We start from the raw sequence: 144,179 nt of genomic DNA on the forward strand, positions 1-144,179 counted from the left end.
GAAACTGTTGCAATGGATAATTGAGACTGCTTATTCTCTCGCGTTGACGTTGTGTATTTTTAGGCCGACAGCAGTTCTTTAAATGTACTTGTTAATAGTTGGGAATATCTTGTCTGATTTCTGTATATTGCAGACACGTCAACAGAAAGTGGCATTTCTCTTCTATTTGAGAATATTTACATTTCCAGCAGAACGCTTCACATCGGTCAACATGAGGCTTATGACGGCACTATTTCATTGTTACGATGTGATAAACAGCGAGATCTACACCTTATACATAGTAAGTCTATTTACTGATGTTTCCTTCAGAGTCAACAAGTGATGTGAACGACGAGTGCATTTCTGTCAAAATTACCATTTCAGAACATTGTAGATTATATCCTTTGGTAATGATGTTTAAGACGTTTATTGCCTCTGATGTTTAATGTTTCCGAATTTTAACCAAAGCCTAAACAAAGCAAGTACCCTAATAAAGAAGGCATATACAATTTTGATAAATGCATGAATACCCCCTACTTGGAAAGGGTAACCACAAATGTGTTTGTCTTGTGACATGGACATTTTACCAAAACAACTCACCAGGAACATTTTGAAAAAATCCCGTGAAGAATAATCCCCCAAGTAATAAATCTGTGTGTAGTAGTCATTAAAATAAACACTGTTACATGACAAATAAATTATCTTGTTTAACAGTTACTTTCATACAACCATTTGTATTACCTTCCATGGCCGTATTAAGTGTCCATGTTATTTACCAGTAAATAATCATCTTAGAAAATGGTCCAAAGAAACACAATATGTAAAAATATGAGATATTATTATTACAGGTTACAGACACACCAACTAAGATCTGATTTAAATGAGATTGTTTAACAGAGAAACATTCAACCTGAGCACCCCGGATCCAATCGTTTTACAGAGAAACAACTTTCATCCTGATGTTGCAACATGAGAATGTCCCTCGCCGGATATATATGTTGCATTTAAACACAATCTACATAAGGAAATGTGCAGAATGATGTAAAATCTGATGTTTTCTTTATATTCCGTGGTTCCAGCTTGCAACCTTCGCACTCACATGACCACAGGGGCGCTGATAAACGCTGTTCGCCAACAAGAGATATTTTACGCCCGTTTCCTAAGATTCATGGAAAGCATGATTGAAACATAAAATTGTTGATACATGTTGTTTCAGATTTCTCTTTCGGTTTGTTTCTTATATGAGATATCAACATTATTTACAGCCTCTTTAAGGGTGATGATAAAATGTACAAGCCGAAGTAGGCTGAAATTTCAAGGCTCGATCGTAGCGCCACCAATGGCTATTACAAGTTATGTCCCCTCTATTTCCCTCCTGATTGACCAAACAGATTCATGTTCTATTCATGGTAATACATGTGCCTCACAGCCAATGTATATATGTGAGTGTAAAATTAATAATATACACAGATGTAGGGCACTGGTCCTGCTGCCTGGCATTAGCTTGTTACATCACCCCACCCATATGCAAATGTGTACCCTTGGTGCCCTCTACAGTGATGTGACTGGCATTATGCTTATAGCAGCATTAAAACAAACTACCTCACTGCTGCCACACTTTACTTTATTTATGTTTTCACGGGATGTCCCTGGATTAGAATTTGAAATTTTGAATTTAATGTTATACTGGATATTTAGAAAGTTGTCGTGTCCATATTTAGCCCATCTAAAAACACAACAGAAAACGTTGAAGGAAACAGGGAGTGCACGAGAAGTAGTTGGTATGGAACTTGATATATACGTTGCTCTACGGGAGTTATGACACACTGCTAACGAGAAGGAATATTTCCTTTTTTAATGCCCAATTCCCAGTATTTATTTTCCATGACACAATGGCAAAGTGGAAGCTGATGCTGAGAATAAGATTCCTTAAAATACCACACTTGCTTACAAAATACACGAACGTTTTACAAACATTTTGAGATATTTCCTCTTACTTTTGCATAAAATAATAATAGTTTACAGATTGATAAAGAAGGAAAGTTTCTTCTGGTTATGGTGTACCGCAAGCAATGCAGTCTCACTGCACGCTGTGTGCTGTCACAACTCGGCCATCTTCCCGAGGCAAGAGAGTTAACTGACCTTAAAAGTCCAGTTTCCCTTCTAAGCCTCTCCTAAGGACCAATCAGATTCCACCTCTCATACCACTTGCATTTGCTTCAAACAAAATGGCGGCTCCCGGTCAGGACGATCTGATCGATAATCAAGATCTATGTTGTAATAACGGTTCTAACGTCGCGAAATGCATCAAATCACGTGGGCACCTTGATTAAAAACACGAAAAGATTTGCAAAATATCTGTCGTCACCCAGTTGACGGTACACATGATTTGCAAATCCTACAGTCGACCGAATTCCTGCAGTTGAAATCCATGTTGTTTGCGAACCCGATGTCTAGCTCGTCATGCGATTTTGATTGGACTGTGCATCGACTCATTCGTCCAGCAAAAACTCCGAAATACCAGCCTAGGTCGGCGATGGTGGAACCAGGACATTTATAGTCTGTTAGCCCACACATCATACATACCAGTCCTTGTTTGATTCCCTTAATGCAGAGTGCCAGTCAGGGTAACACCCACCATTTTTAAATGTCTTTTGGTAGGACGCGGCCCGGAATCAAACCGTCGACCATCAGCACATGTCACAGTGTGTCATTGTTCACTCCAGGGAGGGGGGCACGGGTGGCCTAGGCGTCTAAGAATTGCGTCCCTTCGCCATGCCAGAAACCTATGATTGTGGGTTTGAATCACGCCCCGATTATGTTTCTAGGTTTGTCAGCACCATACCCGTGCTCGTGGTTTTAACCGAAGTGGTAAACATCTGAGACCCGCATCACTTCGGGCTTTCCTCCCACATTAAGCTGACACGCCGGATATAACTGGAATACTGTTAATAGTGGCCTTAAAACCAACTCACTCACTCACTCACTCCAGGGAGTCCTTTTACCCCATTAACACAAGGTCCTGAACACCCCATGCTTGTTTGAAGATCCTGATTAGGAGGACCTGGATGTCATCTGGGTGATCTGTCATCATGCTCCACAAAGTGTCCATTGTTACCGACCACTGGGTTGCCTGATTCCGACTCCATTCTTAACAGGCTGCTCTGATATAACTTGAATACTGGTTACAAGGTGTAGCTGAATGTGAGATACTGGATTTCTTATCATGCTATCAACCCCGTCAGACCCCAACGGGCTGCTCTGATATAACCCAAATATAGCAGACGGCAGTTTCAGACACTTAGTGGTTACAAGGTGTGGCTGAATGTGAGATACTGGATTTCTTATCATGCTATCAACCCCCGTCAGACCCCAACAGGTTGCTCTGATATAACTCAAATATTGCTGACTACAGCTGGCATCAAAGCAGAGTAGTTTCACCTTATTTCTCTCAGCATGAACGACTTCCTCAACATAACAGACACTCTGGCAATATTCACACAACTTGTGGATCATTTATTACTCTGAAAAATTTACAGTGACTGAAAAACACGAGTCTAAAGGTGATCTAAATATACACTGACTTTGACGCTGTATATGGGAGGAGGACTATGTAGGAAAACCATTGGTTACACTCCAACCAACAGACAAACAGCGGCAGGTATTGCCATACTTACAGATTTCCGATCTCAAATTTTAGAATCCGACATCCCATATGCCGTTACAAGCGATACAGTTGGTGTAGCCACGATTGCAAAAGGCTGTTGTTCTGTTAGCAAGAGTGAACCAATAGTACAAATAAATGCACTGGAAGCGGCGATTGCCGTGGGGTTCGAGAGAGGAGGGACTGAACTCATTGACCAATCAGTGAACAGGACACAAAACTCAATGACCAATCAGTGTACAGGACACAAAACTCAATGACCAATCAGTGTACAGGACACAATAACACAAGGTATATATATATATAATAAAACATGTTTTATACAATGAAGGTACGTCCAACTAGAGGTAGTTTATACAAAATACACTATCAATCAATCTTGATAACGCCATAAATAAATACTTTACTTAATATTGTCGACACACATGATCTATGAATGGGAGTAGGCAGATCTACGAACGTAAGAAAACTCTTTGATTATGTAGAATTCAATCAAATCTAATTGGACATTATTAATGGGTAATAAAATGTGGAGAAGGTATAATACTTAATGTGGTATTTTCAATGAATCACAGTTTTCTGAAGGAACACATAGGTCAGCGGAGACAGGTCCAGCAACTGCGATATGGTCCAGTGCAAGATTGTTTCCAAAAAGTATCAAAACTGCTATATATCACATGCATGCAGGCTAAAAGCAATTTAATTTGATAGTTTTAAAAATATTTGACAACATAGAGTTTGATATCAATAAACTTTAAAATAAAACAATGCTGCTGGACTAACCACTGCAACTTCAACACTGGACTTGAAAACCTTCAAACTGGTGCCATTTTTTGTTCAAAATCACATTTTCTAAATAATAGACCATTTACAATTGTATTAGGTTTGCAAATGCTCAAATTAACATGAATGTGAGAAAAAGTTCACATTTCAGCTCCTAACAAGTGTCATGTTTTGCTATGCTGTCATCTGCATGAGAGTAATTCTGCCTTATCGGAGGTCACATATCAGAGAGGTCATGCATGAAAAACCTAACACGACAAAAGTAATTAATGTCACAAAAATTAAAATACATTTCAATATCAAACATTTGAAACCTTTTGTACAAATCTGCCATTCTGTATGTTGCCAAAATCCATTAATATCTTAAATCCATCTAAAACACTAATTAATAACATCTTTAATCATAATACTTAATACAATTCAGGAACAAAAATTGTGATATAAATGATACAAAATATCAATTGTTTGATTTTCAGACATAATATGCTTAGCAAAGAATGCAGTATTAGAAACATCATTCCCTGAAATGGCTGATTTAACGATACCCATTTCGTGGAGAGGCAACTACCACAGTTTCTGACTTTGAGTTGTGGCTCACCCTGAGAAATTTGTGTCAGTGGTTTCGCTACACCAGACTGGAGCAACACTTGTGACCTGCAACTCACAAACAGGATGGACACCTTGGTGTAGCTGCAGATTCCACTCAGCCTCCCAGTGCAAGTTCTATATGGTGCGGGTAACAGTGAAAAGAAGTCCGCCCTGAGCCAAGTTGCATACATATCAGGGTTGAAGGGTCTAGTTCTTTAAGTGCTGTTGGCAACATAACATGCCTTGTCAAAGGAAAAAACCTGTTGTCATGGAAACAAAAATAGCAGTAGAATTGTCACTCCATTGACTTCAGTCACAGATCATATTTCTTCACATGTCAGGCTGGAAATATCATTATTCGTAAGGTAGCATTAATGGATGTAACATGCCATGCTGTTCATTAACAGATACTGTGCTGAGTAGGAGATGAGTCGAATCATCCTAATTGGCTGACCATGCACTGTCTAATTATTGAAAGAGCAATCACTAATTGGAATCCCAGGTTCCTTGGCCCCGTTTCACAAAGCAGTTGTAGCTGAACTACAAGTCATGTACTCAAACAAAGACTTACGACAGCATAGGATTGCTTTGTGAAACAGGGTCCTGGATCAAAATTAGTACAAGGACTTTTAATAAGGACAATAAAAAAAATAACCTTACAAAATGACATAACTGCATATTCTAAATCATGGACTATTTACACTGCAATGACTTTTACTTCAGGATTGATCTCCAGAAGTCAACCAGAGCTTGATTACCGACATCAAGGATGTGATGCCAGACAATGAGGAAATCGAACCCAGTGGGCTAGAAGTGACCTTACCCTTAGAGGCTGCAAGCCGACAGCACTTAAAGAGTTACCTCCCCTGCGAGTGAGACTGGAACACTACAGTGGGGTACAGCTCCAAGGTGGTTATATACATGACGTATACACACACCAGATAACAATAACATTAGGTCCATCTATGTACACAGTGCTACAATGAGATACAATGAAACAAGTGATTGTCCTTCAGACTGCAGCCAGCTGCCCGCTACTTCTTGTTGTCAAGCTCTTCGATAAGTTAGAAATGACACCCGTAAATGGTTTCAACATTTTATGTCGTAACAAGTTCCTCAAATCCTTAACAACAACTAGGTTGCATAACTAACATGTTTTGTTGATCCTGAACAATTGGCGAGAGTGGTTAGACAGGGAGCTTGTTGAACAAGGCTGATGCACGCATCTATTGGGACTGTCGTGCCTCAGGACTTATACAATAGGTAGCATTGACTCCATAGCTACTCGAGTCTCGGAGAAAATGACAGGCAGGCACAGGTTAAGTTTTGTATGTCAATGGCATCAAGCATAGTGCCAGACATGCATAAATGAACCAGCCAGAGAAAATGAAAGTGATTTAGTGACATCAACTCGGCAAGACCTACAGGACTTAGTTGTGGAAGAAACTGCCCAGTAAGACTAAACAGTCTTGGAGGTGCATAAAGGGGCACCTGTCTGTCAGTAGCAGTGTCTGCTGAAGAATGTCACCTTACACAACAGGAAATTAGCCATGGAACCATGCCACTATACATAGCTCTTGTCCACATCAGCAGATGGAGAATATATGCAGCAGCAGCAGGCATACCAGCATTAAGCAGTGAAAAGTCCTCAAAGGGAGACAACTTAGTCAGTACTTATAAGGAGCAAGAATGAGTCAAGCTTGTATTTGACTTATATTTGCCAGAACAGTGTATATGAAGTATATAACATGCCCTTCCCTAGTAACTAATCCAACTGCATAGGAAAGGCTTAGATGTGTCTCAGGATTAAGAAGCTGGTGTAATTTAACTTAATTCAATTTGCTTAAACACTGATAGAGTTGTGTTTTCCTGAGACACAAGAAAGGTCAAGGTCAATTGGCTGATATCATTTCAATGAAGTCACCTGCTGCCTCTAATACAACACAAAAACCCAGATAGTTGAGATACAGGACCCATACACGAAAGAGGGTCTGGATCAGCTGTGCCTGTCCCTCAAGGGGAGACAACCGGTAGGAAATGGACTTGTGATATCCTTGCCAAAATAACCATTCCTTGTCTCCAAGAGCAATATATTTCATAGACAATTCAAGAAAAATAGTTGAACAGGTTAAAGAAGGGTGTAGTTCACGAGCATCCTCAACTAGCTCTGTGGGCAACTGGCAGGAATACAAAGTGAATAAGATGACACACCAACAAGACAGCAATAGCACTATTTCCCCCTTCACTGCTGTGAGGTAAAGAATTAATCAGCTCTTTGATTAAAAAACACCTCAATCAATCCAAAGTGACCACACAAAGTACTGGCTTGCAAGCTGAATTAAGGTTTGTTTGTCTGATGTTTAACGCCGCACTGAGCAATTTTTCAGCTTTATGAAAGCAGTCTGTTAACAATTGAGTCTAGACCAGACAATCCAGTGATTGACATCATGAGCATCAATCCACACAATTGGGATACGATGACGTGCATCAACCAAGTCAGCAGGCCTGACCACCTGACCCCATCAGTCGCCCCTTATGACAATCATGTGTTGCTAAAAACCGATTCTAACCAGGAGATGAATTAAGGTAAAGAAGACATATTTGAATAAGTTTTGATAAACAGTCAACCCATGTCACTGACCTTCAAGTTAGTGGTGTGTCGTGTTTCGTGTGTACTGGCGTCTCATCAGCATATTTCCCTAGGCCCATGCAATATACTACTCAAAAGAAGTTAAGGAACACCTGCCTTTTTCACATGACTATAGTTAATCAGTCATGATCTAGCCAGTCTGAATACAATCAACATACATTACAGTGAGTGAGTTGGGTTTAACGCTGCTTTTAACAGTATTCCAGTTATATCGCAGCATTCATATATTACAGACCTTTACTTCTATTTGGCACACTAGTTTCCAAGAACACATTCACAATTTGAGCAAAGTATTTAATAAGTGGAAGAACAAGAAAAAAGATCATAAGATAACAACAGATCAGAACGCATCTTTTGTGAATAGTCATATAACCACGAGTACTGATGTGTTTAGCAGAGGAAGGTGTCAATGTAGTGAGTTCTACAGGCACTAGCAGTGGTGTGTTTAGTGGAAACAGATGTTGTCTTTGTCCGGAGTGACTATGTGACTGTGAGTGAGTGAGTGCGTTTGGTTTTACGCCGCAATATCACGGCTGGGGACACCAGAAATGGGCTTCACACATTGTACCCATGTCGGGAATCGAACCCGGGTCGTCGGCGTGACGAGCGAACGCTTTAACTACTAGGCTACCCGACCGCCCCCACTATGTGACTGTATCCACTGTAAGATTTCTAACGAAGTTACATCAGGAAGCAGACCAGCCACGTGCACTGTTAATGACGATGTCCTGCATCATTAGGCTGATGAGGTCACCGTTCACACCTGTCAGAAATCAGCAGTGAAAACTAAGCCTACAGCAGTGAAGTGGGAATAGTTCTACAAACAGTAATATTGAAAAAATAAATTTGTTTCTCAATTTTGGCAACAATCTGCACTGACAAGCGCTAAAATGGCACACTGTTCTCTCTTCATTCATCGACTGGCCAATTTCTTTCTTGGAGCAAATACTTTGATCATATACAGAAGAATACATGCATAGCAGGCTGCACATGCTTTCTTTGGATCCAATCTTTCAGAAGCTGCCATTATATGGCAGGTGTACTGACGAGAATGGCGTTAGGCAAAAAAGCCAACTTAGTTTCAGGTGAATATGGCAGGTGCTTCCCGTAAAGCAGGACATGCTTGCCCTTTTTTGAACACCTGGTGTCATCACTGATTTTTAGTGATTCATTCATATAATTTTCATCATAATTTTGCATTTTACACCCTATTCACGATTCTTTCAACTGATTAGTCTCTGATGTTGACGTCTTGAATTCTTTGGGATCAGGACTTGACATAATGAAATAAAGCTAAGTTTAAGCAGTCAGCCACAATTCGTAAGCGAATTATTACCTTGATCGAAGATTCTAATTAAGTTTACACAAAAAATAAATAGTTTCATATAGCACCTGACACAATGTGTACTAAGCATGGAACCATTTCAGGTCAATGCTCCGAAAAAAGATATTTGCCAATCATTTGTCCACTAAACAATCCTTTTACCATGACCTCCATTGCACAATGCTTAAGCAATTTCATCCAAAAATATTTACAGCAATAAGCACAGCCTCTGACACACACACCTGGCAGCAATAAGCAGCGCACTCATGAAACATCTCAATTGGCAAAAATAGGTTGTTTTCCCACAAACAGTGAGTGTGTGAGCGAGTTGGATTTTACGCTGCTTTGAACAGTATTTCAGTTATATCACAGCGTGTCAGCTTAATGCGGGAGGAAAGGCAAAAGTGATGCATGTCTGAGACGTTTACCACTTTGGCGAAACCCACGAGCACAGGTATGGTGCTGACAAACCTAGAAACATAATGAGGGTAAACCAGGATTCAAACTGACGATCATAGGTTCCTGGCGTCACCAAGGGACACAACTCAGCTGAGCGAATTCAGCGACTCAGACAACCGGCCCACCCGTGCCGTCACTCACAAAGAGGTTGTGTATCCCCATGCAAGAAAAACAAAATGGCTCTCTGTGGAAACGAAGTAAGAATCTCAAGAGCAGGAGCATAATACAATGTCCTTATAAGAAGCACTAATGATCTACAAAAGTGGTCACAGAAATGTTCATTGTATGGCACATAGTTGATCTGTAAAGACATTCTATACACAACAATAAAACAAGTTTCAGAAAATTCCTGACATTAAAGTTTTGACAATTGTCTGTCCAATGTCCCCACCGAACTAATTGGCCTGATCTCATGCATGGTGACGTCTGCTGGGATTCCTTGGGGATGTTATCTGGGATGGAACAGGACATCAATCACTCAAACCTTAAATTAGTTTTGAATTAACTTTTAATATAGATCATAAGAGTTTCTGGTTTGCCTGAAGCTCAAGATGGGGACTCTACTGGAATTTCAGCGGACATGTTGGCGGTAAGGTAAGAATCAATACATTACTTTCGTACGATTGTGATCGATACTTGTATCGAGAAGTACAAAATCGTGATCAACCGATGCATTGGTGTATCGTCCCAATACTATTTGTGACAGCCTCATGCCTACAAGCATGGATTGTGGGCAGGGAAACAGGTGCCCCGAACCAGAACATAGCTGAATCCACATCACTTGTTCCATCCCTACTCTATGGCGCCATTTGACACCGAAACGGGAAGGATTTCCACAAGTAGAATGTCAAACAGTCAGCTACATTTCCCTCCTCTTTGCTACCCGTGAAGATTCTAGGGTAGAATAGGTCTTCAGCAACCCATGCTTGCCGTAAAAGGCGACTATGCTTGTCGTAAAAGGCGACTAACAGGATCGGGTGGTCAGGCACGCTGACTTGGTTGATGTATGTCATCGATCCCAATTGCGTGGATCGATGCTCGTGATGTTAATCACTGGATTGTCTGGTCCAGACTCGATTATTTACAGACCCCCAGTCATATAGCTGGAATATTGCTGAGTGCGGCGTTAAACAACAAACAAACCAACCAACCAACCCTCCTCTTTGCCATCCCTTTTGTTCTTTAATTTTGAAAATCATATTTATTTGTTGCCAATGCATCTGGAGGGGGCCTACTAGGTGTTGATAACTCCCATTTAATCCATTCCATTATTAAATAAAATATGTTTAAACTAACTTAACAGAAGAAAACCCTTTGATGAACATTAGTGGATGATTTTATTGGATATCCTAAAGTTCTTGTTTGTTTCTTGTTTAACGTCGCACTGAGCAATATTCCAACTATACGACAGGGGTCTGAAAATAATTGAGTCTGGACCAGACAATCCAGTGATTGACATCATGAGCATTGATCCAAGCAACTGGGATACAATGACATAGTCACCTTTTACGGCAAACATGGGTTGCTGAAGACCAATTATATCCGGGGTACTAAAGTTCTTGATTCTACCTGGTAATTCTATAGATCTATACACTGACTGTAAAAAGTGTCACTGGCTATGCATTGTACTTTATTGTAATGTTTACAGAGCCACATAGTGCAGTAGGGAAAGAGCACTTCAGAATAAAGTGCTTTCATGTACCTTCCAAGGAGTTTCAAGAGGCGGTAGGGTAGCCCAGTGGTTAAAGCTTTTGCTTTCTAGTGAGGTTCAGGACCATATTTAGAATACCATCACTACAGAGACACTTGTACCTTGAAACAATATTGTTCTGTGTCAGTTTGCTTTTTGGTGTGGTTCATTTGACATGGCAGTTTGTTTGGTCTTCAATTGAAATTTAAGCAGAAAAGGAAGGCCACTAATTGAATGAACTTAGCATCAATGTTATGGATATCTCATATTAAAGGATTACCTGGAACAATATGTCATTTACCACATAGTACCCAGATCCTAAACTCTACACTCAGCAATATTCCAGCCATATGACGGTGGCATGTAAATATTCGAGTCTAGACCGGGCAATACAGTGATTGACTTTGTGAGCATTGATCCATTTGTTCGCCTCTTACGGCCACCACAGGTTCTGCCCCGAAACCCCAATTATGGAAGGAGGTTCTCAACTTTATATGGGTCTCATTCTGAAATCCTAAATATATGGTTCAAACATATATTTCTTACGACTGAAAATTAGGATCAGTAAACAAGACAACGCTTATTTTAATACCTGTCCATAAATATATCAACTGGAATCTAGAGGATGTAACCTAAAGTGGCCCAGAGAGAAGAGCCACTAAAAACATGGGAAATAACCACGCATCACATTGCCCAAGGAGCATAGCTACTGCAATCAAGTGGCTATAACCACAGAGTAGAACTACAGGAGTCAAGTGGAGATAATCAGTGTCAAATGGCCCATAGAGTAAAACTATGGGAGTCAGGGGAGATAATCAGTGTCAAATGGCCCAAAGATTAGAACTATGGGAGTCAGGGGGAGATAATCAATGTCAAATGGCCCATAGAGTAGAACTATGGGAGTCAAGGGGAGATAATCAGTGTCAAATGGCCCAAAGATTAGAACTACGAGAGTCAAGGGGAGATAATCAGTGTCAAATGGCCCAAAGATTGGAACTATGGGAGTCAGGGGAAGATAATCAGTGTCAAATGGCCCAAAGACTAGAACTACTGGAATCAAGGGGAGGTAACCATGAGTGAACAAGGCCAATAGCAGCACCAGGACATGAGCCGGCAATAGCAAGCGGGGTACACTAGCAGAGAAATACACCAATCATGTGGAGAAAAAGACTGGCTAGGACTGTACATGTCACAAAAATAGAGACTCTTTCACACATCAGCATAGTACATGAAGAACATGGGTCCACAAAGTCTGACGGACCTGACATTGGCACAACACAGAAGACAAAACTAAACTCAAGGATCCAGTTGCCATGACAATAACAAAAACAATATTCTGAAAAGGAGGTTTCAATGTGCATGCATTTATAGCAGTGAAATAAGGCTGAGTTATCTCCCCTTGGGCAGAGTATTCCCCCAAATTGGACATTATGCAAACTAGGCAAGAAGTTATCGCAGACTTAAATTATGTAATTATGTGTACATTTTCATTTGATGAGAAAACCATTGTTGGTGAGAACTGATATTTCATTTCACTCAATGACTTTTCAAATTGCATAAATGTTCATTTAACACAAATAACTCCTGCTTTGATGCAAGAGAATCTATCAATGACGTTTATTGTTCTCTAGACTTCATCCAGAATTTGTCAGCCATACTGAAACGTACGTAGATGGACTACATCAGTTCATGTTTCATCCCTCACGGATTGGGCCAAAATATGGGGGAAAATCTAACCAAGGGAGACAACTCAGGTATGAGGTAACTGTGTTGGGTTGAGGTATGTTGAAATAATAAATAGTCCCCTAGTGGGGTCATGTCAAAACAAACTTTACATCAGTTTATCCACAAGTCAAACACAATACACTGCTGTATGTTTTCAACACAACCAACAGATGGAATATACAAATAACTAGCATCCTATAGCACTCATGCCCAGTTCAGTAACTGTGAATTACAGTGCCTTCAGGCATGGATCTATTATCTTAACAATGGCTGGGTGTGACCGTAGTCTTGTCAAGAGTTACAGATAAGTAGATCCAACATTTTACCCGAAACTGTATCTAAATACTATCTTTTGACTGGTGTTATTTAAATGCTGCTTTTAAGCATAGTTAATGGTTTCTTTCAAATTATAAGGAAACACTTTTGTAAAGAAAATATAAATTAGCTTTAAAATCAACCAAATTCCACCATCAATCCACCTGTTTCCTAGGTGATTCCTTTCCACTCAAAGAAAATCTTCAACAAGGCATAAATCAGGTCTGGCCAGAACAATAATTTAATCAGAAATCACCCTGAACTGTCTCATTAAAGAAAAACAAACATACAGCTTTAATAGAGCCATGATGCGTTCTAATGAAGGATATCATAAAGAGTTTCAGCCATCACTTAGCCACCACAACCAATCAAATTGAAAAGAAATATTTAAATTAAAGTTTTGACATGACCCCCATCTAAAATCAATATGGCAGGATTTATCAATTAAAAACAAAATAGAATTCTAACAAATCACTTAATGAAAATAATAAGACCTAAGAGGACAATACCTAACATATATATATATAGACATCTATATATATTATTTTGACATGCATACCAGTTCCTATGAGGAAATCAGGGGTGCTAACTTCAGTGTCGGATTTCGCGGGCCCTACCAAATCAGAGTATTCACAAGTAAATAGCAAACTTGCCTAACAAATCACTTCGAACCAGCTGAACGTTGTCCTACGTGTCTGCAAACAAACCTGCACTAGTTCAACAAGAGTTGGAAGTTGACAATTTCACAATAATTTCAATAGAAAAAAATGAGATGACAGAGATAATATATTTCAACTCACAGCTGAACATCGATGGTTTCATTAAAAGAGTACCATTACTTTTTAAATTCCAAATTAATTATTTATTTGTTTGAACTTAAACCTCTTGTTATGAACAAATAGCAAAGGATTTATTTGGGCATCAAATGTATGAAAAGATTCCTAATATGGAATTGCCTATTTCCCACTCAAGGTTTGCAAAATGTTTCAGCTTTGCAAGTTCTAATTTCACTGATTTTATGACGTATAACGATAAAAAGGATTTAATGTTTATACTAGACAAAACCCTAGAAGTGACACAATCCCTTTACTCATTGCTCAATAATCTAAAACAGTGTTTCTCCCCGGGCTTGAATTAGCAGCGGATACAAATTAGAGATGTAGGGAGCCACTTTGGGGTAGATCAAACCACCTTCTCAAATGGTCAAAAGACACAAACTGTCATATAAACAGACAGTGAAACAGTGGCCACAGCTAGTCAATGTGGAGAAGGAAGGCTTTGCGAGCTCAACATCGATGGATGACCTGCGGGGTGGGTAGGGGAGGGGGGAGGGGATATGTGTCAGAGGTATCTGCCCACCTGTGGCAAGAGCTGAAAGCTGGACATCGACATGACACACGGGGTGAGGGGGGAGGGGATATGTGTCAGAGGTATCTGCCCACCTGTGGTTAGAGCTGAAAGCTGGACATCGACATGACACACGGGGTGAGGGGGGAGGGGATATGTGTCAGAGGTATCTGCCCACCTGTGGTTAGAGCTGAAAGCTGGACATCAACATGACACACAGGGTGAGGGGGGAGGGGATATGTGTCAGAGGTATCTGCCAGTCTGTGGCTAGAGCTGAAAGCTGGACATCGACATGACACACGGGGTGAGGGGGGAGGGGATATGTGTCAGAGGTATCTGCCCACCTGTGGCAAGAGCTGAAAGCTGGACATCGACATGACACACGGGGTGAGGGGTGAGGGGATATGTGTCAGAGGTATCTGCCTGTCTGTGGTTAGAGCTGAAAGCTGGACATCGACATGACACACGGGGTGAGGGGGGAGGGGATATGTGTCAGAGGTACCTGCCCACCTGTGGCTAGAGCTGAAAGCTGGACATCGACATGACACACGGGATGAGGGGGGAGGGGATACGTGTCAGAGGTACCTGCCCACCTGTGGCAAGAGCTGAAAGCTGGACATCGACATGACACACGGGGTGAGGGGGGGGGGGGGGATATGCGTCAGAGGTATCTGCCCACCTGTGGTTAGAGCTGAAAGCTGGACATCAACATGACACACGGGGTGAGGGGGGAGGGGATATGTGTCAGAGGTATCTGCCTGTCTGTGGCTAGAGCTGAAAGCAGGACATCGACATGACACACGGGGTGAGGGGTGAGGGGATATGTGTCAGAGGTATCTGCCCGTCTGTGGTTAGAGCTGAAAGCTGGACATCGACATGACACACGGGGTGAGGGGTGAGGGGATATGTGTCAGAGGTATCTGCCCGTCTGTGGCTAGAGCTGAAAGCTGGACATCGACATGACACACGGGGTGAGGGGGGAGGGGATATGTGTCAGAGGTATCTGCCCGTCTGTGGTTAGAGCTGAGAGGTGGGCGTCGACAGATGACCGACACGGTCGGAGGGGTTAGGAGGGGGAAAGGGGATATGTAGAGGTACCTGCCCCTGTGGCTAGCCGACGATCAATATCCTCTGATATGAACTCCAGGATGAGGTAAGAACAAAAACTCGTAGATGATTCATAATATCATAATAAAAGTTGTGTGATTGATCCTGACTTACCAGCATGCCATACTGCGGTTACTAGTTGGTTACTAACTCATAAAAATATACAATAAGTCTAACAAAGTTAACAGAAATTTCATGTGCATAACTCAATTAGGTTGCAAGTTCAGTATGCAAGGATAGCTGCATTTGGTTGTCAGGTAAGTAGGTATTTCCACTCGTTCCTCATAATACTCTGTAAGGCAGGGCCTGAGTCATGTGCCTCTCATGTGATCAAGTCATGTGATCAAGTCATGTGATCATCATGTAATCAGCACAAAATGGCTTCCACTTGAGCCGTTGGTAGACTTATTGTCCCTACAGCTGCCTGAGATAATCAACAAATATAATGCTTAGTGTAGTTCCTTATGAGAGGTAACTGGAGCATGTGATCAGGCTCCTCCCAGTCCAGGCAACCTGCCGCTACACTTTGTAGAGGTCTGCAAGCCATTCCTTTAGCAGAGTTGCTTCCCTTTCTTTGCCGTGGAGATCAAACTACAGTTACACAAGTACTGAAATATCACAAACATTTGACCCCATGATCCTCCTGCTGCTAGTCTGGGTGTAGCTGAGTTCTGCTCAGTTCAGCTAGGGAGGCAGTAGTCTTTGTACAGCTAGCAATCCAGACATATCGACAATGCTAAGAACAATTCTGCTGCCCTTGTCTTGCAGTGCGTCACACATATACATCACCGGGTCCACATTAAGCTCATCTGCTGCCACAATCACAATAACTCACAAAATAATTCCCATTCACAGAGCAGACGTTGCCACGGTTACCTGATCACACAAACTTCATCCCTGACCTGAATTCACCACCATACTGGCCATGAAGGTAGAGCCAGCACATCGCCGGCACACAAATCATTTGGCCTACTGTAGTTTACAGAGCAGTGTCAAGTCTCATGTCGTCAGACAGATGCACACAAAGTCAAGTGTTTGTAATTTGAAATCCCTGAAATAATGATGCGCACCTTAGTCCAACTACAAAAATGCTTCCATATAATATTAATAATAATAATAATAATATAATAATAATAATAATCATAACACCCCAGGGGGGACAGTCAGTTGAGAGCCAACACGAAGCAGTTGTTTGCTTGTGCCGGCTGCAAGGGCTCGCCACAGCTTAGTTAAACCGTTGTTGAGAGTCTGGTTGGCGGCACTATATCAGCATGTTGGCAAGACATAATAAACCCACAGTTGGTGGGCGTGACCTTGGGCTACCCGTTTCTCCGAACATTTATAGTTGCATTGGTACAGTCCACAATCTGTTGCCTTGCTCCCAGGGCTACGCTGAAATAGGTGACGAGGAATTTGGAGTGGATTCCCCGCTGGTTTCAGCTGAGCCTTGAGAGCTAACACCTTGCTTGGCAGGCCCTAGGGACAGAAGAGGAACAAGATGACAGCACCAATTCATCACACACCAGTCCCCACTGCATTCTTGGATTCCGCGGAACATTTTGCAGAAATGTCCACTCAGTGCAGAAATGTATCTATCTTGCAGAAAATCACTTTTTGTACAGAAATTTGTCAGAAAATTGGCTACCACAAGTCAAACAGGTGCAAAGTTAGGAAATTCATGAAAAAGAAGCCCAAACGTTTGCAGAATTATAAAAGAAAATAGTTGCAGAATTTACAAAAATTCAACACTCTGCAGAATTTAGATTTGTTTGCCACAGAATACAGCAGAGACTGACACACACATGAACTCAACACAAACACTTGGTTATAAAACAAGTAGAGAGACCAACTTGATTTTTCCCCACTATAGTCTTATTTTGGCACTACAGTCATATCGCAGTCATTAGTCCAATAGACTAAGTTGTATCATATCGATACCATAGTTCAATGACACTATAGCTTAATATGAACGCTATCACTAATATGTGATATAATTAATATGATCACTACAGCCCAATATCCCCACTACTGTTCAATATCGGCACTACCATCTGGTCACAACAAAGGTCTTATCTGCATTTTCATCCAATATCAGGGCAATAAACTCATATCAGCACTATGGTCTTACCTGCACTATAATCCAATATCGGGGCAATAGTAATAAATAGGCACTATTATCTAGTATCGGCACAATAGTCTAATATCGGTGCTCTGCTTGTCTCAGTAAGTGGGAATACTTGTGTTGGTGCCCAGGCAGTGATTGAAATACAGAAAATGCCAGGCTGCCATCACGACCCACAGACTTTAGAAGCTGCAGGCCTTGACTAAACTCTGCAGGCACCCATTATAATAATTACTGGGACATAAATTTACTGCATGCCATCAGGACCCATACGAATTTGAAAACAGTCATGGAAACTAACCGTTTTAGTCCACAAGTCCTTATGATGAATTTCTACTAGCCCTAACTATTGGGCAGTTTGGCAAGGACTTCAGGAATTGTACCAATTTCTTTCTAACACCGGAAAGTACGGCCCCAACACGAGATCTACCTGCCACACGTTTACGAGCAGGAGCTTATTTCGAACACTGTGCCCAGTTTACCCAGAATGCCTTTCCTACCTGTATGTGTGTGTATGAACCACAGGGCACCTGTTAACAGGATACCAATAGCAAATGCTGCAAAGGCAATGCCCACAACAGTGGCAGAGTCCAGGCCTTCTATTATGATGCTCTGCTGGGGCTGTGTGCTGCCTTCTATTTTATCAGCGTTTGAAGATTTCCCTGAATTATTGGATGTGTTTTCTTCTTCTTTCTTCGGGTCTGATGTACCACCTGCAGAAAGAAATCAATTAACGTGAGTGAGTGAGTTGAGTTTAACGCCTCTTTTTCAACAGTATTCCAATGGCGTGTCAGCTTAATGTGGGAGAAAAGCCTCAAGTAATGCAGGTCTCAGACATTTACCACTTCGGTGAAACCCACGTGCATGGGTATGGTGCTGACAAACCAAGAAACATAATTGGGGCGAACCAGGATTCGAACCCACAACCCAAAGGTTTCTGGCGTGCAGGAGGGACGCAACTCTGCACAGCGAATCGCGGCACCTTAGACAACTGGGCCAACCGTGCCCCCTAATTAACATGAACTGGAACTTACAACTGACCAATCAGTGATATAGGTTTGCTAGAGTGAGCGAGTGTGACGGGTTTAAGCTGTATTGAACAGAATTCAAGTTATATCGCGGCATGAAATTGTCATGTGACTCAATACTTGTACTGACTGATGTTGACTGATAGCACAACAAAAACACATGTCACAGTCTGGAAGCCGCTCCCTATTGTATATCCTTTGTTATGATATCTGGTCCTGCAATAACCTTTTCCGGTGCACAGACCAGTTTCCAGATCCCTGATTCTGTCTATAAAACAGACAAGAGGGAGGAAATGTGACTTGATCCATGATGTCTGACAGTCAAAATGCTTATAACAAACTCTGGTTATAACAAACTAAATTAGTGGTCCCTTTGAGTTCATTATAACCGTAGTGTACTGTGCATTTAATATAATCTCTGGTTTCACATTCATATATCTTCTTATCATGGGGGGACTCTGGGTAGAGGATATAGGTCATTATACTCAGCTGAGTGAATGTTGTTTTATGCTTCAGTAATACATTATAATATTTATCATCCAAAACTGCCTCCCATAGGAGATATCGCTTGGGTGAGATCAAGCAATATCTACATTGTTGATACCAACGCAATGAAATTTCATCACAATGCTTTGCAGACCATTGTGATGTCATTGGTTACCATGACATCACAATCAAATGACATCACTAATGATCTGCCACTGAAGCTGTTAGCAGTAATTTTACACTTAAGACACTGCTTATTATTGTCTACAAATCTATCAAAAGACACTCGGGTGAGATTCTTTATATAGCATCAATGTCACAGCAGACAGTAAATATGATAACATACAGCAGCAGTATCACGGCAGGCAGTAAATATGATAACATATAGCAGCGATATCACGGCAGACAGTAAATATGATAACATATAGCAGCGATATCACGGCAGCTGGTAAGTATTATCTGTACAGCTAACCAATATAGTGGAGTGTGTCTTACCACCAGGTAATTGTAAGTCTTTGCCAGTTACTTCCCAAGGTCCTGCAACGAGTAACTTGTCGCCAATAATGGACTTAGTTGAGAATTGACCGACGATGTTGGAGGTCTGCTCACAATTTCTCTCCGAGTCTCTTACACACTGAAACAGAATGAGGAACGTGTGAGCGTTGTATGAATATCATGGGAGACTCCGCTATGAAGGCACGTGTAACATAGACTTGATCACTCAGACACAACATCAGGAGAGTGAGGAATGTCAGTCACGGTACAATATGTGAGTGAGTGAGTGAGTGAGTGAGTATGGTTTAATGCCGCTTTCATAGATATTCCAGCAACATGATAGCCAGGACACTAGATAGGGACTTCACACATTGTACTTATATGAGGAATCGAACACAGACAACCGGTGTGCCAAGCCAACAACACATTGGCGTAACTTTGCTACCCAACCATCTCTGGAGTGAGTGAGTGAGTACGGTTTTACGCCGCTTTTAGCAATATTCCAGCAATATCACGGCGGGGGACACCAGAAATGGGCTTCACACATTGTACCCATGTCGGGAATCGAACCCGGGTCTTCGGCGTGACGAGCAAACGCTTTAACCACTAGGCTACCCGACCGCCCCAACCATCTCTGGAACAATATGTTATTAACCACACAGTACCCTGATCCTGAAGTTTGTTTGTTGTTTAACGCTGCACTCCAGCACTCCAGCAATATTCCAGCTGTATGACGGCGGTCTGTAATTAATCAAGTCTGGACCAGACAATCCAGTGATTAATATCATGAGCATAGATCCACGCATTTGGGATCGATGACATGCATCAACCAAGTCAGCGAGCTTGACCACCCGATCCCGTTAGTCGCCTTTAACGACAAGCATAGTCACCTTTTACGGCAAGCATGGGTTGCTGAAGACCTATTCTACGCCGGATTTGTTTGTTGTTTAATGCTGCACTCGGCATTATTCCACCCATATGATGGTGTCTGTAAATAATCAAGTCTGAACCAGACAATCCATCGACATCATGAGCAACGATCCATGCAATTGGAATACGATGACATGCATCAACAAAGTCATCGAGCCTGACCACTGGATTCCGTAAGTCGCCCCTTACGACAAGCATGGTCGCCTGTTACAGCAAGGATGGGTTGCTGAACACCTATTCTACCTGGATCTTCACAGGTCTTACGGAATACTCAGAGAATGTAAAGTGGGTGTTGATTGATGGAAGCAGACCAACCTTCGGTATGCTTGAGCTTGCCGCCTGCGGCCCTTTGAGACATACAGCTATCTGACAGTGCAGGTAGGTGTGCTGGTTGTTGAGGAAATAGTCGCGCACCTGGAAACTGAACCGGTACACAGACAACGAGCCGTAGGGCACGCTGTTGGGGATGTTGTGCCACATGACGGAGGCTTCCTGGGGACACCTGGAGAGGAGACAAATACGTTAGGAGTTGCTACATGATCTGGACATTTTGTACCATGGCAACACCTGGAGAGGAGACAAAAGTCAGGAGTGGCTACATGATCTGGACATTTTGCATGTATCAGGGCGAGCGAGCGAGTGAGTGAGTGAGTGAGTGAGTGAGTGAAACCACCTGTGATGCAGGTGGTGTGTTCAGTAGGGATGTGACCATACGACCATCTTTCTGTATGATACGCATCACAATTAAAAGGGCACTAACATTTCAATCAATAACTTATTTCAAATTAAAATTGATTGGCAACCAAAGTATTTTCTATTACTCAAGACAATAGCAAGATCCCTGTTCGCAAAATATCTAACATGTACACCCAAAATTAAACAATTAAATATGAATCAATAGGTCCATGTGTGAAACAATACAGGATTAAGATATGAATCGATAGAGGTAAGTGTGTACCGTGTGTTGGATTGTTTGAGAATATTATCGATGCATCGATGTATTGGTGAATCGTGACATCTCTAGCGTTGTGTGTACTGTGTATCGGATCGCTTGAGGATATTATCGATGCATCGATGTGTTGGTGAATCGTGACATCTCTAGCGTTGTGTGTACTGTGTATCGGATCGCTTGAGGATATTATTGATGCATCGATGTGTTGGTGAATCGTGACGTCTCTAGCGTTGTGTGTACTGTGTATCGGATCGCTTGAGGATATTATCGATGCATCGATGTGTTGGTGAATCGTGACGTCTCTCGCGTTGTGTGTACTGTGTATCGGATCGCTTGAGGATATTATCGATGCATCGATGTGTTGGTGAATCGTGACATCTCTAGCGTTGTGTGTACCGTGTATCGGATCCTTTGAGGATATTGTCGATGCATCGATGTGTTGGTGAATCGTGACGTCTCTAGCGCTGTGTGTACTGTGTATCAGATCGCTTGAGAATATTATCGATGCATCGATGTGTTGGTGAATCGTGACGTCTCTAGCGTTGTGTGTACTGTGTATCGGATCGCTTGAGGATATTATCGTTGCATCGATGTGTTGGTGAATCGTGACGTCTCTAGCGTTGTGTGTACTGTGTATATTATCGATGCATCGATGTGTTGGTGAATCGTGACGTCTCTAGCGTTGTGTGTACCGCGTATCGATGAGTTGGTGAATCGTGACGTCTCTAGCGTTGTGTGTACTGTGTATCGGATCGCTTGAGGATATTATCGATGCATCGATGTGTTGGCGAATCGTGACGTCTCTAGCGTTGTGTGTACTGTGTACATTATCGATGCATCGATGTGTTGGTGAATCGTGACGTCTCTAGCGTTGTGTGTACCGTGTATCGATGAGTTGGTGAATCGTGACGTCTCTAGCGTTGTGTGTACCGTGTATCGGATCGCTTGAGGATATTATCGATGCATCGATGTGTTGGCGAATCGTGACGTCTCTAGCGTTGTGTGTACTGTGTATATTATCGATGCATCGATGTGTTGGTGAATCGTGACGTCTCTAGAGTTGTGTGTACTGTGTATCGGATCGCTTGAGGATATAATCGATGCATCGATGTGTTGGTGAATCGTGACGTCTCTAGCGTTGTGTGTACTGTGTACATTATCGATGCATCGATGTGTTGATGAATCGTGACGTCTCTAGCGTTGTGTGTACCGTGTATCGATGAGTTGGTGAATCGTGACGTCTCTAGCGTTGTGTGTACCGTGTATCGGATCGCTTGAGGATATTATCGATGCATCGATGTGTTGGCGAATCGTGACGTCTCTAGCGTTGTGTGTACTGTGTATATTATCGATGCATCGATGTGTTGGTGAATCGTGACGTCTCTAGAGTTGTGTGTACTGTGTATCGGATCGCTTGAGGATATAATCGATGCATCGATGTGTTGGTGAATCGTGACGTCTCTAGCGTTGTGTGTACCGTGTATCGGATCGCTTGAGGATATTATCGATGCATCGATGTGTTGGTGAATCGTGACGTCTCTAGCGTTGTGTGTACTGTGTATATTATCGATGCATCGATGTGTTGGTGAATCGTGACGTCTCTAGCGTTGTGTGTACCGCGTATCGATGAGTTGGTGAATCGTGACGTCTCTAGCGTTGTGTGTACTGTGTATCGGATCGCTTGAGGATATTATTGATGCATCGATGTGTTGGCGAATCGTGACGTCTCTAGCGTTGTGTGTACTGTGTACATTATCGATGCATCGATGTGTTGGTGAATCGTGACGTCTCTAGCGTTGTGTGTACCGTGTATCGATGAGTTGGTGAATCGTGACGTCTCTAGCGTTGTGTGTACCGTGTATCGGATCGCTTGAGGATATTATCGATGCATCGATGTGTTGGCGAATCGTGACGTCTCTAGCGTTGTGTGTACTGTGTATATTATCGATGCATCGATGTGTTGGTGAATCGTGACGTCTCTAGCGTTGTGTGTACCGTGTATCGGATCGCTTGAGGATATTATCGATGCATCGATGTGTTGGTGAATCGTGACGTCTCTAGCGTTGTGTGTACTGTGTATCGGATCGCTTGAGGATATTATCGATGCATCGATGTGTTGGTGAATCGTGACGTCTCTCGCGTTGTGTGTACCGTGTATCGGATCGCTTGAGGATGTTATCGATGCATCGATGTGTTGGTGAATCGTGACGTCTCTAGCGTTGTGTGTACCGTGTACCGGATCGCTTGAGGATATTATCAATGCATCGATGTGTTGGTGAATCGTGACGTCTCTAGCGTTGTGTGTACTGTGTATATTATGCTTGAGGATATTATCGATGCATCGATGTGTTGGTGAATCGTGACGTCTCTAGCGTTGTGTGTACCGTGTATATTATCGATGCATCGATGTGTTGGTGAATCGTGACGTCTCTAGCGTTGTGTGTACTGTGTATCGGTTCGCTTGAGGATATTATCGATGTGTTGGTGAATGGTGACGTCTCTAGCGTTGTGTGTACCGTGTATCGGATCGCTTGAGGATATTATCGATACATCGATGTGTTGGTGAATCGTGACATCTCTAGCGTTGTGTGTACCGTGTATATTATCGATGCATCGATGTGTTGGTGAATCGTGACGTCTCTAGCGTTGTGTGTACTGTGTATCGGATCGCTTGAGGATATTATCGTTGCATCGATGTGTTGGTGAATCGTGACGTCTCTAGCGTTGTGTGTACCGTGTATCGGATCGCTTGAGGATATTATCGATGCATCGATGTGTTGGTAAATCGTGACGTCTCTAGCGTTGTGTGTACAGTGTATATTATGGATGCATCGATGTGTTGGTGAATCGTGACATCTCTAGCGTTGTGTGTACCGTGTATATTATCGATGCATCGATGTGTTGGTGAATCGTGACGTCTCTAGCGTTGTGTGTACTGTGTATCGGATCGCTTGAGGATATTATCGATGCATCGATGTGTTGGTGAATCGTGACGTCTCTAGCGTTGTGTGTACTGTGTATCGGATCGCTTGAGGATATTATCGATGCATCGATGTGTTGGTGAATCGTGACGTCTCTAGCGTTGTGTGTACCGTGTATCGGATCGCTTGAGGATATTATCGATGCATCGATGTGTTGGTGAATCGTGACGTCTCTAGCGTTGTGTGTACTGTGTATATTATGGATGCATCGATGTGTTGGTGAATCGTGACATCTCAAGCGTTGTGTGTACCGTGTATATTATCGATGCATCGATGTGTTGCTGAATCGTGACGTCTCTAGCGTTGTGTGTACTGTGTATCGGATCGCTTGAGGATATTATCGATGCATCGATGTGTTGGTGAATCGTGACGTCTCTAGCGTTGTGTGTACTGTGTATCGGTTCGCTTGAGGATATTATCGATGTGTTGGTGAATGGTGACGTCTCTAGCGTTGTGTGTACCGTGTATCGGATCGCTTGAGGATATTATCGATGCATCGATGTGTTGGTGAATCGTGACGTCTCTAGCGTTGTGTGTACTGTGTATCGGATCGCTTGAGGATATTATCGATGCATCGATGTGTTGGTGAATCGTGACGTCTCTAGCGTTGTGTGTACCGTGTATCAATGTGTTGGTGAATCGTGACGTCTCTAGCGTTGCGTGTACTGTGTATCGATGTGTTGGTGAATCGTGACGTCTCTAGCGTTGTGTGTACCGTGTATATTATCGGTGAATCGTGACGTCTCTAGCGTTGCCTGTACTCACCCGTTGCGTATGATGGCGATCCGTGAGGCATCCTTGTCCCTGAAAGTAGACGCAGGCGTAACCCAGCAGTTGAGGACGCTGACGTCAAGGTGAGAGACTGCAAACATATAACAAATGAGTGAATGAGTGAGTGGATATGGTTTTGTTTCAGTTATCAACATGACCCGTGAAGATCCGGGTTAGAATAGGTCTTCAGCAACCCATGCTTGCAGTAAAAGGGGACTATGCTTGTTGTAAGAGGCAACTAACAGGATCAGGTGGTCAGGCTCGCTGACTTGGTTGTTGCATGACATCGTATCCCAATGGGGTGGATCGATACTCATGCGGTCAATCACTGGATTGTCTGGTCCAGACTTGATTATTTACAGACCGCCGTCATATAGCTGGAATATTGCGGAGTGCGGCGTAAAAAACAAAACAAAAAAACTAAGCCTGCCAAATGGCCCATGGCAGGTAACACCCGACTGCCTGGCTGATAATTTTAAGACTACTTACGTGTTCAGTTTTAACATAACTACTTGTAGATTCTTAAGTAATTGTTTGCATTATGTAAAGACTTGATTTGTCTCTTAGTTTTTGTGATTTTTCAATAATAATATTGCCTGAGTGTAAGCAGGTAATTTTGAGTGAGTGAGTGAGTGAGTGAGTGAGTGAGTGAGTGAGTGAGTGAGTGAGTGAGTACAGATCAAAACGTATCTTTTGTGAATAGTCATATAGACACGAAGTACTGATGTGAGTGAGTGAGTGAGTGTGTTTGGGTTTACGCCGCTTTTAGCAATATTCCAGAAATATCACAGCGGGGGACACCAGAAAACGGCTTCACACATTGTAACCATGTTGAGAACTCGGGTCTCGTGTGTAGGTAATTGTGAAGATGAGCAGGCAACACTTTGGGTCACCTGCCCGACTGTCTTGTTGGCTTTTTGAATTGTTACAAAACTGTAACAGTAACTTACTGGCAGTGATTGAAGCCTGGACATACAGCCGGCTTCTCCTCGGCATGGACATGCGCGTGTTGTGTTCCGACTGCAGGAAGAGGTCGTTGCGGTACAGCTGCAGCTGGTAGTCCAGTCCTCCCTGAGGTGGAGCAGAAGGGGGCTGCATTAACGGAATGGAAGTGAAACATGGATGAGATGAAATGTGGACATGAAACATGGATGAGATGAAATGTGGACATGAAACGTGGATGAGATGAAACATGGAGATGACATGTGGATGAGATAAAACTAGGAACAGTTGGTCATTGAAGTGATTGGGAACAGTTGGTCATTGAAGTGATTGGGAACAGTTGGTCATTGAAGTGATTGGGAACAGTTGGTCATTGAAGTGATTGGGAACAGTTGGTCATTGGAGTGATTGGGAACAGTTGGTCATTGAAGTGATTGGGAACAGTTGATTATTGAAGTGATTGGGAACAGTTGGTCAATGAAGTGATTGGGAACAGTTGGTCATTGAAGTGATTGGGAACAGTTGGTCATTGGAGTTTTTGGGAACAGTTGGTCGTTGAAGTGATTGGGAACAGTTGGTCATTGGAGTTTTTGGGAACAGTTGGTCATTGGAGAGATATGGAACAGTTGGTCACTGAAGTGATTGGGAACAGGTGGTCACTGAAGTGATTGGGAACAGTTGGTCATTGAAGTGATTGGGAACAGTTAGTTATTGGAGAAATGGGGAAGAGTTGGTCATTGAAGTGATTGGGAACAGTTGGTCATTGAAGTGATTGGGAACAGTTAGTTATTGGAGAAATGGGGAACAGTTGGTCAATGAAGTGATTGGGAACAGTTGGTCATTGAAGTGATTGGGAACAGTTAGTTATTGGAGAAATGGGGAGCAGTTGGTCATTGAAGTGATTGGGAACAGTTGGTCATTGAAGTGATTGGGAACAGTTAGTTATTGGAGAAATGGGGAAGAGTTGGTCATTGAAGTGATTGGGAACAGTTAATTATTGGAGAAATGGGGAAGAGTTGGTCATTGAAGTGATTGGGAACAGTTGGTCATTGAAGTGATTGGCAACAGTTAATTATTGGAGAAATGGGGAACAGTTGGTCATTGAAGTGATTGGGAACAGTTGGTCAATGAAGTGATTGGGAACAGTTAATTATTGGAGAAATGGGGAACAGTTGGTCATTGAAGTGATTGGGAACAGTTGGTCATTGAAGTGATTGGGAACAGTTGGTCAATGAAGTGATTGGGAACAGTTAATTATTGGAGAAATGGGGAACAGTTGGTCATTGGAGACATGGGGCAGCATGACTAGAAAGTGAATAAATCATAAGGGTAAGTGGTGACAAGTGGTGACTCAAAGTTTGTACCCACATGACAAGAACAAAGCATGGCTTACCTCTGTAGTGAGGGGAACCTGACACTTCACATCGATCTCCATGCTGTGTGAATGGAAGTCCTCATCATCCACATAAGTTGCCTCAGTCAGGTCATGTGATCCCGACCCCGACATCTCGGAGTTGTCGAGCACGGCGCTGCCAAGTTCCTCCTCCATCAGAGGATCTGTCACCTCAGAGGAGTGGATCACAATCTACAACAAAAATTTCATTTATTAATGCTACTACTGTATATCTCATAAAAAGCACAACTTTTACTCCTATTTGACACCCGTAACTTTTACTCCTATTTGACACCCCTAACTTTTACTCCCATTTGACATCCCTAACTCTTACTCCTATTTGACTCCCCTAACTATTACTCCCAATTTACACCCATAACTCTTACTCCCATTAGACACCCCTAACTCTTACTGCTATTTGACTCCCCAAACTATTACTCCCAATTTACACCCATAACTTTTACTCCCATTAGACACCCCTAACTATTACTCCTATTTGACACCCCTAACTATTTCTCCCATTTGACACCTCACTATTTCTCCTATTTGAAACCCCTAACTATTTCTCCTATTTGAAACCGCTCACTATTTCTCCTATTTGACACCCCTATCTATTTCTCCTATTTGACACCCCTAACTAATACTCCTATTTGACACCCCTAACTTTTACTCCCATTTGACACCCCTAACTATTACTCCTATTTGACACCCCTAACTTTTACTCCCATTTGACACCTCTAACCATGGAGATCGGACAAACCCTCAACAGATGACATCATGTGGACCTTGTGGACTGCCAAGCCCAATCAAACTGAAGGATGCATCGCTTCTGAAGGAAATAGCAATGTCAGTTTTATAAAACTTGGCTTATTGGTCTATAAGTTTGATTGTTTGAGTGGCCAGGGACAAGGGAGATTGATGCTGGGGGATTGATGCTGACAAACTATTTTGGCAAAGCTCCCTCTACTCCTTGTTGAGATCATGGCTGATTAGTAAGGCTCACCGCATTGGAAAAGACATTTTCATCATCAACTTGAAGATACTTGGTGTTGCATTTGTTCAGAGCAGTCTTCAGTATGACATGGGTTGAGTTCTCCACCGCTCCGCATAACGGGTTGAGCAGAGTTATCTGCTCCTTGACCAAACCATTCTCCTGAAATGAAAAACATACATGATTTACTCTGTAAGAAATGTAGCAATGTCACATCTACTCACAACCACACAATGTGTACAGGGTGTTCAAATACCAAACTTTCCTACTTGACCAAGTAAAAGCAAAAAATCTACATGCCCTGTCTGATTTTCCACTGGCCCTACTAAATCAGAGAAAGGAAGAAAACTTTAATTTTACCAACATGGCTTCATTAAGTGAAGCAACAGGTAATGGAATATGTGCAGAAGACACAATGTGTGCTAACAGACACACAATGTTACCTGAAGCAGATTGTTGGGGATGGAGATTTCCATGCGGCCATCTTTGCACTGTGTGTGTATTGCACGCTTCAAGTGGTCGGGGGAGTCCCCCCCATCCGATCCTGGACCAATCCCCCCTTCACTCCGGCCAGGTGGGTTATCGTGCAGGGACCATCGATGCTGGTCAGGCACTCGCTTGGCTGAAAATAGTCACAACATCATATTGTTAGCTGGTTCAATGTCGAAATTACAGAGTCAGTCTATCAGAAGACAAAGAGTCCTGCTGCACGCTCTAATGCCTACACATTGCTGTAAAAAGTTACATTTAAGAATAGTCTTATACTTTGTTTGGGGACAGACTATTTGATATTCTGGTGGGGAGCTTGGGATTTTATCCCAGAAACAAATTGTCCCCGAAAAGTATTGACAAAAATAATTATGCTTCAGGCTGTTGAAAAAAAGAAAGAAAACGTTTGCCACAAACGTAACATTGTTGTTGTAAGTTGTGTTTTTTCTAAAAGATTATTCAGGCTCACAGTGTTAATAAAAAAATATATGTGATTTTGCAGATGTTGTTAAAAAATATCTAATTTCCACATAAAAATCCCAGGCCCTCCCCCCTAGGCCCTAAACAAAGTCTAGGGCCATGCTGGGATTTACATCAAGTAGTCTCCAAATGTAAACTGACCCAAATGCAGTTGAACCTAGTGATCAGTTGTACCCGAATTCAGGACGTAATGAACCACACAAAATGTCCAACACGAGACTTGGTTGTATAGACTTGTAATGTCTGACTCAAGGTTTGGTAGTATAGACTCGTAATGTCTGACTCAAGATTTGGTTGTATCGACTTGTAATGTCCGACTCAAGATTTGGAAGTATAGACTCGTAATGTCAGACTCAAGATTTGGTTGTATAGACTCGTAATGTCTGACTCAAGATTTGGTTGTATCGACTCGTAATGTCCGACTCAAGATTTGGTTGTATCGACTCGTAATGTCCGACTCAAGATTTGGAAGTATAGACTCGTAATGTCCGAATCAAGATTTGGTTGTATCGACTCGTAACGTCCGACTCAAGATTTGGTTGTATCGACTCGTAATGAACTACGCAGACTGTCTGACAGGGGCTACTTACAGTTGGGCGAGATGAGTAGCCGGATCCGATTGGCTTGTCTTATCTGTGTGTAGGCCTCTACTGGAGCCAGGTAGTAATCTGCCCACGCAATCAGTTCCAGGCCGGTCGCGTTCATCACCTCCCGACGGAGCGCCACGGTGTGCATCCGGATTCCCTTCAAGTCCACATCTGCGTCCGTCTGTTGCCGAAACAATGCACTTCCTTACCGTACAAATGTACATACAAATAAACAGGTTGTCGACATGTACCACTTAGGTAAACCCACAAGCATGAGTCAATGATGAGTTTAGTGATTGGGTGAGTGCAGCAGTAGAAATTGGCACTAGTCCTGTAGTCCTTGTCAAACTGCCCAATAGTTAAGGTATCATAAGGACAAGCAGAAATTTGCCATTTTTAAGGGTTTTGCTATATGTTATCATTTTAAGGATTAGTGGACTAAAAATGTTATGCCGCTTTAGCAATATTTCAGCAATATCACGACGGGGGACACCAGAAATTGGATTTAACCAGTGTACCCGTGTCGGGAATCGAACCTGGCTCTTGCTTGTGACAAGACAAATGGTTTAACCACTAGGCTACCTGACAGCCCCTAATGGTGAGTTTTAGTCAAGTCATACACATACCACAATTTCAATCCATCCCTGTACTTTCCGACTGCGGACGGCCCACTTGAGTGAGGAGGGGGACTTGAGGATGAGGTAGAAGTCCTTGTTGATTGGTTCGTTGTTCACCGATGTCACCTCCAGCTCCATGCGAGTGTCTCGTTTCAGGAAGGAATCTGGCGGCTCATTCAGCAGTTCAATGATATAGACAGGCCTGCAGCAAATAGGAGCAGAGTGAGCGAGTGAGTGAGTGAGTGAGTGAGTGGGAGGGTGGATCACGGGGTTGGTGCATAGATCAGTCTGCAGCAAACAGGAGCAGAGTGAGTGAGTGAGTGAGTGGGTGGGTGGATCACGGGGTGGGTGCATAGATCAGCCTGCAGCAAGCAGGAGCAGAGTGAGTGAGTGAGTGAGTGAGTGAGTGAGTGAGTGAGTGAGTGGGAGGGTGGGTGGGTGGATCACGGGGTTGGTGCATAGATCAGCCTGCAGCAAACAGGAGCAGAGTGAGTGAGTGAGTGAGTGAGTGAGTGAGTGGATGGGTGGATCACGGGGTGGGTGCATAGATCAGCCTGCAGCAAGCAGGAGCAGAGTGAGTGAGTGAGTGAGTGAGTGAGTGAGTGAGTGAGTGGGTGGGTGGATCACGGGGTGGGTGCATAGATCAGCCTGCAGCAAACAGGAGCAGAGTGAGCGAGTGGATTGGTGGGTGGATGGGTGAGTGAGAGAGTAGGGCTGCTACAGCAAACATCAGAGTGAGTGAGTGAGTGAGTGAGTGAGTGGGTGGGGGGGTGGAGGGGGTGGGTGGATCACGGGGTGGGTGCATAGATCAGCCTGCAGCAAGCAGGAGCAGAGTGAGCGAGTGGATTGGTGGGTGGGTGGGTGGGTGGGTGGGTGGGTGAGTGAGTGAGTGAGTGAGTGAGTGAGTGAGTGAGTGAGTGAGTGAGTGAGTGAGTGAGTGAGTGAGTGAGTGAGTGAGTGAGTGAGTGAGTGAGTGAGTGAGTGAGTGAGTGAGCGAGCGGATTGGTGGATGGGTGAGTGAGAGAGTAGGGCTGCTACAGCAAACATCAGAGTGAGTGAGTGAGTGAGTGAGTGAGTGGGTGGGGGGGGTGGGGAGGTGGAGGGGGTAGGTGGATCACGGGGTGGGTGCATAGATCAACCTGCAGCAAGCAGGAGCAGAGTGAGTGAGTGGATTGGTGGGTGGGTGAGTGAGTGAGTGAGTGAGTGAGTGAGTGAGTGAGTGAGTGAGTGAGTGGATTGGTGGGTGGGTGGGTGAGTGAGTAGTGCTGCTACAGCAAACATCAGAGTGAGTGAATCGATGGGAGTGTGAGTCAGTGATGAGTACACTATAAACGCATAACTCATTCAGCAGTTCAACGATACAGATCAGGCTACAGAAAACAGGTTTTTACACCGAAGTCCATGATATCACAATGGTAAATAATCTGTGGTAGTATAATTTGATAGGCATTATTTGGAAGTTGCTGGATGACAAAGTCGACGCAATTAATGGATAACAACTTCTTTAATTACTGTGAAGGCGACGTGTTGGTATAGATCCTAATACCATTGTCAAGCAAGACTGAATAATGAACATGGTACAGAATATATATACAGTAAACTACGGTTATAATGAACTCAAAGGGACCACTAATTTTAGTTCGTTATAACCGTAGTTCGTTATAAGCATATATACAGCATAACTACAGCAAATAGACGGGACCAAAAAGTAAGTTCGTCATATCCGTCAGTTCGTTATAAGCGTGTTCGTTTTAACCGTACTCTACTGTAGTAGGTGGAGTATAAACAGTAGAGGATTATACAGCAACAATTACATGCTACTGTGGCAGTAGCCAGGACAGAACGTTGTTACCTTGCCATCAGTATCTTCTTGACCTCTGACACACATCCCGCGGTGGGCTGGGCCTGTATGTGTGACGTCACGGCGTGAGGACTGTCTCCCAGCTCCGTGATATTGCACTCATCGCCTGAACCAGCAACTGTCAACACCAAAACAGCTACAAATGTACTCAAGCTCACCAGCATTTGTGGTCTTGTTTCACAGAACGCACACACAAACATTTGAAGAACATATGTCAGACTTTCCTGAATGGCATCTTCCATTATAGAAATCTACAAGTCTCAAGTCATGCAAAGTCTGACAAGATGGCATGTATGTACATGAGATCTCATCACCCCATGATGATGATGGATGAGTATGGTTTTACGCCGCTTTTAGCAATATTGCAGCAATATCACAGCGGGGGACACCAGAAATGGGCTTCACACATTGTACCCATGTCAGGAATCGAACCGGGTCTTCGGCGTGATGAGCGAACGCTTTAACCACTAGGCTACCCGACCACCCCCATCACCCCATGAGGCCATACTCATGATAGTGATGATAGTTTTTTTCACCTTTCTTTGCCCTTCACTCTTTGACCTTTACTATCTTAGGATCTGGCACTCTTTAGTACAATGGATCTGAGTCCTACCATAGAGTTCTGCCATGGAGAACCTACCTACCGAGGATGTGGGTCAAAATCTGTTCAGATCAGTTCAGTGACCCCCCAAGACCTCTCGACCTTAAGCTTTCAAGTACAACTTTCCCCTAGTTCTCAGTACCTTTGAAAAAACCAAAACAATGACTGCTCCCTGACTCAGTATTACCTAGTCCCACTCTAAACAGTAGACTGGTCCCCTCCAACTCGCTATATGACGTCACAGCCTTGTAGCGGAGTGTAGTCCATGACACCAGCTCCTGGCGATTTGAGGTGGCAGGCATTTTTAATTTGCGGTCTCTGACCCGTCTCCCGAGTTTGCTCTTCTTGATGCGTATTGAAGAATGCTCCGGCACCTGTAACAACAATATAACAACTGAAGAATGATTCCACATGGAGCGGAGTATCGCCTGGTATCTTGCGATGTGATACGCCTCACGATACGAACTGACGATATCACAACAAATAATAAGAAATGATGAAATCACTAAAATGCAACTCTCAAACCTCTTGCTTCATACAATTATTATTATCTCAAAAACAACAAGAGTGCTCTGAGAGCACAACATCCCCTGCATGAAATTTTTTAACGAGTCAAATGAAGCTCCGTAAAACAGGGGCAGTAACTATGTCAAAATTTGTCGAAATGAAACGGGACTGCAATATGCATATAATCAACATGTCGACATCTTGTGTGTAGAGTGTCAGGGATATTCTCTGGAAACTGGAGGAGGAGTAGATTTCATGAAGCTCCGTAAAACAGGGGCAGTAACTCTGTCAAAATTAGTTAAAATGAAATGGGACTGCGATATGCGTATCATCAACATGTCGACATCTTGTGTGTAGTGTCAGGGATATTCTCTGGAAACTGGAGGAGGAGTTGATTTCACAAGGTTAGTACCCTCTGTGGGACGGACAGACGTACGGACAGACAGATGTACGGACAGACAGACGGACGGACGGACGGACGGACTGTGCCACGACATAATCCCCCTTCGCCCATTCTGGCCCGGCGGGGGATAACTTCCAAACGAAAAAAAACTGAACCAATTAACTGATGAAGATTTAAAAAATAATCATGCAGGAACTAAGAGGAGAATGAATGAGTTTGGTTTTATGCCGCCTTTAGCAATATTCCAGCAATATCACGGGGGGTGGGGGGGACACCAGTAATGGGCTTCACTCATTGTACCTATGTCGGGAATCGAACCTTGGTCTTCGGCGTGATGAGCGAACGCTTTAACCACTAGGCTTCCCGACCGCCCAACTTATAAGGAGGAGAAACAATATCATTGACAGAATACTAGACAAAGGAAAGAAATGTTGGATAACTGATCTTGATTTCTTGATTTGTAACACCACATTGAACTGTATTTCAGTTAGAAAACGGCATGTCAGCTTGCTGTGACCTGGTACATTACTCTACAGTAACCTAACATATCCAGGTTAGCCAAAAAATGATATCACTTTGTTTTACGACAAGCATAGTTGCCCCTTGAGGCAAGCATGGGTTGCTGAAGGCCAATCCTCTACCCGGATCTTCACGGGGAAGTAATATCTCCAACACAGCCCATGTTAAACTCTATTTGCCTTAAGGACAATGAGGACACCAGCCCAGCTGATAGAGGAAATATTGTGAAGGAGAAGGGCCCAAAGAACATACATGCATCAAACAAGCCCAGCATAAACAGATATGTACCACCCAGTGAGACAAATTAGCTCCTAGTTACCGGCAACTGTTTCAGATTTTCATTTTAGACCTTTTGATCCCAGCATCCATGTAATCCTTTATTTACCATCGGGTCTGAAATACACGTTCAAGTGGCCGAGGGTATCGCCACCATGTTACTCACAGGCCTCCAGGCCTGCAGGGCCAACAGAGACATTAAATAAATCTCAACTGGCAACACTCATTGGATCCATTGCGAGGGTAGCTGCTGGGATTCCCATCAACCTGCAGGGTTTTCAATGTGATTGTTGTAACACATGCCACTTTGGCTGCTTTGCAGGAATGGAAAACATTTGATTTGGCCACAGGCGTTTCATATTCACACTGTAGTTTACTTCCTTATTGCTAATGTTAACGTTTCCTAATACAGAGTTTCAATTTGAGTGAGCAACATTCCATCAATATCCTCGCTGAGGCTTCACCCATTGTACCCGTGGGGAATCGAACCCGAATCTTCGGCGTGACAAGCAAATGTTTTAACCACTTGGCTACCCCACTGCACCGAGTTCAATGTGAAGCCCTTTTTCCAGCAAAATCGTCCAGGTTAAGTGTTTTAATTTGAGGTTTGTTTGTTTGTTTGTTGTTTAACGCCCCACTCATCAATATTCCAGCTATATGACAGCAGTCTGTAAATAATCGAGTCTGAACCAGACAATCCACGAAATTGGGATACGATGAACTGCATCAATCAAGTCAGCGAGCCTGACCACCAGATCCCGTTAGTCGCCTCTTATGACAAGCAGTCGCCTTATACAGCAAGCATGGGTTGCTGAAGACCTATTCTACCCTGGATCTTCACAGGGAGACAAGCATAGGTTGCTGAAGACCTATTCTACCCCTGATCTTCACAGGGAGACAAGCATGGGTTGCTGAAGACCTATTCTACCCCGGATCTACACGGGGAGACAAGCATGGGTTGCTGAAGACCTATTCTACCCCGGATCTTCACAGCATGGGTTGCTGAAGACCTATTCTACCCCGGATCTTCACAGGGAGGAAACTAGGTTTCACTGGACTACAGATGGCAACATGAGCTATCTTGGTTCACATAAGTTGACGAAACACTGGATTGTTTTGTTTGTTTATATGATGGTGACCTGTCTGGACCAGACAATCCAGTGATCCAAATTGTGAGCAAAAATCCTCGCTATCAAAGGTACAGGGTCATGCAATTAATCAAGTTGAATTATTCCAAGGAAATTATACCATCATAATTATGAATAGAGTTTCGGAAAATTATATTTCAGAATATAGGCATCAAAGGCAATTATACATAGGAGCTCCAGTCTCAGAATCATAGGCCATTAAACAGAAACTCTTGATAGTCTCAGAATCACAGGAGCCAGGGATACTGGACAGCTTTCATTAATGAAGGATAATCATTAATATACAATGAAAGAACATACTCCCTTTTTCTTAACTGAGACCTAACCCACCGCAGTTTCATCAATCAGTTGGAAGTACTTGCTTTCCACGACAGTTTCAACCCATCCCATCCTCCCACTCGAGGTAAAACACGTCCAGAAGCAATCTGCTGAATCCTCAATCAGTGGATTCCGTCTCCTCTGGGTGGAACCTTCCCCATCTAGCCACATTCATAATGAAGTGTATCCAAGGTGAAATAGTCTTCCAGGCAAGAAAAAACAAGATGGAGGCCGTTCTTTGTCTTATCGGAAGATCAGTGGAGGAAGGAGATCTTTAGCTTTGAAGAACAGCTTTATCACAGAAATCAAAGACCAGCACACACGGGGAAGTTGAAAGCTTTTGACGACAAATGTGTTTTGAGCAGCACATCGTGTGGGGCCATGTCTAGAGGCCGGGGTTCAAACACAGAACTGCCGACACTCAACACTTCCAACACCAGGAGCCCTGGAATCCCGAGTCTGGAGAGAGGCTGTTGGGCATTACTCGTTACCATCAAAATATTCCCTTTCATCCCATTCCCTCATCACAAACAGAATAGGATAATGCACATTTCCACCTCAACACAATGAGGCGCTAGGTTTTCAATTGTTAAAAAAGGTTACAGGACAATAATCCTTGACATCAAGATAAAAACACAACAACAATTATCGGGAAATCACATAACAGTGGAGTGAGCGAGTATGGTTTTACACGGCTTTTAGCAATATTCCAGCAATATTCCAGCAATAGGACAGCACGGGAATGTGGTGAATTGAACCTGGGTCTTCAGCGTGATGAGCCAACGCTTAAACCACTAGGCTACCCCACCGCCCTAAATCACATAACAATCACATACAGAGGAATCTGTCTACTCTGGATAGCTGTCAATACCCGATCAAATTTATGGTTCAGAATTTTCTACAGTACATTAATTAAACATTAAATAAAGTCTGTATAAACCAGACTTATATCCCAGTCCCACGTAAGTCCAGTTTAGACTGATTCCTCTTTATTACATTCTCAACCATAAACTATCCATTTTGAGAGATCTAAAATTATGTTTGTTTGTTTGTTGTTTAACGCCACTCTCAGCAATATTCCAGCTTTATGACAGTGGTCTGTAAATAATCGAGTCTGGACAACACAATCCAGTGATTGACATCATGGGCATCGATCCATGCAATTGGGATCGATGACATGCATCAACCAAGTAAGCGAGCCTGACCACCTGATCCCATAAGTCGCCTCATAGGACAAGCGAAATCGCTGAAATTATGACCCTGCTTATTCCATTACATGAAATTGATCTGGTATTATTTCACAAGATGGCGCAGTTCATACTTCAGTAAATCATGAATCAGGTGTCATACTGGACCTCCATCGTGTGGACAGTCAGTAACAGAACACTACAGGACACTTCAACAAGGGACAGAACTCTTGGGGCTTTCAGCCTCCCTTGGAGAAAGCAGTGCGGCTGTAGAAATGTCAAGTCTGCCTCTATCTGAACATGCCCAGCTGCCGGACCTAAGGTAGATATATTTATACACGTCCCTGCATATCAAATCGAAGACAGGTTCACAGCACAATACAGCAACATCAACAAGCCTGTACAAGCTATCGCCATCATCGGCTTCTAACCCAGCAACACTCGGCACAAAGCAGCTAATCTAAAACATCAGGCCAACTCAAGCTAATACTCCTGCCATTTCGCCTCCGATATTTAGGACTGTGGAAGAAAAAGTGTGCGGCACATTGATGATATGAAGCGTGTTTTGCGAGTACCACTTGTTGCCTGCTTCCCAGGGTGCACCTGGGCCCCTTGTGTGCGGATCTAGCACAGCCACTCACAACAGGCCCCGTCCGCTTTGATCCCCATCAACCTTACAAACTGGCCATGTGGCGCCCAGTTGCATACAACTTCCCAAGCAGCTTTAAATGTCACTTCCTTCCCTAAGATGAATGAACTGCTGCCTCAGTTTCTATGTCCGCAGATAATCATAGGATGGGATCCTGTTGCTGTGAAGACTATTCAACAGCTAGAGTGAGTGAGTGAGTTGGGTTTGACGCCATTTTTAACGGTAATTTCATGGTAGGTCAGTTTAATGTGGGAGGATGGCCCAAAGTAATGCAGGTCTCAGACATATACCACTTTGGAGAAAACGACGGGTATGGGTGAGGTGGGGTGAGGTGAGGTGGGGTGAGGTGAGGTGAGGTGAGGTGAGGTGAGGTGAGGTGAAATGGGGTTTAACGTCACGTCCCAGATTATTGCACTTATATAGCAACATGCATGTACGTGTATGTGTGTGTGTGTGGCTGATTGTACTAGTCCTGATGCCAATTTATAGTGCAAGCACACTGAGATACCATGCTGCAGTTTAAAGGGGCACTGATCTAACGCAATTCCCCGGGACTGGTTGTTGCCTTTGTTATTGTTTTTTCCCAGTGAGTACCCGGATGTATAGCAGAAATCTAGACTAGTTCGCGACCTCTGCTGCGCCATTCGTAAGCGCATTAGTCACTTTTATGGGTAGTAATTAGGGCGTATGGTCACATTGATCAGCAAAATCAAATACAGTTTTCGAGATAATAAGGAAATGTAGGTATCTTTGTGAATAGCATCGGTAATGGTGTCGAAGTTTTGATAAGTCACTTGCTTGGTAATTTTGCGATTTTCGTTTACACTATTTTGACTTGCAACACAAAGTATATATTTCTACTGAGCATATGCTTTTTTATAGTGTGTATATTTTTTTACTGTCAAATGTGTAACAAATTTATTAAACGTCTAAATATTCAGTTATTTTACAAAGTGACTGAAAAACATTTCCATCTTTATTATTATGACAACGAATTCCAAACATTTTGATGTTTAATGTCATCACCAAGAGACTGAAAATGTAACGTTGAAAAGTACATTTCTAAGTTGTTTGGCTTTTAATCCTACATAATAATCTGTTGTGATGTTTGTAGGCCCTTTTGATCGTCTTGATCAATCTGGACAGATTTTTTAGTCAAAATGACTGAAATATTTACACATTTTATAAATTGCCTGAGAGAATCACATTTTACAAACTGACTGTAATATTTACACGCTTACAAAGAAAAAGACCTGTGACAACAACGTCTATCGCGCATTGAAGAATTTCCCAACCAAGACGTAGAGAAACAAGAACGAATCGGTTCAAATGAAGGAAAACAAAATGCAGATATCATAATTACAACCTACCAAATTTATGTGTATAAGTTTTAGGCAGCTTCCTTGTTCGAGGAATGTATCCGTGAATATCCACACAAAGGAACAACATCCCACTCGTCTGCAGCTGTACAAAGAAACTTATTCGATGCCACGTGTCTCAGTAACAATCAAATATTTTAAAAGATATTTATCGTTTCGGGATGTTATAACCCGTGTTCGTTTCTCAACTGATCGCTTGGATTGTTTCAGGTGTTTTACATAGGTGTCAAGTCTCAGTGGTCGGCTGAGAAAGCCCACGTGACAACTATTTTCATAGCGTCCACGGTTCCTAAAAATTCCATTGAGTGATAGATAACAATGATCAATCAATCAACGTATTATCAGTTAACCCTTTGAACAAAGTATGTTGTTTTTACATCGGCACTTCGCGCCATGATATGAGTGTATTCCCTTTGTTTTAGTAAACCTAGACATGTAAACACTCACTCTTGACATATCCACTGTGCAAGATAACAGTGATTAATCAATCAACGTATTTTCTGTTAATCTTTTGATGACTAGAACGATCCGTTGATTTACAAAAAAAGTAAATCAACTGATCATTCATCTCTTGCTGGGCTGCCACGTGCATATTACATAACACACATTTCACCTCACTTCAAACCTGGATTTAGATTGAATAATTACCCCAGACACAATAAATGCCAAATGGGAACCTTTGTCAGGTAATATAAGTGGTGCTACCACTAATTGTACCTGTAATAAATTCATTAACCGAGCATCAAGTGAATGACGACAAATACACAAGTGTAGGGTTATACGAGAAAACATGGATGACAACAAGGGAGTAGTAATCGTATTATCGACGCAAGCCGAAATCCGAAAATGCTTTCACTGCATGGATACTGTTTTTAGTATAAACTATAACCATCTGGGGTATTTCCAAATGACGACATCCGATGAGCTCCCTTGTTCTTTTTTTCTGTTTGTTTAGGCTGAAGAAATGAATTAACATGCGCCCTTTGTCGAAATCTTTATAGATCACAGTTAACCAATCAGTGTTCAAAAATGCGTAAAACAAATATTGCCTCCAGCCTCCAAGTTTATTTAGCTGTCCTTGCAGACGGTACCCCAGTCTCTGGTCACGCTCAGTTGCGTTGCAGATCATCCGGGTACTCACGGGGGAAAAACAATAACAAAGGCAACAACCAGTCCGTTAGATCAGTGCCCCTTTAACATGAATACCCCACTCAAACACAGTTTACTGACTTCGAGCTGCCCAGTCCTTGTTTTAGCCCCTTAATGCCGAGTGCAGGGTAACAACAAGTACAATCTTTTAACTTCTTTTGGTATGACGCGGCCAGGGATCGAACCCCCGACCTTTCGATCTCTGGGCAGACGCTCTACCACTAGACCAGGGATGCGGTCTCCACGGGTATGGGTATAATGCTGACAAACGTAGAAATATAGTCGGGGCGAACTGGGTATCAAACCCACAATCATAGGTAATGGGCATGATCAAAGGGCAAGAAAAAGCATGGAACGGAACGGAACACGAGAAGATGTGCAGGTGGTGCATGGACTAGTGTTACAGTGTTTGACACTTCTGCAGCCTACAGTCAGTGTTCACTGTGTCAGGTGGTGGGGGACACTTATTAGTAATCATGTGTGTCTATCCCAGTTGTCATTGAGCCCAGCATTTAAGTTAATTACACAAGTCAATATAACACTATCCCATAGTCAGTGTGTGCCTAGGATATAACACTATCCCACCAGTCAGTGTATGCCTAGGATATAACACTATCCCACAATCAGTGTATGCCTAGGATATAACACTATCCCACCAGTCAGTGTATGCCTAGGATATAACACTATCCCACCAGTCAGTGTATGCCTAGGATATAACACTATCCCACAATCAGTGTATGCCTAGGATATAACACTATCCCACCAGTCAGTGTATGCCAAGGAAATAACACTACCCCACAGTCAGTGTGTGCCTGGGATATAACACTTAGTAACCCCACAGTCAGTGTGTGCCTAGGCCATAACACTATCCAACAGTCGGTGTATGTCTAGAAAACAACACTATCCCACCAGTCAGCATGTGCCTATGATATAACACTACCCCACAGTCAGTGTGTGCCTAGGATATAACACTACCCCACAGTCAGTGTGTGCCTAGGATATAACACTATCCCACAGTCAGTGTGTGCCTAGGATATAACACTACCCCACAGTCAGTGTGTGCCTAGGACATAACACTACCCCACAGTCAGTGTGTGCCTAGGATATAACACTACCCCACAGTCAGTGTGTGCCTAGGACATAACACTACCCCACAGTCAGTGGGTGCCTAGGACATAACACTATCCAACAGTCGGTGTATGTCTAGAAAACAACACTATCCCACCAGTCAGCGTGTGCCTGTGATATAACACTACCCCACAGTCAGTGTGTGCCTGGGATATAACACTACCCCACAGTCAGTGTGTGCCTAGGACATAACACTATCCAACAGTCGGTGTATGTCTAGAAAACAACACTATCCCACCAGTCAGCGTGTGCCTGTGATATAACACTACCCCACAGTCAGTGTGTGCCTAGGATATAACACTACCTTACAGTCAGTGTGTGCCTAGGACATAACACTATCCAACAGTCGGTGTATGTCTAGAAAACAACACTACCCAAGAGTCAGTGTGTGCCTGGGATATAACACTACCCCACAGTCAGTGTGTGCCTAGGATATAACACTATCCAACAGTCGGTGTATGTCTAGAAAACAACACTATCCCACCAGTCAGCGTGTGCCTAGGATATAACACTACCGCCTGTGATATAACACTACCCCACAGTCAGTGTGTGCCTAGGATATAACACTACCCCACAGTCAGCGTGTGCCTAGGATATAACACTATCCCACCAGTCAGCGTGTGCCTAGGATATAACACTATCCCACAGTCAGTGTGTGCCTGGGATATAACACTTAGTAACCCCACAGTCAGTGTGTGCCTAGGATATAACACTATCCAACAGTCAGTGTATGTCTAGAAAACAACACTATCCCACCAGTCAGCGTGTGCCTAGGATATAACACTACCCCAAAGTCAGTGTGCGCCTAGGATATAACACTACCCCACAGTCAGTGTGTGCCTAGGATATAACACTATCCCACAGTCAGTGTGTGCCTAGGATATAACACTATCCCACAGTTAGTGTATGCCTAGGATATAACACTCTACCACATTCAGTGTGAGCCTAGGAAATAACACTATCAAATCAAGTTTTTCTTTCTAAAAGTACCACTATGGGATGCAATATTCTGATCACCATTCCCGCAACAGGTAATTCTGATGCCGGTTCATGCAGGACAATGTGAAAGTGCCATATACTGCGAGACTTCCAGTTTCCACAGCGACCCAAACACTGTAACACTTGTCACATTCTACATCCTCCGATTCAGTTCCGACAATGAGGAAAAACCTGGCTACTGCCCACGCGAAACTTGGTGCAACCCCACTCACCCATTAAGTAGCTCCGTCGTTTACCTAGTGTGCTGACAGAGAGGAAATTCCTGTCCGTTGCGGACCCCACCTTACATAATAGTCTCCACCTGTACACACCTCGAACCAACCCAGCTGAAAAACATTTTCCTCCAAATGGGTACTCCTACAAAGATTGGAGAAAAGGGCTGTTCCCTCCTCCTCCCTACTTATGTAAGCCACATTGTTTAGCAGTCACACATGGTCCAATCAAGGCACTGTTGATAGTTGGCAGGGGGAGAAGTGAACTCATTAAGTCACGAGTCCTTCAGATGAACACAGAAAAGCCCTTTTCAGTAACTCCACTAACCTTGTGGGTACATTAACATGATTAACTACTCGGCAAAGTAGTACCAGCTACAGGATGTACTGTGTCAGTGTCCGAAGCTTGCTCAGTTATACACCAGTGACATCAGGTGTTATACAACTACTGGGCATATTGGTATGAGCTACAAGATGTACTGTGTCAGTGTCTGAAGCTTGCTCAGTTATACACCAGTGACATCAGGTTTTTACAACTACTGGGCATATTGGTATGAGCTATAAGATGTACTGTTATATGTCTAAAGCTTGTTCAGTTATACACCAGTGACATCAGGTGTTATACAACTACTGGGCATATTGGTATGAGCTACAAGATGTACTGTGTCAGTGTCTGAAGCTTGCTCAGTTATACACCAGTGACATCAGGTGTTATACAACTACTGGGCATATTGGTATAAGCTACAAGATGTACTGTGTCAGTGTCTGAAGCTTGCTCAGTTATACACCAGTGACATCAGGTGTTATACAACTACTGGGCATATTGGTATGAGCTATAACTATAAGATGTACTGTTATATGTCTAAAGCTTGTTCAGTTATACACCAGTGACATCAGGTGTTATACAACTACTGGGCATATTGGTATGAGCTACAAGATGTACTGTGTCAGTGTCTGAAGCTTGCTCAGTTATACACCAGTGACATCAGGTGTTATACAACTACTGGGCATATTGGTATGAGCTATAACTATAAGATGTACTGTTATATGTCTAAAGCTTGTTCAGTTATACACCAGTGACATCAGGTGTTATACAACTACTGGGCATATTGGTATGAGCTATAAGATGTATGGTCATATGTCTAAAGTTTGTTCAGTTATACACCAGTGACATCAGGTATTATACAACTACTGGGCATATTGGTATGAGCTATAAGATGTACTGTTATATGTCTAAAGCTTGTTCAGTTATACACCAGTGACATCAGATGTTATACAACTACTGGGCATATTGGTATGAGCTATAACTATAAGATGTACTGTTATATGTCTAAAGCTTGTTCAGTCATACACCAGTGACATCAGGTGTTATACAACTACTGGGCATATTGGTATGAGCTATAAGATGTACTGTTATATGTCTAAAGCTTGTTCAGTTATACACCAGTGACATCAGGTGTTATACAACTACTGGGCATATTGGTATGAGCTGTGAGATGTACTGTTATATGTCTTAAGCTTGTTCAGTTATACACCAGTGACATCAGGTGTTAAACAACTACTGGGCATATTGGTATGAGCTATAACTATAAGATGTACTGTTATATGTCTAAAGCTTGTTCAGTTATACACCAGTGACATCAGGTGTTATACAACTCATCGTGTTATGTGTACAATATCGAACCCGATGTATCACTATGACAACATCAGTGTCACACAAACACCGTCTACGTGACACCCACAATAGCCATAAGAACATGCCAGGTGTGACGTGTACAGTTGAAACATCACACCCGATGTACCAGTACAACAACACCGGGTGTTTCAACTGTGATATACCGAACTACGTCGTGGATTACACCGACTGAACCGAGTGCGAAGCTGCCGTCATCAGGAGGGCTGCAGAGAGGTAGGTGTTCCACCACTGGTGCCTTGCCAAAGCCTGGCTTCTCCATGTAACACACTGGAACCACAGCTAGAAGCCTTGCTCCAAGGCTGTACTGAACGATATGTCGTTCGATGTATGTAATTCTGTCTGTATAATACGCAAGTCTAGATCAGCGTTAGAAATTGGCACTGGTCTTATAATTCTTACCAAACTGGCCAGTAGTTAAGGTGTCATGAGAACTAGTAGAAATTTGCCCTGTTTAAGAGTCTTGCTAAACGTTATCATCATAAGGACTAATGGATTAAAACTGTTAGTTTCTATAGCTGTACATAAGCGGATAGTCTAAGGACGCATAGAGACAACTTGTTCTTATTATTTATATAATCCATAAATTATGATTTCAACTAAAACTTATTGTGGAGAGTCTTGTGCAAGTCTATGCAGCTGTCAGCAGGGAAGTGATTTCCTCCACCAAGCAGCCCCTCCTCCAAACAGTATCATGCCCCTCCCAGCATGGAGTGGGAAGAGGTAGACTTGCACAAGTCTCTAAGGCAATAAACATTATTCTAAATCATAAGTTCTAGATTATGTAAATAATATGAATAAGTTGTCCCTACAAGAGACTGGAGTCCTTACTGTCCACATATCCAGACTTGCTTATTAGGAGGATAGAATTTCTACACATCCATGGACTTTTCTTTCAGTACAGCCTTGCAGCAAGGCTAGGGATGAGGCACTATGGCTGGTTCTTTCAAACCGAAAATGAAAACCACATCCCTGACAATTACACCAACAACAAACAGCTTTTTGTAACTAGAAAAACTGCAGCGAAAGTGATTAACAGGTCAAAATCCAACTTCCAATGCACTACCCACTGGCAGGTATTCCAGGAATGGGACTTATACAGTGAACTGTGGTGGAGAGTAACGCACTGGAGGACAGGCATCCTGACGGACGAGGAAATAATTTGTTGGACTGCCGAATTTATTCCCACTACTTACAGTGGCTAGATGATCTGAAACAAGGCAGGGAGATACAGCTCGTAACACCAGTGAAGAAACCATCCCTCCGTTCTGCCCCATTTCAGAGCACGGCCAGCTCACAGTACTGGGTAATTGGGTGGGGTTGGTCGTTAGTGGTGCTAATTACACATGAATGTGGAACAGCTGGCCTACTTACCTCCCCTGCCTGCCGTACCAACCACTATCACACTAGAGGCTGTTCGGAGACCAACCAATGCACTGATCGGTGCATCAGATGGCGAGAGGCAGACCTTGCTAATTCTCAATAAGAGCCCCATCATCTTAGCATTAACATCTAAACACCCATCATTAACATCATAACACCTACAACATAAAAAACACCATCACCACCATTCAACAATCTGTCACCACCATTCAATCATGTCACCATTCAACCATCTTTCACCATTATTCATTATTCAACCATCTTTCACCACCATTCAACCATCCTTCACCACCATTCAACCATCCTTCACCACCATTCAACGATCTGTCACCACCATTCAACCATGTCACCATTCAACGATCTGTCACCACCATTCAACCATGTCACCATTCAACGATCTGTCACCACCATTCAACCATGTCACCATTCAACGATCTGTCACCACCATTCAACGATCTGTCACCACCATTCAACCATATGTCACACTCACTCAACCACCAGTCACCATTCAACTATCTGTCACCATTCAACCATCTTTCACCATCATTCAACCATCTGACAACATCATTCATCCATCTTTCACCACCATTCAACCATCTGTTTCCACCATTCAACCATCTGTCCCCACCATTCAACCATCTGTCACCACCATTCAACCATCTTTCACCAGCATTCAACCATCTTTCACCACCATTAGCTGTCATAGCTGTAGCACTAAGATTCCGTAAATCCAAGTTTTTACAGAATATACCCATCGGAAGGGGTTGGCGGAGAAGAATCATGCCTACTTCATCCTCACCCCCCACAATGTCAAGAACACCCACCCACACCCACCCCACCACCCCTAACCCCCTACCCTATATCCACTTACACCTCCATCCCCGATGAGTCATGTAAACTTCACTGAACTCGCCTCCCACCCCACGCACAAGATGATACCAACAAATTGAAAGGATACAAGAAATATCCCAGAATGAAACTGTCTCAACGCTTATCTTATAACAAGAGTTATCTACAATTACAAAGGACATGAACAATTAAACCACACAATAAATTTGATCCGTGCTATTTCCATGAAATGTCAAAGACAACCTTACAGAATGTCCAAGTACAACAAAACTGTGGTTTGCCTGTTCTGTGAGAGGCCACACTGGTTGAAAAGTAGCCTGCAACCAGGGTCAAGGATTCAATTCATACAATTCTGTCCTGTGTCATGATACGCCAACATCCATCAGGAGTGAGTGAGTGACTTTGGTTTAATACCATGTTGAACAGTACTGCAGCTATATCACAGAGTGTCAGCTTGATGCGGGAGTGATGCAAGTTTCAGATGTTTACCACGCAAGTATGGGTATGGTGCTGACAAACCTAGAAACAAAATCAGGGCACACTGGGATTTGAACCCACGATCACTGAAACTAGCCATCCTACGAGACGAAGCCTTGCAGAGCGAAGCACATAAGTGAGTGAGTGAGTTGGGTTTAACGCTGCTTTTAACAGTATTCCAGTTATATCGCGGTGCTTAGTGTGGGAGGAAAGCCCAAAGTGATGCAGATCTCTGACATTTACCACTTCTGTGAAACCCACATGCACGGGTATGGTGCTGACAAACCTAGAAACATAATCGGGCTGAACCGGGATTCAAATCGATAAACTCTGCACAACGAATCGCGGCACCTAAGATGACTGGGCCACCAATGCCCCTGTAAAGCACACACAGACTGCTGCCTCACCCCTCCCCTCATTACAAGGAGGCGTCAATAATGGCTGACTTCAGGTGAAGCACATTTCCACAAAAGTTAATTATTCCTCATGTTTCATCAAACTACTAAATGTCACTAAAACTACTAAAGTCACCTTTCCTCCTTGTTGTAATTCAAGAGCTTTACCAATATCGAGAACTGACATTAAGTCACTAAGTTTTTAAAGAGTTCCTCGGTTGAATTGTTTTCAATAAATAAAGGATGACAGAGAATTTCTTCATTTTCAGAAACTGAAGAAAGCTGGACTTGCCTAAGTATTGTCGATTTGTGTTGGGAGTTTTTAGATATTTTTGCTTCAGGGTAAGTTTTTGTTTACGGTATTTCCTGGATACTTATCTGAGTGGAGAAAATTGATATATTGAGCAAAACACAGTGTGGTCGAGCCTGCGATGAATTATACATGAGAGGGACTGTCTGTGGCCTAGCGGATAGAGCGTCTGCCCAGAAAGTGAAGGTCAGTGGTTCGATCCCCGGCCCTGTCAAACCCAAAGACATAACACATGGATGTGACCGTCTGGCGCTCGGCATAAAGGGGATAAAACAAGAACTTGTCGGCTCAGAGTCAGTTTACAGCAGAGTCAGTATACAGTGTTTAAGTGGGGTATCCATTTCAAGCTGTTGCATGGTACCTCAGTGAGCTAGTCGGCATTAGTCTGGACTAGTCAGAAATAGAAATTAGCACTAGTCCTATAGTCCTTGCCTAAATGCCCTATAGTTAAGGTGTCATAAGGACTAGTGTCTAAAATTGTTAGTCGTAATGCTGCTCGTACAAGCAAACACATACACCTTGGTACCTCAGTGCAATAATCTTGAACGCGACGCTAAACCTCGTTTCACGTGAGAAGCATGCTTTGTTTGTTGTAATATGCCGCACTCAGCAATATTCCAGCTATATGACGGCGGTCTGTAAATAATCTGGACAAGACAAGTCAGTGATTGACATCATGAGCATCGCTCTACGCAATTGGGATACAATGACATGCATCAACCAAGTCAACGAGCCTCACCAACCGATCCCGTTAGTCGCCTCTTACAACGTGAAGCCTGCAATAGTAGAGATGCAGCCCACTGATCCTACTCGTTTACTGCTCACATTCAGCAGTAATAAGCCAACACTGCATTATCACATTGAAAAAGAATCTCAGAAATTCAAAGAGCTGTTGCATCAAACTGACACACATAGTTCTCATTTTAATTCAAGTTTTACTGCCTGACGAGAGATTAAATTTTAAGGAAGAATTTTTTGAGTCACTTAGGCCCTATTCATAACAGCAAACATTTCACGTTCAACCACAACACAAACAAGAAACTGATTCCTTCCCCAACTATCTTCTGGCATCAGAGGCACGGATGAGCTAACCTCATCTGAGGTTGGGCGAAACAAGCAGCCACACGCAAGTAGGTGATTGCCGCCAATTCCCAGCATGAATTTCTGCTGTGAGTCGTTTTCTACGGTTACGGTTAACCTGGCACACTCCATGGCAACCTCGGCAATTGGCAGTGCCATGGAGGTTGCATGGGAGTGTTGAGTGTACAGCTATCTAAACACACACCCGTCTTAATATCTAGTCCTGCCTCTGGAGTTGTACTCACTGGCCGCGGGAGCTCGCAATATCAGCCTTTTTTATTTCCCACAAGTCCCTCTCATCTAGTTTTTAAACAGTTTTTCCTTGACTGATAATCCACTTCTCATATGCAACTTTAGACAGTCTACTCAATGAGGAGATAAAAACACTCCAGTTTCCAATGTGAGAATTAAATACATTGATAAAGCAGCTTTAGCTGGGAAAGTGAACTACGGGGAATTCAGAGTGGAAACATCATTGACCTAGTTCTGCTGTACAGTGCTCCAGGGTTGGATAGTGTAGTCTAGAACAGATGAACTGAGGGTATATAGTCTATAACATCCTACAGATGAACTGAAGGTATATAGTTTATAACACCCTACAGATGAACTGAGGATATATTGTTTATAACATCCTACAGATGAACAGAGGATATACTGTTTATAACACCCTACAGATGAAGAGAGGATATATTGTCTATTATCCTACAGATGAACTGAGGGTTTACAGTCTGTAACATCCTACAAATGAACTGAGGGTATACAGTCTATAACATCCTACAGATGACCTACAAATGAACTGAGGGTATATAGTCTATAACATCCTACAGATGAACTAAGGATATATTGTCTGTAACATCCTACATATGAACTGAGGATATATTGTCTATAACACCCTACATATGAACTGAGGATATATTGTCTGTAACATCCTACATATGAACTGAGGATATATTGTCTGTAACACCCTACATATGAACTGAGGATATATTGTCTGTAACACCCTACATATGAACTGAGGATATATTGTCTGTAACATCCTACATATGAACTGAGGATATATTGTCTGTAACACCCTACATATGAACTGAGGATATATTGTCTGTAACACCCTACATATGAACTGAGAATATATTGTCTGTAACATCCTACATATGAACTGAGGATATATTGTCTGTAACACCCTACATATGAATTGAGGATATATTGTCTGTAACACCCTACATATGAACTGAGGATATATTGTCTGTAACACCCTACATATGAATTGAGGATACATTGTCTGTAACATCCTACATATGAACTAAGGATACCATGTATGTAACATCCTACAAGATGAACCAAGAATACTGCCTGTAACAGATGAACTTGGTCTATATTGTTTATAACATCCTACAGATGAACCATGAATACTGCCTGTAACAGATGAACTTGGTCTATATTTTTTTTTAACATCCTACAGATGAACCATGAATACTGCCTGTAACAGATGAACTTGGGCTATATTGTTTATAACATCCTACAGATGAACTGAGGATATATTGTCTGTAACATCCTACAGATGAACTGAGGATACCACGTATGTAACATCCTACAAGATGAACCAAGAATACTGCCTGTAACAGATGAACTTGGTCTATATTGTTTATAACATCCTTCACAGAATACTTGCATGTTAGAAGTGTCAGCTCCAACCATGTTTACAAATGCTGCCTGATGTCATAAAGTGACACACATGGCCTTCAGATATGGCATTCCTTCTGGCTGATGGTTCCTGTCCAAACTAGCCCCTGCCACACACAACTTCCTACACTCCAAAACAGGCCTAAATAGTACATTCCTTTACAGTCAGAACCACATCCACATACCACCTTGTTTGAGGAGAGCTGTCAGACCAGAACACTGATGCCTTAACAGTATCTTGTCACAGCGGTTACCTAATTACAGAAGCCATTAAAGGGCTCAACTTTCTAAGTCAGTCTTGAACTGCACAGTGTGGAAGGAAACACTCCCATCTTATTCCAGATTCATTCTGCTATACATAGCGGCTGTGATTACAGTATTCCAGGTATATCCCTGCGTGTCAGCTTAATGTGGGAGGAGACCTGTGAAGATCCGGGTTAGAATAGGTCTTCAGCAACCCATGATTGCCGTAAAAGGTGACTATGCTTGTCATAAGAGGCAACTAACGGGATCGGGTGGTCAGACTCTCTGACTTGATTGATGTATGTCATCGATCCCAATTGCATGGATTGATGCTCATGATGTCATTCAAAGGGTTGTCTGGTCCTTATTTTCAGACCGCTGTCATATAGCTGGAATATTGCAGAAAGCGGCGTTAAACAACAAACAAACAAAACAAACAATGTGGGAGGAAAGCCCGAACTGAAGCAGGTCTGAGATGTCTACCACTTTGGTGAAACCCACGAGCACAATTATGGTGCTGACAAATCTAGAAACATAATCGGGGCAAACAGGATTCATATGCTCCTAGAGTGTCCAAGGGATGCACAGTGAATTTCAGCTTCCCTGGCAGTACTAGAGGGAGGAGCACGCATTGCGGTAAATGCATGGGCGAGGTCACAAGTGCATGAGGCTCTCCTCCAAGTTTTAACTGCACCAAGCGTCCATCCTGACCACCAAATCCCCAATCGTCTCCAGGATGGGCTACTGAGGGCCTGAAGGGGAGCTGAGGGGAGGGGAGCTGAGGGGAGGGGAGCTGAGGGGAGGGGAGGAGAGGGGAGGGGAGGGTGCAATGGGGGCCTACCAAGGAATCTTTCTATCAGAACATTATGGGCTATGTGAAATGGGCTCCACACTTTGTACCAATGTGGGGAATTGAACACGGACCTTCGTTGTGACGGGCAAACGCTTTAACCTTGATGCTACGTTGCCACCCCTGATTCACAAAAGCGTAGAGACATTGACAACATTTCAAGAAGCGTTATCAAAGAATTATTTAATTACTCAAAAACATTTTTCATTATTCATATACTTGACTTGTCTTTGCATGTGTTTGTGATGGGATCCACCGATGGGGACGAACATGCTCAACTTACAAGGCACACCTGGTATCATCACCATTTGAAAGTGATTCATAAACACATGCTTATGATCATCGAAATCGTACAATGGACTCTGCTTTTACAGGCCTCAAAGTTGCGACTAAAACGGTCACCAATGCGACCTAAATTTGAGTTTGTTTACTGTCTAAAATTCAGAGGTAGCCAAATGAATACCGTGAAAAATTCTTGTGGCAACTAAATTCTATTGCTACACATCTGTAAACACAAAAATAAATAACAGCTGATCTTGGAAAACATGTCTGCTAATAATTGTACTCGCAAATAATTCCTCCAAAAGTTGACAATGAACCAAAATACAAAAATATTAATGTAGTTTGCACTTTATTTTAGTTGACAATGCTCAATGGATAAGCAAGGATATGCCTATATAATCTGGTAACATAAATTGTATCATTCTTTGAGTCACAAGTAACAAAAATCAAGTACAGTTTCCACTGATATACAATTCCAGGACTAGTGCTAAAATTTGTACATATTGTAATAGTTATTTGACAAAAAATAATTGAGGCCTGCTTTTAGCAGATATTTCTCATGATTATGGAAAGACTTTGCCTATTTTATTTCAATCATGAGGGAATTTTCTTGTTAAAAATTTCAAATATTTCCCAAGTCAAAAAGGCCAACTGAATACGGAATAGAGAAGCAGGATCCAGAAGTAGAAGCACCTGTGTTCAATGAGGCAGATTAGGTCATGAATACACTGAGGCCTAATAAGCAGGCACACAAGCCTTGGACCAATGGTTATGTCCGTAACTACCTTTTGACTAGACTAACACTTAGTCAATGAAAACATGTATTTAAAAATTTCTTCGAAAGAACCTTTACTTGTCTGCTATGGAATCAAGCAAACTAGACTTGGTTAGTTTTATCTAGACTTGCCTAGGCTTATTAAAAATAAGATACCTAAAAAATATAAATTTCAATTATTTCCCAAGTCAAAAAGGCCAACTGAATACGGAATAGAGAAGCAGGATCGAGAGGTAGAAGCACCTGTGTTCAATGAGGCAGATTAGGTCATGAATACACTGAGGCCTAATAAGCAGGCACACAAGTAGCTGTAATGGCTCCCTAAGCCCGCCACACGGCCACCTCGGACATCGACCAACAGACCAGGATGAAACTTGGTAAGTGACACTCGCTGATGACGGTTGCCAGTGGTAACCATCCATGCAGGATTACAGCTTTAACTGATCCCATAAGAGGCCCTCTTTTGATGTAAGGACTGGCCCGACATGATGAGCACACAACTGAGCACACTTCAAGCCAGCCACACAATACAGGGTTAAGAAAGATCACAACGCTATCTTGAGCTTTTGAGGCACAAATCTTTACGAAATCTGAAGGAAACGTAATAAACTTCAATTACTGTTAGCCTTGGACCAATGGTTATGTCGGTAACTACCTTTTGACAAGACTAACACTTAGTCAATGAAAACATGTCTTTAAAATAATTTTTTTAAATTTCTTCGAAAGAACCTTTCCTCGTCTGCTATGGAATCAAGCAAACTAGACTTGGTTAGTTTTATCTAGACTTGCCTAGGCTTATTAAAAAAAAAGATACCTAAAAAATATAAATTCCACAGTCATGGTGCATATCAACCCACTCGATAATTTTACACTTTATCTGCACCCAAAAATAGTCCATTTGCACCAGTAATATCTGTTCAACTAAGATATTCCTGAATAAACTCCCAATTTTTGTTAAGCTTGTGAACACTTGACCTGTTCCCAGATAAGACCTATCAACTCATAACGTTTGAAACCAACCAGGAATGTCAAGTGGTAGTTGTCACAACCCTTAAGTTAAACTTACATATTGAGGAGGCCCCTAGATTTAACTATTGACAGGGAACCTCAAGGCCCCTAGATTTAATTATTGACGGGGAACCTCAAGGCCCCTAGATTTAACTATTGACGGGGAACCTCAAGGCCCCTAGATTTAATATTGACGGGGGACCTCAAGGCCCCTAGATTTAACTATTGACAGGGAACCTCAAGGCCTCTAGATTTAACTATTGACGGGGAACCTCAAGGCCTCTAGATTTAACTATTGATGGGGAACCTCAAGGCCCCTAGATTTAACTATTGACAGGGAACCTCAAGGCCTCTAGATTTAACTATTGACAGGGAACCTCAAGGCCCCTAGATTTAACTATTGACAGGGAACCTCAAGGCCCCTAGATTTAATTATTGACAGGGAACCTCAAGGCCTCTAGATTTAACTATTGACTGGGAACCTCAAGGCCTCTAGATTTAACTATTGACAGGGAACCTCAAGGCCTCTAGATTTAACAAGTATTTGTCACAGAGTGACGAAATATCCCCCGCCTGTACACCATACTACCAAATATGAAGACAATCCAGCGATTAGTTCTTGAGATATTGTGGCAACACCGTTTTCCAACTCCAAAAACAGATTTGCCTGCTGTGACCTTGAAAATGGGGTCAAGGTCACCAAATCTGACAGGTGTATGCGGTGTCTGTATATACACTATAGTTCCAAATATGAAGACAATCCAGCGATTAGTTCTTGAGATATCGCGGCAACACCGTTTTCTAACTCCAAAAGCAGATTTGCCTGCTGTGACCTTGACAATGGGGTCAAGGTCACCAAAACCGACTGGTGTCTGCGGTGTCTGTATATACACCATAGTTCCAAATATGAAGACAATCCAGTGTTTAGTTCTTGAGATATCGCGGCAACAACGTTTTCCAACTCTAAAAGCAGATTTGCCTGCTGTGACCTTCAAAATGGGATCAAGGTCACCAAAACCGACTGGTGTCTGCGGAGTCTGTATATACACCATAGTTCCAAATATGAAGACAATCCAGTGTTTAGTTCTTGAGATATCGCGGCAACACCGTTTTCCAACTCTAAAAGCAGATTTGTCTGCTGTGACCTTGAAAATGGGATCAAGGTCACCAAAACCGACTGGTGTCTGCGGAGTCTGTATATACACCATAGTTCCAAATATGAAGACAATCCAGTGTTTAGTTCTTGAGATATCGCGGCAACACCGTTTTCCAACTCCAAAAGCAGATTTGTCTGCTGTGACCTTGAAAATGGGATCAAGGTCACCAAAACCGACTGGTGTCTGCGGAGTCTGTATATACACCATAGTTCCAAATATGAAGACAATCCAGTATTTAGTTCTTGAGATATCGCGGCAACACCGTTTTCCAACTCCAAAAGCAGATATGCCTGCTGTGACCTTGAAAATGGGGTCAAGGTCACCAAAACCGACTGGTGTCTGCGGAGTCTGTATATACACCATAGTTCCAAATATGAAGACAATCCAGTGTTTAGTTCTTGAGATATCGCGGCAACAAACAGGTGGGACGTACGGACGGACGTACGGACGGTCGTGAATACTATATCCCCCGCTTCGCGCTTTCGCGAACCCCAAGGCCTCTAGATTTAACTATTGACAGGGAACCTCAAGGCCTCTAGATTTAGCTATTGACAGGGAACCTCAAGGCCTCTAGATTTAACTATTGACAGGGAACCTCAAGGCCCCCCCATGACATCGAGTCTCAATTTGTAACATTGTATTTAATCTGGCTCAAATCCATAATTGTCAAACCTCCCCACGACAGAGACATCCATCGACAGTGTAAATCCCTGTTTATTGCCATGTTGGTTGGCCTTCCATTATGAACTGACACTTATGACGACTCATGAAGCAGATTCAGAGCAAGTCCAGCCCTGTCCGTCCAAATTGACACAACAAAGACACGCTAGACAAAGACTGCTAAGGTAAAAAGCATCACCCCTTGGCAATTTCAAACACTGCCAACATCCACAAAACAAAAAACAGATGTAATAAATTCTGTAACAAACAGACTTATAGGTCTCATCTAACAGCCATATTGCAGCTTCTGCACTGGCGCAACAAAGTCATAACCACAGGAATGTTTGTTTGTTTGTTTATTGTTTACTGTTTAAGGACGTACTCAGCAATATTCCAGCTATATGACAGCGGTCTGTAAATAATCGAGTCTGGACCAGACAATCCAGTGACTGGCATCATGAGAATCAATTTACGCAATTGGAGTGAGTGAGAATGGTTTTACGCCGCTTTTAGCAATATTCCAGCAATATCACAGCGGGGAACAACAGAAATGGGCTTCACACATTGTACCCATGTCGGGAATCGAACCGGGGTCTTCGGCGTGACGAGCAAATGCTTTAACCACTAGGCTACCCAACTGCCGGGGAATTGGGATACGATGACATGCTTTGGTATGACACGGCCTGGGATCGAACCTTGGGCCTTCCGCTCTCCAGGCAGACGCTCTACTACTAGACCACGGAGGCGGCTCAACACAAAAGGGAACATACAAGTTAGAAGGTCACTCACCACAAAGAGATGTTTACGGGTGGTTGAGGTAAGTCCAACAAGTTCCACCTTCCATTTTACAGCAAGTTGGGAATACAACACAAACACCAGAGGGCGCTGGAACTTGTCAATAATATCTGAAACAAAAGGACACATCACAGGTTTGGTGCATCCTAATACTTAGTGAGGTCAGATATCAGAACAATATGTTATGCACTCAGCAAAATTCCAGCTATATGACAGCGGTCTGTAATTAATCGAGTCTGGACCAGACAATCCAGTGATTGACATCATGAGCATCGATCCACGCAATTGGGATACGAAGACATGCATCCACCAAGTCAGCGAGCCTGCCCACCCGATCTCGTTAGTCGCCTCTTTACAGCAAGCATGGGTTGCTGAAGACTACTTCTAATTCACTGGTCCGGGTCCGCTATATGCAATAAACAAGTTGTTATCCATAAAGTTGTACGTTTTCTTACTAATACCCCGTTCACATGCGCCTCTATACATAAGTGTGTATATGTGCATACGTGTGTAGAAGTACATACGTGAGTGTACTTGTCTGTTGAACGCGTTTACTCATGTGTGTATATTTACACCAGGAGCAAATTTGCATCACGTCTGGAGCAGGTGCAAATGTAAATGTAAATTTGTACTATGTGGAAATGTTGCAATGTGAACGTTTATGTTAATGTAGAAGGATGATCTAATTAATATCTGTTCGTTTGCCAACACCGAACAAATTGTCAACAGTTGCCAACTTGACCAGACAATCCAGTGATTGACATCATGAGCATCGATCCACGCAATTGGGATACAATGACATGCATCAACCAAGTCAGCGAGTCTGACCACCCGATCCCGTTAGTCGCCTCTTACGACAAGCATAGTTGTCTTTTACGCCAAACATGGGTTGCTGAAGACCTGTTGTAAAGTGTATATGGAGTACTACATACCTGGATCGAGGATGCTCATTGGTTCCACACGCAGATTGACCTGAATCCGTTTCTCTTTGACCTTGACATTGATGACATGGACTTCCTGTCCCTTGTTGGAGGTCATATTGGTGGTACATCCCTTCCCCATGGTGTAGTTCATCAAATGGGCCTTCACGAAGGGAGAGTCAAAAGGGGAGGTAATCACACATTTGGTCTTGCTTTTTGAGGCTGAAAAACAAACCATTTACTTTACTTCATTTGCATCAAAAAGAGACAGACAGACAGACAGACAGACAGACAGACGAAATACAACTTGTCTCTGTACATTGAGGAAAATATTTCTTGAAAACAATGAATCATGTTAACACTATTGTGTCATGCCAACCTCTTACTTATCAAAAACTATAAGTTTATACAGTGTGTTTTTTTCACGAACACTGGTATCATCACTATTTGATAGTGATTCATGCTCTTGACACAGTCAGAATCGTACAATCGACTCTGCTTTTAGCAGAGATTTCATTTGGCTTCCCTGTCCCTTATGTTTATATTTACTATGAAATTGTCTTGCTTTTTCTTGGAAAAAGTGCCCTACCAATCTGAGGTGGCCGTGGTGTGCGTGGTGTGCGTGGTGTACGTGGTGTGCGTGGTGTACGTGGTGTGCGTGGTGTACGTGGTGTGCGTGGTGTGCGTGGTGTACGTGGTGTACGTGGTGTGCGTGGTGAGCGTGGTGTGCGTGGTGTGCGTGGTGTACGTGGTGTGCGTGGTGTGCGTGGTGTACGTGGTGTACGTGGTGTGCGTGGTGAGCGTGGTGTGCGTGGTGTGCGTGGTGTACGTGGTGTGCGTGGTACGTGGTGTGCGTGGTGTGCGTGGTGTGCGTGGTGTGCGTGATGTACGTGATGTACGTGGTGTGCGTGGTGTACGTGGTGTGCGTGGTGTGCGTGGTGTACGTGGTGTGCGTGGTGTGCGTGGTGTGCGTGGTGTACCTGGTGTGCGTGGTGTGCGTGGTGTGCGTGATGTACGTGGTGTGCGTGGTGTACGTGGTGTGCGTGGTGTACGTCGTGTGCGTGGTGTGCGTGGTGTACGTGGTGTGCGTGGTGTGCATGGAAGACACTACTGAACACTATTTGGTGACACCAGGCTCTTCGTTTTTCCAAACCTACATCCTTTATAGTCATGTTTTTACTAGGATTCCAAGCTAAGTGCCCTTGGCTGGCAAATTGGGAAAGCAATCATTATTTTGTTCAAAACTGGGATGTAACAAAAACTAAGCATTAAATCCTTACCTAGTTATTGGTGATCTTGCCAGTGAAATACATGTTATCTCTCATGTAACAAAGCCATGGAATTAGTTACCAGTTATGCACATTAACATGAACTGGGAAATGTTTAATCAAATCTGGGAACTATGATCAACATTGCTGTTGACTTGGGGCTGAAGTATTTGCCTCAAATTAAATCTCTGTGCAATGTTTGTCCCATGAAATTGTTGTCATACACCAACGGTATTTGGAAAAAGTGTGACAACATATAGGTTCCAAACAAGCTGAAAGAAGGGATTCAACACGTAGGTCTTCACTCAAGTGCTCAAGGCTCTGTTTTACCCATTAAAACAATTCCGTGCCTGTTTTACATACACCACCTAGTTATTTGATATGGCAGGGATAGGATGAGGTCTAGTGAGCACACAGCCTTTGGCGAAAAAAGAAAAAAGTCAAAGTTATAAATAGGCCAGTGCTGTTGAGCCCTAGCCTTGCTCTAAGGCTGTACTGAAAGAAAAGTCAATGGATGTGTAGTAATCCTATCCTCCTTATGTGCAAGTCTAGATATGTGGACAGTCTCTAATAGGGACAACTTGTGCTTATTATTTACATAATCCAGGACCTATGATTAAAACTAATAACTATTGCTTTAGAGACTTTTGCACTCTGTTGAGTCCATTTGGTGGCGAGAGAGTCTGGGTAATACTTCATGCAGGATCATATGAGAAATGTTTTTTCAGTTTTTTGTTTCATTCTTGTTTAACGCCACACTCAACAATATTCCAGCTATATGACGGCAGTCTGTAAATAATCGAAATCTGGACCAGACAATCCAGTGATTGATATCATAAGCATCGATCCAAGCAATTGGGATCGATGACATGCATCAACAAAGTCAATGTGCCTGACCACCTGATCACCTCTTACGACAAGCATAGTCACCTTTTACGGCAAGCATGGGTTGCTGAAGACCTATTCTACCCCGGATCACGTAAGAAACCAGGTTCCTGACCCCCTAATACCCGACCTGACCCCTATTATCTGACCCTACCCGGGTACCCGCTGTAGGTCTCGAGTTCGGCACAAAATGTCCAGTTTGATTTACTTGAGCCCTATTTAGATACACGTATAAAACGATCGGATCATGCATACCCTGAAGTTGACTTAAACTTTATCTTCATACAAACATATAAAAGTCAGAAGGAATGCATGCAGTCAGAAAGTAATGTGAAGATTACCATCTAGGAGCGTAACCATAGGAGTTTTATCGTTATTGTCTTTAAAGAATGTATCACATGACTAACCATGGGTCCAGGTAGTCCTGTGCGTACCCATGTCCGCCCCGAGAACCCGAGTTACCCGTCCCAGCCCTAGATCATACAAGTACAGAGGGATGGTATTTCATTGAATAGGAAGCACTGGCCGATGTTCAAGTCATTATAGGAATTTATATAGTGGATACCCTTTGTGCGTCAGTGTTCTGTAATCACCCTGCGTTACTGCCTCGTGTTTGAACGGGCAGCCTCTAAGTGTACATTTCTACTTTGGAGGGGTTTTACAGCATTCACACTTGGCCTCCTTTGAACAGATAATAAACAAGAAAAGTTTCGTTATTATATCTTGGCATTCACCTTGTTGTTAATGGCAATGTATATGACAAGATGCACACAAGTGAGACATCGTGACGACGTGTTGTCGACACACATGGAGTATTGTCTTACGGTCCAGCTTGGAGACAACTTGTGTCGGGGTGTGCACATGATAGAGTGGAAGGTGCCTAATGTGTCGCAAAGAGGAAAGAGGTAGTCCACCTCTCACAGTCGGGGGGGGGGGGGGAGAGCTGAGGCAAGAGGACTTTATCTGCCCCTCTTTAGAGTGATAAATTGCCCATTTGGGTTTACAACTGAATGATTTCAGCACCGACTCCATTGTAGTTATTCTTTCAACTCTGTCAAATCAGTTGGCAAGCCCTCTAGTGTCAATACAGGTCATAGGCCCAGCTCCGAATGCACAGACTCGGGTGAGCAAGTGAGTAGCTTGTGATTACTGGACTGGGCGTAAACAGTCTTACCCTGTACCATACACAGAGAACTATTTCTGTCAGTGTGTGGCTGTGGCACAGGGTGTCTTACCCAGAACCCCCAGACGCAGCTGTTTCTGTCAATGTGTGACAACTGGATAGAGGGTCTTACCCTGCACCATACACAGAAAACTTTTTCTGTCAGTGTGTGGCTATATAATGGCACAGGGTGACCCCACACAGGCAGCTGTTTCTGTCAATGTTCAACGACTGGACAGGGTGTATCTCCAATCTCATTAAAATAAGATCTTAGTTTTTGCTTCCGCTACATAAAGATGTGAGGATATCCCATTATGGGTCACACCAGAACAACCTTTCATCCGACCAATCAGAGCACCGCGTACCAGATCATGAAAGTGACAGCAACCTCGAAAAAGATAAGAAGAGTATTCCAAACAACTGTTACAGACTTTGTGACTAAATCCCTACACTCTAGGCTATCTATTAGCCATTACAGAATGTTTTTTTGTTCAGTCTTCAAATTTTTTTAACGAGTATTTGTCAAAACATGTTTCAAAGTGTAGTCGTGTATCGTTACACCGCTACTGTCAACTCAGCCACACCATCCATCTGGTTGGTCTGAAGTCAGTAGCAACTCCAACAACAAACCTCATTATCAAAACAACGACAACTGTGAAGATCCGGGGTAGAATGGGTCTTCAGCAACCCATGCTTACCATAAAATGCGACTATACTTGTCGTAAGAGGCGACTAACGGGATCGGGTGTTCAGGCTTGCAGACTTGGTTGATGCATGTGGAATGGATCGATGCTCATGATGTCAATCACTGGATTGTCTGGTCCAGACTCGATTATTTACAGACCGCCTTTACGAAGTGGCCATAAAATTTCTGAGTCCCGTGATGGGATTCAAACCCCAGACCTTCTGATCAGAGGTCTTGTCAACATGACTAAAGAGGTTAACCCCATCAGCAAGCTGACAAGGTAAGGATGTAACCTATGGGACGACTCCACACCCTGCTACAGTTATATAGCTAGAATATTGCAGCTTTAAACAACAAACAACCAAACAAATCAAAAGGGTAAATGATCCCCACTTAAAGTGTAAACTCAAGAAACACAAGGGGCAGAAGGTGGAGGTATGAGGGACGTAGTGGAGATAAATGTGGCACACTCCTTGTAATTAATTTATCTTATACATAACAAGATCCAGATCCTGGCTTATGGAGGTCTAAATATAGGTGAACAGGGGGCCAAAACTAGACAACCATGCAGGAAGCAGCTTCCTCACATTCCTGCCCCATGTACCAGATTACACCTGCATCCAGGGGAATATGGGTCATCTGTGTGATGGTTTGTTTGTTGGTTGTTTAACGACGCACTCAGCAAGATTCCAGATAAATAACGGTAGTTTGTAAATAATCAAATCTGGACCAGACAATCCAGTGACTGACATCATGAGCATCAATCCACACAATTGGGATATGATGACATGCATCACCTAAGTCAGCGAGCCTGGCCATCCCGAACCCATTAGTCTACCCAGGATCTTCACGGGTCCTGTGTGATGGTGCCCTTGATACGTTGCCTGTACCGGTACAATGGATCAGTCACCTTAGACAGTTAGGGGCATAAGCATCACCTATGTCCATCAACACAGGTAATAAGCATCACCTATGTCCGTCAACACAGGCAATAAGCATCATTTAAGTCCATCAACACAGGTAATAAGCATCACCTGCGTCCACCAACAGAGGCAATAAGCATTATCTATGTCCATCAACAGAGGCATTAAGTATCACCTATGTCCATCAACAGAGGCATTAAGCATCATCTATGTCCATCAACACAGGTAATAAGCATCACCTGCGTCCACCAACAGAGGCAATAAGCATCACCTATGTCCACCAACACAGGCATTAAGCATCATCTATGTCCATCAACGGAGGCAACAAGCGTCACCTATGTCCGTCAACAGAGGCAATAAGCATCACCTATGTCCGTCAACACAGGCAATAAGCATCACCTATGTCCGTCAAGAAAGGCAATTAGCATCACCTACATCCATCAACACAGGCAATAAGCACACCTATGTTCATCAACACAGGCAATAAGCATCACCTATGTCCGTCAAGAAAGGCAATTAGCATCACCTACATCCATTAACACAGGCAATAAGCATCACCTATGTCCACCAACACAGGCAATAAGCATCACCTATGTCCACCAACACAGGCAATAAGCATCATCTACGTCCACCAACACAGGCAATAAGCATCACCTACGTCCACCAACACAGGCAATAAGCATCACCTACGTCCACCAACACAGGTAATAAGCATCACCTATGTCCACCAACACCGGCAATAAGTATCACCTATGTCCACCAAGAGAGGCAATAAGCATCACCTACGTCTACCAACACAGGCAATAAGCATCACCTACGTCCATCAACATAGGCAATAAGCATCACCTACGTCCATCAACACAGGCAATGAGCATCACCCATGTCCACCAACACAGGCAATAAGCATCACCTACGTCCACCAACAGAGGCAATAAGCATCACCTATGTCCATCAACACAGGCAATAAGCATCACCTATGTCCGTCAACAGAGGCAATAAGCATCACCTACGTCCGTAACCTATGTGCATCCATGTCAGTGCCATGCTTCCCTGATGTTGTTTTTGCCACACTTATACTTCACACATCTTTCTATATAGGCCAGGGTGTTAGCCCGAAGTGGAGCCAGTGCTGGCTTCTGCTTTACAGTGAACAGAAGATCCTGGAGATTGAATATCAAGATTTCATTATTTGATAGTATCACATTTCAGTTTTAGGTATCACGTTAATCTTTGAAGTAATCTATAAACACCTTGATCTCTGTGTTGCCTTGAAGCTGAATACTGGCACATGTAATGTCCTCAGCCCTCTATGGTCTGCAGCAGTGGCCTATACAAACCCACCATTGTCGTGTGCAGCCGGAGTTGGGCCATACAATTATCACATATAAGTGGCAGAGACACCGAGCACCCAGTGTTGGATGCGTGAGGGAAGTGATGCATGTCCTACATGTTACACCCCTTTGAGATGTCTGGTGTCAACAGACCAAGCATGAACAGTGTGAATCTGGGGTTTGAACCTACAACCAGCGGATCCTGGTTGTCAAGGGACACAACTCCACACAACAGCTGCAGCTACTCGGCCACCTCTGCACCCAACATGGCTGAGTAACAAGGGTTTCAGGAGCCATGTTTTCGAGTGAGATTGGTTTAATGTCACTTTGAACAGTATTTCAGTTATACAAGGGTGTGTCAGCTTAATCTGGGTGAAAAACATTTTGGTCAAACCCATGAGCATGGCAATATATATCCCCATGACAGATCAACTATAGTGCATGAGCATGGCAATATATATCCCCATGACAGATCAACTATAGTGATATGAAAGAAATGAGTATTCTTTAACTTCTTTTGAGAGGCATACATGCTATTAATGTCAGTTAATTATGAACACGATCATTAATAATATACCTTTAAAATGCTAATTAGAACATAATCATCATCTCGGACGTTTACCACTTCGATGAAACCCACGAGCACGGGTATGGCACTGACAAACCTGGAAACATAATCGGGGCAAACCTGGATTCGAACCCACAATCATATGTTTCTGGCATGCGAATAGCTGAGCCTTAGACGACTGGGCCACCCGTGCCCTACCATCACACAATGCAACACAATATGCAGAGGAACAATACACTGATGCATCGCTAAACATGATTTATTACAATCGATTGTTATTGTTTTTTATTGTTTAAAGCCACACTTGGCAATATTACAGCTTTATGACGGCCCTCTGTAAATAATCGAGTCTGTACCATCCAGTGACTGACATCATGAGCATAGATCCATACAATTGGGATACGATGACAAGTCTGATTACCAGCCCCCGTTAGTCACCTTTTACTGCAAGCATGGGTTGCTGAAGATTTATTTTAACCCAGATCTTCACAGGGCTTTTAACTATTGATCACAGTTGCACACTATGTGAAAATTATTGACTGTTTCTTTTATTACCTGTTAAACAAAACACTAATCAGCAGTGAAAAAGTAAATATTTTCATCGATTGAGCCATACTTGACACTGCCAACTATAAATCATCAGTGTGCCAGGTATCTGTCATTTCTGTCTTTGGAAAAGATGGCTTACGCACCACAGACAAGAGCACATGCATGTATCGTGATACGTATACCATGAGCAAGGAATCGTAGTACGTATTGCCCCAGTCCTAAACAGAATGCAACAGAGTACAACCCAAGACCACACTGAACAACACAGCTGGACCTGGCCACGCCAACTGAGAGTTAAAGTGTTACAAAGTGTTACAGTGTATACGTTACAGCCATGGTCATAAGCCAGCAACTGATAGGTAATAAGAACACATATTACAGGCCGCTCACAAGATCGGGTGTTATTCTCTCCATGCCTAAACTACTCATAAAGAAAGACACTGGCAACACCTGCATAAATGTAATTATAGACAGGTGAAGCAGTGGCACCATCCATGCCTCCCCGCATACAGCTCCTAGTTCAGCTCTGGACACATCTGTGCCATGCCCCCACACCCCTACAGCTCCCAGTTCAAGCTACAGACATATCTGTGCCATGCCCCCACACCCCTACAGCTCCCAGTTCAAGCTACAGACATATCTGTGCCATGCCCCCACACACAACACCCCTACAGCTCCCAGTTCAAGCTACAGACATATCTGTGCCATGCCCCCACACCCCTACAGCTCCCAGTTCAAGCTACAGACACATCTGTGCCATGCCCCCACACACCACACCCCTACAGCTCCCAGTTCAAGCTACAGACACATCTGTGCCATGCCCACACCCCTACAGCTCCCAGTTCAAGCTACAGACATATCTGTGCCATGCCCCCACACCCCTACAGCTCCCAGTTCAAGCTACAGACATATCTGTGCCATGCCCCCCACACCCCTACAGCTCCCAGTTCAAGCTACAGACATCTCTGTGCCATGCCCCCACACACAACACCCCTACAGCTCCCAGTTCAAGCTACAGACATATCTGTGCCATGCCCCCACACACAACACCCCTACAGCTCCCAGTTCAAGCTACAGACATATCTGTGCCATGCCCCCACACACAACACACCCCTACAGCTACCAGTTCAAGCTACAGACATATCTGTGCCATGCCCCCACACCCCTACAGCTCCCAGTTCAAGCTACAGACATATCTCTGTGCCATGCCCCCACACCCCTACAGCTCCCAGTTCAAGCTACAGACATATCTGTGCCATGCCCCCACACACCACACCCCTACAGCTCCCAGTTCAAGCTACAGACATATCTGTGCCATGCCCCCACACCCCTACAGCTCCCAGTTCAAGCTACAGACATATCTGTGCCATGCCCCCACACACCACACCCCTACAGCTCCCAGTTCAAGCTACAGACATATCTGTGCCATGCCCACACACCCCTACAGCTCCCAGTTCAAGCTACAGACATATCTGTGCCATGCCCCCACACCCCTACAGCTCCCAGTTCAAGCTACAGACATCTCTGTGCCATGCCCCCACACACAACACCCCTACAGCTCCCAGTTCAAGCTACAGACATATCTGTGCCATGCCCCCACACACCACACCCCTACAGCTCCCAGTTCAAGCTACAGACATATCTGTGCCATGCCCACACACCCCTACAGCTCCCAGTTCAAGCTACAGACATATCTGTGCCATGCCCCCACACACCTACAGCTCCCAGTTCAAGCTATAGACACATCTGTGCCATGCCCCCTCCCTACACACCCCTACAGCTCCCAGTTCAAGCTACAGACATCTCTGTGCCATGCCCCCACACACCTACAGCTCCCAGTTCAAGCTACAGACATATCTGTGCCATGCCCCCACACCCCTACAGCTCCCAGTTCAAGCTACAGACATATCTGTACCATGGCCCCCACACACAACACCCCTACAGCTCCCAGTTCAAGCTACAGACATATCTGTGTACAGCACTTACACCAACTTGATGCCCCGCTGCCGTAACCCGCCACAGATAACCTACATCATGCTATCATTTATCATCTCACAGCTGAATATTTTATTGTCTACTTCCTTTTTTGCCCATTTATCAGTCTCTTCTTATGACACGACCCCTGTTAATGTTTGCCACCTTCAAAGGGCGCCTACACTGAAAGGTCAACTGCTCATAACCTCCACTACAACAAGGCACAAACCTCCTGGGGGCCTTCTCAAAAACATTTCAGGCATTAATGATCTCTTAATAATTAAGATATGGAAGGAGAAATATCACTCTGTGAGAATGATACGAGTTTGGTGTTAACCGTAAACCGGCAACAAGCATGGTTGCAATCTGATCGTATATCCCGGCTGTCTTACTTGGACAATGTTGATTGAAATTCACAAGAAGAGCAGTTATACTTACATCGGACACATTTGGTACAGAAAAATTAACATTTGCGTTGTTTCGGTGCCAACATGGCACATCCCCTGCTTCTCTGGTCTTCTGTTTGTTTTCAAATTCAAACTCAGACCGACAACGTATATACATGACAAAAATAAATCCACTACTTTGAGATCATCCCTAATGAGATAAATCAGCAATCCAGATTGGTTTGTGACATATACTATTATGTCAATACAATCCTTCTGTCAGGTACTGAACTATCTACTACTAAATCAGTGTATTAATGATAATACAATCCTTCTATCCATTACTCAACACCATACTACTAAATCAGTGTAACCATGGAAATACAATCCGTCGGTTCCGGATTGAACTATCTACATCACAAATCCAAATAGAGCTCACACAATTCCTACATCACTTTTCCCAGCAGAGTTCACAGAATTCCTACATCACTTTTCCCAGTAGAGCTCATGCGATTTATACATCACAATTCCTCTTGAGTAGAGTTTACACGATTCCTACCATGCCTACATCAATTATTCACAGCAGAGTTTCAAGATTCCTACATCACTATTCACAGTAGAGTTTACAAGATTCCTACATCACTATTCACAGCAGAGTTTACAAGATTCATACATCACTTTTCCCAGTAGAGTTTACAAGATTCCTACATCACTATTCACAGTAGAGTTTACAAGATTCCTACATCACTATTCACAGCAGAGTTTCAAGATTCCTACATCACTATTCACAGTAGAGTTTCAAGATTCCTACATCACTATTCACAGCAGAGTTTACAAGATTCCTACATCACTTTTCCCAGTAGAGTTTACAAGATTCCTACATCACTATTCACAGTAGAGTTTACAAGATTCCTACATCACTATTCACAGTAGAGTTTACAAGATTCCTACATCACTATTCACAGCAGAGTTTCAAGATTCCTACATCACTATTCACAGCAGAGTTTCAAGATTCCTACATCACTATTCACAGTAGAGTTTCAAGATTCCTACATCACTATTCACAGTAGAGTTTCAAGATTCCTACATCACTATTCACATTCGAGTTTACAAGATTCCTACATCACTATTCACAGTAGAGTTTCAAGATTCCTACATCACTATTCACAGTAGAGTTTCAAGATTCCTACATCACTATTCACAGTAGAGTTTCAAGATTCCTACATCACTATTCACAGTAGAGTTTATAAGATTCCTACATCACTATTCCTCATTGTACTAAGTCATTATGAGCAATTCCATCACAAAATATAAGGGTTTAGACCAGTATATATAAATATATGTGGTCGTGAGGCCTAAAAGCTTGCAATATTGCTATACGCAGTCTGAGTTTGAATCCTCATTCACCTCGTCACGCCTCGACATATCACCTGCTACTTGTCAAGAGTCAAAATCCACTACGCGTTTTCAAAGTGTTTCAGCATGAATATGTCCTTACTGCCCACTGCTTCCACAACTGCAGTATCCATGGCAACATCACTACACTCCGGTCCAAACATTGGGGGAAGTATGGAGATAAACAATGTAAACTTCTATTCTGAAAACAAACTGTGACATTCCCCTCAGCTGACGCTCCAACGACTCATTACTGGAAGCACCCATTGCAACCAAAGGTCCTGAGAAAGCATATAATATTCTTACATAAATGATTTCCAAAACTTCAAATGATACTCTTTTTTCTCCACAGTTTAACATCTGAGACACGATTTCTTTGAAAAAGTCTGGAAAATTATTTTTGAAAGAAATCTAGAAGGGTTTTTCACGCCGACTTTGTTCTTGGAATTCGAGGAACGCAGTGTGGTGTGTTTTCTTCAATGCACGTTCGCCAGCTGGCTGAAGCTATCAAACTTCGGTGATAAAATAAACAATTAGAAACATGTCCATGTTTACTCAAGTTCGCTAATCATGATGGACTTGTGTAAGACCTTGGTTTGAAAGCCGTGCTACAATATCATGGTTGCGTGGCAGTGGTTATCATTAATCTCGTAACAACAAAACTTGCTGCAACTCTCCAACCAAAATAACTGCATGTGATGGTAGTATGTCCCTGTGCCTGGAGCTACTGTGTTGGGTTGGTTGGTTGGTTGGTTTGTTGTTTAACGCCGCACTCTGCAATATTCCAGCTATATGACGGCGGTCTGTAAATAATCGAGTCTGGACCAGACAATCCAGTGATTAATATCATGAGCATCGATCCACACAATTGGAATCGATGACATGAATCAACCAAGTCAGCGAGCCTGACCACCCGATCCCGTTAGTGGCCTTTTACGACAAGCATAGTCACCTTTTACGGCAAACATGGGGTGCTGAAGACCTATTCTACCCCCTACTGTGTTGGGAACACGTGAAACAGGCCAACATACAGCTACACTGCACCGGACTGTAGTATCTGGCTCGCCAGTTCCTTGCTAACTTTCACAAAATAAAACAGATTGTCCAACATATTGATGTTGGGCTGCCACTCGTTCTCCTAGTTCAAGATTCATCAGTTTAGTGAGTGAGTGAGTGAGTGAGTGAGTGAGTGAGTGAGTGAGTGAGTGAGTGAGTGAGTGAGTTTTACACTGTAAACGTTCAATGCCACTTTGAAAAATATTCCAGTTACATCATGGTGTGTCAGTTAAATGGGGGAGGGAAGCCCAGTAAAAACGTTCCCTGAAGATACGTTATAGAAGCTCTCTGGTCACCCGTGTCATGTTTCTCCTCTCATCTCTACAATCAGTTTTCTATGTCCAGGCTACATGCCTATAATGGACAGTCTCAAATGTATCACATTTCTTCTGCCTGTCTACTTTCAAGCAAGGACGTAAAGCAAGCAGTGTAAGCTTCTACCACAGGAGATGAATGTCACTAGTGCTTAGCTAATGACACTGTCATGAAATACCAATACACGCTCTGTGTACCAGTCAGGAAGCCCAGATCACTTTCTTAGTTCTTGTTTAAGGACATCGTGTAGAATGTTGGACAATGTTAAAATACAAAACAGTCTTATGTTTGTCAGCGTATTTATACCACACCTTTTTTTGACTATTTCTCAGACTGAGCATGGTGATATCTTAGAACCCAGTTAATATTACTGTCTTGATTGAAACACAGTGGGGATGTGTTCATGGTACTGTGCCACATGCACTTCATGTGCAGGACCAAATGGATACCTTACATGGTTGGTATATTTGTCTTTAACAACAACAACAACAACAACAACAACGAGTTTGGCTACTTATACCAGAGTTGCAAATAACAGCCCATCCCACCATCCGTGACGTGTTAATTTTACGAAAGGACGGGTGAAGTAAAAAGTCTACCCGTCCCGTGGACAGTCATATTCTTTCTGCTAAATAATTATACATCTATCCATGATTGGACAGTAACTGGGATTGTTTACAAAAACTAAATAACCCCAGCATCAGAAATTGGCACTAGCTCTATAGTCCTTGCCAATCTGCGCAATAGTTAAGTTTGGTTTGATTTTGTTTTTTCATTATTTAATGCCGCACTCAGCAATATTCCAGCTATATGACGGCAGTCTGTGAATAATTGAGTCTGGACCAGACAATCCAGTAATTGACTTTATAAGCATCAATCTACCCAAATGGGATACGATGACATACATCAACCACATCAGCAAGCCTGCCCAACTGATCCCTCACTGGTCGCCTCTTACAACAAACATAGTCGCTTTTTACGGCAAGAATGGGTTATGGTATCGTAAGGACTAGCAGAAATTTGCCATTTTTGAGGGTTTTGCTATATGTTATCATTATGAGGACTAGTGGACTAAAACTGTCAGTTTCTATCACTGAACCCTATTTCAAGTTCGACTTAACCCTTAGACTTTGTGTCGTGACAATAGTCACGCAGGCCTACGAACTACGGTAAGGCGTGTTGCGATTGTCAACCAGGAAACAGGAAAATTGCACAACCATATTCAGCAGAGGTGTGTCAATTACCATTGGTACAAAAATATCTAAATTTGGTGGATTTTTCATCAAGATATCATAGATTCAAAATTAACCTTACTTACGTAAATATGCCTTATTAAAAATGGCGACGTTTTCAGCATCAGTGCAACACGCTCGGACAGACTTCCGATCATTTCATAATTTTTAGAACTTCAAAGTTGGTTGCAAAAAGGTGAAAAAGGTGATATATAACACTCTTCGTGACAACTTTATATTTTCTTAAACTTATATTCAATTCCACCCACTGATACACTGATAACAAAGATGCGCTGTCAGTCAGCCTCCTCTAATGACCAACACGGCCGTGACATTTCAGAATCTTTTCTTCTGTTTCCGTTTGTAAGTTTACAAAGTCTTGATTACTGAGAATATAAAAGCATTTAACACAGTTCGGTCAAGACTGTAGCATTTGCAGTTGCATAAGCTGTACATTTATAACGAACCCGCTTATAACAAACTGACGGTAAAACAAACTCTCTCTCTTTTTCCTGGCCATCTGCTGTATATATGCTCATAACAAACTTCAGATGTAAGGAACTAATATTAGCAGCCCCTTTGAGTTCGTTAAAACCGTACTATACTGTAATAGTAATTAGTTTGATCATATTACTTTGAGTACTCAGACCAAAGGATCAATGTCAATACAGTTACTGAATATGTTCAAATTGTTACAAGATGTTGGTTAAACAGTTGTTTCAAGTACTATCCTTTTTTATCAAAGGTGTCATATGAAAGAAAATATCCCAGCAACTGTTTTCAACTCCTATGTTGACAGATGTACTGCTGCATCTGATGGCCATACTGTTACTTTGCCAGCCAGCCAGTCAACATGCTTGTCGTAAAAGGCAACTGCATGTCATCGATCCCAATTGCTGATCAATGCTCATGACATCAATCACTGGATTTTCTGGTCCAGACTGGATTATTTACAGACTGCCGTCATATAGCTGGAATATTGCTGAGTGTGGTGTTAAACAACAAACCAACCAACCAATCAAGAATTCACTTTTATACATTGTACGGAAGATTAACCATTTTTATATTTAGTATGTTTTGATGGAATGAATCAAAGGTTGTTTCTCTCCTAATCTTCAATACATACCCATTAAAATCAAGCATGTACTCAGTTGTCCATACTGTTACTATAGACGTCCATAACTGTTACTATAGACGTCCATAACTGTTACCAGACAAAAACCCTTAAAAAAAATATAATAATATGCAAATTTATATGTTCCAGTAACTTCCCAAATGTTTCCATGTTTTGTATAAAGCTTATACCTTATATGTCGTACAAAGAATAAAAGAAGTTGATATCCATGAAAAAGTGTCATGTAGTCATGTTCTCCAAACATCTAAATGCCTGTGGGGTAGCCTAGTGGTTAAAGCGTTGGCTCGTCATGCCGAAGACATGGGTTCGATTCCTCACATGGGTACAATGTGTGAAGCCCATTTCTGTTGTCCCCCGACGTGATATTGCTGGAATATTGCTAAAAGGGGCGTAAAACCATACTCACTCACTCACTCATCCAAGAAGAGATCTCCCAACTTACAACAAGACACCTTTACAAAACAACGTTTGATACCATCAAGTTCAGACGGGACAATTTCTGGCATCAACTGGTTATTCGAATGAAGCCTTCAATAGCACTGTGCTACTGTACTCAAGGACTAATCTATTAATAATAAGACACTACTATTTTCAACTAAACACCCGTGAGGCATAGACACGCCACATACCTAAAAACTATCTTCGACATATTTCACTTCAGTCATAAATATATTTATGTGTAAATATGTCCATGTTGACGAGAAATGTTGGTTAAAATTAACTTTTGAGCAGCATTAGAAATTGGCACTAGTCCTGTAGTCCTTGCCGCCAAACTGCCCAGTAGTTAAGGTTTCATACGGACAAGTAGAAAATAGGGGCCTTGCTATGCTATCATTGTACATGTTGTAAAGACTAATTGGCTAAAAATGTTTGAGTGGTACGCCAAGCAGCACAAATGAATGTAACTGCATTATACATCTTCCCTTCTGTTGTTGTAAACAGACACACATAGCTGACCCTCCTCCTCTCTCTCTCTCTCCCCTCCCCCAAATATCCCCCCAAATATCCCCCCCCAATATTTCTCTCTCTCTCTCCCCCCCCCCCCCCCCCCCAATATTGCTAGCAGAAAGTAGCAAATGTTACATAAAGGTTTGGAAGAAGACCGATGCTTGGGCTGACAAGGGATGCTTCCTGACATTCTTCTAGAGGATGAAAATCTCAGATGCTGCCTTCTAAAAATAAACTTCCTTTAAGATCCTGCTGCCACAAGTTTCAACCTTACAACCTCCGCCAAAAAACAAGCACCTCTATTATTATGGGAATCTTCAAAGACATTAGCTGGGATTCATTCTTTGAAGACACATGCCAAACAGTGTCCAGCTGTGTCTTCATACATGATGCTATATCCTGTATTCCACACCATGTAGAAACCACACACATGCCACACAGTGTCCAGCTGTGTCTTCATACATGATGCTATATCCTGTATTCCACACCATGTAGAAACCAGACACACAGTGGCCAACTGTGTCTTCATACATGATGTTATATCCTGTATTCCACACCATGTAGAAACCAGACACACAGTGGCCAGCTGTGTCTTCATACATGATGTTATATCCTGTATTCCACACCATGTAGAAACCAGACACACAGTGGCCAACTGTGTCTTCATACATGATGCTATATCCTGTATTCCACACCATGTAGAAACCCAGACACACAGTGGCCAGCTGTGTCTTCATACATGATGTTATATCCTGTATTCCACACCATGTAGAAACCAGACACACAGTGGCCAGCTGTGTCTTCATACATGATGTTATATCCTGTATTCCACACCATGTAGAAACCAGACACACAGTGGCCAACTGTGTCTTCATACATGATGCTATATCCTGTATTCAACACCATGTAGAAACCAGACACACAGTGGCCAACTGTGTCTTCATACATGATGCTATATCCTGTATTCCACACCATGTAGAAACCAGACACACAGTGGCCAACTGTGTCTTCATACATGATGCTCTATCCTGTATTCCACACCATGTAGAAACCAGACACAGACACACAGTGGCCAGCTGTGTCTTCATGAATGATGCTATATCCTGTATTCCACACCAAGTAGAAACCAGACACACAGTGGCCAGCTGTGTCTTCATACATGATGCTATATCCTGTATTCCACACCATGTAGAAACCAGACACACAGTGGCCAACTGTGTCTTCATACATGATGCTATATCCTGTATTCCACACCATGTAGAAACCAGACACACAGTGGCCAACTGTGTCTTCATACATGATGCTCTATCCTGTATTCCACACCATGTAGAAACCAGACACAGACACACAGTGGCCAGCTGTGTCTTCATACATGATGCTATATCCTGTATTCCACACCAAGTAGAAACCAGACACACAGTGGCCAACTGTGTCTTCATACATGATGCAATATCCTGTATTCCACACCATGTAGAAACCAGACACATGCCACAGAAACCAGCTGTGTCTTCATACATGATGCTATATCCTGCATCCACACCATGTAGAAACCAGACACACAGTGGCCAACTGTGTCTTCATACATGATGCTATATCCTGTATTCCACACCATGTAGAAACCAGACACACAGTGGCCAGCTGTGTCTTCATACATGATGCTATATCCTGTATTCCACACCATGTAGAAATCAGACACACAGTGTCCAGCTGTGTCTTCATACATGATGCTATATCCTGTATTCAACACCATGTAGAAACCAGACACATGCCACACAGTGGCCAGCTGTGTCTTCATACATGATGCTATATCCTGTATTCCACACCATGTAGAAACCAGACATACAGTGGCCAGCTGTGTCTTCATACATGATGCTATATCCTGTATTCCACACCATGTAGAAACCAGACACAGACACACAGTGGCCAGCTGTGTCTTCATGAATGATGCTATATCCTGTATTCCACACCAAGTAGAAACCAGACACACAGTGGCCAGCTGTGTCTTCATACATGATGCTATATCCTGTATTCCACACCATGTAGAAACCAGACACACAGTGGCCAACTGTGTCTTCATACATGATGCTATATCCTGTATTCCACACCACGTAGAAACCAGACACACAGTGGCCAACTGTGTCTTCATACATGATGCTCTATCCTGTATTCCACACCATGTAGAGACCAGACACAGACACACAGTGGCCAGCTGTGTCTTCATACATGATGCTATATCCTGTATTCCACACCAAGTAGAAACCAGACACACAGTGGCCAACTGTGTCTTCATACATGATGCAATATCCTGTATTCCACACCATGTAGAAACCAGACACATGCCACAGAAACCAGCTGTGTCTTCATACATGATGCTATATCCTGCATCCACACCATGTAGAAACCAGACACACAGTGGCCAACTGTGTCTTCATACATGATGCTATATCCTGTATTCAACACCATGTAGAAACCAGACACACAGTGGCCAGCTGTGTCTTCATACATGATGCTATATCCTGTATTCCACACCATGTAGAAATCAGACACACAGTGGCCAGCTGTGTCTTCATACATGATGCTATATCCTGTATTCAACACCATGTAGAAACCAGACACATGCCACACAGTGGCCAGCTGTGTCTTCATACATGATGCTATATCCTGTATTCCACACCATGTAGAAACCAGACATACAGTGGCCAACTGTGTCTTCATACATGATGCTATATCCTGTATTCAACACCATGTAGAAACCAGACACATGCCACACAGTGGCCAGCTGTGTCTTCATACATGATGCTATATCCTGTATTCCACACCATGTAGAAACCAGACATACAGTGGCCAGCTGTGTCTTCATACATGATGCTCTATCCTGTATTCCACACCATGTAGAAACCAGACACAGACACACAGTGGCCAGCTGTGTCTTCATGAATGATCCTATATCCTGTATTCCACACCAAGTAGAAACCAGACACACAGTGGCCAGCTGTGTCTTCATACATGATGCTATATCCTGTATTCCACACCATGTAGAAACCAGACACACAGTGGCCAACTGTGTCTTCATACATGATGCTATATCCTGTATTCCACACCACGTAGAAACCAGACACACAGTGTCCAGCTGTGTCTTCATACATGATGCTATATCCTGTATTCCACACCATGTAGAAACCAGACATACAGTGGCCAGCTGTGTCTTCATACATGATGCTATATCCTGTATTCCACACCATGTAGAAACCAGACACACAGTGGCCAGCTGTGTCTTCATACATGATGCTATATCCTGTATTCCACACCATGTAGAAATCAGACACACAGTATCCAGCTGTGTCTTCATACATGATGCTATATCCTGTATTCAACACCATGTAGAAACCAGACACATGCCACACAGTGGCCAGCTGTGTCTTCATACATGATGCTATATCCTGTATTCCACACCATGTAGAAACCAGACATACAGTGGCCAACTGTGTCTTCATACATGATGCTATATCCTGTATTCAACACCATGTAGAAACCAGACACATGCCACACAGTGGCCAGCTGTGTCTTCATACATGATGCTATATCCTGTATTCAACACCATGTAGAAACCAGACACATGCCACACAGTGGCCAGCTGTGTCTTCATACATGATGCTATATCCTGTATTCCACACCATGTAGAAACCAGACATACAGTGGCCAGCTGTGTCTTCATACATGATGCTCTATCCTGTATTCCACACCATGTAGAAACCAGACACAGACACACAGTGGCCAGCTGTGTCTTCATGAATGATGCTATATCCTGTATTCCACACCAAGTAGAAACCAGACACACAGTGGCCAGCTGTGTCTTCATACATGATGCTATATCCTGTATTCCACACCATGTAGAAACCAGACACACAGTGGCCAGCTGTGTCTTCATACATGATGCTATATCCTGTATTCCACACCACGTAGAAACCAGACACACAGTGGCCAGCTGTGTCTTCATACATGATGCTATATCCTGTATTCCACACCATGTAGAAACCAGACATACAGTGGCCAGCTGTGTCTTCATACATGATGCTATATCCTGTATTCCACACCATGGAGAAACCAGACATACAGTGGCCAACTGTGTCTTCATACATGATGCTATATCCTGTATTCCACACCATGTAGCAACCAGACACACAGTGGCCAGCTGTGTCTTCATACATGATGCTATATCCTGTATTCCACACCATGTAGAAACCAGACACATGCCACACAGTGACCAACTGTGTCTTCATACATGATGCTATATCCTGTATTCCACACCATGTAAAGATGCTATATCCTGTATTCCACACCATGTAGAAAGTTAAGAGTGGGTGAATGATGTTTTGTACACCAGCCAACAGGCCCGTGTCTGGGACATTCAAACCAATGAGCCAGAGTACTGGCAAATATTCACCATGATCGAGGTCACATAAAGAGGATATCACCCTCATGTCTGTTGATCATTTACACAAGCTGCTAAAAGGGTCAAACTCCAAGGCCTTATTTACTTGATATCAGAAGACAAGGGGGATTCTATTTATCATCCAAAAATCACACTTCATACTTTTTTCAGTTTGTAAACAGCATCAACCAGTGTCTTGCGTACATGCACAGTTACAGAGAGTTTGGTTAATGTCATTTAATTGCCTTGTCATGTTCACAGACGATGTCACATTAGTCTGCAAAGCATTGTATGCAACTCAATAGTAAGGATTGTACACGTTTGTATGTAAAGCCCAGTCCACACCGCCGGAATCCCCAGGTCCAAGGAATTAAGTTGGTTGGTTGGTTGGTTTGTTGTTCAACGCCGCACTCAGCAATATTCAAGCTACATGACGGCGGTCTGTAAATAATCAAGTCTGGACCAGACAATCCAGTGATTAATATCATGAGCATCGATCCACACAATTCGGATACGATGACATGAATCAACCAAGTCAGCGAGCCTGACCACCCGATCCCGTTAGTCGCCTTTTACGACAAGCATAGTCACCTTTTACGGCAAGCATGGGTTGCTGAAGACCTATTCTACCCTGGAATCTTCACTGTTCCCAAGAAATTAAGTAAGGATTGTGCAAGTTTGTATGTATAGCCCAGTCTACACCGCAGGAATCCACAGGTCCAAGGAATTAAGTAAGGATTGTACAAGTTTGTTTTCAGAGTTGATTATCCATATCCATCTACCGGCCAACCAAGCAAGCAAATAAGCACTCAATCAACAGTGACCTACTTTTCATTCAAAGCCAGAGTGCTGCTGACCAAGAGAAAGGAGCACATGTTATCAGTAAGTATGAGGCAGCAAAGACATCTGTCAGCCCCCCCTCTCACACACAACACAACTCCCCCTCCCCGATTCCATCAATCAACAAACAACACCTACTTTGTTACATGACTGTCAACATTATTGGATACTTCGAATGGCAGGTCTTACCATGGTTACTGTTATCTTTGTCTTCATCTCATTCTGTCCCTCCCCTCATAATTTCCCCTCCCTTCCCCTCCCCATACTAACCAGTCCTCTCCTCATATTTCCCCTCCCCCCTCCCAATACTGACCATCCTTCCCCACGTTTCCCCTCCTCTCCCGATACTAACCAGCCCTCCAGATACTAACGTAGTGACGTAGTGACGTAGTGACGTAGTGACGAAGTGAAGAAGTGGCGCAGTGACGAAGTGATGGAGTGACGTAGTGATGCATTTAATCTTCATAATCCTGCTAAATTCCCTCTCCAACACCACATCTCTCGCACTGCCCCAAGCTTGCTGTCAATATTCAGTCCAGCTCCAGCAAGCCTCACAGCCTACATCTCTTCAGAAATATCAATACAACAATTGTCAAATGTGCTTTCCCCTTCACACATCACATCAAACAGGCCCACATCACTGACCCATTTTCCAAATGTGAGACTCAGGCTTTAGAATTATGTAATCTACAAATCCTTGAATCTGGGCACATGGCCTGACAATCTCTACATTCGTAAGGTATAGCATAACCCAGAAGTCATCAAGTGCACACATTAATAAACGACCACAGGGGAATCTTTTGCATGTCCGTCCTTTCACACATCCAGTCTTCATACACACAGAGCGGAGTAGTGAGGTAGAGTTAAATTTTATTGTCACATTGACCGTATTTCAGCCATATCGTGACTCAGCAATATTCCAGCTATATGACAGCGGTCTGCAAATAATCAAGTCTGGGCCAGAGAATCTAGTGATTAATATCATGAGCATCAACTGGGATACAATGACATGCATCAACCAAGTCAGCAAGTCTGACCACCCAATCCCGTTAGTTGCCTCTTACAACAAGCATGGGTTGCTGGAGACCTATTCTAACCCAAATCTTCCCTTGGGGAGACAAGCATGGGTTGCTGAAGACCTATTCTAACCTAGATCTTCCCTGGGGGAGACAAGCATGGGTTGCTGAAAACCTATTCTACCCCGGATCTTCCCTGGGGGAGACAAGCTTGCTTGCTGAAGACCTATTCTACCCCGGATCTTCCCTGGGGGAGACAAGCATGGCTTGCTGAAGACCTATTCTACCCCGGATCTTCACTGGGGGAGACAAGCATGGCTTGCTGAAGACCTATTCTACACCGGATCTTCCCTGGGGGAGACAAGCATGGGTTGCTGAAAACCTATTCTACCCCGGATCTTCCCTGGGGGAGACAAGCTTGCTTGCTGAAGACCTATTCTACCCCGGATCTTCCCTGGGGGAGACAAGCATGGCTTGCTGAAGGCCTATTCTACCCCGGATCTTCACTGGGGGAGACAAGCAAGGGTTGCTGAAGACCTATTCTACACCGGATCTCCCACTCTAAAGTCTAACCTGTAATATCCACAAGGCGAACAGAAGGAATTAGGAAGACTTCCTTGTGATCCTCAATCATTTGAAGGAGAAATGACACGCATGTCATCAGACCCAAACGTACTTCATTATATCAGGTAGTGGTGTAACAATGTGGCGATACAGCCCACGACACAACACACTGACTTACAACCCCTGTACTGTGAGACATACGATACACTACAAATTATTTTGGTGTAAAGACACGGGAATAATAACCGAAACTGTTCAACAACCAGCTTACACAGATTCCCTTGAATTTCCCAGTTTGGCCATAAATAGCATAACATTCCCAGTGCCCTCTAGCCAAAATGTTTCTGTCCTACAATATCCCAGCTTCGATCTCTGAAATTTAAAAACAAAAGATTGAGCATTTTGAATTTCACCTACAGAAAGAATATCAACTTGCGAAATAAAAGTACTGTATTGAGATACGTATCGTATCACACCCATAGTATCGGGATACGTATCGTATCGCACCCATAGTATCGGGATACGTATCGTATCGCAACCCCATCATAATATCAGTCAGCATCTGCCATAACCTCTACACCTGTCCTTATGTTTGATACTCTCTACTTATCACCTTTTCCAATAATGTGCTCCGTAGGATGGTGTTTATATCATGTTAATAGCAATGGCCTATTACCACTTGCTGCACAGAGCAACGACCCCCATGAACTGGGGCAGCCTTGAACAGCTGACTGAACATACAACACTAAAAACTAGCTATTTGGCAAATAACATGCCTTAGCAGAACCAAATTCCGTGTAAATGTGTCTCACAATCACAGATCAAATTGATTCAAGAATTGTGTTCTACCCATTCATGCACTTGGAACAAGCAGCAGATTGGTAGCATGGCAATCACTGCCTGTGGGAGAGGGAGTCTGGTGGGTGTTACAAAGTTTTTAGCAATATTCCAGCAATACCATGTTGGGGGACACCCAGAAATGGGCTTCACACATTTTATCCATCTGGGGAATACACCACCTTTTAAACTATTAATAATTCCAATATGGGAACTTGTATTGAGACTTGGGGCCAATTATCAGCCTCTGAGCAGGTCTAGATAAATCCCTGTTAAGACCATGCTCCATAAAATACCATTTTAACAGATATTTCACTGAGCAGCAAGGGTAGTGACCTTCACCTCCGACCCATCATATTCAGGGCTGCTGGGGAGGATCACAGAAGACTCCTTCCTATGTTCATGATGTTAGCCCTCGCCTTCCTCTGTAGCCACAATGATTTACACCAGAGGAGAATGCCGGAAGCTGCTGTCAAAGGGTTAGCTAATGCATTTTGTGTGTTTGTTTAATGATAGAATACTTTGGCAACAAGACGTGTTTAATGATCTGCTGCAGTGACGTACTGAGAGGCCTTCCACTCCCGAAGGCCACAAACCATCACATCACGCCAGCCAGCATATTAAGAATGTAAACATATGCATCAGGCTAACGTGTAATGAATACAGAGTGTATATCCACTATAATTCACGTATCCAGTGAACGGATACGTACAACGGGTATTTAATGTAATCACTGCGTAATTTCATCCTTCCCTTCGTCTTCATCAGAAAGTGGGCAAACCTACCGAAATAAGTGTAACGGGGAGGATCTTAAGGAGAACATTTTTTTCACAAAGTTATGGGCGTGCTTTTAAAATGAAATGAAATCCTATTTCAGAGGGCTGGTTTTATTGGCATCACTGCAAGGATATTCCTCAAGGTTCAGTGTTTTGGTTTTCCAGTTACATCACAAGGTGCCAGAGAGTGCATTTATTTTTCCACTCATTCAGCACTGCCGGCATGGTGGGCTGTGGCAGATAGTATGAGCGATGAAGCTCACCCTCTAGCTGCATTGAATATCATGAAAGTCACATGATGTTTTTGTTTGTTTTTTTTGTTTTACACCACACTCAGCAATATTCCAGCGATATGATGGCGGTCTGTAAATAATCAAGTCTGGACCAGACAATCCTGTGATTGACATCATGATCACATCGATCAACACAATTGGGATACAATGTGAATCAACCAAGTCCACGAGCCTGACCAACAGATCCTGTTAGTCATCTCTTACGACAATCAAAGTCGCCTTTTCCGGCAAGCATGGGTTGCTGAAGCCCTATTCTACCCCGGAACCTCATGTATCTATGACATAATTGAAATGAGTATGGCTTTTTTGTTCAAGAGCTAAATTATTTGTTCCAACATAAACAGGTGCATAAATTAATAAAAATAACGGAGTTTATTCTTTAGACACTTGTCTGCAAGAAAAGGCACATTATTCTTGTCCCATCAATGCTAGCCATAAATTAAAAAAATCCAGTAAGACAGGAGCTTGATAATAACTTTTTTTTAAATCCTGCCTCCCCCTCCCGAAAATCAACAGGTTGCTCCTAAACTGCAGATCACCTCACACACAGGTGGACGAACACATGCTTAATTAATGAGCATGTGACAACCCCACACAGATCAGTAATCTGATGACACAGACATTATTGGTGAAATGTGTACAGTAAAGTAATTGCTTGTCGTTGGATGCGACAGTATGGATCGGGTCGGGTAGTCAGCTGCTGTAGATTGCATGTCATGTGATGTCGATGCTCATGATGTCAATCACTGGAAAGTCTGATCCAGATTTGAGTATTTACAGGCTGCCATCATAAAGCTGGCTTAGTGCTGTGTGAGGCATTAAACAATAATAATATTTATTAACTGAAGAAAAAGTCTGGTTTGGACACCATGTAGGCATAAATCTTTCACATAAGTGACTGAGTGAGTGAGTGAGTGAGTGAGTGAGCCGCAATATCACGGAGAGTGCCAGAAATGGGCTTTATACATGGTATCCATGTGTGGCAATGGAACCCGAAGCAACGTTTTAACCACTAGGCTACCCCACCGTCCGAAACAAGCGGTAAAATACCCAGATGTACCACAAGCTGAAGCAGCAATCAATGATCAACAGACAGACAGTCATTTTACAAAATGTTACATACCCCCATCACCTTGCCTACCCTATTTTTATTGTCGATAGCATCTTTGGTGCATGAGCACTTCAATTAACCTTTCATAAATTATTAGACAAATCACATCCATTACCGTTCACAAAAACATCCTACGCAATGCACAACATAAAAAAATTCATTCAAAGAATTGAAATTAGCATCCCAATACAGACATCGTACATAAACAGCATCCAGACGATCTATAATAACCCCCTCCAGGCTGTAGTCTTCCAAAGTTGCCCCAATCGATCTCTGAGTGCCCTGCTTTCTCCCAGTACCAACCCGAGATTGTATACCTAATTACCACGCCACACTTGCACTTGCCAAAAATACAGGAGTATTGTAGTGGCTATTCCAGCACACATTGGGAAATAGACGTTAAAATAATCACACTGTCAAAAGAAAACATCCCCGGATGTAATTCCAAGTTTAACCCAGGCCAAACTTAGGTGTAGGATAGATGGTAGTTTCCCATTGGTTTTTTCACACAATTTACACATCAATGTTCAGGGGTGAGGTGAAATGGGGATAAATGTTGCGTTCGTGATTATTGGACTTATATAGCGCTGTCAAGATATCTTTACACAAGCTATAAAGTGGTATTCTAGGAGTCAGGGAATCCATTCTACTCTATATTGATATTACTATATCACTGACTAACAACTTAATAGAAACAACTGTATGGTATTACTGGTATAAGGTATACCGCAATATTTTTTCTGTATAACCTTCGGAATTGATTGACAAAATGGTAAAACGCGGAAGTGTTTTTCTCTGACATTGTTATTTCTCCTGACCACAAAATGGCAGCATCTGACCATGCTGACTGACATCATTATATTTATTTCTGCGATCTGCACTTACAATCAGTGGCAATCACTGTCAAAAGATTTAGCTCCCAAAATATCACAATAAGAATCGCAATACAGATACCAGTATTGTACTGCAATACAACTTCCCTTTTGCCAATACACTGCCCAACAACAATAGTAAGATTCCGGGGTAGGACAGGTCTTCAGTAACCCATGCTTGTCGTAAAAGGCCACTAACGGGATCGGATGGTCAGGCTCGATGACTTGGTTGATGCATGCCATTGATCCCAATTGCGTGGATCGATGCTCATGATATCAACCACTGGATTATCTGGTCCAGACTCGATTATTTACAGACCGCTGTCATATAGTTGGAATATTGCTAAGTGCGGCGTTAAACAACAAACAAACCAATCACATGACGTGTGGTTATAACCACACAGCAACATTTTCCAAAAATGCTACACGTTATATCTTCATGCTGACTATCTAAAACTTCCATAAACGTAACTCACCTCCGAGAACCTTGGCCTTACACTTAACAGTTGTCAAGAAATCATTACCATATAGAGGAAGAGTGCTCTTGACTGTTGGGTTGACAGAAGCACTTGCTACGAATATGTTCTTTCAAGTAGTAATATCTTACCTCCTAATTCACCATAACTGTAGCAGGTGCTTGTAATATTGCCAGCCCAATGTCAGGAGTCCATGTCACACAACACAACACACAATGACTGTTATTCATGTCTGTATATTTGATTGTCTCATCCTTGTAACAGAATGCACACACAAATATGCCTTGAGGGAAATGGCATATAACTTACAGCTTGACAGATTTTCCTGGGGAGAAAGAATCCCAAGGATAAGTTTCTGCATCATAAACCTCCATTCCCTCAACCTTCCTCTTCATAATCATACAGCTCCTAGACTTCTAGGAACACAGACACTAGGCCGAAGCCCGAGTCTAGTAAAATTTTAATTGGGCTAAAAAGATCAGCTAACAATCGTCCATATGGTAACAGTAAAATGTACACGAAATGATGCAAAGAGCAATGCTCTGGCAAGTAGACTCAAAAGGTTGGGTAACGGGCTTTCAAATCAGTTCCTCGTCTAGGACACTTCAAAATGTCCTTGAGATTTTTCTTTAAATTAGGTCATATTACAGAAATAAAAAGTTCATAAAATCCATATGTCTCCAACACAGTTACTGACACAGCATTGATTTTGGTCTTTTCAAAGTTTAGTATTCATTTATCGAGTAGAGTTTTTGCCTCAAAGTTTTTCTCCAATCGTACAAACTGTGATAGAGGAGAAAACAATTATTTATTTAGAAAAGGTTAAAAACAAGGATCCCAAATTCCGACGTGGCAACTCATGTGAAAATTCATACAATTTTGTTATTGAATGTCCATTTATTAAATTAGCTAGAAATGAATTGATGCACTCACCATTCTTAATTGTGAAAATTCTTGTGTTGTTAATATTGACGTGATGCTAGTTGGCAATGCATGTTTAATCATGTGAACGAAAACATTATTAGGAATGTACCAACATTTATAAAATCAAAAATGTTTGATTGAGCAATGTGAATGTAAAAACATTTTTCTATTTCTCTGCTTTCCTTTCTGTCATTTAATGTATTAAATGTAAATAAACATACATATAAAACTATGGGAGAGGGTGATCTAAGTTGTGCCCAGTCCTTTTCCCGAGAATAAAATATGTTTTGGGTCCCGAGAAATAACACTTCCATGTCTAAAGCAACATTAAACTTTGTTTGTTTGTTTGTTTATTATTTAACGCCGCACACAGGAATATTCCAGCTATATAACGGCCGTCTGTAAGTAATCGAGTATGTACCAGACCATCGATTCACGCAATTGGGATACGATGACATGCATCAACCAAGTCAGTGAGCCTGACCAACTGATCCCGTTAGTCGCCTCTTACGATAAGTATAGTCAACTTTTACAGCAAGCAAGACCAATTCTACCCCGGATCTTCGTGGGTCAACCCAACTCACTACACCTACTCTTGACTACCTCCCCAAAATTAAGTCTTTTGCTATTTATGTACCAGGAATGATATATTCAACATCTTGAAATTATAGTTGCTATCTTTACTCAGTATATTTAGAACAAAAAAATAATCACAAGTGTAGCTCTTTGGGATATTATAAATAGTTTACTTATGGAACAGTTTGCGTCATCATTTGAGATAAACCAATGAACGATCACGATATTAAAGCATTCAATCACGAAAACAATATTTCGACATACGATAATCAAATAACATCAAATATGATTTATTACATGTCAACGTATGACATTTGTGATATATGAATCTATTCTCTGACAAGTTCATTTCAAGGAATTAATCTGATCATGGCTGCTGTAAACAGTTCGACACATCTTCTGATCAGGTCCACGCATGGTCTTGTCCAAAGTAATGCCAACAAGATTGAAAGAAACTGAATAAAAATCAGTGAAATAGATTTAAAAAATTAAGGTGAGGTGAAATTGGGTTTAACGTCGCGTCCAAGATTATTGCACTTATAAAGCGACGTGCATGCACGTGTATGTGTGTGTGTGGCTGCTTGTACTAGTCCGGACTGATGCCGATTTATAGTGCTAGCTCACTGAGATACCATGCCGCAGTTTAACATGAATACCCCACTCAGACACAGTATACTGACTCCGAGCCGACCAGTCCTTGTTTTAGCCCCTTAATGCCGAGCGCCAGACAGGTTAAGAACAAGTACAATCTTTTAACGTCTTTTTGTATGACGCGGCCCGGGATCGAACCCTGGACCTTCCGCTCTCCGGGCGGACGCTCTACCACAAGACCACGGAGGCGGTCTCCGGGCGGAGGCTCTACCACAAGACCACGGAGGCGGTCTCCGGGCGGACGCTCTACCACAAGACCACGGAGGCGGTCTAAAATATTAAGCCAGATAGACACTCTGCACACTCTTTATAGTGAGTGTGTGAATATGGTTCTACACAGCTTTCAGCCATATTCCAGCGATATCACAGCAGGGGAACAGTAATCCTGTACTATATACCAGCATGTCAGATTAATGGGGAGGAAATGTGTTTGTTTTGCTTGTTTGTTTGTTGTTTAACGCAACACACAGTAATATTCCAGCTATGTGACGGCAGTCTGTAAATAATCGAGTCTGGACCAGACAATCCAGTGATCCTCAACATGCGAGCTCAAGGGACACAACCATACAGTACAGAGCAATATTTCACAGTAAAAACACAGACCCCAGAACAAATTCATGTCTCAACTATCATACATGGCATAAGGAGACGATATAAAGCATCTTCTCTGACTGCACTCCAACGCTATATTCAACATGCAATATATCTATATTCAACATGCAATATATCTATATTCAACATGCAATATATCTATATTTAACATGTTTACAGGTGGGAAATGCCTGTTTGTGCCTGAATGTTGTCAGTGAACTGGTCTATATATTCTCCAGCACAGGTGATGTTTAATTTACAGATAGCTTATCTATTCCAATTTCCTGCATGATCCACATTGAGAGTAGGTATCTGTGCAAACCAGCTTACACCTCTTATGATTCACATTTACACACACACACACACACCCTAACACACACACCCTCAACCCCCCTCCACCTCCACCTCCACCTGCCCAAGTGAAGAGAGAAAGAAACTTGTGAGAACAGGAGGAAGTTCACTTAGACAGTGTACCCCCACCCACCCACCCCACCCCAGTCTCTTAGGAGCAGCCCCACCCCCTGCACTAAGTTTCAAATTCTGGTTGTACATCACGTTACCTTTTCCATTTTACTTAACTTGTTAGAATAAAACATTCTGCGACTTTAGCATGTTTAGTCCTGAGTTTGAATCCAAAGTTTTAAAATGCATATTCAGTTGAATAAAATTATTTAATTTAAATTAAGTTAAATTATCATACCAACAAAGATACAGACTACATGACAGAAGTGTGAAAATATAATTTTGTTTGTTTCTTTGTTTGTTGTTTAATGCCGAACTCAGCAATATTGCAGCAATATGACAGAGGTTTGTAAATAATCAAGTCTGGACCAGACAATCCATTGATTGACATCATGAGCATCAATCTACACAATTTGGATATGATGACATGTATCAAACAAGTCTATGAGCCTGACACCCATTCCCGTTAGTAACCTCTAACGACAAGCATGGGCTGTTGAAGAGGACGGGTTCGTGAAATAGAAAATGTGCTCCCTTTTTGTGGTTTGATGTGATAAACAAGTGTTTCGATAATAATTCATCAACCTATCTGTCACCAGTGTCACTTTGCACAACAACAACATGCCCATCAATCAATCACAACAGACATGCAGAGTTCTGAAACAAAACCTGAAGGTCAAGGGGTCCTTGTCATAGCCAGATGTAAAAACTTACAGATTTAGGAGATCCCTAGCTTCAAGTACTATAGGCATGATAGGAGCTAACTTAAGTCCCCCTTCAGTTCCAACACTGGTGAGGTGAGGTGAAATGGAGTTTAACGTCGCGTCCAAGATTATTGCACTTATATAGCGACGTGCATGCACGCGAGCGTGTGTGGCTGCTTGTACTAGTCCGGACTGATGCCGATTTATAGTGCTAGCTCACTGAGATACCATACCGCAGTTTAGTATGAATACACTACTCAGACACAGTATACTGACTCCGAGCCGACCAGTCCTTGTTTTAGCCCCTTGATGCCGAGCCCCAGACAGGGTAACAACAAGTACCATCTTTTAACGTCTTTTAGTATGACGCGGCCGGGGATCGGACCCCGGATCTTCCGCTCTCCGGGCGGACGCTCTACCACAAGACCACAGAGGTGGTCTTCCCACACTGGACATGCATGGAAACATGAGGTGATCCTCAAGAGTCTGTCCCTTACATGAGGTTAATGCTGGTCTTCCGGCCTGTGGGTGATAAAACAAGAGTCATCCGAAGATGACATATCCCCCCGACATGGCATGTCGGTAAACTGTGTGTACCTTCAAATGTATTTAGATTGGCATGGAAATCTTTTTCCTTGATGCCAAAACCAGAATTATAATGAAGGTTATTAAATATTGGGGTTCATGTAGCTCACTTTCTGATGATCTCATGAAACTGTAATAATAATAACTTCGCAGATTCGCATATGAATAGCTCTGTAGTAGCCTCATGACACAAAGGCATAAAGAGAATGTACTAGCTTATGTAGCTCACATCATATATATAGTATATGATATCAGTAAATAGTACACCTTAGAATTATATGTCAGGGCTACAAATTAAAAAGATTAAAATCTATAAATAACAAACTGCACTACTAGTGAACATGATTGATATGTGCATAAAGTTTGGTGAATCTCTGTCGCATGGTTTAGACATCAATTTTCAATTTAAATTGAAAAAAAAAAGAAAGAAAAAATCTGTTAATAGCAAAGGCACCACTACATAACCTGCTTGATAGGTGTAAAAACTTTTGAGCAGCTAAGTTGTATGGTTCAGGAGATATGGTCCGGACAAGAGCACTACCCTAAAATTTCCTAAGTTCATATTTCCATGGAAACGACAAAAATATAAAATTCTAAAAATCTCTAAATAGCAAAAGGCACTTCTACTGAGCCTGATTGTTAAGTGTACCAAGTTTTGGGAAGCTAGGTTGTACGGTTTAGGAAATATGCTCCGGACAAGAGCACTACACTCAAATTTCCTAAGTTCATATTTCCATGGAAACGACAAAAATAAAAAATTCTAACAATCTCTAAACAGCAAAGGCTCTTCTACTGAGCCTGATTGGTAAGTGTACCAAGTTTTGTGCAGCTAGGTTGTACGGTTTAGGAAATATGCTCCGGAAAAACAATGATTACAGACAGATGGACAGACGGACAGACGGACATACTGATGGCTCTATCCCCCCCGTCATTATATGTCGGGGGGATAATGAAAGAGGGCATGCAATGATAGGTAGTGTTATTCAATTCTTGTCATGTCCTAAAAGCCAAACGTGAACTTGTCCCCAGACTGGTCAAGATGCAAAAAAACATGTTTTCTCCCCAAATGTGGTGATGTCCATCAAACCACTGTGGCTTTTGGCCACGGGAGCCGTTCCAATTTACACTTGTCAGACTCTTATTTTTGTGGAAGCCTCGGTGGCTGAGTGGGTTTGAACGGTGACTTTGTGTGCTGGGTTCGAAATACCAGGTGGGACTCTACCCCCAAAACTACTCCCCAAAAGTAATTTGTAGGCACTTTCAACATTCAAAAATAAGTCCAAATTGACATGGCAGAAACAGGCTATAGGCATTATGCAAATTAGCCTGGAAAAAAGTTATCAAAACAACAATAAAAATAACAGCTATGTTTATGTACATAATAATAATGACATGTAAGTTGTTGTTTGAGAAGGGAATATGTTACTTTTACGTTCTGATATTTTGACGATGATTCACTATCCCACAATGCCACTCACAAATCACTAACCACTGACAAATCACATGCACGTGGGTTTCAAGCACCTGTTTTCACCTGTCGTCAAGGTGTCATAGGTCATAGACATTCACCTTGATTTACTAACACCTGGTTATGCTCAGTTTCACAATAGTCTGTTTTGTTCATATTTTTACAGGGGCGGTCGGGTAGCCTAGTGGTTAAAGCGTTCGCTCGTCAAGCTGAAGACCCGGGTTCGAATCCCGACATGGGTACAATGTGTGAAGCCCATTTCTGGTGTCCCCCGCCGTGATATTGCTGGAATATTGCTAAAAGCGGTGTAAAATCAAACTCACTCACTCATATTTTTACACACTTTTACATGTAAAAAGACATAAAAACCTTTGATACGCTGTATTTGTGCCAAGGCCCAATTAGTACTAATTGAGTTGTTTGAATATTTATATATTTTGTATATTAACTGCATTTATTTAAAATCTGAGATCGAAAAAACAGGGGTTTTTTCATTTCCGTGAGTACTTTAGAATCTGTACTTTACTAAGAAAGTGTTATCCCACTGTGCCTATGTTTGGACATTGCTATCCACCCTATGATGAAGTTGTGTCATATATTAGAACTACTGTACACACTGAAGAATATCGCACTTGCCTCGTAAACAAACACCTTAAGTTTAATTCACATGACAGAGGAACAATTGCAAAAATAATTTCATTTCACCTGAAAAAAAACCCAGAAAAACTGCCTGAAAATTTCTTGTGCTAGAGGTTTCTATACACATGTGTTGCAGCATGTCTATGACAGGCGATACAGCCCATATTCCCACTCACAATGGATGCCAGCCAGGATGTTCTTGGTACTGCCTCGAAACATTGCTTCCGCTGCTACAATGTATAACTCCCCATGCTACAATGTATAACTTCCCATGCTACAATGTATAACTTCCCATGCTATAACGTATAACTTCCCATTCTACAATGTATAACTTTCCATTCTACAATGTGTAACTTCCCATGCTACAGTGTATAACTTCCCATGCTACAATGTATAACTTCCCATGCTATAACGTATAACTTCCCATTATACAATGTATAACTTCCCATTCTACAATGTATAACTTCCCATGCTGCAGTGTATAACTTACCATGCCACAATGTATAACTTACCATGCCACAATGTATAACTTCCCATGCTACAATGTATAACTTACCATGCTACAGTGTATAACTTCCCATGCTACAATGTATAACTTACCATGCTACAGTGTATAACTTCCCATGCTATAACGTATAACTTCCCATGCTACAATGTATAACTTACCATGCTACAACATATAACCTCCAATGCTACAGTGCATAACTTCCCATGCTACAGTGCATAACTTCCCATGCTACAGTGTTATTATAACTTAACATGCTACAATGTATGGCTTCCCCTGTCGCTGTTCTTTAAGAATCAAAAGGGCGGGTTACCAAAATTCTAGAATTTGTGGAATTCAAACTGTTTTCTTATGCTGTGAATTCCTACCAGTTTTTATTGTGTGTGACTGTGGGTTCTACACGGGGATAATTTTACTTCAATCAATCAGTGCTAATCAAATGTTGGCTTCTTTTGTAGCAAAATTCAATAATGATTAAATATTTATAAGACAATTTCTTGAAACATAACAAATAACAAGGTTTCCTTCTCCATAACACTGCAAGGCCTCTAGGCAACACTTGGCCAGCTCTGACAAATATGTGCATAATGGAGCGGTCCTCAGTTCCAGGAACAGTGGTAGTGTAGTCTCTATATGGTAGCTTGGCTACTGAAATGCTTTTGTTTGTTTGTTGTTTATCGCCGCACTCAGCAATATTCCAGCTATGTGACGTCAGTCTGTAAATAATCAAGTCTGGACCAGACAATCCAGTGAGAATTCAAGTCACTGAGCCTGACCAACTGATCCTGTTAGTCGCCTCTTACAACAAGCATCGGTTGCCAGGATTCTACCCCAAATCTTCATGCTTGGCTACTGAACAGTATGCAAGGTCACATCTTGTGGTGTCCCTTTAAGGTTTTCTGCCTAGAATCTTATTATAATATCGTTAGCGAATGAGTTAGAGTTTATGCCATTTTGAACAGTATTAAGAAGGCGTGTGCATAGAAAGTCCTAAGTGAGGAAGGTCTGAGACGTTTACCACATTCGGCGAAACCCACAAGAACAGGTATGGAGCTGACAAACCTAGAAACATAATTGGGTCAAACTGGGATTCAAACCCATCGTCATAGGTTTCTGGGAGTCCAAGGCACACAACCCTGCAGAGGGAATCGCTGCACCTCTGACAACTGGGCCACCCGTGCCCCCTCTTGTCGTATATGTCAGGATGATAAGTGTTTTGACTCATTTGCCTTTAATTCCTAATTTCGCACACATCTTTCGTTATAAAGATAAAATTCAGTGGATGTCTCATATGTCTGAACATTATTCAACATAGGTATATGAAAAGATTAGTCACTCGTGTCCTATATACAGTACTCCTCGTGGGTGATATTGGAAAATATACAACATTATCACTACTATCAGGGCTCGAGTTAAGGAACTTGATTTAACTTGATCCAGGGACATGTTAACATGAAAACGAAGTTGCATCCAACAAAACCAGTTTACATCCTGATCTCATAACTTTATTAGAGTTGAAACCTAAGCCGGGCTGCTGCCAGTGATGCTGTAACACATGCCGACAGTTTGATGACGTCATGCCCAAGAAAGCATGACAAATTACAAATAAAAGATGATTAAAGTACTGTCGAAAATGCTAAAAAACTGCTTTTGCCTGCTAAAAATGGATATAATTTTTCACAGACTGTTGTTATTGAAATATCGAGTAACTACCGATCGCCCTACCTGTGGTTTGAAGTATTTCCATGATTTCAGTCACAAAGAGTGACAAATCGACATGTTTACAAGAGACAAATTCGAACAAAACAGGAAGTTCACATTTATTCGAAGTCCAATGATGGCAGTCTGAAACGGACTAAAGAAATATGCGGATGTGGCTCCGTTATAATGATAATAATGTAGTCTTCATAAAACATCAAATCCACACACAAAAATACATCTTCTGAAATGACAAAATGACGCTGCGTTTGTTTTGTTAACATTGCTCCCATGATGCATGTTACATTACACTTGCATAGCCACAGCCATGGTACACGACATGGAGTCTGTACTGGGAAATGTTTACAAGTTCTTCACACTTTAGAGAGATAGAGGGAAACCATTTATTAATTTAGATGAATTACCGAACTCCCCAAGCTATTGGGTTTTCAATTCATACCATCAAGTCTACGGTATGATAAATAAAACAAAACAGGTTTCGGGGTGGTCTCAGAAACAAAACTGGGATGTGAAAGGATATTAGACAGCTTTGATACAGGGTGATTAGGCGTATAGTGTACAAGTTTATGAGCAGAAGGTAACCCTGACTTGTAGTAGAATTTGGGAGGTATTAAAGATACAATAAATGTTAACTGCACTAACTATTGAGATGGGATTTCGATGCACTGTGCGTGGCGATGACCGAGCACTTTTCAGGGGAAAATATTCCATCCTGTCTATGAGGTCACATTATCTCCGAACCATTCATAACTATCAGTCAGGGTGTCCAGATAATTTACCTTGATAAACCATTCCACTGACTACATGTGGCTATCAGCAGATGGACTAAAAGCACCCATGGTACCATCAGGTAAAGGTAATCGTGTCATGGTTTTGCACGCTGCAACCCATGACATGCGGCTTATTGATGGATGTGTGCTAGTTTTCGAGGCGAAAAAGAAAACTGGTTATTTTCATAAGGACTGGTTGGTGATGGGTTCATAGACTGGTTGGAACTTTAGCTATTGCCCATTTAAGACAACGTCAGTGTAATTGTCATGAATAATGCCAGTTAATATAACCTCCGGGAATACTGTCGCCCAAACCATGAGTAGTCTGAAGGCGACCGTACAGGAATATAGGACATTCTCGACTTCAGAACGAAAGTTCAACTCATGGAGAATATTCGGCTGAATAAGAACCGTGTAAAGTACAAGACATTTGTGCTAGCAGCACAACACGGTCATGTTGTCTAACTTGTCCTTATGATACCTTAACTATTGGGCAGTTTGGCAAGGACTATAGGACTAGTGCCAATTTCGAACACTGAATAAGTAGACATTTTTTAAGGATAATTTTGTTTCAATGCTGTTTTAGGTGACTTCTAATTTGAATGTGTTCATGTACTGCCCCAACTGTGTGATAAAACATGTCTAATGAACCTGGCTGTGTGATACAATACGTATCACGATACCTTGCTCACGATCCGATACGTATCACGATACCTGCACATGCTCATATCGGTGATGCGTAAGCCATCTTTTACATAGACAGAATGGCAAAATACCTGGCACACTGACAATTTACTATTGGCATTGTCAAGTATGGCTGATGGTTGAAAATATTTATGTTTCATTACACATTTTCACAAGTAATTAGTGTTTGGTGTAACATTTATTAAAGAATACATTTAAGGTTAGCATCGATACTTTTTAATTAGTGTGCAATTGTGATCGATACTTGTTTCAAGAAGTGAAAAATGGCGATCCACTGATGCATCGGTGTACATGGTGTATCGTCCCACTAAGTAAGTCAGACATAGCCAGCCCCCTGCTGATACTGAATCACTGTATGTGTGAACTTCCTGCCTTCGATCAGTAAATAATGTTTTGGAACCGAAACACAGGTACGTCATTTGAAAGGTGAGTGAGTGAGTGAGTATGGTTTTACGCCGCTTTTAGCAATATTCCAGCAATATCACGGCTGGGGACACCAGAAATGGGCTTCACACATTGTACCCATGTTGGGAATCGAACCCAGGTCTTCGGCTTGACAAGCTAACGCTTTAACCACTAGGCTACCCGACCGCCCCTCATTTGAAAGGATACATTGGATAATTACACAGTGTTACTTCACAATTGGGGTTTGAAATTTCTCATGTGTACTATTGTTTCATACCGAATACAGAAATGATATGGGTACCGCCAACCCCCAACCCTTTCCATGTTGACCCCCAACACTCACCCCCTTCCATGCTCCTCCCCCCTCCCCCCCCATATCGACACCCACCAATCCCAAACCCTTCAACTCCATGGAAACCTCAGTTTGTACTGCCCAATCTGCCCATCATTGTTTCCATGGAAACAATCAGTATCACACATCAAATATAATCAACTTACAGTTCAAACCTATTTTCAGAGCTGTTCAGAAAAGCATTATCACATCCTGAAGAGAAATTCAATTTGTACAGACAAAAAAGGGTTCTCTTCAGAAAAAAATTCAAAAGTTATAATACTTAACTAATCTGTGCAAAATGCACAGATAATTTCAATATTCAACCGCGTTTAGAAACACAATAGAAACAGGGCCGAATGTCTCCTAGTATCACATATTGACAAGGAGCCAGTTACTCATTACTTCAAACAATGAGTATTGTTAGGGTTCTTCTTTAGAGTGAGTGAGTGAGTGAGTGAGTGAGTGAGTGAGTTAGTGGGTGACTGAGTGAGTGAGTGAGTGAGTGAGTGAGTGAGTGAGTGAGTGAGTGGGTGGGTGGGTGGGTGAGTGAGTGAGTGAGTGAGTGAGTTAGTGGGTGACTGAGTGAGTGAGTGAGTGAGTGCGTGATGATCAACATGATCAATGAACGGCCTACACAATGAACCAACATGAAACTCTTCACCCATCATCATGTTTAGTGAGGTGTCTTTCTCACTGGCAAACAAGAATGCCTAAAGGAACACAAAGTATAGTGACCCATTAAATATTCAACAACAAAAAGTTAGGGAAGACAGAGCATAAAAATACAAACATCCAAAAGAAATATTTCCGAATCCCTAACTGTTACTATTCAGTATTGGTACTGAAAAAAACAAGTTTAGGATCATAAATAGTTTAGGGGAAGTTGACTTGCATGGTATGGTGCACACAACTTCAAAAAAGTATCCCTAACATTTATTGTTCGGTATAGTTCAAATCCTCGCATAAAAAAACATTACAATATTGAGGATTTTTAAAGTATCTTATAAAATTAAATTCTTTCATGCATAAGAATGGCCGTTCATAAACAGCTTTGTACATCTTGTAACAATCGTGGCAAAAAAAACAATAAACATAATTACTTGAATGAAACATTGGAACAAGTATTACACACTGATTAGAAAAAAACAAAATAAAAACCTGTAACCAGCGACCCATGCTTTCCGTAAAAGGTGACTATGCTTGTCATAAGAGGCGACTAACAGGATCAGGTGGTCAGGCTCGCTGACTTGGTTAAAGCATATCATCGATCCCAATTGCGCGTATCGATGCTCGTGATATCAATCACTGGACTGTCCGTTCCAGACTCGATTATTTACAGACCGCCGTCATATAGCTAGAATATTGCTGAGTGGGGCGTTAAACAACAAACCAACCAATCAAACACTGAGCCTCACTGCTCAGTACAGTTTCTCATCCGTAACTTGACTTACTTCAGCCGTTGGAGCATACTGTAAACGATAGACCGCCTCCGTGGTCTCGTGGTAGAGCGTCCGCCCGGAGAGCGGAAGGTCCAGGGTTCGATCCCGGGCCGCGTCATACAAAAAGACGTTAAAAGATTGTACTTGTTGTTACCCTGTCTGGCGCTCGGCATTAAGGGGCTAAAACAAGGACTGGTCGACTCGGAGTCAGTATACTGTGTCTGAGTGGGGTATTCATGTTAAACTGCGGCATGGTATCTCAGTGAGCTAGCACTATAAATCGGCATCAGTCCGGACTAGTACAAGCAGCCACACATACACATACACGTGCATGCACGTCGCTATATAAGTGCAATAATCTTGGACGCGACGTTAAACCCAATTTCACCTCACCTCACCTATAAACAATAAAGAATAGCAGTCAATGTTCATGATGTCAGTCACTGGATTGTCCGGTCCAGACTCGATTAGTTAAGTCCATGATGCCACACAGCTGGTATTTTGCTGAGTGTGGCGTTAAACAACAAACAAACATATTCCTTCGTGTACTTCACTGGGTATTGAGTTGCTATGATTGGTCTTTTTGTGGGAACAAAATGTTTATTCTTACAAACATGATGGATTGTTTCTATTTTTGCAGTAAAATATATACATGTGTCTGTCATTAACTTGCCCAAGAAATCCATGACAAATCCCTTGATTTGCATGTAAAAACTGCTCTCTTTTTTAATGGATCATGCAAATGTCAAAGTTCATTGATATTAACTCCATCAAAGACTTTTGTTGTCTGTATGTGACACCTCATCAGTAAAAAAAGAACATGTGGACATCATTTTTATGTTGCAGTGCTTTCTATCCACAATTCATATTTGAAAATATTGTAACCATCTATCAATGCCTATGCGTTTCTTTTGGACAGTATATATTTCAACTCTTTTTAATGTCTTACATTTTTAAGAATAAAATTAATCGTTAAACAATATCAATCGTATATAAACACTACACAATTAAAACATGGTCCTCCTGTTGAGGCAAACTTAAACCCCTTCTTAAATTACAAGTTTCATCAAACTAATTTGCTTAGAAAATTCATAAAGGACAAGTAAGGTGACCCAATAACAAAAATCCTCTTCAAGTTCTTCCCAAAGGCAACAAGCAATTTGAGGTATGGCTATTTTCCTGCCCGGCCCTGAGCTATTGGTCAGTTGGCAACATAGATCATTCCCAAGCTCATGGGACGTAAGCAGGTCAAGGTCGAGGTTAGATTGTTGACTGAAGCTCATACAAACAAAGATCCAGTATTCTGGTGTATTCTATCCAAGTAGTTGACCACTGCCTCAGGCCGTTGACATTCCAAGGTCATGCGAGGCCATGTAGGTTATCTGTGGCTACACACACAACCAGACCCAGCTGGATACAACTGCCGGACAGGACGTCCATCTTGGAGCTGTGAACACGCTTGGCCCTCCATGACAAACCATCGGCCATTGCATACGCTTGACTGTACATAATTAAGCCGTGGACAGTAAATATTCAGCCCTATCGATTCACTGTCAGTGGGTTTCCTTCATAGAACTTTCTTTTCAGCAACAAAATGTAAAGACTTGTGAAAATTCCAGTACTAGCTGCGTTAATTATATATTTTCTACAAAATATGGAACACCTAACAAGCACTGACTTTGCTTGAGCAAGTTTAGTTCATAAAGTTCACAGGATTTCTTCTATATCTTTACCAAATTAAATAAATCTTAAGGATATTTTGGACGATAATCAATCAATGTCCAAGAAAATGAAGCGATCTGAAACCCTGACATGTGAAAAACTGCTAAAATGTGTATCCATTACCACAGCTAGTTTCTGAAATGAAAATGTTTACAGAAAAAACGGCTGTTCAGTTATGTTACTCTCTCCAGGTTCTAAAACTGCAATAATCTAGACTTGCCAACTATAATAGACTTGCAAGGGCTGCATTGGGTATTGTTGTTTCAGGGTCAGTATCAAAGACTAATAACTTGTCCCCATCGTTGAATATTTACGACTTGGAAAGCCACAGCTTGGTAACAAACTAGCTACACAGTTCATAATGCTGCTTGGTGGCTGCGCAACTCAGGCCAAGCTGACTGGCTCGCATACACGAAGTCAAACTAACAACTAAACTGTAACCACAAAACTACCATACTACAACTCCTCAGCTTGGCATTGTAAAACCCGATAGAACAGGGTCTCCACTGATGAAATATTCATTTGCAAATATTCCAAAGGATTTACAAATCTAATTTATCAAATAACAAACTCTCCGAATCAGTACTCATTCCCCAAACATTAGGTAGATTACAAGGACTTAAGGAAAATACAGAAGGAATAATAAATCAAGTTTAAGATGTCGTGACTTGCAGTTCTACGGTCCATTAACGTGAAAAAAGTCTATTCATAACTGCCCTGAAAGCCATGCCTACAAAACAGCAAAACCAGTGCATCAAACTAGGGGAGTTGATCTGTGACCCTGAAAAGAACAACAGAGCCGCCATTTGTGAGCAGTAACGGTCTCCCTTTCGCCATCAGGCCCATCACTTTAACAGGTTATGGGTCACTTAGCCCATACACTCCACAGGCATGAATCTAAAGAGATGACAAAAACACGACTAACAGAAAACAGGTCAAGAAGTTGAAGACATAACTATCTGTTCATGATGATTCAGCTGGTTAAAAAGCAGCTCTACCGTGTTGAAAAACAGTGCATTCCCTCCGAGTGCTAGCTCAGAAATACAGGACAGAGGGATCAAGGCCAAGCATCTAAATATTGACGCAACCATTAATCTTGTTTGTCGACATGGCCATATTACATGATGCTAACGGATTCAGTCCTGTTCTTCAATGCCTCTCTATCAAATACCTGAACAGTGTTAGAAATTAAGTACACAATTCTAGGGGTCGTTGTCATAGACCTAATGTTACAGGAGAGGCCAAGATTCAAATACTTTAGCAGCAAACCTCCCAGAACCTCCTTTAGTATTGAACACTCCTGCAAATCTGAGGGCCCAACACCACCCTTACCCTCACCCTTACCCTCACCCCCACCCCACCCCACCCTCACCCCACCCCCACCCCCACCCCCACCCCCACCCCCACCCACAAACCCAACCCCACCATTATGACATCAGAATACCCGAGGTCCCTAAACACCACTTGATCAGCCCCAATATATCCCTCAAACAAATGAAAGGCCTAATATTCTTATAAGTTGGTTTATTTAATGATAACGACCAATCAAATACAACTGAAATTAGAAAAAAACTTGTAACTTTAAACAACTTTTTTCTATTTTTTGGACCACCTAACAATTAGCATGATCAGGTGGCATGAAGAAAACGCGAGATGTTATCATGGTTATCACCACTCTTTGTAGGAAATGGTAAATAATATGTATAAAGCCTTTTCATTCTAAAAACTTTCGCTGTTGTACTTCCATGATGGTGTGATCAAAGTTTGTTTTTCATTTATCAGAAGCAGCATAATTTTCTGCGTCCATTCGACACATCAGTGTGTACTGGACGTACATGTCTGTGGCGCTTGAAACCAGCATTAGAAATTGGCACTAGTCCTATAGTCCTTGCCAAACTGACCAATACCGGTAGTTAAGGTATCCCAAGGACTAGTAGAAATTGGCCATTATTAAGGGTTTCGCTATATGTTATCATCATAAGGACTAGTGGACTAAAATAGTTAGTTGCTAACCCTGGAAACCCTGCAATTGTATCAAAGAACTAAAAGTAAAGCAAATCAGAGATTCTTGTTAGTCAAACTAGGATATTATTTCTTTTTTTTCAATTGGTAAACATGTTAATAGACTTGTACATTCATCTTGCATGACTGACACCATTTGGAAAAGTTACTGGTCATACCCAACAAGTGGACAGTTTGTTTCTGACTTGTGGTTTTGTAAATTAAGATTTGGGGAGAAAATTCCTTCTTGTCCTGCTAGACTTTCACATGTTTCTGACTCATGTCATGTCAACAAAATGAAAATATAAATGATTTTGAAAAAGGCAATACACTGGTATTTTCCAAAAGTATTGTGATGCATATTCATTTGAATTTCAAATCGTGTTATACAGATATACCGGTAATATTGCGCTCCTCTGATGACAACATATTGGGGACTGATTGATGAAGGAGACAACATGGACAAGCTAATTACAACCAATGATTGACGAGGAACTCACACGGGCCTCACGTGGAACTCACAAGGACCTCACGTGGACCTCACAAGGAACTCACGTGGACCTCACGTGGACCTCACGTGGACCTCACAAGGAACTCACGTGGACCTCACGTGGACCTCACAAGGAACTCACAAGGACCTCACAAGGAACTCACACGGGCCTCACATGGACCTCACGTGGACCTCACAAGGAACTCACACGGGCCTCACATGGAACTAGCAAGAACCTCACGTGGACCTCACAAGGAACTCACATGGACCTCACGTGGACCTCACAAGGAACTCACACGGGCCTCACATGGACCTCACGTGGACCTCACAAGGAACTCACACGGGCCTCACGTGGAACTAGCAAGAACCTCACGTGGACCTCACAAGGAACTCACATGGACCTCACGTGGACCTCACAAGGAACTCACAAGGACCTCACGTGGACCTCACAAGGAACTCACATGGACCTCACAAGGAACTCACACGGGCCTCACGTGGAACTAGCAAGAACCTCACGTGGACCTCACAAGGAACTCACACGGGCCTCACGTGGAACTAGCAAGAACCTCACGTGGACCTCACAAGGAACTCACATGGACCTCACGTGGACCTCACAAGGAACTCACGTGGACCTCACGTGGACCTCACAAGGAACTCACATGGACCTCACGTGGAACTCACATGGAACTCACATGGAACTCACATGGAACTCACGTGGACCTCACGTGGACCTCACAAGGAACTCACATGGACCTCACGTGGACCTCACAAGGAACTCACATGGACCTCACGTGGAACTCACAAGGAACTCACATGGACCTCACAAGGAACTCACATGGACCTCACGTGGAACTAGCAAGGACCTCACGTGGACCTCACAAGGAACTCACATGGACCTCACGTGGAACTAGCAAGGACCTCACATGGACCTCACGTGGAACTAGCAAGGACCTCACGTGGACCTCACAAGGAACTCACGTGGACCTCACGTGGACCTCACATGGACCTCACATGGACCTCACATGGACCTCACGTGGAACTCACATGGAACTTAAAAGGCATCCATTGTTATTTGTTGCTTAACCCCGCACTCAGCAATATTCCAGCTATATGATGATGATCTGCAAATAATCGAGTCTGGCCCAGACAATCCAATGATTGACATTATGAGCATTGATCTACGCAATTGGGAAACGACTGCATCAACCAAGTCAGTGCGCCTGACTGCCCGATCCCCTTAGTCACCTCTTACAACAAGCACAGTCGCCACTTACGATAAGCATGGGTTGCTGAGGACCTATTCTAACACGGATCTTCACCGGGTACACGGGGTACAAGGCATCAGTACAAATCCATATATATACCAGAGCTCCAGATAAGCTGCGTATCTGCGTAAAATACGCATCAGAAATGCAGAAATACAAAGTAAAATAAAATCCAAGCGTATCAAATATGCAACGAACATTACAGATAAGCTACAAAAATAAAACTTGTGCGTATCATCAAAATATTGTGAAGTAACCCTGCGTATTCAATTCGCAAATCAGCAACTTATTTTGAAATTATAAACGGGCATTCCGTCAACTTTGCCAAACTCCACATGACGATCATTTGCCATCACACTTTCTTGTGGAAGTATCGTGGTATTTTTTAGTCCTATAAAGCTCTCGAACCCACACGACACCAGTTTGCAGGGACTAGATGAATAGTGTTTTTAAAAATTTAACACAGATACCCACATGTGTAAAAACTAGTGGGTAACAGAAATTTGAATACCCAGATAGAATTACTGATACCCAATGATTTTAAAATGCTTGGGTAAAATACCCACAACAACAAAAGCTTATCTGGAGCTCTGTATAATCAGAAAGGAACAAAGACAATGTACTATGACCTTCCTTCCTGTATAGGATGATACATGTTTATTTTATCAACTTAAAGTAGGTTCATTTCCTTTGATGGTTTCGAACTTTCATTTGTATTACTTTTGTCTGAAAAATATGTCCAGACTTGGCAAATTTCAGCGTTATTATTATTGCTAATTTAGTCATTTTGAGTCAATATTATAGCCATATCTATATCACATACAGTAGAACACAGATAGAACGAACAAACAGATACAACGAACAATTAAAAAATCTCTGATTTACCTCCTCTATATTATCATAACAAATTTACTTACATAACAAACTCACTACAGCGAACTAACGGAAAGAGCAAACTGATATCTGATCACCGACAAGACCCATCTACCACTAATTAGTGACGTGTATAGCGAACTGAGAAATCTCACTCAGTGTCAAGTTTGACTGACAATTGGCTGTACGTAATCAGCGGCAAATCAACACAATCACTGGTAACGATTCGACCTGGTTAAACTTGCATCATATTAATCTTACCTGTCCATGTAATTTGGACCAATCTGTGTCTGTAAAACAAACATTGATCCTACAATTGGATCAAAATATTTTGAAGTTGTATCATTGGGTACTTTTTAACTGAATCACCAGTAGATGCGGTAGGAAACGTGTATAAATGGTATAAACATGCATGTGTATTGTGTCTTGCTTTAGCCAAGATGGTGGACGTTTCCGAACGAAAATGTATATAACGAACAATGCATATAATAAACTCATTTTTCCAGTCCCTTGTAGTTTGTTATATCCATGTTCTACTGTACATGTATGGGAAATAATGACAAAATACACAAGGCTTAATCTGCACATGATTTAGAGTAAGTGAGTTAATATAGTTTTACGCCACATTTAGCAATAATCCAGCAATATCATGGCGGGGGACACAAGTAAGGGGCTTCACACAGTGTGGGCAATTGAACCCAGGTCTTTGGTGTGACAAGCAAACGCTTAAACCACTAGGCCACCCCACCGCCCCTAATGATTTAAATATTTTGGAACGATCATTTAGTACAGTGAAAAGACATCACAGACTGATCTTTGGCAAAAACAGCGCAAAATCAATCAGAGTAGCCTTCCCTAGTACAGACAATGATTATGTGTGAAAATAAAGTTATGGAATATGAGAAGTTTGACCGGCAATCATTCTTTACATTACATCTGAAGTTCACTTATCCCAGATTCTACAGTTAACAATGTCACTGTACATTTCACCTGTTAATACAGCCTCGACCAACTTGGCCGGACACAGAATTATTTTCAGACATTTTGATATTAATCGACAATTTGCCGATGACAGTCTGAATCACTGAAGGCATTGTAACATAGATATAGAGAAGTGAAAAAATATAACATTCTTTCCAACATGTTCAAATATCTCACAAACAGTTAGGTTATTTGTTTTTAAATTTTGGTAATACACTGAATAAAACTCAAACAAAAAACAAAAATAAATATTTGGAAAATAATTCCAATACTTGAAACGATTAAACTAAATGGTGTCAAAAAGTAAATACATAAAATCCTAGCTGTTATTATGTGTCATCTTAAGCATGTCAAGGAAAACACCCTTCCCCTTTGCCAAACCCTAAAACATTATTGTCCTGAGATTTCTATCAGCAAGCATCATTTAACAATTACAGTATACACTGCCAACGAATGCATAACACAAAAGAATGTCAAAGATTCGGATACGTGACAAGCGTGACACAATATGATCATTCCTGTGTGAGAGGTGTATCTGTACAGGGGATTATTTTATAACACCATAATAGCACTACGAGGATGGGGGATCAGTTAGCCAATTTACTGTGTATGTCTCTACGAGGCGCTTCATAATGCCGATTGTTGCTTGACAATACACACATTGTACAAGCTTCACTGGGCAAGCTATTGAGATGATTAATTAACTTAACGTTACCAATTTACGACGTAATTGTATAGGTTTCTATGTGATTGGTCTTTGTTGGTAGAATAAACAAATGCCACATGTAGCATAAAAAAAGTATAAAAATATGGAATATTTATATTTGGATTTTGTGGTTTGATGGACACCATGTCAATCATTAACGTATCCACTGCAAAATTGACTTCATTTTCTTCATTCTTTCCATATGACAATTTGGTACAGATGTTAGAACCAGGGATTTAGACTAGCCTCCTATACAGGGATTCAGACTAGCCTCCTATACAGGGATTTAGACTAGCCTCCTATACCATGTATACAGGGATTCAGACTAGCATCCTTAACAGGGATTTTGACTAGCCTCCTATACAGGGATTTTGACTAGCCTCCTATACAGGGATTCAGACTAGCCTCCTATACATGGATTGTGACTAGCCTCCTATACAGGGATTTAGACTATCCTCCTATACAGGGATTTAGACAAGTCTCCTATACAGGGATTCAGACTAGCCTCCTATACAGGGATTCAGACTAGCCTCCTATACATGGATTGTGACTAGCCTCCTATACAGGGATTTAGACTATCCTCCTATACAGGGATTTAGACTAGTCTCCTATACAGGGACATAGACTAGCATCCTTTACAGGGATTCAGACTAGCATCCTATACAGGGATTTTGACTAGCCTCCTACAGTACGCATGATAGATGAAAGCCGCTTTTCATAATTTTGTCCCACTTAAAATCAATTTCTGTATACAATCTGTCAAAATATACAAAACACAGTAAAATGCTTCACAATTTTCGAGCACTGGCACTTGCATATGTGTTTCAGTTGGTGAACACCATATGTATTTTTAACTCGAGGCCTCTGAGCACACACAATCTCACGTCACTTGTGGAAAACTCATTTTTTAATGGATTGACTCCGTGGTTTAGTGGTAGAACTGTCTCAGCGACCACCCAGAGAGCAGCAGGTCCGGGCTCGATCCCCGGCCACGTAATACCAAAAGACACTTATAGTCGGTACTTGTTGTTACCCTGCCTGGCGCTTGGCATTAAGGGGCTAAAACAAGGACTGGTCGGCTTGAAGTTGGTATACTGTGTCTGAGTGGGGTATTCATGTTAAACTGTGGCATGGTATTTTCCTGGTCTGGCACAATTAAATGGGCATTGGTCTGGGCTAGTACAAGAAACCACACACATAAATGCACTTCGCTATATCAGTGTAATAATCTTGAACACAACCCCATTTCACCTCACCTCATTTTGTTCATGTCTCTGGGACTCCTATTTTGTAGCTTAGGACCCTCGTTTGTTAACCTGAGACCCCTAACATCAAAGGCTTGGAGTCCCTTAGACCTACAAACTAATTAACCAAGGTAAATATCTGCAGTACAGAGCTACAGATAAGCAGCGTATTTGCGTAAAATACCCCCCAAAAATATTCAAAACTCAATTACTTTCCATTTCCAACTTGTGTACAGAAACGCATGCATAAAATGAAAAATTCAAATGTATAAAAACAGCTCACGTAAATACCAAATGAAGCTTTTTCAGCATGCGTACAAAGGACCTAATTTCCGAAACACAATTACGAGCTAATTTACTTTCCGAGTCAAGCCTATGTATTTAGAACATTATTTCATTTTTTTTAAATCTTAAAATGTTCACTAATTTTGGGAAAAAAAACACTTAGTGATGAATAGATGAGTGAAAAAATATTGGTTACCCATTGAAAAATGTAATCATGGTAATAACCCAATTAAAACAGAAACCTTCGAGTAAAACCTCAATTGCTCAAAAAGCTATCTGGAGCTCTGGTAGTACCTTATCAAGGATTGTTCTTACATCTGTACTCAAAAGAATATTTTGATCCATCATCAAATCAAATTGGTGCATCTCATTTAACTAGCGTTATATAAAGTAAATAGTTGTTACATAGAAACTTTGCCCCTAACTTTACACTGAGATCCATAACACCGTCTTCAATCTTTCAATCCTTAGGATTACTCTGTAACTCAAACTGTGACTTAACATGGCCATGTGCTCATTTACCATGTATTCCTCCTGCTTACTAATGTGTAAGTACATGTATCACTGGCTTCATATGATAACAAAGCCAAATGGGATATACGTAGGACATTTTTGGAATTGGGGTATGGATTCCTTTGAAGAGGTCAATTACCAGTTTCTTGTACGCAGTCACAAAGGTAATACCCTAGGGATTTCAAAAAGGTAATTGTAGCTAGTACCATTTTTTCCCCATCATTTCTCTTGTCTGCCTTAGTCTGTCAGATAACTGCCCCGGGTCTGCTCTTTCCAGAGATACCATACCATTAGGGATCCTCCACATTTGTTTTGAAGTGTATGGGGTTACTGATAGACAGATAAAAATCACCTAAAATCTTGTATATTTTTCATAACTTCAAATGGTCATAAAGTCATTATTTGGGAAGTATTGATATATTTTAATAATACTGTCAAATGTACATTTCCAAGAGCTTTCCATATATCTATAACACATGGTATGGTTACCAAAAGAGGTCAGATGACCAGCCCCTAATGCATTATGGTCAGAAATTACTTTTGAACAAAGTTTGGAAATGCAGAGTATATAATGGTTTGAAAAAACAGGGTGCCTCAGTGTGCCCTTGACATGCTTGAGGCACATAGAATATATTTTAACTGGAACATTTTATTTTAACAGTGCCATGAGTTTCTAATACAATAAAAGTCTTTGACTTTAGCCACTAATCTGAAGACAGAGTCAAGAAAAGGTTCAAATAATCATAGCCCACATAACCCAAAAATGTCCTGAAAATGATGCTTGGAGCCGAGCCGACACTAAAATCTACTGAAAATGAAGCAAATATCTGAGCTGAGGCTAGAAGACCAAAAAAATATTTGTCAGACTGTGATAAATTTTTAACTATGGAAATGTTCTCAATTTGTACTAAAACAACTGAAAACAAGCTTGTCACCTGTCACTTGCCAACTTATACTTGATGTAGGACATACTACACAAGATGTGTCCCTTCCATTGTGAGTAAATGGTATCTAGCCCCCTGCATGGTGCACCATGGGTTCTAAGCTCTGCTTTCACCCTAGCCTTGCTCCAAGGCTGTACTGAAAGAAAACTCCATGGACTTGTAGTAACTGTGTCCTAATAGGCAAGTCTAGATATGTGGACAGACTCCAGTGTCTTATAGGACAACTTGTTCTTATTATTGACATAATCTAGAAATTAAGACTTAAACTAATAATTATTGTCTAAAGACTTGTGCAAGTCTATTCACCCAGCTGCTGCCCTGGATCCCTCTTGCAGGAGGATTTCACCACAGCGTCCCCCTCACGCATCCCCCTCACACGTCCCCCTCACGCGGAGTGGTCAATATCACAAAGTGTGTCAGGGTATTGATCTGTACAACTCGTTTGCGTTACAGTTCTCCCTGCATTAAAGTAGCGCTCACTAAAACAATGGATGATCGCTTATTGTCAATACTAAATAATATTACACATGTATTAGGTGCTCTGGTTGCCATAACAGGATTGTGGTACCTGTGGAGTTAACGGTTATCATTTTCATTTGCCTGTCAAAACAATAGAATAATCACACAGTGCCAGTTCCACCATCTGAAAACTGTACATGCTGAAAGAGCAATGAATCTTGCTGGAAGAATGGAGTGTATTCTACAAATGTGCTCCATATTATCCATGGTTAAAATTAAAGGGGCTCCTGATGACCTTGAGACTGAATCTAAGGACCTCCTAATTCTTAAATTTTAAACTCTTCACATGGACCCCTTGACACTCATACTTAATTTCAAACACTGGCTTTAATGATAATAAACACAAGCATGCATCTCCTTGTAAAAAAATATCCATCTGTTTTGTTTGTCTAATTGTTTACTGGTCAATATACTGATTAAAGGTGCAACTGAAATCATATTTTATTATTATTATTAATATGAATATGTCATTACCATGATTACCAGATATTTACTAATTTATCAATAATCACCAATAAAGTTTAAATAAGAACAGTCTTCAATGACATCCAGATAGTTTCCTCCAAGAACCAAAAACATGATTTCCTAATAATGCATGAATGTGGAAGACACAAAAGGGATGGGACACTTTATGTCAGAAATGGAATTTCCAAAATAAGCATGTAAAAAATGAAAATCGATCCAAAATGGTAGCTAAGATTTATTTTCCACAGCATGATAATTGTAAATTGTCATGTGAGTTCAGTATATGATCTAGTCAGTAATATCATGAACATTGATCAACACAATCAGGATACAGGACATGCATGGACCAAGTCACAGAGTCCAACCACCCGATACCGCCAGTTGCCTCTCACGACAAAAATGGTTGCTGTAGACCAATTCTAAGCTGTATAGTCACAGGCTCCATACTCTGTCTGTGATGTTATTGTTGCTTTATCAATATTCTTCATTCATTTGTTCAACTTCCATAATCATGGTGATGTTATAATCTTTGTGAGATACTGTACACAATGGGAATGTAACAGTTAAGTTATCAGGATCATAAAACAGAACCAACACTAACTTCAAATATGTTACTTAGCTAGGGTTCGAAATTCCCTGAATTACTGTGACAATAGCTCTTTTAAATACATAATGGTATGAATAAAAATTATCACAGTGCCTGAAGGGAATACTTAGATATATATTTTTTTTAACTTAATGGCCGTTTCTCATGAAGCCAGGGATAAACATACCTTCGGCTTCACACAAACAAACTTTACAAGTACATGGAAAATGAGTGAGTAAGGTTTTACGCCGCTTTTAGCAATATTCCAGCAATATCACGGCGGGGGACACCAGAAATGGGCTTCACACATTGTACCCATGTCGGGAATCGAACCTGGGTGTTCGGCGTGACGAGCGAACGCTTTAACCACTAGGCTACCCGACCGCCCCACATGGAAAACGAAGTCATGAACATAACCATACACAGAATGAAACTGGGGATTCAGATATTGAGAGGGGGATTATCAATCTCAAGGATACGGAAGGGGCAAACTTCCTTAATTACAAAGAATGAAACTGGGGATTCAGATATTGAGAGGGGGATTATCAATCTCAAGGATACGGAAGGGGCAAACTTCCTTAATTACAACTACAACTGCGCTCTGGAGAAATGAGATTCACCAATTTCGAAAATGGATCAAAACTATTCTTGTTTACACAGTAAGTTTCAAAGGCAACACCTGAACGCTTAAATGACACACTTTAACACAATTACCTTTCTGTCACTGTTATCTCCAAATATCACATATCAGAGAAGACAATGACATTGAATACAATAACAACTGTCACTGAAGTATTACACGGCAGAAGGTTAAAGTGGACTCTGGCAGTTTTCACTCACATGACAAAGACCTGTTTGTTTGCTGATCTGACAAAGACATATTACAACTACACAACATTTTTTTAAAAGATCTTATTGACGCCTAACAAGAAACATACACCTTTAATGTGCACACAACTGAACACCGTCCCAAGCTCCACTGCAGACAATTTGTATGACTGATACATGGCCACTCTATATGTAAGATTTGTATAGATGTACTCTTGAGTCTTAGAAGATATTTTTAGACAATGTTTTAATGAATGGGAAAGCCTTTGTGTATAATAGTGTTGTTCAATGCCCAGCAATGTCATATACTGGATAGTTTGTATGTTTTCAGCATCAAATACAAAGCAGAAAAACATAATCACAAAAACATATTATTCTCATCATGCATATTTAGTTCTTTCAGGAGAGTTGTATAAAATAATAAAATAATAATTGAAAAAAAACAACATTATTTCTGAAATATATGTATGTCAATATTAACATGGTCCACTTGTTTTGATCACTATAAGATATGAAATGAACCTACTAATATTAGAAACATTGTTATCATCTTTGTAAACATGGTGAATATTGTTGGACTGTCAAACATTGCATGACACTGCTCCAGTCCCGACCTAGCCGACACACCAGCATGAATGGAAGTGATTAGGCTAATGACAGTAATTAGCAATGAGTGTGGGTGCAGATAAGCTGGTGATGCTAGGTGTTATATTTTGACTACAGGTGTTGTGATTGTGTAATCATTTATAACCACACTGCTCTATTGATTAAGTGATTTGTTTGTTTTGATTGGGGAGCCTCAACCCTGATACAATGTTTTGATTGTTCTGCATGTTGTAACATCACGTTGCGCGCTATGTTTATAGTCGATTTAACACTAACAGGTCTGTTTTTACTGCTGTGGAGAATTTGACGCGTAAAAGAATGTTGATGTAGACTTTTTTGGCCCTGCGTACTTACCCCGGTCCTGTGGGTTCCCGTCAGAAACCTCAGTAATCCACAAAGTTAATAATATCGATATCCAGTATTTTGGGGGCAGCATATTTGCCCAGCGTTAGGTTTTACAACTTTGTGTATATCCAAGATGATGTATTGAGGGCTTCATGGGTCCACCTAAAGCTTCACACCCGACGACCTGGGAACAGAGAGGGGAGAAAATGGCGACCTCACTCGTGTAAACAATCTCATCTCTCTCAAACAATTTTTACATTAGTAAAACGCATCGAGCATAGTTTCGTGTCTAGCACTGGGCATTAATAGTGCCCATGCCCCCAGCAAGAGTTTTGACTGTCTACATATGAAAGACGTCCAAATGCAAGACAGAACCACACCAAAACATCATCAAGTTCTCGTTCTCCCGGGTCACGGTAACAAAGATGGCGCGGACCGGCCGCAGATCATGCGGGTAAACCTTTTCGTCCGCTGCGTGCTACAGGAAGCAAGCTAGCATAACAGTACTGGCTACCCCCTCCCATGTAACCAACAACCGTCCACCCACCCCACTTACATGTTCATGAAGTACGTTATCAAAACATGCTTAGACGCAGATGAAACAAATGGTACCAACTCATTTGGCAGTAACCTGGCCTAGGTAGTCCACAAGATTGAAATGCCGAAAAAACGGTAAAGTACTCACCACGTGTAGACTCAATTCCTAACGTGCAAGCTGTGAGATGGCGAGTAAAATCCACTACAACAACAGTTGAATCCAAAACAAAACAGTTAATCAGCGAGCTGTCAGCGGAAGCTCTACACATATAGCGATACGCTGTGCGGCGCTGTGTTGTCATTTTCATCGAGGTTAATTAACCCCATTCCATAAAAGGAATTCTGACGTCATGACCTCATATCGCAGCGCCATCTATTGAGCGGAATTGGGACAAGCACTTGCTGTGTGACTCAGCTCGGAGTTTCCAGGTCGATAGAAAATACTATAATGTTGATTTGTTCACTTAACACTGTGTTAACGTTCACCCTCACAAGAGTGAGTCTACGTGAGCGAGAATGTTTTATTAATTTAAACAGATTAATTAAATTGATTCGAACCAAACACTCGATAGAACGACAACAACAAAGCAAAGACGCCGCATGGAATTTCACAAACAACATTTGTTTTGTTGCAGGATTACCAGCCATGGAAAGTTTACCTTTTGTTTTTTTGTAAAATCAATTATTTTCACGGTATTATTTTTCGAGAATGGTATTCTTATTGGAAATGTGGCGGGGTTGTGTTTTTTCAAATTTATGGCACACAAGTATTTTTAGGACGTTTCTTTTAGAAAACGTTTTTGTTTGTTTTTTGGTTTGTTAATTATTCGTTACTTTATGTTACATATGTAATGCAGTTTATCTGAACTTTTATTTGATGTTTTATTTCCAAATAATGTACCTTTGTACACTGTTTCAATAAAGCATATGCGCAATACGCAAGGAATTCCCCCGAGACAATTATCAATATCCTTTTTATGCAGATTTTGTGTCATGATGACGTGTATCTTCTAGTAGACACGCCACACCTATATATACTTCTCAAAAGAAGTTAAAGAACACTGGATTTTTGTCTAACGACCATAGTTATGAAAAATGGCAGATTAAGTAGTCCTATGAAACAAATGGCGTGTAAACATCTTTTGAGTACATACATTCAAGGACGAGTAAACTAATCAATTTCAGACTTTGAATATTGACACAATGAGAGAGTTGAGTAGCTTTTGTGTTATTTTATTTATTGATCAACCGACCAAAGTTAATACATATCCATTTCTTTCCGTCGAGTCTTTCTTCGATATTGCAAAAATGTGTTGTCAATATTGCTAAGGTGTAATAAAAAAAATCTCTTTTCTTTTACTTCTTTCTTTACATAACTCCACCCACAATTGTATACACGGCTTTCAGAGATCAGTTGAAGGTAATTTTAAATTCATATTTTGAAAGATAAGATAAGATAAGATAAGATAAGATAAGGTAATCCTGGAGGAAATTTGGGTTACATCAGAACAAGATTTCAGCGTATTGATAAACACATACAAATAAGAGCACCATAAACGTAATTAACATTAAATGTGGCACTATCGAAAGAATGGCCAATAATTATGTATCACAACACTCATAATAAAACCTGGTATTAGCTGGTATGAATGGATTCCAGGCCCTGTTTGTTCTCAACGTCGGCAATCGTTGTCGGCGACCAGAAGGAAGAAGTTGATACTCCGAATGTAAAACATGAGAGATATCGCTTAATATTATAAGGGCATACCATTTTTCTTCCTGAAACAGTTTTATGGAAGAAAAACGCAACATTTGTCAGAACATCCATCATGACCAGTGAACGACTTAATTATTTTTTGTGTAAAAACTGAGAACACGATCATTGTCTTTCAGCATTATTTTCATATAAATAATCCACAGTCTGTTTTTTAACCAACAAATGAACTAGCTACAAAACACCCAGGTTTCGCTATGGTCCTACACGTTACAGATTTCTCTTAGCTGCTGTTTCCCTTCTGTTTTTTTTGTTGTAAATTATTCTTTTTACCGTTTTACTGACACGTTGATTGATTCTTTGTTGCTTAACGCCGCACTCAGCAATATTCCAGCTATATGGCAGCGGTCTGTAAATAATCGAGTCTGGACTAGTCAATCCAGTGATTGACATCATGAGCATCGATCCACGCAGTTGGGATACGATGACATGCATCAACCAAGTCAGCGAGCCTGACTACCCGATCCCGTTAGTCAGCTCTTGCGACAAGCATAGTCGCCTTTTACGGCAAGCATTAGACTAACATCTAGTCTCTGAAATGAACATATCGTACAGAGAAAAACAGTTGTTCAATTATCTTAATAAAGATATAATAAAAGGGAGCCCTGAGACTATCTTCATTTTCAGATACTGCAGTAATCTAGACTTGCCAAACATTATAGACTTGCATGGGCTGTATTTGATATATATTTGTATCAGGGTCTGTAAGACAGACTAGGCAAGCATGGGTTGCTGAAGACCTATTCTTCCCCGGATGTTCACGGGTCTTACTGACGTCACTGTCTTGCAATACGTCATAGCAATGTGATTCCTGGAACTGGTGTCTGAAGCTTGTCTCCCACATTTTGATACAAACAAATATACCCTTAAAAAACCCTCCACTAAAATAACACACAAAAACGAAATGTAAATAAATAACTACATACAATTAATGAATAAATACCACACACACCCTCGTGTCACTGGAATACACATTTAACTACATACCTGCCTGTTTGTCAAGTGGATGTTTAGGACAATCAAAGTATTTCATTTATAAGTAATATTATCCCCCAGCGTGACACTCAGGTGCAACTGTACTCGTCGTTATGTTGGTACGTCCACTAGGGCCTCTCCAAGCCTCGGGGTCAAAGTAACAACTTCATACGATTATGTACACCCAAGACCCTTGTGGTCTGACCTATTTCAACCATCGCTGATTCAAAGAATCTAAGCACCTTAGGTGTTTAAAGTAAATTGTTTTGATGACTGTATTCGTAATGGAGAAAAACAGATGTTCCATAATTTGCTGCTTGACCGTGAGTCTCTCCTGTGTGGTGGACGTGAATCATGTTCTTTGAGCCTTTCGCACCTGCACCTGTGCCCAGTTGGGTTATGAAATGTATGTCCCTGGGCAAGAATACAATTCCTATTCAACCAACTCGAGCACATTTATCACTTGCCCATATCGATGGGTTTTTATTATAATAAATAGCTTTCTTTAAACGGAAAGCTACCAAATCACGCGTTAGGTAAATGTATAGAATACCATATAGAATAAAACACATATATCCTCATTAATAAACGGATACTTATTAGTACTGATGTCAATAAAGATTTATTTGTTGATTACGCCGAATGTCTTCCATGGCGTGACAGAAGGCATTCGTTTTTCTGCGTTGTGGACTTTGCGGGTTGAAATCACACTGGCAACGCACGTTTTTTATCAAGTTACACCGCAGTCAAGTTAAACCATGGTTCTTTTGTCTGAAATCTAAGATTAACTGATTGAATTATAAATTAAACACCACTTGGCAGCGATAGAATATTTTTTTTCTATTATCTACTGTGTGACAAACGCTTGTCGCCATGCAGGTGGATTGGAAACAGTGAAGTCTGCCCTGAAGGCGACTGGTCTCACCTAAAGGCAGACAACATCTTGTCTCTGAAATAAACATATCTTTAAAAAATCACAAAAAAAGAGTCATTAAATTATAGCTATAAATTATAATTAAAAGGAGCCAATAGATTTTCTTATTTTCAGAGTAAACTGGACTTGCCAAATATTATAGACTTTCATGGGCTTTATTGGGTATATCTATTTCAGGGGTCTTCGCCTCGGGGTCTAACTACCCATTTCAATAATTACACACAGAGCCTTGGTGGACGAACCTTTCTCATTACTCGTTAAGGACTCCAGCTATGTGACTGGACAGTTGTCATGTATAAAACCATGCATGCCGGCTGGCCAAGTGTTTCATACGGCGTCACTTGTTTGTCACGTTACAATTGACCCTGTTCGCTCTTCCAGTTGGAAACGCTAATAAACAATGGACTGAGTGTTCTATACTGAGTCCGATGGCTGACTCAAGACAGACATCGGTCTCGTGGTGTACGTGCCTGCACAACTCGTAACATGCCGTACACCTGGGCACTGACAATGGTTATTAGGGACACGGGTGGCCCAGTTGTCTAATTCGCTGTGCAGAGTTGCGTCCCTTTGGTACGTCAGAAATCTGTGACCGTCGGTTGGAATCCCGGTTCGCCCCGGTTTGTCAGCACCATATCCGTGCTCTAGCGATCCACCAAAGTTGTAAATGTCTTAGACCTGCTTTATTTCGGGCATTTCTCCCATATCAAGCTGACACGCCGTGATATAACTGGAATACTGACTCACTCACTCATAATGTTGCGGACCCGTGAAGATCCGGGGTGCATCAACCAAGTCAGAGAGCCTGACCACCCGATCCCATTAGTCGCCTCTTACGACAAATATAGTCGCCTCATATATACGGAAGGCATGGGTTGCTGAAGACATATTCTAACCCGGATCTTCACGGGTCGCATGTCATCTTATCCCCATTGCGTGGATCAATGCTCATGATGTCAATCACTGGATTGTCTGGCACAAACTCGATTATTTAAAGTCCGCCGTCTTATAGCTGGAATATTGCTGAGTGTGGCGTTAAACAACAAACAATAAACAAACAAAGAAACAAAACAAACATGATGTTGCGTAACTTCATTTCACGTCAAAATTGATCCTGTTTGTGCTTTGAGTTACCATCACTGAAAATAAATCTTGTATCTTATGAACATGTTAAATGGTTACATGCGTCGCAAGTGGGGTTAACGGGATGTTCGTGTACACACCTAGATCTTCGTGCTCGTGGCTAACATGCCAAATCAACTCGTAAAATCCTTGCCGCCTCGCTCGTGACACATGTAACTAATAATATTTCAGTCATAGCCAAGAAGTCCATTCATTCATCAGTTGTTTTCCGCTCACTATTTCGTTAACGCCCCGGGAAATACAAATAAGCACAGATTAATAACTTACCATAAAACCAAAGTGCTTTTAACAACTGTCAAATACGTTCACATTTAAACCCGTGCAAAACAGTAATTCCGCCATGAATTACCATATTTTTGTATTTGTGTGATTATCTAGAATATTACAGACCCATCCTGGAGTGAGTGAGTGAGTTGGGTTTAACGCCGCTTTTAACATTATTCCAGTTATATCACGGCGTGTCAGCTGAATGTGGGAGGAAAGCCCGAAGTGATGCAGGTCTTACGCCTACCACTTCGGTGAAACCCACGAGCACGGGTATGGTGCTGACAAACCTAGAAACATTATCGGGGCGAACCGGGATTCGAACCCACAATCATAGGTTTCTGGCGTGTCAAAGGGACGCAACTCTGCACAGCGCATCGCGGCGCCTTAGACGACAGGGCAGTGCCCCCGCAGCATCCTGGATTATAGTTTCCGTTCGAGCCCGATTCGAAAAGCACGAAGCTAAAATAGCCATCCAATCAAATTACGCCCATGGACGAGAGAAATTCTGTGCTAATTTGCTGATAAGAGAGATGATGACGCTACTTCATGATCAAAGCTATGGCGGCGGATAGGCTATATTATTTATAGAATGGGTATATACATTTGATGATCGAAGATGTTTTGATTAGACTATTATATAGCATGTGAAACCTAAGATATAACCTGTATGAATGCTGATGCAATGGCGTGGTAGTTGTGGGCTAAATATTGTATTTGTATTGGATGAGTGAGTGAGTATGGGTGTACGCCGCTTCCAGCAATCTAATTAAAATCAGATCTTAGTACTTGCTACCGCAAAAGTTTAGCACACGGCCGTACTCGCCGTACACTGCCGTACACTACCTCACCCTGTCGTACACTACCTCACCCTGTCGTACACTGCCTCACCCTGTCGTACACTGCCTCACCCTGCCGCATCCTGCCGTACACTACCTCACCCTGTCGTACACTACCTCACCCTGTCGTACACTGCCTCACCCATCCGCATCCTGCCGTACACTGCCGTAGACTACCTCACCCTGCCGTACACTGCCGTTCACTACCTCACCCTGCCGTACACTACCTCACCCTGCCGTACACTGCCTCACCCAGCCGCATTCTGACGTACACAGCTTCACCCAGTCGCACCCTTCCGTACACTGCCGCACTCTGCCGCACACTGTCGTACACTGCCTCACCCAGCCGCACCCGTCCACAATCGTTATGTGAGTGAGTGACTGACTGACTTTTATAACTCAAAATCACCATGATTGCATGTCTTGATGACGTCACGTTACATCCCTTTTTTTCAACGTTTTGTTCGTCGTCTGTCGGTGGTCGTTGTTCCGAGTACTTGGTCGTCGTTGTTTGAGTACTTGGTCGTCGTTGTTCCGAGTGCATGGTCGTGGCTGTTCCGAGTACTTGGTCGTCGTTGTTCCGAGTACTTGGTCGTCGTTGTTCCGAGTACTTGGTCGTCGTTGTTCCGTGTGCTTGGTCGTCGTTGTTCCGTGTGCATGATCGTCGTTGTTCCGAGTACTTGGTCGTCGTTGTTCCGTGTGCTTGGTCGTCGTTGTTCCGTGTGCTTGGTCGTCGTTGTTCCGAATACTTGGTCGTCGTTGTTCCGTTTGCTTGGTCGTCGTTGTTCCCTGTGCATGGTCGTCGTTGTTCCGAATACTTGGTCGTCGTTGTTCCGAATACTTGGTCGTCGTTGTTCCGAGTGCTTGGTTTTCTCATAATATAACACACATGTGCACTTAGTGGGAACTCAGTTTTAAGCTCAGCTATTTCAGATTCGAAATTAACTTTCACATTCCCATAATATTATGATGCACACATCGTCGACATCCGTGTAACAGCGCTACGATTGGGGCGACATGGGTAGCGTCCCAAATGACCACAAACAGCTGTGGGGGGTGAGTCTGATGACGTTTATTGAACATTTGTATGTACGCCTGTACGCACGTCAACCTGAAACAATGAAATTACAACATAAGTAGATATAGAATAGAATCTAATTAATATGTATGTACACACTGCTACTGTTACACTTAACTGAATTTAACAAATACACACATCACTTTCATTACTAAACAGCTATCTATTTATGCCTGTATCTGAAATACATCAACATATTTGTGTCAACGCGTATGTTGACGGGTAAATTAGCTCAGATTGAAGACGAAGAATACGTTGAGTCCAAACTTCTTTAGTCGACAATAAAACAAACAAATACAATAATTATTACTAATAGAAATATGTCGAGCGGAGATTCCAACTCAACAACTACAAGTGAAGTCCAGCAAGCAGGCGTATCCTGCTCGCGGCTGTACATACAGGTGCTGTCGGAATACCAGACTGACTAACAGTAAAGATGTAAACATACAAATTTATATACACTATTGGACAACAATAGACAGACAAAGAGACAATGGCGTTGCCCTGGACATGGGACTTATGGATGTGATTACAGACACGGCCCCGGGGAAAGTGGATTAAGGCTATAAATGTCATAATGTGAAATGCTGTGTTAGACAATGGTACAACTGACCGCTGTTACGCATGGATTACATGATGTTAAATAGTCCAGATTTCCTAAACGATATGTACTCAACACTGTACAAAAGGGATGTTGTTCAGAAGCTACAATTCTTTAACATTGCGTTGTCCAGAGTGCTGTTTAGTCACTCTGTGACATTTGGATGCAAAACATATTAATGCAATAGAGAAAGAACATACTGCATGCATGTAACTTGAGACATTATTACAATTACATGGAATATAGAATACACATAAAGTATCTGATATCACATACCAGATTGGTCCAACCCGCGCTAGTAAAACCGGTGATGTATTATATGACTGACACGCACGCACGCATGCACGCACGCATTCGCGCACTCGCATACTAACACGCACACGCACACACACATGCACACACGGCAAGCTTTACTAGTAACACATCTGCATAATGAATGATATGTTTGCAGACTATCTACATAAATGATATGAATTGGTAACATAGTGTATAAAACTATAAGGTGCACTAGCCACTCATACACCTGCACTACAGCAATCACTCATATCAAACTTACAACGCTCATACACCAGTACTTACCTACATACAGCAATCACTCATATCAAACTTACAACGCTCATACACCAGTACTTACCTACATACAGCAATCACTCATATCAAACTTACAACGCTCATACACCAGTACTTACCTACATACAGCAATCACTCATATCAAACATACAACGCTCATACACCTGCACTTACCCACATACAGCAATCACTCATATCAAACTTACAACGCTCATACACCTGCACTTACCTACATACAGCAATCACTCATATCAAACTTACAACGCTCATACACCAGTACTTACCTACATACAGCAATCACTCATATCAAACATACAACGCTCATACACCTGCACTTACCCACATACAGCAATCACTCATATCAAACTTACAACGCTCATACACCTGCACTTACCTACATACAGCAATCACTCATATCAAACTTACAACGCTCATACACCAGTACTTACCTACATACAGCAATCACTCATATCAAACATACAACGCTCATACACCAGTACTTACCTACATACAGCAATCACTCATATCAAACTTACAACGCTCATACACCAGTACTTACCTACATACAGCAATCACTCATATCAAACATACAACGCTCATACACCAGTACTTACCTACATACAGCAATCACTCATATCAAACTTACAACGCTCATACACCAGTACTTACCTACATACAGCAATCACTCATATCAAACTTACAACGCTCATACACCAGTACTTACCTACATACAGCAATCACTCATATCAAACATACAACGCTCATACACCAGTACTTACCTACATACAGCAATCACTCATATCAAACTTACAACGCTCATACACCTGCACTTACTCACATACAGCAATCACTCATATCAAACTTACAACACTCATACACCTGCACTTACCCACATACAGCAATCACTCATATCAAACTTACAACGCTCATACACCTGCACTTACCCACATACAGCAATCATTCATATCAAACTTACAACGCTCATACACCAGTACTTACCTACATACATCAATCACTCATATCAAACATACAACGCTCATACACCAGTACTTACCTACATACAGCAATCACTCATATCAAACATACAACGCTCATACACCTGCACTTACTCACATACAGCAATCACTCATATCAAACTTACAACACTCATACACCTGCACTTACCCACATACAGCAATCACTCATATCAAACTTACAACGCTCATACACCTGCACTTACCTACATACAGCAATCACTCATATCAAACTTACAACGCTCATACACCAGTACTTACCTACATACAGCAATCACTCATATCAAACTTACAACGCTCATACACCAGTACTTACCTACATACAGCAATCACTCATATCAAACTTACAACGCTCATACACCAGTACTTACCTACATACAGCAATCACTCATATCAAACTTACAACGCTCATACACCAGTACTTACCTACATACAGCAATCACTCATATCAAACTTACAACGCTCATACACCAGTACTTACCTACATACAGCAATCACTCATATCAAACTTACAACGCTCATACACCTGCACTTACCTACATACAGCAATCACTCATATCAAACTTACAACGCTCATACACCAGTACTTACCTACATACAGCAATCACTCATATCAAACTTACAACGCTCATACACCAGTACTTACCTACATACAGCAATCACTCATATCAAACATACAACGCTCATACACCTGTACTTACCTACATACAGCAATCACTCATATCAAACTTACAACGCTCATACACCAGTACTTACCTACATACAGCAATCACTCATATCAAACTTACAACGCTCATACACCAGTACTTACCTACATACATCAATTACTCATATCAAACTTACAACGCTCATACACCTGAACCTACCCACATACATCAATCACTCATATCAAACTTACAACGCTCATACACCTGCACTTACCCACATACAGCAATCACTCATATCAAACTTACAACGCTCATACACCTGCACTTACCCACATACATCAATCACTCATATCAAACTTACAACGCTCATACACCTGCACTTACTCACATACATCAATTACTCATATCAAACTTACAACGCTCATACACCTGCACTTACCTACATACAGCAATCACTCATATCAAACTTACAACGCTCATACACCTGCACTTACCCACATACATTAATCACTAATATCAAACTTACAACGCTCATACACCTGCACTTACCCACATACATCAATCACTCATATCAAACATGCAACGCTCATACACCTGCACTTAGTCACATACATCAATTACTCATATCAAACTTACAACGCTCATACACCTGCACTTACCCATATGCATCAATCACTCATATCAAACTTACAACGCTCATACACCTGCACTTACTCACATACATCAATTACTCATATCAAACTTACAACGCTCATACACCTGCACTTCCTAATAGCAACTGAATTTACAATGTAAAAAATGTGAGTAGTCGAGCTCATATGAGTGATAGCTTGGCCTATCAAAAAGACAACAGACTGGACCAGGTGCGCTGGGACAAAGAGTGCTTATAAGTCAAAAGCTAGTCTGTCTTACAGACCCTGATACGAATATATATCAAATACAGCCCATGCAAGTCTATAATGTTTGGCAAGTCTAGATTACTGCTGTATCAGAAAAATCAGAAAATGAAGAGAGTCACTGGGCTCCCTTTTATTATATTTTTATTAAGATAACTGAACAACTGTTTTTTCTGTACGATATATTCATTTCAGAGACTAGATGTTAGTCTAGTCAAAAGCATGCACTGTGACAATTAGGTTAAACTGAGAGAAAGCTTACTGTGCAGCGCTATGGAATAAATGTTTTAAGGTATAAAATGCTAAGGTATAAAGTGATCGACATAAGGAAGAGAATTCATGATGTCAACTTCTTTATTATGAGGAACACAACGTTTCGGAGAATATGCCTGATGAAGGAGTAAGCATATACTCCGAAACGCTGTGTTCCTCATAATAAAGAAGTTGACATCATGAATTCTCTTCCTTATGTCGACATCCATATAACCACACAACCTTCCTACTTCCTACTGACTTGTCATATTTAATTGTTAATAATTAATGTACATATTAATAAATATTTCAGCCACATTTGTAGTAGACATGTACATGCTATATACAAGAGGAATAATTACACATGAGTGGATGGAGGCGTTATTGAGTTAAATATTCAAACAGCTGAGCTGGTCATGTTCTGAGTAGGAACCAGGAACCGTTTTTATAAATAATTTGCACCAATAAATTATTTACTTCTTTTTATTAAATAATGTTTGTTAGTGGGTCACGTAAATAGATTTTCATATTATTTTAATGAGGCTTGGAAGAATAAAAATAGGTCACTAAGGCTGAAACTATGTTTTAAGAACATTATTATGCTCGTAATTTCTTTTCAGTAATTAGATATCTATTTTAGGAAACTAACCTCAAATATATCCAGACAACATACTTATTCTCTCTGTTTTTGCCTCCTGGTCTTTAAATACATTATCCACTCACTATTGGAAGTCTGACTGAGGTATATGAATCATCTATAAATAGTATTCATACAAATAGTATCACGGGGCAAGCGAAAGCTAAATATAGTAACGTTTTCGCAGCTACAATAGTATTGATATCCCAGTCTCTTTCTCATTTATGAACAATGTCTTTTCAAACATAGTGAGGGCTTCTTGCTTAGCAACGTTTCAAATCAACATATCGTAAATATATGTTGTTTTACAGATTGTTGCGTTTTAATTAGATACTATTAGGCAACCAACTAGTCGTTATGCTTGAAACAATCAAGTCAACCATGGCCACCGTAAAACAACCCATTTTTCGCTTTCATTTTGGGGCACGCTACATGAAACAGGAAATCCAGTTACCAGTAAGGTTTCTCATTAACAGACATGTCTAGGGGCTTTTAATGTTAGAGGTTTTCTACTGACCTATTTTCTGACATTTGCGCAGATGGAGTTTGGCGATTCAGAAAGCTGATTGGTCAGTTAGGGCAACATGACGTCACACTGCTACATTGTTGGCACAATTTACTCATAAAGGGAGATAAGCCATGTTTCTCGTCATTTTAGGCCTTCATCGCATTGCCTTTGCCATCTGACCATATTCATGACTCACGACATTTCCCTTTTGGAGTCGTCATAAAATAGAAGAGTCGTGCCTTGTTTTACTGAAATCTGAAATTACGATTTACGTAACATTATTGACTTCACATGCAACAAACCAGCCTATCTTTGAAGTGTTGAGTCTTTAAATTATGCATCTGTTTTACGATCCTTAAATTATAACCTTGTATCAGAAATTTAAAGAATTTGCTTTAATTTACAATGATTAAAGACCAGATAATTTTTTACAAAATATTTAATTATTAATATTGTTGCTGTTGTTGTTGATGATGATGATGATGATGATGATGATGATGTTCTATATTTTTACACAATAAACAGTTAGCTTTTGTAGATAGAAAGGTACCAATGAGCGTGTGAACGACACATTTTGACTCTTTTCATGAAATCGTGTTTAAGATATTGATGTTAAGACTGCTGCTGCACGATTTCCACAGTCCAAGGAAATCCCCGATGATTACTGAGCTTGAATAAATACATTTCACTGCTTTCGATCAATTAAAACTATATTAATGTTTAACATACTTTTTCGACGGCGTGTCCATGATAAATTATTTCATCCTTGTGAACAAAGGGGGTCACAAGTGCGGAATTAACTTGTGTTATAACTCCACGAGATACCAGAAAGATCTGGTGATATAAAACGAGCGCACATATGATATGTGGAAATTTACAACGTTAATGTCCCTGTCGAAGTTGTTCTGATGAATATTGATCAAACTTGATATTTAATTAAAGTGTCATCATGTTATCAATTTCATTAAACCGAATGGCACGCTTTTTTCAAATTCATGCTTAAAAAAAGAAAGTTGTCAAGGAAAGTATTTCTGAAAAGTTTCCAAGATCCAATCCAATTTAACAAAGTTTTTGAAATAATCTGATTGCAGTACACACTTCCATTCATTTTACAATGGCGTATGAATTATAGAATATTAAACCAGTTTCCCGTGGCATAGCTTGTGTATTTCCCTAGTGGAATCATTTCTAAATTATATCACGGGGGATTATAACTTGATACAAAAAACGCGTATGAATACAAAGTATGCAAAATGTAAACATAGAGAGCCGCATCACTTCCCGCATGCATGCCATATGACAGCGGGGGCCAACCCCCTCCTCCCTTGAATCCCGAAAACCATCCATTTTTCACTCTGAGTCTCATTGTTCACCCCTCAATCCCGAATGCTTCTTAACACAAAGCATTGAGAAAAGGGTGCTATTTTAAGTGGACTTTTGTTTTTAAAAGGCTAAATCAGCGTACCAAATACGATTTTGATTGCGTCCCGCTACCACACCACTGAGACCCCAGACCCGCTACCACACTGATGAGCCCCAAATCCCGCTACCACACTGCTGAGTCCCGAATCACGCGACCACACTGCTGAGCCCCGAATCCGGCTAGCACACCGTTGAGTCCCGAATCCCGCTACTACACTGCTGAGCCCCGAATCCCGCTACCACACTGCTAAGCCCCGAATCCCGCTACCACGCTGCTGAGTCACGAATCCCGCTACCACACCACTGAGCGCCGAATCCCGCTACCACACCGCTGAGCGCCGAATCCCGCTACCACGCTGCTGAGTCCAAAATCCCGCTACCACACTGCTGAGCCCAGAATACCCTGTTAACGGACCCCCGAATCCCGCTACCACATTCCTGACTCCCAAATCCCGCTACCACACCGCTGAGCCCCGAATCCCGCTACCTCACCACCGAGCCCCGAATCCCGCTACCACATTCCTGACTCCTGAATCCCGCTATCACATTCCTGACACCCGAATCCCGCTACCACATTGCTCAGCCCCGAATACCCTCTAAACGGACCCCCGAATCCCGCTACCACATTCCTGAGTCCCGAATCCCGCTACCACACCGCTGAGCCCCAAATCCCGCTACCACATTCCTGACTCCCAAATCCCGCTATCACATTCTGAGTCCCGAATCCCTCTATCACACCGCTGAGTCCCGAATCCCACTACCACACCGCTGAGCCCCGAATCCTGTTACCACACTGCGGACCCCCAAATCCCGCTACCACACTGCTGAGCCCCGAATCTCGCTACCACACTGCGGAGCCACGAATCCCACTACCACACTGCGGAGCCATGAATCCCGCTACCACACTGCTGAGCCCCGAATCCCACTACCACACTGCTGAGCCCCGAATCCCACTACCACACTGCTGAGTCGTGAATCCCCTACCATACCGCTCAGCCCCGAATCCCTGTACCACACTGATGAGCCCCGAATCCAGCTACCACACCGCTGAGCCCCGAATCCCGCTACCACATTCCTGACTCCCGAATCCCGCTACCACATTCCTGACTCCCGAATCCCGCTACCACACTGCTGAGCCTCTAATCCCGCTACCACACTGCGGAGCCACGAATCCCATCTAAACGGACCCCCGAATCCCGCTACCCGCCGCTGAGCCCCGAATCCCGCTACCACACCGCTGAGCCCCGATTCCTGACTCCCGAATCCCGCTACCACACTGCTGAGTCCCGAATCCCGCTACCACACTGAGGAGCCCCGAATCCCACTACCACACTGAGGAGTCCCGAATCCCACTACCACACTGCGGAGCCACGAATCCCGCTACCACACTGCTGAGCCTCTAATCCCGCTACCACACTGCTTAGCCTCTAATCCCCCTACCATACCGCTCAGCCCCGAATCCCTGTACCACACTGATGAGCCCCGAATCCAGCTACCACACCGCTGAGCCCCGAATCCCGCTACCACATTCCTGACTCCCGAATCCCGCTACCACATTCCTGACTCCCGAATCCCGCTACCACACTGCTGAGCCTCTAATCCCGCTACCACACTGCGGAGCCACGAATCCCATCTAAACGGACCCCCGAATCCCGCTACCCGCCGCTGAGCCCCGAATCCCGCTACCACACCGCTGAGCCCCGATTCCTGACTCCCGAATCCCGCTACCACACTGCTGAGTCCCGAATCCCGCTACCACACTGAGGAGCCCCGAATCCCACTACCACACTGAGGAGTCCCGAATCCCACTACCACACTGCGGAGCCACGAATCCCGCTACCACACTGCTGAGCCTCTAATCCCGCTACCACACTGCTTAGCCTCTAATCCCGCTACCACACTGCTTAGCCCCGAATCCCGTTACCACACTGCGGAGCCACGAATCCCGCTACCACACTGCGGAGCCACGAATCCCGTTACCACACTGCGGAGCCACGAATCCCGCTACCACACTGCGGAGCCACGAATCCCGTTACCACACTGCTTAGCCCCGAATCCCGTTACCACACTGCGGAGCCACGAATCCCACTACCACACTGAGGAGTCCCGAATCCCACTACCACACTGCGGAGCCCCGAATCCCACTACCACACTGCTTAGTCCCGAATCCCACTACCACACTGCGGAGCCCCGAATCCCACTACCACACTGCTTAGTCCCGAATCCCACTACCACACTGAGGAGTCCCGAATCCCACTACCACACTGAGGAGTCCCGAATCCCACTACCACACTGAGGAGTCCCGAATCCCGCTACCACACTGCGGAGCCACGAATCCCGTTACCACACTGCGGAGCCACGAATCCCGTTACCACACTGCGGAGCCACGAATCCCGTTACCACACTGCGGAGCCTCTAATCCCGCTACCACACTGCCTAGCCCCGAATCCCGTTACCACACTGCGGAGCCACGAATCCCACTACCACACTGAGGAGTCCCGAATCCCACTACCACACTGCGGAGCCCCGAATCCCACTACCACACAGCTTAGTCCCGAATCCCGCTACCACACTGCGGAGCCCCGAATCCCACTACCACACTGCTTAGTCCCGAATCCCACTACCACACTGAGGAGTCCCGAATCCCACTACCACACTGAGGAGTCCCGAATCCCACTACCACACTGAGGAGTCCCGAATCCCGCTACCACACTGCGGAGCCACGAATCCCGTTACCACACTGCGGAGCCACGAATCCCGCTACCACACTGCGGAGCCACGAATCCCGTTACCACACTGCGGAGCCTCTAATCCCGCTACCACACTGCTTAGCCCCGAATCCCGTTACCACACTGCGGAGCCACGAATCCCACTACCACACTGAGGAGTCCCGAATCCCACTACCACACTGCGGAGCCCCGAATCCCACTACCACACTGAGGAGTCCCGAATCCCGCTACCACACTGCGGAGCCCCGAATCCCACTACCACACTGCTTAGTCCCGAATCCCACTACCACACTGCGGAGCCCCGAATCCCACTACCACACTGCTTAGTCCCGAATCCCACTACCACACTGCGGAGTCCCGAATCCCACTACCACACTGAGGAGTCCCGAATCCCACTACCACACTGCGGAGCCACGAATCCCGCTACCACACTGCTGAGCCTCTAATCCCGCTACCACACTGCTTAGCCTCTAATCCCCCTACCATACCGCTCAGCCCCGAATCCCTGTACCACACTGATGAGCCCCGAATCCAGCTACCACACCGCTGAGCCCCGAATCCCGCTACCACATTCCTGACTCCCGAATCCCGCTACCACATTCCTGACTCCCGAATCCCGCTACCACACTGCTGAGCCTCTAATCCCGCTACCACACTGCGGAGCCACGAATCCCATCTAAACGGACCCCCGAATCCCGCTACCCGCCGCTGAGCCCCGAATCCCGCTACCACACCGCTGAGCCCCGATCCCTGACTCCCGAATCCCGCTACCACACTGCTGAGTCCCGAATCCCGCTACCACACTGAGGAGCCCCGAATCCCACTACCACACTGAGGAGTCCCGAATCCCACTACCACACTGCGGAGCCACGAATCCCGCTACCACACTGCTGAGCCTCTAATCCCGCTACCACACTGCTTAGCCTCTAATCCCGCTACCACACTGCTTAGCCCCGAATCCCGTTACCACACTGCGGAGCCACGAATCCCGCTACCACACTGCGGAGCCACGAATCCCGTTACCACACTGCGGAGCCACGAATCCCGCTACCACACTGCGGAGCCACGAATCCCGTTACCACACTGCGGAGCCCCGAATCCCGTTACCACACTGCGGAGCCACGAATCCCACTACCACACTGAGGAGTCCCGAATCCCACTACCACACTGCGGAGCCCCGAATCCCACTACCACACTGCTTAGTCCCGAATCCCACTACCACACTGCGGAGCCCCGAATCCCACTACCACACTGCTTAGTCCCGAATCCCACTACCACACTGAGGAGTCCCGAATCCCACTACCACACTGAGGAGTCCCGAATCCCACTACCACACTGAGGAGTCCCGAATCCCACTACCACACTGAGGAGTCCCGAATCCCGCTACCACACTGCGGAGCCACGAATCCCGTTACCACACTGCGGAGCCACGAATCCCGTTACCACACTGCGGAGCCACGAATCCCGTTACCACACTGCGGAGCCTCTAATCCCGCTACCACACTGCCTAGCCCCGAATCCCGTTACCACACTGCGGAGCCACGAATCCCACTACCACACTGAGGAGCCACGAATCCCGCTACCACACTGCGGAGCCCCGAATCCCACTACCACACAGCTTAGTCCCGAATCCCGCTACCACACTGCGGAGCCCCGAATCCCACTACCACACTGCTTAGTCCCGAATCCCACTACCACACTGAGGAGTCCCGAATCCCACTACCACACTGAGGAGTCCCGAATCCCACTACCACACTGAGGAGTCCCGAATCCCACTACCACACTGAGGAGTCCCGAATCCCGCTACCACACTGCGGAGCCACGAATCCCGTTACCACACTGCGGAGCCTCTAATCCCGCTACCACACTGCTTAGCCCCGAATCCCGTTACCACACTGCGGAGCCACGAATCCCACTACCACACTGAGGAGTCCCGAATCCCACTACCACACTGCGGAGCCCCGAATCCCACTACCACACTGAGGAGTCCCGAATCCCGCTACCACACTGCGGAGCCCCGAATCCCACTACCACACTGCTTAGTCCCGAATCCCACTACCACACTGCGGAGCCCCGAATCCCACTACCACACTGCTTAGTCCCGAATCCCACTACCACACTGCGGAGTCCCGAATCCCACTACCACACTGAGGAGTCCCGAATCCCACTACCACACTGCGGAGTCCCGAATCCCGCTACCACACTGCTTAGCCCCGAATCCCGTTACCACACTGCGGAGCCACGAATCCCGCTACCACACTACGGAGCCACGAATCCCGTTACCACACTGCGGAGCCACGAATCCCGCTACCACACTGCGGAGCCACGAATCCCGTTACCACACTGCGGAGCCACTAATCCCGCGGACCCCACTGCGGAGCCACGAATCCAGCGAACCCCACTGCTGAGTCCCGAATCCCGTTACCACACTGCGGAGCCCCGAATCCCGCGGACCCCACTGCGGAGCCACGAATCCCGCGGACCCCACTACAGGGTATAGAACAAAAATAATAATGTTGATGTAAGTGTTGTTTATGTTTGAAGCAGACACCATTCTGGCTTCTTAGACACTTTGAACAATTAAGAGCAATGCCATCTACACATTTCCCGTTATTATTCATTGTCTATCAAAGATTCGGATATCATCTAAATAGCGGTACCTGCTGCATGATACCGAGGGGTACAGGTGGCCCCGTCGTTTCAGTCACAGCAATTCGCTGTGCAGAGTTGCGTCCCATGGGCACGCCAGAAACCAATGATAATGTGTTCGAATCCCGGTTCATCCCGATTATGTTTTAGGTTTGTCAGCACCATACTGTGTACTTTGGATTCATCCAAGTGATAAACGTGTGAGACCTGCATCATTTCGGTCTTTCCTCCCACGTTACGCTGACGCGCCGTGATAGAACTGGGATACTGTTGAAGGCTGTGTTTAAATAAAACTTACTCGGTCTCATTACAACCTTTTGAAACATCCTACCCAATTTTTCTTCAATTAAAAGGAAAAGAAAAACTCTTCGAAATAGGTTAATGTGGGAAGAGATATCGTTTACATTGATATTGGATACAATTACTTTAAGGTTTTTCTTAATTAAAATTTCGCATCGCCTAACTTTCTATATTTGTATTCTTACTTTAATCACTGATCTTTCGGTTTGTAATCATTAAACCAAAGATTTTTATAATAATTGCTCTTGAACATACCGGCTGCATCTTATTTTAGATGTCAACGTATCCGGCTAGAACACGTGTTCTAGCTATAGAACTAAAGTACAGTCGGAAATGCTAGAAAAATCATTTTCTAGCTTTATATATTAAATACGAATCATAGGACTATGAAAGTGGCATTATCAAAAACTAACTTATCTAGCATATCGTAACGGATACTGTGATTAGCCTAAATAGGTACATTTTCAGGTGAAATGGTGATAAACTTTGAAAATATTCGTGTGTCGTCATGCGTGTAGGAGACGGCCAATAGCAGGAGGTAATTACCTGTCCCGAGGTGATGACCTCACACCGGCCCGTGCATTCGCACAGACCACATTATTATTATTATCATAACGGAGTCGCGTGCGCATATTTCTATAAACCGTTTCAGACTTCCCTCATTGGACTTAGTTAAAATGTGAACTCGCTGTTTGTGTTCGAATTTTGTTGATAGGATTCCTTGTGATACCTCAAAAAAAGATGGTTACTCGATATTTCAATAGCAACACTCTGTAAAACATTCTATTTTGTTTTAACGGGCAAAACGTATTTTTCTATCATTGCCGACAGTACTTAAGCACTTGTACCAGAACATAACATCTGCACCACAGCCCTTGTTAAGAAAGCATTGCGTCTCCCAGAGAAGGGAAGGTTCTTGGTTCGATAACAAAAAGGTCATACAAAAAGGAAGGTTCTTGTTGTTACCCTGCCTGGCACTCGACATTAGGGGAAAAACAAGTACTGGTCGGCTCGGAGTCAGAACACTGTGACTATGTGGGATATTCATGTTACACTGGCATAGTATATCAGTGGGCTACCACTATAAAACCGGCATTAGTCCGAACTATATGAAGCAATCGGTCATACGCTCGTACTCACTCACTCACTAACTCACCCACTCACACACGCACAGCGCTACACACGTGCCATATTCGACGTTAAGCCACATTCACCTCCCATCACAGCTTAATGACAATTAGAAGCTTCGGACTTTCTGGTATTGGAGTCGTATTACACTGGTCTCCCGGGGTTGCTGCAGCTAGGTCAGTGTGAGAGTAATCCTGAACTACATTAAAACAAAACGCTCTGAGTCGTAGCCTGTGGCATACACGTTTGTTATTATTACAATAGAGATTGTGTTTGTTTGTTGTTTAATACCGTCCTCATCAATAATCCATCTATATAACGACGGCCTGGAAATATGTGGGCAGTTACTTAAATGCTCGCACCGCCTGCACAGTTTGGCTGACGTAGCGGGTGGCCTTGGACGTCGTCGGACACGTCTCCCGATCATATCCCAGACGTGCTTTATTCATGTTATTGGGGGAAAGTCAGGGGTCATTGCATTCGGGGATGTTTTGCTCCTGGAGGTTGTCAGCTGCGTTACGTGGACGTTGGCGTTATCGCTTTGAAAAGAAAACGTTGTCTCGGTGGTGCCGTAACGTGATGCTACCATACAAGATGCAGTGGCGTTCTGGCAGTCATAGGGATCCCGCCCCGTATCATTACAGACCCACTCCCAAATCTGTCATGTTGCCTTACGTTGATGTTCGCATGACGTTCGCATAACGTTCGCATGACGTTCGCATGGCGTTCGCAAGACGTTCGCATGGCGTTCGCATGACGTTCTCATGACGTTCGCATGACGTTCGCATAACGTTCGCCTAACGTTCACATGACGTTCGTTAGGACGCTTCCAGTCCAGAGTGAAGCTGGACTCATCTGAAAATATTACACGAGGCCATCGGCGACTCACCCAGTTTCTACACTCTAAACACCATTGGGGTCTGTCTAGAATGTGTCGATATGGCACGATGATTCAACACGTCGTCGACGAGCATGCAGATTAGCTGCAACTGTGTAGTCGGTAATTTGAACTCCGGCAGCCTGGCGCAAGTGAACAGCTATGTGATTGGCTATTTCTTAAATATATAATGTCAATGCAGATTATCAGCCGAAACAGATTCCACTTTGGTAAAGGGCAAAACATCGCTGTGAAATGATATGAATGGATCATTTCCATTCAAGCCTGGTTTATGATTAATCGATGCTTGACTTGTGTTGTTGACGTAGGGCGCCCTGTGCGGGGCCGATCATTAACATTTTAAGTCAGCAGAAACCTGTTCCAGGGTCTGCAAATTACAGACTGAGACACAGTGGTAAACATATTGGCTGTCTCTTGCTTGGTTCTGCCTGTTTGAAGCATGCCAACAGCTTCATTGTTGCGACTACGCATTCCAAATCTGATCACAGATACTGCATTAAAACATACACCTAAATAACAGGTTTAGTCCTTGATTGAAGCAAGAGTAGAGAGCTTACACGTGACTGTGGATGATGACAAACACCCATGCTACCCACGTGTATAGAAGAACTGCATGGTCCGGGTGTATGTTTCGGGTGTGTAGCAGCGTTAGGTTTTGCTTCTGACCGTCTGGCTGTTAATTTTCAAAGCTGATCTAACGACCACTCGTAACATTTATATGTCACGATCCCCTAGTTTCTAAGGAGAGTATATAACACATTCAGTAGAAATCTGGATGTCAAGAGAGGCCTGAAAATGTGCGCACGAATTGTGAGGCAAAGCTTAAAATCTATTCCTTGATGTCAAAGTCCATGACATCCATGATGGTTGGCTGGTTGGTTTGTTGTTTAACGCCGCACTCAGCAATATTCCAGCTATATGATGACGGTCTGTTAATAATCGAGTCTGGACCAGACAATCCAGTGATTAATATCATGAGCATCGATACATGCAATTGGGATCGATGACATGCATCAACCAAGTCAGCGAGCCTGACCACCCGATCCCGTTAGTTGCCTTTTACGGCAAGCAAGAGGTTGCTGAAGACCTATTCTACCCCGGATCTTCACGGGTAGACATCATGTAGCTCCCATGTGACTGATGGAATGAGTCGAATAACAGTTTGTCCTTGCTTGTTCTGCCTTGTCCTGTCTTCTCCTGCCTTGGTCTGTCTTGTCTTGTCTTGTCATGTCTTGTCATGTCTTGTCCTGCCTTGTCCTGCCTTGTCCTGTCTTGTCCTGCCTTGTCCTGCCTTGGTCTGTCTTGTCCTGCCTTGTCCTGCCTTGTCATGTCTTGTCCTGCCTTGTCCTGTCTTGTCATGCCTTGTCCTGTCTTGTCATGCCTTGTCCTGTCTTGTCATGTCTTGTCCTGTCTTGTCCTGTCTTGTCCTGCCTTGTCCTGTCTTGTCATGCCTTGTCCTGTCTTGTCCTGTCTTGTCATGCCTTGTCATGCCTTGTCATGTCTTGTCCTGCCTTGTCATGCCTTGTCCTGCCTTGTCCTGTCTTGTCATGCCTTGTCCTGTCTTGTCATGTCTTGTCCTGTCTTGTCATGTCTTGTCCTGTCTTGTCCTGCCTTGTCCTGCCTTGTCCTGTCTTGTCCTGCCTTGTCCTGCCTTGTCATGCCTTGTCCTGCCTTGTCCTGCCTTGTCCTGTCTTGTCCTGTCTTGTCCTGTCTTGTCCTGTCTTGTCCTGCCTTTTCATGTCTTGTCATGCCTTGTCCTGCCTTGTCCTGTCTTGTCCTGCCTTGTCCTGCCTTGTCCTGCCTTGCCATGTCTTGTCCTCCCTTGTCATGTCTTGTCATGTCTTGTCCTGTCTTGTCCTGTCTTGTCATCCCTTGTCATGCCTTGCCCTGTCTTGTCCTGCCTTTTCCTGTCTTGTCCTGCCTTGTCCTGTCTTGTCATCCCTTGTCCTGCCTTGTCCTGTCTTGTCATGCCTTGTCCTGCCTTGTCCTGCCTTGTCATGTCTTGTCCTGTCTTGTCCTGTCTTGTCCTGTCTTGTCCTGCCTTGTCCTGTCTTGTCATGCCTTGTCCTGCCTTGTCCTGTCTTGTCCTGCCTTGTCCTGCATTGTCATCCCTTGTCATGCCTTGTCCTGCATTGTCATCCCTTGTCCTGCCTTGTCATGTCTTGTCATGTCTTGTCATGTCTTGACCTGGCTTGTCCTGCCTTGTCCTGTCTTGTCCTGCCTTGTCCTGTCTTGTCCTGCTTTGTCATGTCTTGTCCTGCCTTGTCCTGTCTTGTCCTGCTTTGTCATGTCTTGTCCTGCCTTGTCCTGTCTTGTCCTGCTTTGTCATGTCTTGACCTGCCTTGTCCTGCCTTGTCCTGTCTTGTCCTGCTTTGTCCTGTCTTGTCCTGCCTTGTCCTGTCTTGTCCTGCTTTGTCTTGTCTTGTCCTGCCTTGTCCTGTCTTGTCCTGCTTTGTCCTGTCTTGTCCTGTCTTGTCCTGTCTTGTCCTGTCTTGTCCTGCTTTGTCCTGTCTTGTCCCGCTTTGTCCTGTCTTGTCCTGCTTTGTCCTGTCTTGTCATGTCTCGGTCTGTCTTGTCCTGCCTTGTCCTGTCTTGTCCTGCTTTGTCCTGTCTTGTCCTGTCTTGTCCTGTCTTGTCCTGTCTTGCCCTGTCTTGTCCTGCTTTGTCCTGTCTTGTCCCGCTTTGTCCTGTCTTGTCCTGCTTTGTCCTGCCTTGTCCTGTCTTGTCCTGCTTTGTCATGTCTTGTCCTGTCTTGTCCTGCTTTGTCCTGTCTTGTCATGTCTCGGTCTGTCTTGTTTTGTTTTGTCCTGGCTTGTCCTGTCGACTCGGCTCTGTGACCACGGCACAGTAAAGGGTAATTTACTAAACACAGAGTAAATGTTTGAGATCAAACTACTTATAATAGACCCAAAACACATTCCTTAATTATGGAGCTGTATCGTATTTCTAAATTGGAAACGTTTTGCTTCTTATTGATTTGCCTCCTCCGACAATAAACAGATGTAACCAATTATGTCAAAAACATGATGTTGATTACACCAATCATAATCATGAATTGAGACGGTCTTTGTCTTTTAACATTTTGTGCAGTCACTTCGCATTGAAAATAATAATATTTTTCATGCTACAGGTGTTCAATCTGGAGTTAAAGTATACAGATGTTTCAGTTTTACACAAGGGTTTCTTCACAGAAAATATACGGGGGTGTTACGACGTAAATTGTAATAAAAAGGTAAATTGTAATACTTGCAGCAAATTGTAATAATTTTGACGTAAAATGTAACATGCAAATTGTAATAAAATTTGACGTAAATTGTAATAATCTCTACTTGCGGTAAAATGTAATAACTTTTTACGTAAATTGTAATAACCTTATAAGTTTAGTGTCAAAGGCGTTAAATGACTAGAACCTATCCTTGTCAGGGTTGGTACAGGGCTTATCGTAAATCGTCATTAAAGTATGGGTGTGGGGGAGGATTGAGGTCGTTATCGTACATTGTTGTATAACTATATGTATATATAAACGCATTGGAATTTCATTTCTATGGTTGTCCAGAAGAGGATTAATTACTAGAATGAACTTAGTTTTCTTATTTGTTTGAGAAATACTCTGTGTGTTTTGTATTATATTTTGACGAAGAATTAAAATACAACAAATGAGTGACAGATCTCCTGTGCAATGTCAAATGAAAAAAACAACAGTCGTCAGCAAATGCAGCATAGATTTTCCATGCATGGGAAAGGAGAATACTTAATACATAACATTATATACAATGTTTTTATTAATATCAAAAGAGGGACGTGGATATTCTTTACCTACATTGCATATACTATTAGATATTGTGTATTCTCGATCTCTGTGAACTTCTCACAGATAAAGAAATAATAATTAATAAATGCAAACCATGTTAACTTATGCAATATTTGTAGCAATGTATGATTAACATATGGATCATTAATATAACATAACATGTTTCCTTTCATGGGAAGAAGTATATTTAATGAAATAAATGAACAAATGTAACTCTCTGGATTCCTTTCATATGTCATGAAGAACTAACAACAACTTACTGACAACTTTTGCTGGGATAATAACTCCTTGCCCCAACAACAAAAACAGAATCCATCATGATAACGGCACGAAATCATAATTCATAGCATACACAAATAATATCCGGTATCTTCGGGCATGTCTTGTTAAGTTTCAAAGAGCATCAGAATGTATATAATAATATAATTTGTTGCAATCAATTATTGCTGAAATAAATCTGTTTTGATCAAAATTCAAAGGATGGAAAATCTATAATGAAAAGGGTTTTGTCACTAACGTAAATATTCTCTTTGACCTTATACGAAGAGTATTCTAAGATCATTAAACTCGGCAATCGTTGGTGGATTGAGCCAAGCAACCTTGATACCAAATTTGGTACCTCACGTATAATGCGGTACATAATTTTCGAAACAGATAATTACGTTTTTCATTAGTTATCACTAATTTGTGACATATATACGGACAAAAATTACCTCACGTGCGTGCGTGCGTGCGTGCGTGCGTGCGTGCGTGCGTGTGTGTGTGTGTGTGTGTGTGTGTGTGTGTGTGTGTGTGTGCGCGCGCACGTAGGTGTGTATGTAATGACAGTATATGTGAGCTCTATGTCATTGGTATCACATATATGACTGCACTTCTACATACTCTAGATGACAGTATCATGTACGTAGATGAAAGTATGTAAGTGGACGATAGTAATACTATCTAGATGGCATACTATCATCTACGTAGAAGATTCTATCATATACGTAGATGAAAGTATTTTCTACGCAGATGGTAGTATCTTCTACGTAGATGATAGCATGCCACAAACATCACATCACTTCCAATAAATGTCTTTCACTATGTTGACACCACCCTTTAATGACGATTACCTACCATCCCTAACTTAACAGTTTTGTACGTTTGTCATCATACACAGTATTTCTCGAATTGTACATGTGAAACGCAAGCTCATTTCTAGTCAATTGGCGTCTTGGACACTACGGTAGTAAGGTTATTACAATTTACGTAAGGATTTATTTCATTTTACCGCAAGTAGAGATTATTACAATTTACGTCAAATATTATTACAATTTGCGTATTACAATTTACGTCAAATATTATTACAATTTACGTTGTTATTACATTTTGCGTCAAAATTATTACAATTTGCTGCAAGTATCACAATTTACCTTTTTATTACAATTTACGTCGTAACAGGGGGTCATCCTCGATTATGCAGGGTGTTATGTTTCCATTCTATTGTAATACATACCCTGGAACGACGTTAAAAATAGCCGCCCAATCAAATTATAACCAAGAGCGAAAGAGTGTGACATGGGAAAGATGGGAATGGTGACGTCACTTTGGAAACAATCATACGATTGAGAATTTGTCCATGCCTATGCAGAAACGTATCATACATTTATTAAGGGCAAATGTTTAAAAACAACCTGAGCTCGCATATCACGAAACGTCGAATTCAATAATCAATTACAGAATTTGTAACTGAGATCATGGCATACTATGATGTGCATCGTCCTGACGTTTGTCCGCCCGCCGTCCTAACGTACAACGTACTTTATAACAGCATACACTAGAACAATCTACCGTCCTAACGTACAACGTACTTTATAACAGCATACACTAGAACAATCTACCATCCTAACGTACAACGTACTTTATAACAGCATACACTAGAACAATCTACCATCCTAACGTACAACGTACTTTATAACAGCATACACTAGAACAATCTACCGTCCTAACGAACATCGTGCTTTATAACAGCATACACTAGAACAATCTACCGTCCTAACGTACAACGTACTTTATAACAGCATACACTAGAACAATCTACCATCCTAACGTACAACGTACTTTATAACAGCATACACTAGAACAATCTACCGTCCTAACGAACAGCGTACTTTATAACAGCATACACTAGAACAATCTACCGTCCTAACGTACAACGTACTTTATAACAGCATACACTAGAACAATCTACCGTCCTAACGAACAACGTACTTTATAACAGCATACACTAGAACAATCTACCATCCTAACGTACAACGTACTTTATAACAGCATACACTAGAACAATCTACCGTCCTAACGTACAACAATCTACCGTCCTAACGTACAACGTACTTTATAACAGCATACACTAGAACAATCTACCGTCCTAACGTACAACGTACTTTATAACAGCATACACTAGAACAATCTACCGTCCTAACGAACAACGTACTTTATAACAGCATACACTAGAACAATCTACCGTCCTAACGAACAACGTACTTTATAACAGCATACACTAGAACAATCTACCGTCCTAACGTACAACGTACTTTAAAACAGCATACACTAGAACAATCTACCGTCCTAACGAACAACGTACTTTATAACAGCATACACTAGAACAATCTACCGTCCTAACGTACAACGTACTTTATAACAGCATACACAAGAACAATCTACCGTCCTAACGTACAACGTACTTTATAACAGCATACACAAGAACAATCTACCGTCCTAAAGTACAACGTACTTTATAACAGCATACACTAGAACAATCTACCGTCCTAACGAACAGCGTACTTTATAACAGCATACACAAGAACAATCTACCGTCCTAGCGTACAACGTACTTTATAACAGCATACACTAGAACAATCTACCGTCCTAACGAACAGCGTACTTTATAACAGCATACACAAGAACAATCTACCGTCCTAACGTACAACGTACTTTATAACAGCATACACTAGAACAATCTACCGTCCTAGCGTACAACAATCTACCGTCCTAGCGTACAACGTACTTTATAACAGCATACACTAGAACAATCTACCGTCCTAACGTACAACGTACTTTATAACAGCATACACTAGAACAATCTACCGTCCTAGCGTACAACAATCTACCGTCCTAACGTACAACAATCTACCGTCCTAACGTACAACAATCTACCGTCCTAACGTACAACGTACTTTATAACAACATACACTACTTTATCACCTTTCAGATACCCGGACAGATTATAACCGGACAGATTATCTGTCAGGGGAGTCGGATGGTCACAATGTAGTCATACTATCAACCACTGGTTTTCCTTGGCTAAGCTCGGCTATTTACAGACTGTCATCATACAGCTCGATCGTTGCATGGTGCACGTGTAAATGCGTGTAACAATTATGTTTCTATTGTTGTATGCCAGAGTATTTTATTGTTTAACAGTGATTGTAGCTGTGTTACATTGTTTCTGTTGAGATTCGGTAGACGCTCATTGCGTTGTGTTTTGGCAGTGATTAGTCGTCAAGAATGTAGTACTTTTAATAAAAGCAGTCTTTAGCAAGAAGTTACTTTATTTAGATGCTAGTGTTGTGTGTAAACTTCCGGTTTACCACGAACGGTGAAAGTGTGTTATAGAAGCGTGATGAATGTTACCAATGGCGCTGGACTGGCAATGTGTAGAAATTTTCAGTAGCTACTTAGGCTGAAGGGGCGGTCGGATAGCCTAGTGGTTAAAGCGTTAGTTCGTCACGCCGAAGAACCGGGTTCGATTCCCGACATGGGTACACTGTGTGAAGCCCATTTCTGGTGTCCCCCGCCGTGATATTGCTGGAATATTGCTAAAAGTGGCTTAAAACCAAACTCACTCACTCATTAGTTAGGCTGTATATCGTAGGACAAGAGCGTGCATGTCTCATCTCTCACACATTTCCATCTGAGAATACATCAATACCAGTTTTCGTGTGAAGTTCACCCAGGAGTCCCTGTCAAGGCACTGACTATATCACTGACTTAAGCTATCACCACTGTATTTTTGTATTTGATACTGACCACTGCCTTAATAATATATACTTCCATTGAATATTGTACCACCACTCTATTGTGTACTTCCAATGCCATTGCTGTGCAGTAATTTGTATTGATTTGCAAAGTAGTGAATATTGGAATGCATTTGTTGAGTGTGAGTCATTTAGTGGTTCTTTTACGTACAGATTTCTGGGTTAACATACTATTTCCATTTAGGAATCGACACGTTACAATATTGTCACAAATATAGTTCAATGTTTTATTTTATTGTTGCAGTTTTTGTCAATAAAACATGTTTCAATATCAAGTAGTGGCTGAGCACCACACGGCACTATCTGCATGCTGGTGTAAGCTGAAGAGCAACATAGACCGAGTTTGTCACAGATTCCTGACAACTGATTGCAAATGTTCTACACACAATCTCATAAAGTTGACTTTACTGAAGTTTCAACGCGCACCTGATCCTCCCCCTTCCCCCTCCGCTCCCCCTCCCTTAACATGCCTTACATAACATAACATATTCTACTAATTGTCTGTATCATATTCCATTCCATGCAATAATAATATGCTACTTTCAACCCTATTACTTCAAGAAAAAAACACCTTATATATATATATATATATATATTATTATTAAATTACAATCCTTGCAAAGTTTATGGCCTGTAGGTATTGAATGAAATGTTAAACAGCTTGTCGTTGAGTTGATCACGTTTTCAAAATGACAATTAATTCACAACAGTCAGTATGCCCCAGTGCAAACTATAAAATCGTTATGTTACTTCTCCTCATATCGTTTTACAGTCAGATCGTTCTATTTTAGACTTTCTCTAATCACAGAGTACACAAAGGCAACGAGACGATGAAAGTAATGAAAAGCCTACCCGATACGACCTCATGAGTTAGCAATATATGTAATCTCTTACTGTGAGCATCAGGTTCACTATATTTGTATACTAGTATATTGGTAACTGAAGAATGATTGTCTAAGGTTTAGACAGTACAAACATGTTAATTTTAGATAGTGAAACATGCTAGATGTCCTCAAAAGTGAAAGTAAATTGTTCTGTTACACGTTTCAGAGTGACAAATTAATAATGGCAGCACCATACACTCATTGGTTTCACCAAAGTGGTAAAAGTAAGACCTGCATTGGTTCTTGCTTTCGTCCCACATCAAGCTGACACGCCGTATGACCCAACGCAGCGTTAAATCAAACTCACTCACTCACTCAAATAACAGACATATACAGAATTTCGTACACGATCAAAGCTGATGTAACATCTCTCCATCGCAGTTGAGGCCATACCCTATGATGACGACACCAATGCAGTCGTTGTTGACGATGTTGTCGTATACCTGCTGCACTTAAACGGTTTCGTACGGTTTGGTCTAAGATTCTGCGCAATCCGAGTATTTTGGATGCGGTTGAGGTGGCTGTGGTCGTCCTTTCACGTTGGTGGCGCAGTCGGATGTAACGATCTTGGGCTGGAATGGTTACCCTTGGTCGTCCCGACCTTGGCCGATCACGTGTTGACCCATGCTATTGACACCGATCCCATAGCCTTGTGATGGTGCTGGGCGCTACATTGAAAACCCTGGCTACAGCTGATCGGGATTCCCCTGTCTGCAAACGGCCTATGACGTTATTTCTTTGCATTTCTGTTAATCTTGGCATGTTGTTTAACTGTCACTGTTCGATTGACGCAGATGCCAGGCAATAAAAAACCATGCGTTTTAATACCGTTCATAGTGCTGCTGCACGTACAGTACGTGCAGCTCCATGGCCCTTTTGTTAATTATATATTTAATGCACTGGGTGCGTTTTATTCCGAATCGTACGTGTTTTCCGACTAATGGATTGCATGTCCTTGTTGTGATCATTTTGATCCGGGAAATTTGTCACTGACACTATAACAAGTTAAACCTCTTCATTTTGCACCTTTTGGTCCGCTAATTTGGCGTATACGGCTAACAAATATCCGCTTTGTGTTTCGTTTTTGGAAGAGTATATAAACATGAAAATTGTTATTTAATGGCTAACAAATAGATTATGTTTCCTGGTATAGATATCTTGGTATTTTATTCAGTAGGTCATGAGTATGGACCACGCACATAGAAAATGTATCTTTGCAGGCTAAGCAAGTATTATTTGGTATATTTAGATCACTGTCAGTGTTGAGGGCGTTACCTTTTGACTTGTCTTTAAGATTATTTCATGGTGCGGAAACAAACTCAGGAAAAAAACCGCTAAAGAAGTAAAATCGTAAATATCTGACAGAGTGTTGTCGACATCCAAACAAAATGAACAGTAGTACCAAAAATATACAGTGCATTTCTGCATGGATTGGCATTGATTTGTGTGGAAAGAAAGAGGTACTGCAGAGAATTTGGTGAAAAGATGAATAAATCGCAAAAACACAACCAAGTGAGAGCCTGGCGCCGAAACACACCAACTCCTCTTTAGCTGTTGCCAGGTGGTTCCAAGTGGCACCAAGCATCATTACAAGACCGTGGAACCGTTGTCCGACACACAGGACAACACGTGACCTTCCAAGATCCTGTCGACAACGTATCACGAATAGGGCACGGGACAGATTCATTCGGCTACGTCATCTACGTGAAAGAGCCACCACGGCCACCTCTATAAGTACCCCACTACCAAGATTGCAAAGGATATCAGCCCAGACAGTGAGGTGTCGTTTACGCGCTGAAGTGTGTGTGTAAATTGGTACTGTGGTATAATGTGTGTGTAAATGGATACTGTGGTATAATGTGTGTGTAAATGGATACTGTGGTATAATGTGTGTGTAAATGTTTACTGTGGTATAATATGTGTGTAAATGGATACTGTGGTATAATG

The 144,179-nt window shown here is 42.4% G+C and overlaps 2 protein-coding genes across 3 annotated transcripts; both read right to left on the bottom strand.

Moving 5' to 3' along the window:
* Positions 1–10,492: 10,492 nt before the first annotated feature.
* LOC124145633 (transforming growth factor beta receptor type 3-like) lies at positions 10,493–112,517 on the bottom strand. 2 transcript variants are annotated; one of them, XM_046515482.2, is made up of 17 exons: positions 112,353–112,517; positions 111,677–111,851; positions 57,801–58,010; positions 56,863–56,978; positions 33,545–33,731; positions 32,748–32,874; positions 30,905–31,097; positions 30,282–30,459; positions 29,166–29,344; positions 28,735–28,884; positions 27,732–27,923; positions 26,347–26,467; positions 25,391–25,487; positions 21,008–21,194; positions 19,763–19,901; positions 18,254–18,466; positions 10,493–17,107 (listed from the first exon to the last, which is right to left on the bottom strand). In XM_046515482.2, exons 2-17 carry the CDS (start codon positions 111,756–111,758, stop codon positions 17,019–17,021), a joined length of 2,460 nt encoding a protein of 819 aa, XP_046371438.1. In that variant the 5' UTR covers positions 111,759–111,851; positions 112,353–112,517; the 3' UTR covers positions 10,493–17,018. The 2 variants fall into 2 exon arrangements, with proteins under 2 accessions (XP_046371438.1, XP_046371437.1); XM_046515481.2 differs by having other exon boundaries at positions 26,347–26,488.
* A 23,189-nt stretch (positions 112,518–135,706) lies between these two features.
* On the bottom strand, positions 135,707–136,240 carry LOC125377056 (spore wall protein 2-like). Its single transcript, XM_048389866.1, has one exon. The coding sequence runs from the start codon at positions 136,238–136,240 to the stop codon at positions 135,707–135,709; it is 534 nt and encodes a 177-aa protein (XP_048245823.1).
* Between the last annotated feature and the right edge of the window lie 7,939 nt (positions 136,241–144,179).

Source organism: Haliotis rufescens, unplaced genomic scaffold (genome assembly GCF_023055435.1).
Source record: "Haliotis rufescens isolate VD_foot unplaced genomic scaffold, xgHalRufe1.0.p SCAF_8, whole genome shotgun sequence".
NCBI lineage: Eukaryota > Metazoa > Mollusca > Gastropoda > Lepetellida > Haliotidae > Haliotis > Haliotis rufescens.

Excerpts from the sequence above, each read along its gene's own strand:
- LOC124145633 (XM_046515481.2), bottom strand. The coding sequence starts at position 111,758 with ATGCTGCCCCCAAAATACTGGATATCGATATTATTAACTTTGTGGATT. Across the intron at positions 27,924-28,734 it reads AAAATGTCTTTTCCAATGCG|ATTGTGATCCACTCCTCTGA; the intron begins GTGAGCCTTACT and ends TTTTTGTTGTAG. Across the intron at positions 18,467-19,762 it reads AGACTTACAATTACCTGGTG|GTGGTACATCAGACCCGAAG; the intron begins GTAAGACACACT and ends TTCTTTCTGCAG.
- LOC125377056 (XM_048389866.1), bottom strand. The coding sequence starts at position 136,240 with ATGACAAGACAGGACAAAGCAGGACAAGACAGGACAAGACATGACAAA.